Raw genomic sequence first — 137384 nt, forward strand, 5'->3', positions numbered from 1 at the left:
GAGTTAAACCAGGCAATGCTGAAAGGTTTGGCCACAATAAGAAGCATTGGGTCACATGTGTGAGTGTTTGCAGGCACTTTATGGAGTTCACACACGTGGATGATGGGCTGTAGTTTGTATTTGGAGGGTCATGGGGGGTCAGACAGCTCACTGAGACGGCAATAAAACTTTTAATCAAATTAACTATTGAAATGACTTCAAGGGGCATCGATGGTGCTTTTAAAACCGTCCCCCACTCGTCTGCCGTGCTTCCTTCCAGAACCCCGGAGCGATCGGGGTTACAGGCCCGGAGTCCACAGGGTGGATCCGATGTGGTCTGAGCTGGACTCTGGGCGGCTGCTGGGTGGGCAGCATGAGGTGAAACCCTGAGGTGGTGGAGCTGCTCCTGCTGCTGCTGGTGGCCTTAGATCTCCTCCTTCTCCACCACCACCTCCATCACACCTCTGCCTGTCACTCACTTTTCTGTCTCTCCCAGTAACAAGAAAAAGAAGAAGTACACCAACAGCAGGCAGCGCAGGCAGAGCTCCGCAGACTGCACCATGGAGGGGAGGAAGACCTCCTCCTGGTGGGGACCAGCCGAGAGGAGCGCCATCACCAACACCAGCTGAACAAGAGCAGGAGGAGGAGGAGGAGGAGGAGCAGCGGATGGATGCCAGCCTGGGATCAGCCACCAGCACCACCAACAACAACCCTCCTCCGAGTGGGACCAGCTCCGAGTTTAATCATTATTATGGGAATGGAAGAGGAGGGCCTTGCTTTGATCAACATGGCGGACAACAAAGCCCAGGGACTGGGGTAACGGCGGCGCTCTCGGCACACAGCACCATGGACCAGGTTCAGAACTCCCACGAAGGCTACAACAACAACAGCCCGTACAACCACTACCCGAACTACCGACCCGGATACGGGGCCGGGGCATACGGAGGCATGATGAGCCCCTCACGCCAGGGGAACAGCCTGATGGGCCCGGGCAGCGGCGGCTCGGCCGCTGCTAACCACAGCAAAGCGGCTATGGCTGCTACCAGCTCCCCGGCTGGAGGGGGAAGCGGCGGCGGCGGCGGCGGAAGCAGCGGAGGATTTCAACGGTTTCCTGGACAGGGTCAGCAGCAGCAGCAGCAACAGCAGCAGCAGCAGCAGCATCCGTCCGGGTCCACACCGACTTTAAACCAGTTATTAACGTCTCCGAGCCCGATGATGCGGGGCTACGGAGGTGGATACCCCGACTATAATAATCCCTCCGCGCAGCAGCAGGCGAGCATGGGGCTGGCTAAAGACCTGAGCTCCCCGTACGCCTCGGCTGCTCACGGCTGGGGAGGACAACAAAGAAATCACCCGGCTATGAGTCCGGGGAACAACGGGCAGGGCGGCGGCAGGTCCCAGGTGAGTAACACCGTTTTTAATACCTGGTTGTTTGGTGATTAAGAACACACGGACGATCAAACTGTCGCTAAAATGCTAACCGTCCGTTTAGCCGCTAAGCTAACCCAAAATAGCTAACGTCAGCTAGCCGCTTAGCTAGCTGTAGTTTTTATTTCCACTGCAGATACACGTCAGTTACAATCCGACACTCTCCTTATCCGCAATTTTTACATTTATTTGATCTTTTAGCTCACAAAGCCTCGCCTTTAGTAAAGTAGATGTTGAAATGTGGGTATATAACCGCAGTGGGAGTTGGGATTAGTTAAGACAAGTCATGGTTTTGGTTCCGTGTCCAAGGTGACTCCGTTTTTAGCTTAGCTAAGCTAAGCTAAGCTAACATTAGCACGTTAGCCGTAGCTCCCCGGAGCCGCACAGGCCTGCTGAGGCTGCATGTGTGTCAGAGATCAACCCGCCGGCTGGAGCTGCTCAGACGGGGGATAATCAGATAATACTTAGATAAATAAAACCCGGAGGTGTTGATCATCGGGATCTGACAGTTAGCTTTGTGACAGCTCCGTTCAGCCACGACATCCCCTCCCCACCCCCACATCCTCACATCCCGCATATGCTAATTGTCTCATTTTGAAGTAATGTTAAGTGTCATTGCCCCGTAAGTTGGTTGTGTGGTTGCTGAGCAGAGCACCCCGGGGGAGAGGCGTCACCCCAGCGGGTCAGAGCTGCTGCTCAGGCCGCTCCTCGGGTTTCTCATCCCGGCCTCAGCCCCCGTTGGCTCGGAGCCCCGATGGCCCCAACGCCACAACCAGAGCCCTGACCTTCACACATGCAGATTAGCCATGTGCCCATTACCGGCGGCATAACACTGGAGCTAAATGTGCAGCATGTTCACACACACGCCAGGCCTGACCCCCCCACACAGCCCCTCAGTGCTGTCTCCCACTGTCACCTCTGTTCATCAAACACTCTTCTCAAGGCCTTTTTCCTTTTAAACTGGTTTCATCTCAACAGAAAATCCGAAACTCCAAAAAAAGCAAGTAAGAATATGAAAGATTTGCTCTTAAAAACTTCTGTTAAAAATCACCAAAACGTGATTAATTATGAAAATAGTTTGATTATTATTCTGTTTGTAAAATAATCGATTAACTCCATTACAGCTACATTGATAAAAGCAGAAAGTGATCATGTTTTCTCATCAGGAAGTGGAAATCCTCGGGATCTTGCTTGAATAATTGAACTTGTGAAAACAGTAGCTGATTTAATTTCATTAACTTGTCTTTGCAGATTTGTTTGTGCAGAACAAGTATTGATAAAATCGCCCAAAACATTCAGATCATACTACAGTTTGTGCCTCTTATGTATGAGCTTTGAGCCTCTCATTTGAGTCAAAGAACGTAGTTTTACATATTTATCAAAGCTGCAGTCCTTTATACTTAACACAACTAAAACCTAACAGAGTGGAGGAGAACGGGACTAGAAAGACACTTGTACCTTTTCAATATTTATAATTAATTTATAATTAATAATAAACTCTGTGTACCTTATAATGGCCAAACTATTAATGGAGAAATACATTTCTGTATAATCAATGATACATAAATAATATGAACAAAAAAATATAAATTTTCAAACATTTATAGATGAGTCGTTTTCAGCACTTGTCAGAAGAGAGTCACAATGCCACGTGCAATATGCATGTTGTATATCCAAATGTAATATTTTACGTTCAGGTTTGCTTTTTTTTAACTCAAAAAATGCTCTTGAACAACAATAAGTGGTGATGAAGGTGTCAGAGGTTCAGTAAAACAGATGCTCAGCTCAACAGTGATGTTAACACATGTATTATGAACGTTGCTCAAGTGGCCACAACATAATGGCAATAAAAAAACATAAGGCTATTTTTATTAAACCAAACGTGACCAGATTAAGATGCCAAATTAAATCTTCACAGTAGGTCTGTGCGATGAAGCCAAATGTAATGAAATTACCGTGTGGCCTTGTGCAACAACCAAATCGGGGGAAAGATGAGTTGCAAAAATGTAATCAGAATATCCATTGAAATCGAATCAGAACGTGCAGCGCGGCAGAGAGAGATCAGATGGCAGCCAGGATTCATACCTGGGAAATGTGCCACAGGTGTTCCAGATGTGCCAATCAGCTGCAGAGTGAAAAAGCAGCCGAGACCCCCAGCAGGAGCTCACTGTTCGGCACAAACCCTGGGCTCAAAAACAGCCGCGTTGTTGTTGGTATTTATAGCATGTATAAACATAGTTATACATGTTTAGTTATAATTCTTCTGTGGCAGTAAAGTGATATATTGATGTTAAATATGTACGTTTTTCAGTTTCCTTGAAACTGCATGTCTTGGACTGTAAGAGAATATTATTAAAAGTTCGCCAAAGCGTTCATGCTTGTATAATTCAATTTCTGAGATGTGGCATCATCTCATTCCCCGCTGTGGACAGGAACTTGTGTCCCGTCTCGTCAGCCATGTCAATCTATTGTGTGGCAATACCACGATAATTGCAACATGTTCCAACGAGCGTGGTGTGTGAGGGCCCGCCCAGTGCTGCTTGGAGATTGATTCACTAACCAAATCATGATTGTAGTACCCAATACTTTACTTTTTTTTTTACAAAACGGTTTATATTTTCCACATTTTCCACATAGTGTCTGATGAAGTACAGGGCCGCTTGGCTGAAGCACCTCAAGCTTTCTTTGTTACACTGCAGTAATTTAGCTCTAATCAGTGTCTCTCAACCGTTTGCGGAGTTTGCTGACAGATCTGAGTATCACACGGTCAGATGTTGTCCTGAGCATCACCTACGGCCAAGTTTCCCTCTCTTCTGTTTACATCTGGATTATTGATCAGGTGCTTTTCCAGCTTGATCATCCTCCCTTGCTACAACCAGCTGTGCGGACTTGGCAGAGCTCCAGAGCTCCTCCAGTTTGGCTTTTTTTCCTCTCCAGTGTGTATTTACTTTGCTCAGCTGATGGATGACGACATTTCATCCAAAGAAAACATGAAAGAAGAGTATTAAATATCTGGATCATTTTCTGTGTGTGTGTGTGTGTGAAGCCCATAAATAGTGTCTATTTTTAGCTGCAGCCGTGAAACATCTGTTTGCACTGAGTCACTTCACTCACTTACTATTATGTCAGTGTGTCAAATACGGTGTGCGAATATTAAAGTGTGCCCAGGTGTGACTGTTGACTCTGGTTTAAAGTGGCCTACCAGGCTTTTGGATTTCTCACATCGTGCTGTTCCAGTTGAATCTGCTGCTGAGTGTTAAGCCTCCATTGTGTTTATTCTGCACTTCAGCCTGCGATACATTAATGCTAATGTATTACAGTAATACATTATGCCATGAACCAGCTGGTGAGCCAACTCCTCTGTCTTGGGTTAAATCTGTGTCATCTGTGCTTATTGATATTCAAGCTTATTGTTGACATTGTCCAGACGTTTTAGATATTGTTGTTGGTTATGATTTAGATACAGATTCTTAGCTGCAATTTTTTTACATTTTAGCAAAGAAAATTATGGGAAAACTTTCTTTTTGTTTTAGTGGTTTTTTTTTAAAGCGCATTCTCATGAGACTCAAATATTTCATCTATCAGCTTCACTTACTTACTTGAATGACAAAGGACTTTTCTTATTTTGATGGTGTGTCTGCAGCAGCAGAAACAGAAATGGTTTTAATCAACAAACCAAAGTATCCAGTATCTGAGGTAAATTCAGATGTTTTCCATTTAGTTGCTAATGCTAACCTTAAATTCTTTGTATTGATTGATCCTCTCAGTAACTTGAATACTATAAGTGAAATAAATAATTGTGATTGTAAACGCCAGACACAATTTCTGTCTATTAAATCACAAACTAAAGTACTGGATGAAAAAAAAAAAAAAAGTTCATCCGGAGGGGAGCATGAACAACTGGTGCTGAGACATTTTTGCTCACCATCCAATCATTTCTCTTGCTTCAGGTGCCGTCCATGGACCCGATGGCAATGAAACGCTCACAGCTGTACGCCATGAGCAACAACCCGTACTCACAACAACAACAACAACAACAACAGCAGCAGCAGCAGCAGCAGCAGGGCGGTCCGTACCCCGGCCAGCCCTACGGCACCCCGTCCCCCCACAGATACCCGATGGGGATGCCCAGCCGAGGGCAAATGGGGATGGGAGGGATGCAGTACCCTCAGCAACAGGTAGGAGTTAAAGTTTCTATCCCATGATCCTTTTCGAGATGATTTCACTTTCTGTTTCTTTTATCTGTCATGATCATTTCTGGGTTTCACACCAGTCAGATCAGATTTCACAGTTTCAGTTTTAGGCCTCTTTGGGGGACTGAGCCACAAATACAGCTTGGATGGTTAACCAGTTATTTTTGAGTTTAATATTGGTTTTCTGGTTCCATGAAGCAACCTGACTCTCACTGGAAACACTGGGGCTTTCATACAGTACAATGCAGAGGAGCATGAGAGAAATCAGCAATAAAATCCAGAATAAAATCAACTAAGACAATACAACTTGATTTTAAAATTGAGATAAGGTATAAAAAAAAGTAATAATCGATCAGAAATACAGTTAAAGTGCAGCTTCTGGCGAGTTGCCCCAAATGGAACAAAGGAAATGAAAAAATCTATCAATCAAAGAGGTTCTAAGAGGTTTTAAGATCGATAGATTGTTATAGACCAGTCAAACTGTTTTTGCTGCTCCAGACTCAGACTGTGTTTTAAAGTGGAGACTATAAAAGTGAAGTTATCACAATAAACAAACATAATCAGGGTTAAAGCTGATTTACTTTCCCTGACAGTGTTGATGGTTTTAGTCTTATTCCATCTTCCATCAAGAAAAAGTCCAAGAAATTCTACAACTGAAAAGCACAACGCTTTTTTTTGTACTAAGCAGCCAAATATTGGGGAATCACTGAGTTATTGTACTGCAGCAGCCGCTTACGCTCACAGCTCCGGTTTGTAAGTTGTTGTGCGATGAAGCATTTGAAGTCGTCTGTGTGTCCCGAGCGGTTCAGTGTTTCCTGCCACACTGAGGCTGCGACGAATCCACAAAGACTCCGGGCTGGTTGTTTGTTCACAGAGCCGACCTGCTGATTCATCTGCAGTGTCACCATCTCGTCACTGCATGAGCCGCTCGCAGGACAACACGGCTATTGATGCTGTCAGACCACATGGCTCCTGCCGAGATGGAGCCGGGCTGGGCCGGGCCAGGCCAGTCTGGGGTGGACTATTTTTAGACTTCAGACTTCTGGTCTGGGTTTCAGATGGGCATCTCCAGGTCTGCTTGTGCTCTGCCAGCGCTGACCTCCTGTAACCTTGAAGGCCGGCTATATTGAACGTCACTTTCTGTGGCTTTCAGAGAAGTTTTCATGGCGAAGAAAAATAATTGACAGTTTGATGGACTCATGACAAAAACTCCTGCATCATGCTGAGCTCCACTGCTGTTCACCTCTATGATTAGTGCCATTTCATCCAGATATTTCCACACGCATGCATGCACGGGGCCACCAGCTGCCTGCAAGCAGCCATTTTTAACCAGTCAACTTTATTCTATCAATCAAAAAAAAAAAAGACTTTTTTAGAAGACAGTAGATGGAAAACTGAGGGTTGCATATTAAACTGTAATTCAGTGAATTCCCTGTTGCTGCCAGATTTACTACAAAGACTGAAAACAATGGCGCTCTGAGGAGGGTGGTCTGTGATGAGACTGTAAATCAGCCATATTTAAACCAAGACAATATTAAGTTAGTGACTTCAGTATTACATTTTATCAAATGAAGTAATTTCTTCAAGTGGCATCAGTGGGACCTTCCATTATAAAACACTGCATCCTTTAGCAACGTAATTAATCTCCCAGAAACCCCAGAGACTTTCTGTTTGGCCCTAATTCACCCTGACTGGACTTATCAGTGTCATTATTTCCCCAGATACCCGGAAAGCAACCAGAACTCCACAGCAGAAATGATTAGCTGATTCATTCATTAGTTGGATTTGAAGAAGATTCTGCTTTCCCAGTTTTTTCTGACATTGAACTCAGTATCTGACTGTTGTATCAGAAGTCAGACCTCAAAAAAAAACAAAAAAAAAAAACAAACCATGAGTGACATTTAACACATGGTGTTTCCTTTTTCCCACCTTATTTAGTGAAAATGAGTCTTTGGATCATGCACAAAGACATTGTCTGTTGCAGACTCTGTCCTTCTGCAATGTATTAATTAATAACCTTAAAAACCTGAAGTTTTATAGGTCATTGGCCATAGACCCACAAAAAACAACAAACAACCTAAAACTAAAAGAACAGGTCATATTGTTCTCCAGCAGGAACAAGAGTCAAAATTATTCAGCAACGATCCTATTTGACTTCTAAATGTTGTAAAGTTTTAACGGGCCACTAAACATCAAATATCTAAAAGCCATTAGTCAGCAGGAAGTCTGTTGAGGTAAAAATCATGTTTTCAGTAAGTGGGGTTGTTCATGGAGTGGGTAAAAATTCCTGTTGTAATTCCGCTGTGGCCTGAAGCGACATCTTCATCATAATTTCAGCCCAAAACCAAACACATTCAGCGGAACTATCTAGTGTTGGAAATTTCTGATTAAACGATGACAGAAGTAATTATTGAAGAAGTCCCAGATTAATTTTCTGGAGTCAGGCCTGCTGTCTCGGGTGTGTTACTATAATGAACACACCCTCCAGGTTTGGATTTTTGTTTTTGCTGCTCTGTCTTTTTTTTTTTTGCTTTGTCTTTCTAGTAAAGGTAAAAATAAACACATTTTTTGAAACCTGACTGTTGGCCCGTCTGCCGGTGGCTTCTCCAGGTCGTTCTCTCTCTCTCTTTGTTCTCAGGTCACAGATTGCTCAGATCTGTTTTCTTCCCCCCGAGCTTTTCTTCCCGACAAACCCCCAATGTCGTTTCACAGATTCCTCCAGAAAGAAATTGCCATCACAGAGTAACGGCGATGTTATTACATCATTACAGGTCGGCAGAGCCTTTTTTTTTTGAGCCTGGGGGAACTTGTCAGTGACGTTAAATGTGCTCAGATGAAGACAGCCATGGGGGCAGAGCGAGGAAAGGTAATGACTTTTATGAGAGCGAGGCCCCAGATGGCCCCGGGACTCTGCCTCTTAACGCTGTGATTCCAGATGAAATTGATGCCGACCACTCAGCCCCCCACCACCACCACCCTGTGCCGCTTAGATTGTTCCTGCTTCCTGGGTCCAGAAGTCTAAAACTCAAATCTGGTCTGATGCTCGTCAACAACAAAATGCTTCATTTCATTTACAAAGATCAAACTGTTTATTTCAGTTTGTCCAACTGAAGAGGTTCAGTTCAGAAATCAGAAGGAAAAGAAATGTAATCATTCGACAGATCAGTCGTCAATACTTTTTAGCTCAGCTCTGTATTGAAGTTGTCTCTCTTCAGATTTGACTGCAGATATCATCATCACCATCATCGCTGACTCCTGCTTTCATCACCAGACTATTTCACTGTGGTTGCTGAGCGTCTGAGCACGTGCAGGATTTGCTCTTGAGCAAGGCAGTCAATCGTGAGTGCTGCCGTCGCTGCTCCAGTTCTCACAGATTGCAGTCAGGTTGCGTGTTATTGCACTCTTGTGTCGGTTTGTATTCCCGAGGAGGGCGTGAACTTTTGGGGGAGGAAGGGGGTTAATGGGGGAAAATGTGTGGAGGTGTTACAACACCTGATGCAAATACAGGATCTCTTGTGCGCACCTTTTTAATGTTTGTACAGAGGCTTATTACGAGCAGTTTGTGTTGGTGAGGCCGAGCCTGTTTTAAGTCTCCGGCAGTAGGGAGGAGGAGTCAGTATTTGGCTGTAGATCCTCCAGAACCGGTTTGCTCGTTGTTGTTAGAGGAAGAACAAAGATTAGCGAAGCTTCCTCTAGTTGATTTTTAGAGTAACTCCTCAGAGACGTGCCTCATTCTGCCACTTTAATGTGTCAGCCTCATGTCTGACAAACATACCGGTCCATTCAAAGCATCACATTAACTGCAGCTGATGTTTCATCTTCACTTCTTGTGCTCTGATAAAGTAAAGCTTGTTGAGTCAATAACTGAATACACAAAAAATACTTTTTAGGTTCTAGTTTTTTCAACCAGTGTGATTCTTCTCAGATCAGATCGGTCGAAAAAACAATTTCCCCTCATGAGATGACCAGAGGAGGCTTGAAAACATTATTTTTCTAATGTTACAGAAATTAACAGATGAAAACAATGACGAAAGCATTTGAAGTAGTAATTTGGTCAAAGATGAGCAATTATAATTAATAGAATAAAAGAGATAAATCAGGTCAGGGGAGTTTCAGCAAAAAGCCTCTGAGAGCAGAAAGGTCTGTTACTGTCCTGCAATTTTCAGCTTGTTTGCTGTCAGATATAAAAATGTTCTCTAAGATGAAGTGATGAAACTGATGTGAAAGCGTCAGCGGATTGTCTTTAGAAGAGGAGGGAGGATTCACCTCGACAGTCTAATGTAACTCTTCACTTCATCGGGGAAATGTCAAATTCTCCATGAAATCAAATCCTGTGGGGATGGCGCAGGGGCCAGGAGGGCGGGGCTTGGCTGCTTGGTTGTGACATCACAAAGTTCCAGAAGTCCTGACGGCTGAGCACTCTGATACTTTCACGGTTTTGATATAAAACGTAGACCACATGGGGCTCCACCTTTGGACTGTATGGGACCTTTGATTTAAATACAGCAGCACTCAAAGGCTGGCTGTTTGTGGGGAAATCCAAATGATGTTTGAATTAAGAAAAAAGGAAAATTACACTTCTGCTCAAAGCAACCATGTTTGGTTGCTCAGTTTTTTCACTGTGCTGTCGGCTGAGGTTCACTTCGTGTCCTTAGCTGATGTGAAATCACCAGGAATGCGTTGGAAATCCCAAACACGGTCACATTCACAGCGATGATCATGTGATTCTCCTGTGACTCTGATAAATATAAAATGAGCTACTGTCCAGGAGACGTTGGGTGGCAGTGACAGTGAAGGAGGTCGGACGTCAGTTGTCCTGGCACCCTGACATCACATAATAAAATCACGGACGTTTTGTTCCAGTCAGACAGTTAGAGAATACACACAATTCTCAGGGGAGGGGAGGGGCGACTGGGATTTTTGAGCAAAGTGAATATATAGGTCACTTTCCAGGAATATAGCAGAAGGTGCTTTCCAGCTCATTTCACATGTTTGGAAGAGCGGAAACAAACCAAGGCAGAGTTTAGGAGATAATGCAAAGTCTGCTTGACATGAACAGGTGGTTAATAGAGGATGTTAGTGGAGTTGTTAGAATATCACAGCTCCGATTTAATGACGTCAACAAGGATGATAAACTGAACACAAATAGAAATGCTTTTGTTTTCCCTTTTTTGTTAATTAGGGTTAAGAATTAAGGTCTAAGATTTTTCTATGGAGCGGTACGATTTCCAATCTTTTGCTGGGTTACATCTTCTTCCTGAGCCAGTCCAAATGCTGAATTCGACACAAATGTAAACGGATTGAAATAGATTTCAGTTTTTTGGATTTTAATGAACGGCCATATTCCTCGAACATCACTGTTCATCGTTTGCGCAGAGCAGATACTTTCACACAGGAGTTTTTCATTAAGTTTCCATCCAGATTTTACCCAAACTATGGAGAGAACCCTTAGAGGAAAATGCAAATGAAAGTGACTTTCCCTCTGCTCCTGCTGTGTGACGGTGAGTTGGCTTGATGGAGGTAAACAGCTGGTGGAGCTCCAGTTTGCTCCCGTAAAACCATTAAAGAAGATGAGGTCATTACAAGAGACCCGGTCAAATGATGGAAAACAATGTGATGAATGTGAGGAAGGTCATCATCATCACTGCTTCATATACATCCACGTTTGTTTTTGGGGGGTTTTTTAATCTACACAACAAATTTTTTAAACAGATTTTTTATTTGCAGTGCTTATAAATCCTGGTGGATGGAAACGCACTCGGTGTCTGTGCTAAAAATTAATAACTCCTTCAAAAGAGAGGGCACCTAAAACAACTTCTGCTGCAACCGAGATCAGCTCATTTTGTCTGTAGTAAATCAAGCAACTCGTTATTTATTCATCAGAGAGTCATTTCACTGATGTTTGTTGTTTGTTGTTCTCCACAGATGGGTTCTCAGTACGGTCAGCAGCAGCAGCAGCAGCAGCAGCAGAACATGAGTGGTTACTGTCAGCCAGGTCAGCCTCCATACTTCAGCCCCCCACAGCAGCAGCCCGCCGCCCCCAGCCAGCCACCGTACATGCAGCCCCGCCCGCTGCCGCAGCAGGTACGAGTATTTCCTGCTCTGACACGCTGATTCTTTCACAATAAAAACCTCAAAGATAAGGAAGGGAAAGCTGATTAATTGACTGATTATTGTCTTATTTAGTTGATGACATTCAGAAAAACAGTGAAAAAAACGCAGGTTAGGGTCACAGCTGTTCTTCTGTTTCCCAGAAGCAGGCCATGAGTCTGGGGCTATGTCCACATGATTTTGTTTGTAAAACACCTCTTTTGCTCCATCCTTGACTCCAGTGCAGATTACTTCAGCACTGATGGACCTGCTTTACTTTGAAAACCCCAGGGTTGGGTTGTCATCTGCACAGGTAAACACAGGAGTGAGCGGTTGTGGTTGTCAACCTTGACTCCTTTTAACAAAAGATGGAAAGAGTAAGGAGCCGCTGCAGTGATGTGAGGGTCCAAAAAGCTTTGCATGGAGAGAATCAGGACACTCTGAGTTTAAAACAACTTGGAACTTGTCAAGGTTGTGTGAAGACCAACAGCACACGTAATATAATCAATATGCAGGTGAAACTGTCAGGGGCTTGTTTGTGTGTGAGGAACATTGAAGGAAGTCCAATCACAGGAACATAAAGCAGGATTTCCCCTGAGACACTGCCACTGTGTCGGCCTTAATTAACTCTGAGAGTGAGCGAAGGGGAAGAAAAGAAACAGCTCCTGGTGAAGGTTTTCTCGTCGAACTCACCTTCACTAATTCTCTCAGACGCTCGGAGGAAACGCACGTGCCGACTGCACCGAATCACACCAGGTCACCTGACGCCGTAGCAACAAAAAAAGCCCATTTTGAACAAATTAGAACATTCAATATTTCCATTGAGTCCCATGAAGCGTAATCCTAAACTGCACTCACATGTTCACTCAGATAAAGTCACTACGATAACCTAAAGGACTGAGGGTCGACTCTTTAACAAGGCCTCAGGACAGTCCAGAGAAATTCACTTTGACTCCAACGTCTTTTATACTTTATTGTTAATAAAGGATAAATGTGAGGTGATTTGATCATTGCACATGGTGCACATTTTATTAACTTGATTGTAGCCTGAATATCACACCATCTCTCACTTTATGCTCCCTCTGTGAGGAAGAGCGAAATAAAACGTGACGGCACAAACAAAGGTTGTCTGAATTTTTGTTCTTCCATCAGAGTGAGCCGTCTTGGCTCTACAGGATCTTCTCACATCAATTTCAAGCATTTTCCCACTTAAACTTTCAATAATTTAATTTGATAAACGTAATAGTTTTGAATCAGGACCTTCGGGGTCTGGATCAAACAGCTCATCAAAAATCTGATTTGATTTCACATCAGGTCTGCAGGTTTTTTTCTCAGTGGGGCCAGATTTAATCAACACTGTGATGAATCTCAGAATCGGATTCCATCAGCAGACACTCGTCGTTGATGGGACATCGCTAAAGCTAACGTCTGACCTGAGTTGGATTTTCCCGACTTTATGCAGTTGAATCATTTGGTGTCCTCGTGAGGCTCAGCTCCTTCTCTTGGATGATCGGCTTGTTTTGTTCAGTTCTGTCAATCTGTTGTATTGACAGCTTAGTTTCACGAGACTGCAGCTAATTCAATTTGTGTTGTTTCTGGTGGAAGCCACACACACACACACACACACACCAAGTGTAAACCTGCACAACCGCTCAGTGAAACTTCAAAAGCCTCTGAAGCACCGCAGTAATTACAAACTCCACAACCAGCAATGTGAAGGATGCCACATGTGACCCGCAGCACACAGTGGACACATTGTGCAGACAGAAGGTGTGTTGGGGAGGAAGACATAGCCGTGTTTAATATTCTGTCAGTGGTTTTCTCCCTTCAACTCTCAGCTATCTGAGAAAGGGCAAAAAATAACACCATCATCATAATGATGTGATGTGTTTTTACTGTTTATGCCAAATGACCGAATCATCAGCTCAACTTCCAAAATTCCAAAATGGCCGCTCGCTGATCAATGACTGTTCCGGGGGTTTGGCTCTTGGTCTGAATGCTGATTGTGGCCTGATCTTAGCAGGTCTGAGAAGGCTTTTTGACCGGTGGAAAAGAGGCTGAAGTAGAAATATATTAAATGTTTGCTGGAATCTATGTGACAAATGGAAATAGCTGTTTTCTTTTGGAATCACATGATCATCATCTGGATTTTATCTGCAACATGGACTGCAGCTTATTTCAGCCTTGACCTTGGAGTCAGCTGTGAACTAAACCCCCTCACCTCGGGTCCCTTTAGCAGCTGCTCTGGAGCTTTCGAAGGCTTCACGCTGTCATCGTTGGCAGATTGTTTCCACGGAAGCTAAGTGAACCTATATATGTTAAAGCGCTTCGACGCATTCCAGTCCACGTCGACTTTAACGTCCTGAAACGTGGTTGAAAGCTCCACAGCAACTGCTTGTTTACAGATTGTTTTGGTTCCAGCAGGAGTTAAAAAAAAGATTATGTGATGGCTTTGCCGTTTAAACCTTATTCATCTGCCTCTCTTGACACAGGAGGTGCCGCAGGAGGCGTACGGGGGCCGGGGCCAGTCTGCCGCTATGACTCCTGGGAAACCAAACCACGAGGAGATGAGTGTGAGCCAACAGGAGCGACCGTCCAGTCTGCCAGTGAGTCTAAATGTCAGTCAGCCTCAGAGGAGAGAATAGGCAAATATGGGGGTGGATACAGCGTCTCTCAAAAAACCGCTCCAGATTTTTAGGAACAAGAAAATGTACGCTCACAAAGTTCCATATTTAAACAGACAACATCCACCAAAGTGGATGCAGATGACATCTACTGATGCTCACGTGTCTTTGATTTCATTGATGGTGCTTTGACATGGGGATCATAAACAGCTCAGGCTAAAAGTCAGCGAACAGACTCTAAGCTGGGCTTCTTCATGTAATTAATGATTTTAAAAATTAGATGAAGGCCTACCAAGAAGTCTAAGATCTTCGAGGTGTTAAGGAAAAGACTCTGATTGAGAAACCCCTCAGATCTGGCCAGACATGTTTTGTCCTCATCACTTTATTTACAGCCCTCAAAAGCTTCTTTGTCCTGAGGTTCGATTCTGACAGAGCGACGGCTCATAAATGATGAAGCAACATAATACAAAGCGGTGACTGTCAGGCTCAGTGGTCGTGAATCAGACTCCCACTGTGTGACAGATTGAACATGGTTCAGACCTTCCCTGTCGACTGCAGCTCGGCGTTGTTGCTGAACCTCGCAGGTATCACTTTCTGATCGTCCGGGCAGGCTGGGCTGTTCACCGTGATGCTCGTCTGAAATGACACGTCGCCGTCATCTGTAGCCAAGCGCAGACTGAAATGTTGTCACATTTTAATACATGTCTTTACAACAGCTTTTCTGCTGCTGTTCCCTCTGAACCCTTTGAGAAGTTGTTGATCTTTGTTATTTTCATAAATGACTTTGTAAAGTCCAAATGGAAATATAGCAGCCACTTGAGATAAAAGCAAAAACAAACTGACGAGATGATAAATGATTTTCAGAAATTATTTATCATAATATATATCTAACCACAAATCATGGATGTGGTGATTTAGTTTAGAAAACATTTAAATGTCGATTGAAAATAAAATGTTTTTTGGTTGTTTTTTTTTAACTCCTCCACTCAGTTTTTCCTGGACTGTATTTAAGTATTGTAAGTCTGAAATTTAACTCGTACTGTGGAGAACTGAAAAGCTTAGAATGGATCTGAAGGGAATGAAGAAAGTCTTACTGCAATGAAATGAAACAACCAAACCGTGGTTGTGCGTGAATTACTTGACAAACTGGAAATTGTACAGAATGAAATCTGGATTTCGAAGCTGGAGGAGTCAGTATAGCCGATAATGGCAAATTCTGTATGACTGATTACTTTCATTGACCCAAATTAGATGGATCCAAAATATAGATAGAAATAATAGCGGCCCAGCTATAGAGCCCTGAGGTTCGTGTCTGTCCACCTCGGATGGCGTTTCCCAAATAAAGAGACTCTGAGAGTGAGTCAGAAAGTATTCATGGATCCGAGCTGTGTGCTTTCCAGTCGTGTCAGTCCTCCCTCAGTTTGGTTGCAGATGTTTTACTCTGTTAGAAAAACCGTTTTATAGCTGCTTCAACACAGTCTCTTTCAGCTCTGACTGTGAGCAGTCCTCTCCCTCTCCATCCATCTATCCGCTGTTTCTCTCCTCTCTGTTTAAACTAGATCCCTCTGTCTCTTTACATTTGACTTTATTCCCCCTTTTACTCATACTTTTTCTCCTCTGGCTCCCTTTTTCATCTCACTGCTATCTTGATCCCGTCCTCTCTCACTCTTTTCTCCAACCCCCCCCCAACCCCCTCCACTTCCCGTCTTTCTCTTTCGGCGCCTCCTCTTTGAAGTCATGGTGCTGATGCAGTTGCCATGGCAACAAGCAGAGGGGAGACAGGCTCCGTTGCAGGAAGGGAAAATAAAAAAATCAGCAGAAATCAGCTGCAACCGAAAGCCTCACAGACTCTTTAATGACTTCAGTTCCGAGTCCACGATGCTGAGATTATTTCCTCTCTTAAATGATGATTTGTGTGTTGGTTTTATGTTTGTATGTTTAGTGTTTTGTTTAGTGTTTTTTTTTTTTTTTTTTTTTTTTTTTTTTGCTGACTGTCTCTCGTGGTCTCAGTGGCATTGAAGCAGTGCCACTGTCTCCAAATGCATAAAACATTGCACATTTTGGATTTCATTTTACGAATACAATATTAATAACATTTATTAACACAGCCCCTCCAGAAAATGTAATTGAGCTCTATTCAAACTTCACTTTGTTTAATATACTGACTTATTACTTTAATTTTGAACTGAGTGGTATATTTTGATGCCTGCTGAGAATAAATAGCTCACACAAATACAAATGGAACTGGAAAAGAAAAAATAACTCTTAGTAGGAGTATTAGTAGGCTCTGTAACCGCCAAACCTCCAAATCTTAAAGTTTATTTAAGATATATTACAGCAGCATCATGGCTCTGGTCTCAGGATGCAGTTGACTTCCTGTATAACTCACCTAATTAAAGCAGCTCCCAGAAAAAACATTTTTGCACCAATATTGCCAAACTTTTCCAGCAAATCAGCTCATTAAATCAAAATGTAAAAGAAATATGCAAAACCAAGCTGAAGAAATCCAAAATATAATCATATCAATGTCCATATTATTGTTATTATTAGACTGTTTGTTTTTTCTTTTTACCCCAGTCTCCATAACCATAAAGAGACAAACATATTTGAACAATAATGCTGCCCTGGATACATTCAAAGAAGCTGAATTCTCTGTGATCATCGACGTTCAGACAACTGTCACAGCATCCCTGTTAGATGGAGGAGAACCTTAAAAACAGGGCGACACTGAATGAAGTTCTGCAGCTACAGCATCGAGGAAAAATGGAGAGGAGGAGGAAAAAGGGAAGGGAAGGAATGAAGGGGAGGGCGTATGAAAATTAGGATGAGGAGAGGAAAGAGGCGATGAGATGAAGTAGGAGGAAAGAAGGAACTACAGGACGATGAGGTAATAAGAAACTAAGGAGGCTAGGAAGGGTGAGTAAAGAGGAGGTGAAAGTTGGAGGAAAAGGACAAGTAAGGAAGATGAGCAAAACACCAGGAGGTGAGCCGAATGAGCAGGGGGAGAGATAAAGAATGGAGAGAGGGAGGAGGAAGTGAGAGAGGACACGGCTGAGGAGAAAAGGAGGGATGTGAAAGAGGAAGTTTAGAGGAGGACAGGTAGAGGAGGAGAAGAAGGTTGAGCGAGGCTGCAGAGAAACACTCGCTCACACTCTGCAGCTCACTCGTTATAATTAGACTGTGTGTGTGTGTGCGTGAGGCATTGCAGCAGCTGATTGGCTGAGCTGTTGGCATGGGGAGGAGGGAGGGAGGATGGGTTGCTAGGCTGTGATTGGTTGGTCCCAGGCCCAGGGGCAGATGGGAGATTTCGGTGCAGTGTTTCTCTCCTCTTTCTCTCTTTCCTATCCTCCTTCTCCTCTCTTCCTCACCTGCCCTCCTCACCCTCTTTCCTCTCACTTCATCTTTTTTCCTGCAGCCTCCTCTGCTCGCCTTCTCTGTTCCTTTTTCTTCTTCATTATGTCTCTCTTATTCCTCCTCATCTTTCTTTTTCTCCTGTCTTCTTTGCTTCCCTCCTTTCAGGCTCGTGGAGTTGTTTCTTTCTCAGTTGAATCTTCTGTGTTTTGCCTTGTTATAAAAATATCCAGCTTCCATCCCCCACAAACAGCCCAGCATGTAGAGTCTCTGAGCAAGGCACTGAGCCATGGACTCCAGAGCAGGAATTAAACCCTCAATCTGAGCTGATTGGAGATGTTTCTCTTTTATCTGATGTTGCTTGAGTTTTTGTTTTTTGTTTTTTGTTTTTTTTTTAGCTCTCCTCTCACATTTGTGCATCAGCAGATAAAAGTGCTGTCTCTACAACAGTGAAAGATATAAGGTCATTAAAGTAATAACTGCAGCAACATGTGATAAAACGCTTGGAGACAAACTGACAGAGATCATGTAAAGTGAGATAAAGCTTATTCACAACACAGCAGGAAAAAAACCACAACAAAACCATCCATGATAACATATTTATGTCAACATCACACAGTTTCAGTCACTGCAACAGTAACAACAACAACAGCAGTGTCCGTCACTGCTCAAACAACAATGATCCCGATTGATCCAGAATGAGACTCTCCCTCAGCAGCCTCCAACATTTTAAATGCCGACTGTTGGGATGACCTCACTCTCCCACCTGTCAGTCATCTTAATTGGCTTTGGTTGCTGCCATAGCAACAGCTGTCATCATTCCTCTTCCTCTCTCCGACACTTTTACACACGGACTTAATCGTCTTTTGCCTGATTTTCCCTTTTTGTTCTCGATTGGCTCTCTGATTAAGAAAGTGTTGGACTGATGTTCCGTCTTCCTCCGTCTCTGTCAGTTGATCGATGGTTCTGGCAGAAACTGATGTGTCAGTGTTTTTGAAATAGTTCCCAGCAAATGTCTGGACTTGAGATTCCTTTTGTTGAATATCTGGCTCCCCCGAAGATCCCAAACATCAGAGAGGCTTCAGTCAGGTTTTAATTCCGGTTATGTTCACAAAATAAGATGGGCTGTCCCTGACAAACATGCCAACACAGGGAGACTCATCAAACACTGTTGCTGCAGATTGAAAGAAAAATGTTACTTTACTAATATCCTGCATTAATGATCTCAATAACTTTTATTCATTATTTGTTTTAAATGTTTCTGCCTGTATATGAAGTGATATGAGGAATTGGAAAAAGAACTAGATTTTTCTTTCTCCAAATGCACATGCAGTAGTTTTATGGAAAATTTCCACCAAACCATCTGACACAGTTGTTGTTGCTCACTGTATTTATGTTGTCACTTATCAGAGTGTGCAGCTGAAAGTGAGCGTCTAGTTGGTTCGGGGGAGGAGTGGAGCGAGCAGCGATGACGGATGGCGACGATGTGACGGTTCGCATTTCTCAGTCTGAGACGGAGAGTTTGGATTGTGTGGGCGAGACTTTAAGAGAAGTCTGTTCCTCTGTTCGTCCTCTTTCACTCTGCAGAGAAACTGTGAATGAGTGATGAGGCTGGAAAACTCTATTCATCAAATTAGAGACTGTGAGGTTTTAATGAAACACGGTAATTGTGACCATAAATCACAGGAGCTGCTGGGGAGTGCAGCGATGTGGGGAAAAGGTTTGAAATTGTTCTATAAAGGCTGAAACAGACACCGTTTTGCTTCAGAGCTGAAACTGAACCCTGTTTTTTCTTTTTTTTCCCTGTTTTTCTATCTTTACTTTTTCATCCAAAGCCTGCGGGTAGTTCAGCAGTTGAATTCTAAAGACTGTCCACTCTGCCAGATGATCAATCTCGATGATTATTGTGGAAAAAAACGAATTGCTTCAATAACGGAGAAACTGACACATAGTTTACAATAAGTGTTTTGCACATGTGTCAACTCTCATGAGCACAATCATTCTGTCAGCTGGAAGCTGCAGGGTCATGCTGGGTAACGACGCCAGCTGAAGGAGGTGAAAACGGGGAGGAAAGGTAAAACTGAGTCAAATCACACGTCTGCACGATGAGGAGATTGTGGTGAAGAAAGGAAAAACAACACCTGTGGTTGGGAAAGTGTCTACTTTGCTACAGCTACACTGAGCGCCAACATTTGCATCCTTGAGAGACGACGTACATTAGCAGCTCCTTCTCTCAGCTTCCTCCTTTGTGTGTTTGGCACCAAACTTGACAACAAATCCCTGAGCAGAGGCCGCCTCCTCTCTGAGGTCGTGTCGTAAAGAATCCCACCAGAGTTTCCACCGTCAGTTCTGTTGCTTTTGGACGGCCAGTTAATGCCCTCCGGCTGAGACCTTTACTTCTCCTCGCCTCATTTAGGAGCTGCTGAACGAGGCGTTTATGAGCCGTCACTGAAGAATAGTCAATGATTCTCCTGTTGGTGCGGTGCTGAAGTCATAGTATGATGTTTCAGTAAATGAGCAGTCAGAAAAAAATCACGCCCAAACCGGCAGAATAATGGAACTGGAAGCAGTCAAAACATGTTTCGACCCAAACTACTGTTCTGTATCTGTGAAAAGGTTATTTAACCCCCGTACCGCGTCGTCGTAATAAAAAGTTTAAATATCTTCCTTCTGTTTTTATGGCCACTTGTGCTGATCTTAGAATGTAGAAACCTTTCGTGACTCAACCAGGGCAGCATGAATTTAGATTCACTAAAACAAATTCATGTCGTTGAAAAAGCTAATTTATGTTTAAATAAAATGGGAGTGATTGTGTGAATTATGCAGAAAGGCCTGACTAACTGATCTGTCTTCTCATTATTGTCCTTATTAATGTCTGAAACACAGCAGCCATCACAGTAACGATATATTTATCTTATTCAATTATTTGATTGTAAACAAAATGCTGTTCATCAGTCATCCAGCTAATTATCACAATAAATGGGAAGATTGAATAAAAATCAGTCTTCTATGTTTCAGGATCTCTCTGGCTCCATCGATGATTTGCCAACAGGCACAGAGGCCGCGGTGAGTTCAGGGGCATCGGGATCCGGCAGTGCTCAGGGAGACCAGGGGACTCCAGCCCGTTCTCCTTTCTCCCCTCACGTATCGCCCCGACACCCGCCGTCTGCTCGCACTGGGCCCTCACCCTCCCCCTCACCGTCCCCGGCCGGGTCCAGTAGCCAATCACGATCTGGACCACTGTCCCCCGCCACCAGCGGACCAGGTAGGATGACGATGGTGATGGTGGAAGTTCACATCAACACAAAAAGAAACAAAACCAAATGAAAAACACGTTAAATTATAAATCAGACACATGACCATGTGTGTTAACTTCATGAGCTTAATGTGACTGTCAACATGAAGGAAGCAGTTTAATAACAGCACGTGTCCAAGTTTGACTGATGAAACAGTGACAGGAAATTAATTGCTTTTATTCTGATAATTATTTTTCAGTGTTCCATCTTCTCTAATCTGAGGATGTGTTCCTTTTTAAATCCATTTTAGACAAAATGAACATCGTGAAGCTGTCACTGTTTTTACACATCAGACCTAATCAGAAAATAACCAGCAGATTAATCCATAAGGAAAATAATTAGTTATTAATTAAATAGTGAATAATGAGTTGACAAGGTTTTTTTGTTTGTTTGATTTTTCAGTGTAGAAATGAATTTGAATCACAAACAAGCTTGTGCGCGCACACACACACACACACACACACACACACACACACACAAGCCTAGCTGTCACAAGTTACATTCAGTAGTGATATCACCATTCTGTCTCTGTCCATCTCAGGCCCTCAGTTGACCCCTCAGGTCTCTGGTCCTGGATCAGATGTCGGTCCTCATCCCTCTCAGTCTGCAATGACTCAGGACAGAGGTAACGTACGTGTGTGTGTGTGTGTGTGTGTGAGATTGATGTTTTCATTTTCTTTTTTGACAGCACAGAGATGGTCGAAGCAGGGGGAGAAGTGAGGGGATGACATACAGCCAAGGTTTTGGGTTGAATATGAACCCTCGGCCAGTCTTTGTGCTAGGCTAGGCTAATTGTGTCCCGGTCCCTGTGTCTCTCACCTGCTCCTCCTGTTTGTTTCTTCAGGTTTCCCTCCTTCCATGCAACGAAACACTGCAGGGCCTCAGTTTGGCCCCCAGCAGTCGGCACCACCTATGTCCCCTCATCAAGCACCAGGAGGGTCCATGCACCACGGCCCCTACCAGCAGGGTAGCTCATATGGCCAGTATGGACCCCCAGGTAAAAAAAAAAAAAGAAGGGTGACAGTTTCGTACCTTTCTCTCTTTACAGCCTTTCTAATGTCTTATCTCACCACTCCTTTCTCAGGTAATTACCCACGGCCCCCCCACTATGGTGGGGCTCCCAGTGCCAACTACAGCGGCCCAGGGCCCGGCCCCGGCTTGGCCAACAGCCTGGGGCTGAATGCCAGCAGTCCCATGCACGGTCAGGGCCCCTCCACCCCGGCAGGTCGCGGCCCTGGGCCTGGCGCAGGTGGGCGACCTTACCCTGCTGGGGGGAACACCATGGCGCCCACCTCCCCAGGCATGCCACAGCCCGCCGGTCAGGGCATGAGGCCTCCGGGGCCCAACGCCAGCCGCAAACTGCCAGACGTCGGCCCCAGCGCCGGGCCAAGTGCCAACTCCTCGTCCTCATCCCCTGCTGGCGCTCAGAGCAGGTGAGCTGTGACGGATGGAAGTCATGCAGTGCTCCATCTACCGCCGGAGTTCAGACATAAACTGAGTTCTGTCACATTTAATCACCTCGAGAGTAAAAGAAGCGAAAACCTTCTAATTATTTGGTGACGGAGGCTTTTAAAGAATCATTTGAAACAAATCAAAAGTTGTCTGTTGCCTCTCAACCTCCACCATCCCTCCATCCCTCTAGGCCTCCCTTCGCTCGTTCACCCATCTACCACAACCAGTCCTGGCCCGGGGGTCGTCCTGCCCTTTCTCCCACGCCTCACCCCTCCCACCCCCCTCACCCTCACCACCACCACCACCATCACCATCCTCCTCTTTCCCACCCTCCTCACCACTCCCAGCAGGGCACCAATGCTGTGCAGACTCCCTCTGAGCATTATGGGTAGGTCTGGCAGCAAAGCCTGATGGCACAAACACAGCCTGCCAGGAAGTTTCGATAAAGCGTTAATTTTGATCCAAATTCTACCTCGTTGGATTAGCATCTGCAAAAATTGACCCAATGAAACAACTATGATGAGCGTCCTCTAAAAATATATATTACTTCAGCAGGTACTCACTGCCTGTGATGCCCATGTATCTCAGATTTTAGGTAGCAGGTTAGTACTTTTGGGACAATCTAACATCAATATGAAAACAAAAATACTCCGGCGTGATGAACTGCGCTCCCCTGTGCTCACAGTAAAGAGATAAAGCTGTGTAAGTGTGCGTCAGGCTCTGCTGCGCTCCAAGAGGTTATTGGATGTTTTACTAACCAGCCAACTTCCTGTCCTGTCCTCTGACAGTTTCCTGTGGCCGCGGCTGATGTGTCTCCATCAGGAAATAAAACTTTCTGATATCTGCAGCTGCTTTGACTTAATTTCTGCTCAGTCAGTCCAAACTCAGAACGTCTGTTGTATAATATCACAAAAAAGAGAAGTATGAACTACTTTGGGCTGTTTCCCTCCCAGTGGCTGAACAGTCACAAACAAAACAAGGCTTTCTGTTTAATTAAATGATTAATGGAAAAGCAGATTAGAGTATCTAAGATAACATGGTGGAACTGCCTGAACTAACCTTCCTCTGAGATCTTCCCATCAGCTGCAGAAGACCAGAACAGTTCATGTGAAACTCTTCAGGTCTTTCTCTCCTTGTTTCTGCCGTTCTTGGTCTCCTCTAATTGCACAAACATTAAAGGCAGCTGCGTTAATCTTTATCTTCTTCCTGAGCATAATCCCCTCTGCACGTGAGCTACTACCAGTTTGCTTACATCTCGTAATTATTATTAAACCTTTTGTTTCTTTTTGGGGTGTCCAGGCAGGGCAGCTACCCCGGCATGGCACCAATGGGAGGTTTGGGCCCTGCAGGCCCAGGAGGCCCCGCAGGTCCCTACAGCCAGCAGTCAGGCAGTAACTCTGGTAGGATGACGCCACAGGGACCCCCCTACAACACCCCACCGTCAGGTAGAACCCTCTTTTAAACCATGTTTGCGACGCTTGTACTTCAGAGAATCTCAGAGATGCGTGACTTATTTGGAAGTGGATCCTTTGTCCTTCAGGTCCCATGATGATGCCAGCAGAGGGGATGGGCGCTCATCCAGATGCCAAGCAAAGAGCTGAGCTCAGCAAAGACAGCGTGGGCCCTGCCAACGAACAACCCAAACCCAAGGTACGTCCTGTGGCTTCGGTAACCAATCACAGCGGCTGTTTGCTCTGCCAATCACGCCCTTTTTATGCTCCTAGCATGCTCTAACAGATGCATGTGTGCCGAGGCTAGTGCGAGGCTGCATCTTGGAGAGGCGCTGATGTAGATTTGTTGAAAGGAAGTGTTGAGATTTTGAGGCTTTGTTGAAGGGATGGAGTTAATTAAGCTGGTTGTACACAGTTTTTGTAGCATTTGAAAGCTCCAAGACAGCCAGAAAACCCATGAAATGGCCAAAGCTGTCATTCTGGGTTTGTTGTGTTTTGACTGATTCAATATAAGAATTTGAAGTGGAGTTTCACAGCGAAGGAATTATTTTTGTTGACTGCTGTCGTTGACTCGTAAGAATGAAAAGGCTATAAAACTATTTCTGGCATTTCTTTATCTGTGAAACATTTGCAAACAAAAATGACAAAGTTAGCCTTTTGCACTTCTGTTCTGCGGTTAAAAGCCTCCATTTTCATAGCCTGGCCTTTTCAGCTTGACTCTTCCTTCACCGCATGCTTCCTCAGAGTAGATGTTTCCGATGCTTAAGCCAGTAAGTGAAATCATTCAAAGCACAAATGCTTTGTGCTGTTTTGGCTGTGTCATGATGCTGATTTCAACTTCCTCTACATCTAATGCTCCGCCGCTCAGACGCCTGGCCGAGTTTCGTGTGAGAGCGTCTTCTCGATCGCACAGCTCAGATCGTGTGGTGGTACTGATCTGGGAGCTTCACTGTGTGTCAGGGGGCTTCGTGGCGGTTAGATGAACACATGGTCACAGAGTTGAACACATCTTGAACCCCGGCTGCATTATAATTGGGGCTCAGGCCTTTTTGTGCCAGCAGGTGAATTCAGCCCAGCATGGATACTTTGAGAGTCTGAAACCTGCATCTGTAGAAGAAAACTGACATTCAGATTGACATGTTAACTTTTAGGTGCATTCTGTTTGTTGCTGCCTGGAGAGATTTAAAAAGAAAAAGACTTCCTGGTGTTTTTTTATTTCGTGCCTTCCTCATTCATCTTCATTGCTGTCGACGGTGTTGACCAGTTTGTTTCAGGCAGCAGTGTTTCTTACACCTGTCATTATTTCATCCGTGTTTGGCTGGTTTGGAAGTGTTTACAGAGAACCCAAAATAACCAGTTTCAGCCAACATGAGCCAGAGATTTTCTTCTTCTTCTTTTTCTTCTCTTGCTTGCTTTATCTTGTTTTTCGCCCTCTTGTTTAGTTCACTCTCGGCTCAGCAGCTGGAGTTTTGAAAACTCCGGCTTCTCTGCGCTGCTGTCTTTTGACTTGTCTCTCCTCATTATCCAGCAGTGAAGAGTCGGCCTTGATCACAGCCGCCACAGATCTGTGTGTGGCGGTCGGGGGTTGCGTGAGACAACTCGGCTCTGTCTCAGCTTTGACTTGGCTTCACTCGATGAGAACTGGTTGCTTTGTGTCTGCAGTTTGTCGACGAGTTACAACAGCTCGGCTCGGTTTCTCTGCAGCGCAGAGATGCCGCCGCCGCCGCTGCTGCTGCTAATTTTTCCCACTTTCAGTTTTGCTCAGAAGCAGTTTGCTCATGGTTTGGCACTCTGTAGGTTAGGTGTTATGTTTTGTCAGCTGTCAGAGAAACTTCAAAATAGAACTGTGACAACAGGAAATGTGAACAGGGTGGAAACTTTAAAGCTCTGTTGGCTGTTAAAATTCACAACAATTCCACTATTTTCTCAGATAACTAGATTTTTTTTTCTTTCTTTCTGGAGAAAAACTCAACATACCAGTAAGGTAGAGGAATAACTGAGCCAGAATTCTTTTCTTTTAAGCAGAGCAAAAGAAATGTCTCTCAGCTTCTAAAGGAATCAAAGTTGTATGAATATGAACTCTTTAAATTGAACAAATGAAAGGAATAAACTCAGTTATAGTTTTTTAAAAACAAGAAACTTTGATATTCAAATTATGGTGAAATGTACAAACTTACAGGGCTATAAACATGAAGTTGTTGAAGCTGTAAATATTTTACATTTCTGACTTCTTATAAAGTTTAAAGTAAAACTGAATAGATTAAATGATCATCTCAATATAAGTCCCCCCTTCTCAACACCTCTAAATAAGAATTTGCTAAGTTTTGTGAAAATTCTGCCTCCAAAATTTACTACAGATGAAAATTAAATGTATTTAAATCTTTTAATATTTATATGAATGTACATTTTTTCCAGTTGCATAAAAACCCCAGCTTCAGGTGCAGGACTGTCTAAAATTAGCTACTGACGCTCTAAAGTTTCTGAATTTGAAAGTTTCACTCTGTATGATGTGAAGAACTTGAAGTGATTATCATCCCTCTGTATCTTTGCAGGAACTGTTTTTAGTATATTTAATATTTGCATGCTTTATGTATTTCTCCGAAGCAGGGATGTTTTAATATTAAGTCTGGTTGAGGTTTAAGTGATGATCTTTTTTTTTTTTTTTTTTTTCCTCCTCGGTGTTGATCTACATTCGCCAGTTTCGTGTTTTTAAAAGTTGCGTGTCAACCAGATTTTTTGGATTTTTTTTTCTTCTTTCTGCCGTGCGATTTAATGAGTCACATTAACCCGACTGTCCGTCTGCTCACCGGCTGCCAAATGCTAACACTGTCATGTGAGGCTGGTTTCACTCCTGAGCTTCCGCTTGTTCGCTCTGTGAATGTCGACGTGTGTTTGCTCTCTGAAATCATGAAAAATCCTGGAAAGGAAAAAATCTTTTGTTTATTTTTGTTTGGTTTATTTCATATATATATTTATCTACCTGGCCTCCCCTCACCACGTGGCTCTGTTGTATCTGTGTGTGTGTGTGTGGGGATGGATGTCTTCTGTGTGTGTTTTGTGTCACAGGACAGCTACAGCTCTCAGTGTGTGTCCCAGCCCCCCACCCCCTCCCCCATGTCCCCCAGCTCAGCTAGTCTGTCCTCCTGTCACGGGGAGGACAGTGATAGCATTAGCAGCCCCGCCTGGCCCAAGACACCGACCAGCCCCGTAAGTGCCGCAAAGCACAGCCAGCTTCCTTGTTCCCTTTTTTCCTTTGTATTTTTTTACTCTCAGGGTTCTACGGTGTGTACACTTTTTTTTGGCCCTAGTTGTTGTCACCGTAGAGCCCTGCTTCCTGCTGCCGATGTATGAAAACCTGGAACCTCCACCTGCCGTCACCCTCAGCTCACATGATCAGTGTTTCATTATTTCACTCTCCTAAACGCAGTGAGCTCGTGCCAAAAGTGATGAGGTAAAGCCGGTCCACTTTTTGGAGATGCAAGGTTTTCATTGGACGAAGCAGCAATGTGCTTGCATCTTATTTTTTCCTGTTGTTTTGATTTGGTAATATGAAAGAAGAAAATCTGCTTTTTTTTTTTATTGCATCTAAATGTGTTTTTTTTTTTTTGTTTGTTTGTTTTTTTCACATTTATTGTGAGACTTTCTTATTAAAACAAAAGAAATCTAACATTTTCAATTTGCTTATATATAATCGGTATCTGCCGTGACTGACACAGGAAATTAAGGAACCGTCTCACGAAGTCTTTTGTTGAGATAGAATTAAATATCCAAATTTTTATCTGCAGTTGTTTTAAAACATTGTATGCAACCTTAAGCATCGACTGAACAGTCTTATCTGGCTATTTTATCCACATTTCTTGCTCTTACTTTACTCTGTCTTCACATATCAAATATTTAAATTGAACCATGATATTGGATTTTTATCTGTAAATCTCAGTGGTTTTGTGTGGAAAAAGTCCGGTAAGAGTGCAGGGACGGTTTATTTTAAGAGGTTAGGTTTTTTTGAAGTGTTGGGAAGGCTGAGGAGAAGTTGGCAGGCTCAATCCTAATGAACTTCCTGAAACGCATTTAGACGTGATTTTTTTGACTGTTTTTTTTAATGAGAAAGTCTCCTTCTGTGAGCCGTGACTGTATCTGATTTCTTTCTGCTGACTCTGTGCCACAGTGCTGCCCAACCTCCTTCACTTCTGGGCACAATTTCTGTTTGGTTTGGTTTCTGTAACATTTACAGAACTGGACTGAAAACCGATTATCAGTGATCGGTGTTATTTTACTAATTAATATAACTTGAGCCATCTGTTCCGGAGTAACTGAGCCCTTAACGCTGGCAGCATTCGGACCAGTTTTCTAACTGTAACCACACAAACCATGCTTCAAGCAAATGTATGATCTACAGTCAGCGAGCACTTTATTAGGAACCCTGGGCCGTCGGAGACCTCCCCATGTTGACACGACTGCATCATTTCTGCAGATTACTCAACCTAAAGGAAACCTGACAGCTCAACGTCTCCGTGTGTTGTGTGACAAAATGCAGGTTGGGTGGCACTGTGGGTTTTTGTGTCATTGTGATGTGACGGTGTGTAGCTATATGCTGGGCTGCACAGTACCGATTAAAGAATGGTTATTTCAGTTATTTTTATCGTGCTGCAGCTGAATATCTTTCAGTTCTGGACTCTTGGAAACTTTCAGGCTGATGTTTCTCTCTGAAAACTGTTGCTCAGCTGTCTCCTCTGCTCTGATGGTGAACCCTGAAGCTGACTGCTGTCTGCATGTCTCGGTCTCTCCAGAAGGCCAGCGTGGCCACCATGACCAACGAGAAGATCACCCGGCTGTACGAGATGGGCTCGGAGCCGGAGAGGAGGCTGTGGGTGGACCGGTACCTGTCTTTCATGGAGGAGAGGGGGACGCCCGTCCCCAACCTGCCCGCCGTCGGAAAGAAGCCACTGGACCTGTGCAGACTTTACCTGGCTGTCAGAGACATCGGAGGCCTGGCCATGGTGAGTTTGTCCTGTCAGCGGTTACTTTCTCTTCACTCTTATTATATTATTTAGAGTTTTGCAGCTGATTCAATTGTAGTTTTTGAATAATATCTAAACTAGTTTAGCAGCCATTGTGAGTTACACATTGAATCTGTTTCCTGATTTGCCGTCTTCTCAGGTGAACAAGAATAAGAAGTGGAGGGAGTTATCGTCCCTGCTGAACGTGGGGACATCAAGCAGCTCGGCCAGCTCGCTGAAGAAGCAGTACATCCAGTACCTGTTTGCCTATGAGTGTAAAGTGGAGCGGGGAGAGGAGCCCCCACCTGAGGCCCTGGGGCCAACCGGAGACACCAAGAAAGCCCCGTCACTCCAGGCCAAGATCCAGCCGCCGTCTCCAGGTAAGAAGTCGCCAGGACACCGCAAATATACAGCAGTGTCAGTGTGTTTTAAAAGAAAAATGAAAGGAAATGGATGTGACAAATGCTAGAAAGCAAGAAGTGATGATAAACGTCATCTGGACTAAAAGCTTTTTTGTTTATTCATTTCAAGAGTTCTTGTAAAAATGTTTTATTTATTGCTGATTGCAGTCCCCTCTTTCTGGTAATTACACACTCAATTATATATTTTAATAAATAAAACAAGTTTATCGGCTCAGGAAACAGTGAATGAGCCGAGTCTGTTGTAAACATTATTCTACAGCGCCTCATTACATTTTCAACTATCTCCGTCAACTGCGTGGATGGACAAATTAATATTTAGCAAAACAACAAGTTCTCATCCTCTTTGTTTTTTTTTTTTTTTTTTACAGTTTAACGGAAAACTGGTAATTTTCCAATAAATGATGATTTATTAGAGAACAACTCTCTCCATGAATGTCTGAATGAAGGGGTTTTTAAAAATATATTTCCTGTCAGATATGAAGGCGTCACGTCACTGATCGGCTCTCTTTAATGGTGTCAGTTGTCAGTGGAGGGAATCCCTTCAGTCACAAACAGCACTCGGGTTACGTAACAGAAGGAGCGTGAGCTGTCGGTGGGGGATGTAAACATCACTGACCTCATTCTGACCTAATTTCCCACGATACCCCCCCCTCCAGCTTCCTCCCCCTCTCTCTCCTCTCTCTATGAACACAGTCAGTTTAGTGTACTCAGGCTTCCTTTGGGTCCTTGATGTCCTTGACATTTTGTGGATTTGAAAACCAAATCGTTTGAGTTGATATATTCTGTATAGAAATAGAATTTGGTTCTGTATTTACATTTAAATGTATTTTTTTGTTTGCTTTTTTACTTGATGGTATGAAATAGCCAGTGCTGCTGCTGTGTGCATCTGTGCAAGAGGCCACAAAGTCTGACATCCAAAGTCCAACTGTTATAACAATAATTAACCTCGGTGCTTGACTGAAATAATGCCATGTCGCATCCTTTAATTAGAGATAATTAAGCCTGGAAACTCCTTTAAAAATCATATAATTCAGTTTTAGATGAAGATGTACGAGCCGTGTAATACCATTCATCTGGACTCCACAAGCACTGAAAAAATATAAAACTAAGCTAAAAACAAAAACTTTATTGGAAGTGTTGATGTGCAATAAAATCAATGAGAGTTTTTAACGAGCCAAAACTGGCACAGTGGAAGGCAGAGTCCAGAGACGTACTGAACACGACAGTCACAGTAAGTAACTAAGGCCAAGACTTTCTGGAGGATTTGTGCCTTTATTGTAACTGAAATAAAAAAAGTACTTACTGAAGACAAAAAGTATATTAATGTGGTAAAGTGTGTATTAAGGTCAGGTACTAAAACAAAACTTGGATTTGTGTGAGGTCCAAAAAAGGAAATGTCTCGAGTTGGATCCCAAAAGCAAACAGGAAGTTAAAACAAATACTAAAACCTGGAAGCTATTAGTGTAATAAAAGTAGCAGCGGTTGCTCTCGATCCACCGGCCTGTGTTTGGTTCTTCTGAATGGCTGAGCTGTGACGTTACATGACGGCACGTAATCCTTGTTCTCAGCAGGTTTTCTGTCTGGTCTGTATCTCTGTAGCCAACTCGGGCTCCCTGCAGGGCCCCAACACCCCTCAGTCCAGCAGCAGCTCCCTGACCGAGGCCCCCGGAGACCTGAAGCCCCCGACTCCTGCTTCCACCCCACACAGCCAGATGGGCCCTCAGTCTGGAAACAGGTAGGGAGGGGTCCCAACAGAGTGTTTCTGGAGTTTTTGTGAATATTAAATTAAAGGAACACTTCATCAGCTCCATCACTTGTGGACGGTGGACCCTGAAAATGGCACAAACCAAACAGTAGAGTGACCAGGATCAATCTCTGTTGTACACCTCATCTAAAGTAACAATAAAGAGGAAAACCCAGACCATTCACATTTTTCAGGCGAAGCTGAAAGCAGATTTAAAATTTAGCTAAGACTTTGTTTTACTTGTCACAGAGAATAATGCTATCACCAGCTTTGTTGACCGAAATTGTTGTTTTTGCACTTTAAATAGCACAAATCAGAAAACCAATGCATGGGTGATGTACTAAATACCAAGAAGGAAAGCTGCATGTTTGGCCACAAGCGTTGAGTAATGACATCAGACGAGCTGACAGTCAAAACTGCATTAGACTGTGAAGTTGTTGACGAGCTTTATCTCTCAGGAACTTGGGTGGAGTGAGCATCCAGGACCCGTTCTCTGAAGGCAGCGATCCAGCCTTCCACACCAAGCGAGGCCCCGGGCCCGGAGCCGCCCCCTTCCTGCAGGGAGGCGGCCCAACAGATCCATCAATGAGGATGCAGTACGATGCCAACAAAGATCCGTATGGAGGACCGCGGAAAGGTGGGGCGGGTAAAACAAGGGCAGGAAACATTGTTTTGTTGGATTTTCATAATGACTTTAGAGTTCTAAAACATTCACAGACTTACATCAGCACTTGTTTTAAACACACAGAAGAAAAATGAGTCCCATTTTGATTTTTATGGCCATTTGTTGTTGTCATCAACAAAAATAATATCTCTTTAAAAAAAAAAAAAAAAAAAATAACAGAAGAAAATGTCAGCCTCATAAAACAAATTGCAGCAGGTTCCGATTGGATCACGGCTCGGTGTAATTCAGGAGGAATGTGTGGGAAATGGCTCACCTCACAAACCAAATCCAGGCTGAAGTCCGTCTGAGCTGCTCAGAAGTTGGTTTAAAGTTTGATATGGTTTTCGCTGAATCCTCCAACAATCAGGATTCCGATTTCCCCTCCTGCTGGTCAGTTTTCAGCACCAGTTTCAACCCTGAAAACCAGCGTCTTCGTGCCAGTGGTGTAGATTCAGGCCGTTAATGACTGCACTCTGCTGCCTCCTGGTGCTCAAAACCTGAACTGCATCTTCGTCAGCATCATCAAAGGGCTGAACAAATGGAGCCGCACCGATTAACTTGTGAGCTAACGTTGCAGATACATTACATCATCGGGATCATTTTCTAAATAATTTTTTCACTCGTTCACTGACTTCAACCATGTGCAACGTCGAACTGCAGCAAGTCTGACAAAATAAAAGGCTGATAATTGCAGTATTTAAAAAAAAAAAAAAAAAAACAAAACATTATTCCCAGGTGTGTGTGGACGTGTGTGGATGTTTTTAAAGCTCAGTTCCTCCAAAACATCAGAGATGGTCACAGATAAGATTTGTGTTGAAGAAATAATGAGGGGCCGCTCCCTGCTCATTTTCAGGTCCGGGGCCCGGTGAAGCCTTTGGTCCTGGGCAGATGCCCAGCGGTGCCGTGCAGGACATGTATCCCCGTGGGCCCCCCGCTGGGCCCCTGGCAGGGATGGGCCCCAGACCCCAATACCCCTACGGCCCCGGGTACGAGCGGAGGTAAGACCAGTCTGCGTGTTCGTCGTGTTTCTGTCGTCGTCATGTTGCAGGTCAGATTGTTGAAACGCTGTTGATGTGTTTGTGTCCTGCAGGCCGGACCATGTGATGGGGCCTGAGGGCGGCATGGCACCCCCCGGAGGGCAGAACAGCATGAGTCAGACTGGAAACGAAGCCAGCATGTACCCCACCAACAGATACCCCCACCAGAGGTGAGACGCCGTCTGACCTGTCTGTGTTGTTTGGGTTCCAAATACTGTTTCTCACTTTGTGGTGTGTAAATAAAGTTTGATTGAAGTGTTGCTGACTCTCCTCAGACATGACGGCTATGGGCAGCAGTATCCTCACGGCATGGCCTACAGTTCCCATCAGCCCCTGTACCCTCAGCAGCAGGTGAGTGACCCGAACCCGTCATGCTGAGATGAAACAAAACCTTCAGATGTTTAATAAAACTTTATTGAACACTGACGATGAGGACGAGCTGATTCTTCTTCCTGTCTGCAGGGCTACAAGCGTCCGATGGAGGGGATGTATCCTCCCGCCAAGCGTCACGAGGGGGAGGGCTTTGGCGTGCAGCAGTACGGCTCCCAGCAGCCCGACATGTTCGGCCCCCCCTACGGAGGAGGCGGAGCAGCAGCAGGAGGAGGAGGAGGAGGAGGAGGAGGTGGGGCCTACATGGGCCCTGAAAGGAGGCCAGTCCAGGGCCAGTACCCGTACCCATTCAGCCGGGACCGTCAGGGGCCCCCACAGCACGGGATGATGGGCTCAGGACCGCCATCGGTGTCCGGGGGCCCCGGGGAGGGGCTACAGGCCAACATGTGGCACCCCAGGACGGACATGAGCTACACATACAACAGGCAGGGCCAGGGCCCCCCCTTCCCTGGGCTAAACCGAGGAGACGACCAGGAGGGCAGGGCCCCCCAGGACAGCCAGTGGCCCCCCAGTCATCCAGGCCAGCGCCAGCCCCCGTTCCCCCCACACTCCTCCTCTTCATCCTCCTCCTCCATGCCCCCCCTGCCGTCCAGACAACCCGCCTCGTCCTTCCAGCCGACGCCCGCCGTCCCCAACCATGTGAGCCGCTCTCACAGCCCCTCCTCTTTCCCCCGGCCCCTGGGGGGCTCTCTGTCCCCCAACAGCGCCCCCTACCTGCCCTCCATGAAGAAGCCAGGGCTCCCCGGTGTCCCCCCCGTCCCCCCGCCTGCTCCGGGCCTTCCCCTCATCAACAGAGAGGTTAACTTCCCCTCCAGCTCTGTGGAGGCCACCATCCCCAACCTGAAGCCCCGACGGCGACTCACAGCCAAGGACACAGGTCAGACACGCACACAGACACACACAGTGCAGTGTTGTTGTGTGTCACAGTATCCCACAGCTACAGTTTGTTTGTTTGTGTCGTCAGGAACCCCAGAGGCGTGGCGAGTGATGATGTCACTGAAGTCTGGCCTATTAGCTGAGAGCACTTGGGCCCTGGACACAATCAACATCCTGCTGTATGACGACAGCACAGTGGGCTCCTTCAGCCTCACGCAGGTCAGACACGTAGACCAGAATCCAGGTCGCGACACTTGGTCGCACGTTGATGATGTTTCTGTGACCTCATCGTCTTGTCGTCTTGCAGCTTCCTGGTTTCTTGGAGCTCATTGTGGAGTTTTACCGCCGCTGCCTCATCCAGATTTTTGGCATCCTGGAGGACTACGAGGTGGGAACGGAAGGCCGGAGAACCCTGCTGGGGCCCGTGATCGACCCCTCGGAGGAGGAGGTGACCACGAAGCAACCACCGGTCGCCGCCTCTGAGGCCAACGACCAATCAGCAGAGGAGCAGAAGATGCCGAGGAGGTCAGTGCAGGAAATGGAGGAAACGCCAGCGCCACACACGACCGCTCCCACCATCAATGTGGAGCAGGCAAAGAGCAGTGAGCTGGTCATCAAGGAGGAGGTGAAGGTGAAGGAGGAGCAGGCAGAGCCCCGCCCCCAACAGGCCAGCAAGTACGACAGGCTGCCAGTCAGAGTGGAGGAGACGGGGGAGGAGTGGGAGGAGGCGGAGGAGCGCTGGGCCAAGCTCAGCCGACCCAACGGCTTCATCAGCGGCCTCCTGCACTGGAAAGCTGGGGGCGGAGACTCCACCACTCACATCCAGACTCACTTCGAACCCCGCATCAGAGACTCCGCCCCCCCAAACCCAGCGGGGAGGGAGGAGAGCAGGGAAGGAGACAAGGAGAGAGAGGGAGGAAGTGAGGAGAGGAACCAGCCGCTCAGTGAGGAAACACCTGACACCCAAAAAGGTGAAAAGTCAATAAATGTACAAACATGATTAAAAAAAACAGGAAACAGTTATCATTATTAGGACAAATACACAAACACCACATCAGTCATAACAATAAATGAGCTCACACCCGTGAAGATAGAAGCGGTTTGCTGCTGAAGATGTTATTTTCTGTTGCTCTGAAGGGAAATCTTGATTTGTGCTTTGATTCTTCTGATATTTCAGTTTGAATGTATCGTCTTGTAGTGCAGTTGTTGATCCACTAGGCGGATCGTTGTCTGATGGTAGAAACTGGTGAACTGTCCCTTTAATGGCAGATCGTTGAATCCGTTCGGTGTGTTATGAACTCTGCCCTGCTTGTGCTCTGCAACCAGGCTCCCTGTCGGAGGTCGGAGGTCAGAGGTCACCGGCTCAGAGTCCCGTCAGCCAGCTGGAGGATGAGCCCCGCTGCTGGGACGAGGCGCCGCTGTCCACGGCAGAGTCCTGGCAGGACTCTCTGGCCAAACGCTGCGTCTGCATCTCCAACATCGTGCGCGGCCTCTCCTTCGTCCCCGGCAACGACGCCGTCCTGTCGCGGCACCCCGGCCTGGTGCTGATCCTGGGCCGGCTGGTGCTGCTGCACCACCACCACCCCCGCAGGAAACGGACGCCGCCCACCTACCAGCGGGAGGAGGAGCAGGGTCTGGCCTGCAGCCGGGACGAGTGGTGGTGGGACTGCCTGGCGGCGCTCAGGGAGAACACGCTGGTGACGCTGGCCAACATCTCGGGCCAGCTTGACCTGTCGCTGTACCCCGAGAACATCTGCCTGCCCATCCTGGACGGGCTGCTGCACTGGATGGTGTGCCCGTCGGCCGAGGCCCAGGACCCGTTCTCCTCGGCGGGCGGCTTCTCCTCGCTCACGCCTCAGAGACTGGTGCTGGAGTGTCTGTGCAAGCTGAGCATCCAGGACTGCAACGTGGACCTGCTTCTCGCCACGCCGCCTTTCAGCCGCCAACAGAAGCTTTTCGCCACGTTGGTGCGCCTGGTTGGCGAGAGGAAGAGCCAAGTGTGTCGGGAGATGGCGGTGGCCGTCCTGTCCCACCTGGTGCAGGGCGACTCCACGGCGGCGAGGGCCGTCGCCCTGCAGAAGGGCAGCGTGGGAACTCTGATCGGCTTCCTGGAGGACAGCGTGGCCATGGCTCAGTACCAACAGAGTCCGCACAGCCTGCTGCACGCCGCCACGCCCCCAGAGCCGCCCAGCATCAACATGATGTGCCGCGCCGCCAAGGCACTGCTGGCCATGGCGAGGGTGCAAGAGAACCGGACGGAGTTTGTGCTGTACGAGAGCCGGCTGCTGGACATCTCGCTGTCGGCCGCCCTCAACTCCTCGGTGGCGGCCATCATGTGTGAAGTACTATTTAAAATCGGCCGCTCGTGACACGAACACCGCCATGGAGCGCGCTCAGTGGCGCGGGAAGCAGCTCCGCCCATGTGACGAACTGGCTCCTATTATATTTTTATTTAAAGAACAGAACACAAAGTTTTTACATACAAATGAATATATATAGAATATATATAGCTCGTCGGCTCCATCCGCAAATGTTTATTTGGGATTTTTAAGTAATTTTAATACAAAAATATTTAATACTTGTATTTTTAATTTTTTATTCTTTTGTCAGTTTGTTGTTTTTGTTTCGTTTTAACCAAAGTGTGACGGTGGAGAACGCTCGGGTTCTGGCTCTTTGTGTTTTGAACTGATGTGGTCGTTTCTTTCTGTTTGCAGGGCTGTTTTTCTTTTTTGTTTGTTTATTTTTTAATTTTAAATTTTTTTTAATTTTATGTTGGGTGGGGGGCGGGTTAGTCCGATTTGGGGGCAGGCTCAGATTTATTTAAATAGTGACACGTTGTAGATAGACCTCTTTTCTCATGTGGTATGACAGAGGAAAACTGATGTTCAGTCACGTACTTTGTTCTGGTGCAATAGGTTTGTTTTGGGCGTTTCTTTTAAATGTGAATTATTTGACCATCTGCAGTTTGACCATCAGTGTTTTGCCAAACCACAGCAGTATGAAGTGGGGTGGGGGGCACTTTCTGTTTTTTAAGAACTTTTTGTCTCTTCCGCCAATCAAATCTAAATTTCCCTCCACCGTCATCATCCTCCTGTAAATAGACGATGTACATTTGAGCTCCGACTGACGGCGTCATGACTCGGTGACGGTAGCTGGTGGCGAATTTAACGGTCATTTATAATCACAACTCTGCTCACCTGAACATTTTGTTGCTCTCTTCCCAGCAGGTGAAGACATTTTTTCTGTATTTAAGGAGAAACCCCTCATTTTCTGGATGTTTTATGCAGTCTGGCTTCGGGAGGGTGCGTTTGATTTGAGAGACTGTGTGTACAGGAGGCTGGGTGGACTCACCGTGTCGCTAAGTGACACGACTTCAAAAACAGTTATGACAAATATAAAGAGAAGAAACAAAAAAGAGTCTCTACATCCAGAACGTCTCCTGTTTGATCTGACAGACGTTGATTCTTCAGTATGAGATCTTTATATGTTCCACAACATGTTAAAGAATAAACGTACATGAACTCTGGTTGAGCACTGTGATCGCAGCTCTGGACTGGTTTTGTGAATATGACGTGCAGGTCCATCTCTCTCTCTCACACACAAACACACACACAACTCAAAACAAGTGTGTTGAGTTGAAGTAAAAGGTTCCAGGCCTAATTTTGTCTGTCTGAGATCAACTGCAGTATTTTTAAACCGGTCTATTTCTGTAACCATCACGTTGTGTTGAAAATGTTTTACTTTGCAGCTTTAAAACTTCCTCCAAAATAAACCTGGTGGCTTCCAGGATGAAATAAGTGTTTGGGATTAAAGTGAAGTTTTATCAAAACGCAGATCTCAACTGTCAACATCCAACCTGTCTGCCTCCACTTTATGTGAGTTACAGTTTCAGCTTTATATCTAATACACATTTTAAGCGACAGTCAGTTCTGCTGAGGTTCAAACTGTTTAATATTTTAAGTGAATGCAACAGAATCAACATCTTTTGACATAAATTAGTTTTCTCTTGCAGGTCGTCTTCTCCTTCGGCACAAAGACGCTTCTAAAATGTCCAAGAAGAAAAGAAGCTGGTCTGTTTTTTTTTATTTGTGTCAGAGCAGCAGGAATCATCGCTCCAATCAACACCAGGCAGGTCCAGTATGGATAAAATGTAACACATTAATTTCACAGCTTAACAACCGGCACAGCAGAAAAACATGAGCGTGAAGATGATATTTCTCTGAATCTGCCGGTTCCAGAACAAATCAGATTGATTTTTCTCCAACGTGACGTCACATCCAGACAGAACAAACAGCTTTATTAAGTTTTCCTGCAGGAACAATAAAACTTGGTCCTCCAAATGTTTTTCAAACAAAGAAAAGAAATGAACACTTGGGTTTGTCGACCCTCCAAAGTCAGCTGTGAAGTCACAGGACCTCAGAGTCTCAGGACTCAAACAGCTTCTCGGTGTCTTTCACATTTTCAGTCTTGTCTCATGTGATTTGTCCTCCAGCAGCTTTGAGACATCACTTGGACTTAAACACAGAGTCCCAGTCCAGCGGTCCAGGTCCAGCCGTGTCCTCTGCGGACTTTGGGATGGACGGGAAGAAGGACTGCATCTTCTGTCTGAACTCCGACAACTGAGGGGGGGAAAAAAAGTATCACACTGAACATTTAACTGATTGTATGATAGATGCTGTTTAGAGGACGCAGGCTCTGCAGGTACGTACGCTGTGAACACCGAGAACTTTCCACACAGCGAAGCTGAGCAGACCGACCCCACACCAGGCGTACAGGGACCCCCACCCTAAAGCTCTGAGGGCCAGAGACGCTCCACTCTCTGGGACCGCTGCCGTCGGAACAACCCCCTGAGGACCGACCACAGAAAGGCAACAGGAGGTGACGTTAAAAGTCGTCCCTTTGAACGGAGGGAAACATTCGGACAGCAAAAGTTCTCTAAAGAGCATTTTGTCTGCGATTTCTAAACAGAGGATGTTAAACTGAAGCAAACGTTCAGAGATAAAGAGGAAACAGGAAGCAGAGTTCTGGGCATCATTTGTCTTTTCTTCTTTCTGAGACTGTACGACCTTTTCTGTCTGAGGGTCAAAGGTTAAATTCCAGAAACACTTAGAAATGATTCCTCATTCACATGACTTCCAGCTCTCTGTGACCTCTGACCTCTGACCTGTTGGTGAAGAGTTTCTCATTGTTTGACAGCAGTTTCTTTTTTTAGGTTAACTGGAGATTCTGTCTTAATGTACAGAACCAACAGTTTGGTCCCTAAAGCTAACGTCTACGTCACCGAAGACATGTTGTATTTTATCAAGACTTCAAATTCTGCCTAAGGAGAGCGTGGCCTCTTTGAGTGGCAGCTGGTTGATAGAGTTCGAAGTCGAACAGAAACCTCCTTCCACCTTTGTTCAGTCTGTACCTATTTACCAATGTCAACATACATTTGCACTTTAATCGTGTGGGAGTGTGAAAAAAAAGTGAACTTATTGATAACTTGAATTTTTATGCAGCCAATTCTTGACCTCATGTTGTTAACGAGGCTCACACATCTCAGTTTCTTCAAAAGCTGGACTGTCCAAAGTGTGGACAGACAGCCACATGAAACTAAATCCAACTTTAAAAACATCCCCACATGCCGCACCGTCTTAAATCGGATTTCACAGTTCGTCAGTTTTAGCTCGGGCCTGCGGGGCCGAGGCCTCGACGCAGACAACAGAGACGAGTCTGTGACGGAAATAGAGTCAGGGAACAAGAGCTCGACTGAGCGGCTAAACTAAGTTTATCTCCAACATAAACGGGCCGCTGACATCCGTGTGCGTCACGTCTAATCGGCCAATAACTGAGGACTGTGTCTTCAATGTTTGTTTGGTTTACGTCCACTCATTCGAGCAGTAAGGGAATCTGCACTCCAGCGTAGGAGGGAACTAATCACATAAACTCGAAAAACGAAATCACAAGACGGTGCCAATAACAGCATTAATGCTGTGAAGGAAGTCCGGTCACAGTGTGATACGACTTCAACATCATCGTCCACTAACTGTGACTGTTGACGTCCGTGGAAACATTTCTGAGCTGATTCTGGTCATCCTGAACATCTGAGTTTACTGACTGAGCTGTTAATGACCGCAAACATCATCAGAACGAAGTGTGAGAAAAAAGGGACATTCAACACACTGACATTAAGATAGAAGCTGCACAAACCATTGTCAAATATTACAGAAAGGAGTAGGGAACATTAGATTTCCGTCTTTAGGTGCATTTTCTGCCTTTCTGTCTGATAACTAATGGACCTTTTCCAATTAATAGTTTGGTCAAGCAGCTAAATCCACAATTTGATTGTTTTAACTATAATGTGAAACTTAAAAAAGAAATTCACATCTAAATGAAATGTTGAGTTTTTTTTAGCAGTGGGAACTGTTTGAGTGGATTATTTATTTAAAATAAAATAAAAAAGAAGGTTTGATGATTTCCAATCATGATGCTGAGATGAATAAAATTCAAATATACAGAAAAAAATCTTACTTTTTTTTAAAACTACATTAATAATAAATTGTACCTTATTAAACCAGTCGGGGCTCTTTTTCTTAGCCAAAGCCAAAGTGGAGCCAAATCCTGCGATTGTCCCCGCGGCGGCCACCGTAGTCAGAAACGCCGCACCTGCAAACCGGAAGTCAGGAATCAGATCATCATCAGGTATTTAGTGTAAAAGGAGAATAAAAAAATCATTAAAATTGGGTTTAGATTAGCCGAATTAAACAGAACACCACACATTCTTCAGTCATGATTTAAAATCATCCTTAAAAACAAAAAAAAAATTTAATTTTTAAACTTCACGCCTGAAAACACAAATTGAATCCGCAGCAGCGACCAAAAAACAAACTCAGATTAATTTAGTTAATTTGGGCCCGTCTGGGATTTATTTCACCTTCAAAATGTTTTTTTTTTGTTTTTTTTTTTAAGGTTGTGGGTCGACATTGTTGTGACCTCAGAAATAAAAACGTGAACAAACAACAACAACCAGATCACACTTCCGGTCAACACGAGCTGAAGGCTGCGTGTCGAACAGCTGGATGACCTTTCAACATCTGCAGTTTCTCCTCTTCGTCGCTTTGAGCTTCAGATCTGTCGCTGATCGTTGATTCTCCATCAGCGGCTGTCATGTTGCCTCACGGTCCGTCCGCGTCAACCCACCGGCTGGAAACAAAAGACCCGCTAGGAACTAAAGTTTCCAGCCATGATTTTATCCTCTTAAAAAAATATACCGGTTTAAAATAATAATAATGCGTTTAATTGCTTAGTGTTGGAAAACTGGGGTTTTGTTCTGTTCTATAGTTTTATATAATGAAGGACTCCTGAACCAGAGATCGTTTAGAGTCCGTTAGATTCCTCCTCACTCAGTGAAGAGGTCTCACTCTGCTTCATAAAACTTTCATTGCTGTTTTATTTTCAAATTGATGGCTGATTATTATTGTTGTTTATGTATATTTGTATCCTATGTAGATTTTACCAGACTGAAATTGTTTTTAAATCTGCAGTAGAAATGAACTTTAACTTGACTTCCATGTTTAGTACGTCAAAGGAAAACACATTTGTGAAAGACATCAAATGTTTAATTGAACTGAAAGTGCGAAAATTTACATTTTGAAGTATTAAAGTGTTAGCTATCTAACAGATTATTCTGGGAGTTTAAAAAAAGATCTGTAGAATTACGTTGATGGGTCATTTTCTGTCAAAGCTGCGTGTTGAGGGTGTTTCCCCTTTTCTCCGCAGAGTGGTCCCTCCTCCTCATGGAGGATCTGTGCAGTCCTGGACTGGGAGCTCCAGCAGCTCTGCGGAGGATCTGGATGCTCTTCACGTCCTCCTCCTCCTCCTCCTCCTCCTCCTCCCTGACTCAGATCATCTGAGCCTCCAGAGCCGCCGCCGTCGATCCGGATCCGGCTCAGATCCCGGTCCACGTCTCCCCCACCCAGACCCGGACTCTAAAACCTGGATTATGTGAGCAGGAGGCGGGGGTGTTGTGGATTTCTTTTGATTATCATCATTATTATTGTTGTTGTTATCATTATTATCATTTATTCTGGATTTGGAGCCCGAACGCGTTTATTTATTTATTTGTTTGTTTGTGAAATATTCCAAAATAAAAGCTGGAGATCTTTGGATTAAAAATGTGGGGGTTCCTTTTATTTTGGCTCCAGAGGGAGAACCCGGACCCCTCCTGTCTGTCTTCACCTGGGAGGACACATGTCTCAGCTCCTCCATGCGTCTCTGGACCAGCAGCAGCAAAACCAGCAGCAGTCGGGCCAGTACGACCAGATCTGCACCCGGAGCAGCAGCAGCTCCATCCCGGCCACCGAGGCGGCAGAGCCGGCGCCCTGCCCGGGCCAGAGGGGCCGGAGCCCCCGCAGGAAGTGGCAGGTGTTCCCCGGGAGGAACCGGTTCTACTGCGACGGCAGGATCATGATGGCGAGGCAGACCGGAGTCTTCTACCTGACCCTGGTTCTGATCCTGCTCACCTGCGGCCTCTTCTTCACCTTCGAGTGAGTCAAACACACACACACACACGTTTAAAAAAAAAAAAAAAACCTCTAAGGGTCCTGACCTTTGACCCCAGCTGATCGTCATGAGGTCAAACAAAGAATCTAGAATAATAACAATGTTTGTTTACTGTGATAAAAAAATAAACAACAATATTCTGATATAAAGTAATCCGTAACTGAGACCAGAAAGTCCCGAGACACAAAATTAGTCTGTTTATTTTTTGTTTCTTTGTTTGTTGTCATGTTCCAACTTTTCCATCTTTTCGTTGTTGTCATTTGGTCTCTTTGGATTTTGTTTATCTCTTTGTTATTGTGTTATTGTGTGTCTCTGTCGTTCTGACTTTGTGCTGTTTGTGTCTTTATGTCTCTTCGTCGCTGCGTCTCTCTCGTGATAGTTTTGTGTCTGTCGTTGTCGTCTTTGTGTTTCATTGGACTGACTTTCAGAGATGCTGACCTCAGACAGGGTTTCTGGTTTGGACCCATCTGTTGGACTCAAACGTTGTCAACTTTGACATAAATGACAAGAATCAGACGATGTCTTCTTTGAATTACGAATTTTATTATTATTATTATTTTTTTATTTCTCCCCTTTTTATTTGGTCTCTTCATTAAAGATATGAAAGTTTATATTATTTATCTTTATGATTTATGTCCAATAAAGTGACTAAATCATTCAGACTGAATGATTCATTTTCTGTTTCTCTTCAGGTCAGATTTAATTCCAGAGATCAACATGGCTGGCTTGTTTGTAAATCAGATCCTTCATTTCCCAGATTAAATTCCAGAAACCTGTAAAAACACCAGAGTAAATGATCTGTGTCGAGAGAAGCTGATTTTGTTTTCCTGCTCTGAACCTCGGGGCTGTTTTCACCTCCTCGCTGTGATTTGTCTCAGCGGATTTATTCACTTAATGTGAGTAAACACAGACACACAAACACGGCTCGTCTCCTCGCTGTGTTTCCTGCCAACAGGTGAAATGTTGTCGGCTTCAGTCGTCCCAGTTAAATTTACCTGCCGGGTGTCAGATCAGCCGTCATGCTCCGGATCTTTCTCCTCATTCAGTCGACTCTGAGCTCCAGATTTTTAATTTCCTGAGCCAAGACAATCAGGTTGTTTATCCACGACTACAATAAAAGTGAAACAAACTTTCTGCTCGAGTCAAACAAGATGTCAAATGTCCAGCGAGGTTCCAGCTCCTCCCAGCAGTTTGAACAAAAGGCCTCAGACGTTTGGGGACATTTTCCTTCTGTGACTTCAGTTTTGTCTTCATTTTTCTCGCCTTTTTGTGCAGCTGTCCCTTCCTGGCGTCCAACCTGACCCCGGCCATCCCGGTGGTCGGCGGCGTCCTGTTTGTCTTCGTCATGGGGATGCTGTTCAGGGCGAGTTTCAGCGACCCCGGCGTCCTGCCCAGAGCCACGCCGGACGAGGCCGCCGACCTGGGGAGGCAGATCGGTAACCATGGACACACAAACAAAAACATGACGTCTGCGTGTTTATTTGATGAATTCAAAATCTGACCTGAAATTGTAACTGAAAAAAGAGGAATCAACCAAAAGATGCATTTCATACCTGAAATGGAATGAAACAAACACCGAAAGAGTAAATCAACAACAAACAGGAAGTGACTCTCCTGTTGCTGCTGTGACAGTCACATAGATAATTTGGTCATAAATCGTAATGAAGTAGGACCATTTTCCCATAGACTTCAACACATTTGCCCCCTGATGATCAGTACTGAGAACGAAGAAGCTTTAAGGCTCCTCGGACTCAGAGTCCACTTTCTGTTCTCCTCTCCTCCGTCTCTGGTTTTTTTCGTCAGGTGACATCAGGTGTTGTCATGGTGACGTCAGGTGTTGTCACGGTGTCGTCAGGTGTTGTCACGGTGTCGTCAGGTGTTGTCACGGTGACGTCAGGTGTCGTCACTGTGACGTCAGGTGTCCTCACTGTCGGTCTGTTCGTCCACTCAGCTTTTGTTCTTATCAAGTGGAAGAATCTGTAAATAAGCTGCAGAGTAATCTGCTCACTAATGAGTCATTACAGGGGGCAGCTTAGCACCTCCTCCAGTCAGGGAGTGTGTCTGTGTGTGTCTGTGTGTGTCTGTGTGTGTTCATATGTGTGTTCACGTGTGTGTGATCTCCTCAGTCTCTCTGTCAGAAATGCATCTTGGCAAATCAGCCGTTTCCACAGAAACTGAACCGTCACCGCTGAAGCTCTTCGGTCTATTTCTGGAAATCTTTCTGTCTCTTTATTTATTTATTTTTGTTTGTTTGTTTGTTTTTTTATTTATTTATTTGCGGTCTGGAATTTGTGCAGCTGTCAATCACGATGACCTCCGTCTGGCTTTGTCTGTCAGTGTGAGACAGCGAGGAGGAAGGACAGAAAAGGCCGCTAACGACGGCAGTCAGGAATGATTTCTGTGTTCTCGCACAACATCCTCACTTCCTGTCTGAAAAACACAACCAGCAGACACACAACTGCAAATGGATGCACGACAAATGAATGTCCCTAAAGAAACAAACCCCATGTGTGTGTTACAGAGTGAAGCTGACGTCCAGGTGACGACAACATTTAAAACACAATCATCTTACCTTTCCTCGCAGCTGCAGTGTAAATTGTTGTGTTGTGTTTGTGTTGCACTGAAACGATCTGAAGTGTGAGCTCTTATTTTCACAGTTAATGAGACCGGCTGTGTCTTTGTGTTGTGTTTTTCAGACTCTTTGGGCTGCTCCAGGCCTCCCCCCCGCACCCGAGAGGTTCTCATCAACGGGCAGACGGTCAAACTGAAATACTGCTTCACCTGCAAAATCTTCAGACCGCCTCGAGCGTCGCACTGCAGCCTGTGCGACAACTGTGTGGGTCAGTGTCAGTGTTGTACTGTCCTGTTTGTCTGACTGATGTGGAGCTGCAGCCCTGAAGTCGAGGCCGTAAGCTCACCAGGAAAACATTTACTGAGCTAGTGAATCAAGAGAGAAGTGGAGCCATTTTCCCATAGACTTCAATCCAATCTGACTTCTTGTTACCACCGGTGCAGCCGCTGTCTGAAGTCTGCAGCCATTTTTACAGACAGTCTGTCAGGCTGCAGCTCCACATCAGAGACACACAGTGAAGACGGAAACACAGACACACAACGGGGCAGTTTTTGTGATTCTGCTTTCCCTCCGCAGAGCGCTTCGACCATCACTGCCCCTGGGTGGGCAACTGCGTCGGCCGGAGGAACTACCGCTTCTTCTACCTGTTCATCGTCTCGCTCTCCCTCCTCACCCTCTTCATCTTCGCCTTTGTCATCACGCACGTCATCCTCAGTGAGTAACGCCGACAGCTGATTCACCGAAAACCTTCCGACCGCTCGCTTCCTTTTCCGTTTCACTCACACACTTCACACAAAATGACAAAACGACACATACAGACAAATACATGCAGACTAAACCCAGAAGAGGTGAGCAGCTCTTATGTGTTATACAACACGAAGTAAACAACAAACGCACAATAACACAACCATTTTTCGTTTAGAAGCAGCTCCTAAAGATTAAATGGCTGATTTCGTCCTTTAACAGCTTCAACGTCGACACAAAGTGGAGCCAACTTGTGTGTCTGCTGCAGTTTGTTCAGACAGTCAGACAGAAGAAGCAGATCACTGTCAGAAATCAGGCGTCTCTTCAGGGATCTTGTTCTTTCTCTGACTGTGTCCTCACTTTTCTCGTCTTTAACTCGTCTCCTCGGCCTTTCGGTTTTTCGGCCTCGTGGAGTCGGCTCTGTTATCTTAAGTTCGGGGCGGACGTTTGGGCTGGATCTTGGATCAGCTCTTGGTCTCGAGCGGCTGGATGTTCCGTCTGCGTGTCGTCTTTGGTCTCGTCGTGTTGCTGTGACCTTTTCATCTGTCTCAGAAAGTCTGAGCGGATGCTGAAGCCTGAAGGTGGTCTGATGGTGCTCACCCCGACTTCATTCTGCATTCAGGCGGCTGATGTTTTCCGCCCTGCAGGTCCTAACTGTCAGCAAACTGAAGCCTCCGAGCTGTTTTCAAATCCAAACTCCAACAACCGGCGGACTGTGTGAGACGAACACGTGTCTCCCTCCGAACAGTATGCCGATTGTTGTCTGTTTTTAGCAGCAGAGCTCCAAAAACATCCGGCGGAGCGTCGTGACTTTGATCTGCCAGATGTGGATTTTAAGACTTCGGCTCATTACTGGAAGCCGAGCTGTTCGGCTGCTCAGGCTCGCTGAGGGGAGCCTTCAAGATGACAAGGAGCCTGAACTCAAAGGGGATATTCGTGGTCCTCAGAGGTTGAACCCTCATGATTCATTAACTGCGATTAGAATCGCTGATATTTCCATCAAAGGTGTCAGAGACTTGATTTTTCCTCGCGGATGGAATAAATAAAAATGACTGAGAGCAGATTATTTTTAACCTGAACACAGATCTTCTCCTCTGCAGGATCCAACCGGACCGGTTTCCTGAGCGCGCTCAAAGACAGTCCGGCCAGATATCCTTTGACCGGAGACGCCTCATCCTCAACATCACAAACACAAATAATCCAAAGTTTCCATTCAGTTTTTTTTCTGCATTTCACCAAGAGAGTGTGGAATTTATTAAAACAGTCACAGATAGATTCATTCACTGGAGATTAGAGATTTAAAATTTCTGTTTTTGCCACATTTTTTTTTTGTTATGGTCCATGACTTTTGGTAAAATCTCTAGTTAACCCTCAGGACTATAATATCTAACCTTCTTTTAAGGTCAAACAGGAACAGTGAGTCAATGATATAGTTTCATTTGGTTTTTAATCTCGTTATAAATCCCATTTTTCTGTTAATGTTTAGTTACCAAAATTAAAAGAAGCTATTGTTAGTGCTAATATTACAAAACATTCACTCTAAATCTTAATGAAGTCACATTTTTGACCTTTATGATTTTAAAACAGATGAAAAATGTCCTTAAAAATCTTAAATGTGACGCTCAGTTGTTGATGCTGGCTTGTTTCCACAGCTGACACAGAAAAAATGAATGAGGCATTAATTACCCCCCTCTGTGTGTGCTTCTGATAAATCAATAACACCAACCACAGGTCATTATGTCCCATAATGCACTGCCAAGGTCAAACGTTAGCTGTAACTCCCACTGCGGCATGCTGCTCTGAGAAAAGATAAAATAAATCTTCGATGTCCGGAGTCTTTATTTGATGTTCAGGGTTCTGCACATTTTGGAGCTCAAACAAAACTAAAGAGGCAAATTATTCATAGGTAAATAAAATGGTTTCAGATACTTCTCATGTTGAATCCTCAAAAGGGCGATTTTGAAGAAGGCACATTTGAAACCAAATTTAAAAAGCTAAAAAAAGCTGACCTGAACCTTTTTAAAGTTTGGAAATTGGTCCTTGACTCCCCCCGTCACTGTGCTGGAGGTGGTGGTGTGTTTCTTCTCCGTCTGGTCGATCGTTGGTCTGTCGGGGTTCCACACCTACCTGATCAGCTCCAACCAGACCACCAACGAAGACGTGAGTATGGAGACCAAACTGTGGTCCGAGGACCGCCGGGAGGCCTGTGGGTGTTTGTGTTCAGTAGCTGGACCAACGTGTGTTTGTTTCTGTCCCTGTTCGGTCTCGGTCCAGATTAAAGGCTCGTGGTCCACCAAGCGAAGTAAAGACAACTACAACCCCTACAGCTACGGGAACATCCTGACCAACTGCTGCGCTGCTCTGTGTGGACCTCTGCCCCCCAGGTCAGTACGGAGCACGATCAGGACCAAAGTCAGCTGACTTTTCTCCACCTATCCCTGAAGTCTCCCCCTCACATGATCGATCGCCCTCCTCCTCTTCCTCCTCGGCTGACGGAGCCTCTGAGTGTTTAATGAGGACAGCTTTCAGCCGAGGCCTCGTTTAAAGTAATTACGCTCCTCGTCTTCGTCCTCTCAGACATTTTAAGCCGTAGAATTAATCAAAATGCGTCTCAGGATGAATCCCTGCAGTTCATCGTAGAGATGAGAAGAAGAATATCGTCCTCTTCCTCATCAGCTCTTCTGTTTCCAGGCTCAGACTTTACATTACAGCGTCTGAAGGAATAAAGTGTGATCCGCCTGCAGACGCTTTGTCTTCCGTCTCAGAGGAGCCGATTTCAGACAGCCAGTCTGAAAATCAAAAGGTTTGGCATAAATAAATCAGGACAGAATATGGAAAACATTTCCATTAGTTCTTAAAGTTATAATGTCGTTTAAAGGGTCACTTCACCTAAATTAGACATCAGACATGCAGACGGGTAGTTTTAATTTGACACATCTCTCTGGAGGAGCTTGTGTTTCAAAATGTTTGACCTTTCAAATGTCTTTAGTTTTCACCTGAACTACTTTCTGCCGAAGAAAAAGTCCCCATGAAGCCTCCAGGATATCGTGTTTTAGCACTCAGTGTTTGTTTCTGATGAATGGATCCTGAGCAAAGTCACAGTTTTCTCCCTGAACAGCAGCTTTTCCACACATTTGACCGACGTTTCCTGTGCGTTGGAACAATGGGAGCACACAAGACTGGCACAAAAGTCTCACAACAAAAATGACAGCAAAACAAAACAAAACAAAACCTGGATGGTCCGCCTCTTCTCTGATGTGGCATCCAGAGATAATTGTAGTTTGTAGAAAACACCATTTTTTATTTTGTAAATCTGAGCCTTGGCAGAAAAGATTTTAATTTCATTCTTATGACCATCAGGTCCGTAGTGACGTTAAACATACTTCTGAAGATCCGGATTCTGATGTTCAGTCCGCTCCCTGTGCTCCTGAAGTCTCAGCCAGAGGGACAACACGGTTTGGTTATTGATGATTGGTCGATTGATTGATGGGTTTTCTGAGTGAGGCTGACATGAGATCGGTGCAAAGACGGACGAGTCTGATTAGATTAAAGTGAATATGTGATGGATGATGGAGAAGAGCGAGATGCCTGAGGGTGTGGGGATTTTCAAAATAAGAGCATGTCTCTGCAGAGGAGCTGAACAAAAGGATATGATCCTTCAGATGGTCTGTGTGTGTGTGTGTGTGTGTGTGTTCGCCTTCTGACATCCATCTGCAAACACAAGCTTTTTTTTTTTCTTTTTTTCCAGGTCAGGCACCAACATTTGGGGTTCAGTTGAAAGTTTAGGTTTCGTTTTTCATCTTATTATTATTTATTTACATGTTAAAGAGTCTGATCCTGACTGAACGACAGACGCTGGACGGACGCTGTGAACTGTCTAACATCTCCTTCTGTCCCAGTTTGATTGACAGGAGAGGTCTGATCCGGTCTGACACTCCTCAGACCGCCACCCAGTCCAACGGGACCAGCTCCAGCAGCTACCCCTCCACCCAGCTCCACAGTCAGAAGGTGGGTGATAGATTACAGAACTCATCAGGACATGGAGGCCAAAAAACAGTGAACGTAACTTCAGTTTTCTGGTTTTATCCGAACGGTCAGCTCTTTGTGTGTGTTGTCGCCCAGTGTGATCAGGATCAGTGTCTCCAGAGCACCAAGTTCGTCCTGCAGGCAGCAGCCACCCCTCTGCTCCACGCTGACCCTGTAGTGCTGGCACCGCTTCCGGGGAAGATCGCCACCCTGGGGGGCCCCTGTGCCTATCTGGCCCCCACCCAGCCGTCCCTGCCCTCCTGCGGGGGAGACGTCATGACCCTGAGGGACACCGCTGCAGACTCCCACTGCCACCACCACCTGCACCATCATCATCATCACCACCACCACCCCTTCGTCAGTCCGGAAGAGACGCCGTGCACCACGCCACAGGGCGCCCTGCCCTGCCCCGCCCACCTGCACCTCCACCCGCAGCCACACCCCCTCGTCCCCACCCCCGCCGCCCTCTACGACCCCTCCAGTCAGGACGCTCTGCACGAGGACTCGGTCCGAGGGCTGGTGAAACTCAGCTCTGTGTGAAGATCACCCTTCTTCCCATAAAGTCTGACCCCCCAGTTCATTTCCATCTTTTTCTAAATTTGTACATAAAAAAATCACTAGAAACTTTCAAAGTTTTGGCAGAATGTACCGCAACAAACATCAGATCTGCGTTTTCTTACGTCCATTTTTCTGGAAGTTCATTTCAAATTTCCGCAAAATGGAAAAATGGATGGACTGATGACGACATGGGGCAGATCTGTGAAGTATGAGTGGAGGAAAACGGTGAAACCGGTTTTTAAAACCCTCTGCAGTTCATTTTGGTTCATTTCTCCACGTTTTGTTCACCACTTTTTAAACTCACTTTACCTCACATGCATGATGTGTTTTCCTTCAGTACAAACTGAGCTACCAACTTCTCATTTTTGCCGCACTAGGAAAGTATAGAGATGTCAGGAACGTGCAGATAAAATGTAGAAATCTTCCGTGATAAGAAGTCACAGTGTTAATATAGAATCATTTAAGCTCATAAAAGCTGTTTTTCTCTTTTTATACGCACAACTACGGCAGGAAAAATGTTGGAAAAAGAAATTATAATCGAGTCTGTTTACATTTACAAGTGAGTCTATCAAAACTGGTTTTTGTGCCTTTTTCATTGACTGAAAATATTCACAATTCAGCTTTTCTTTCAAAACCACGTTTGTGGTCTATGTAGATATAAACTGGATTTTGTATAAAAGCTCCACTTCAGCACTTTTTAACAGGTTTTCTCAGTTTGTCTCTGCATGATATAATATAAATATGCTCCTGGACTCCAAAGGGTTTTAAAGAAGGGTTGCATGTAGATGATGAGCACGAAAGCACGAAGATTCGAGTTTAAATAAGAGTTTTAAATGGAGACGTTATCCAATTACTTTTCTTTTTGCTTTCAGAAAGTATGAATGCCAAAAAGGATGAAATATTCAGGACTGTTTGTGTATCTGAAGTCAGTCAGCTGCTGGACCAAAGCCATATTACGTCCTCACTCACCTTCTGTTTTTTTTTTTTTTTTTTTTTTTTTACTTCTTCAGGATCTTGTGTTCACCTTTGTTCTTATTCTCTGTGGTCTCGATGAAGTCAAATTTTGTGGACATTTAATCCAGAATAAGCTACAGTCCGGGGCAGTCGGACCAGGACCAAAGTCACGACTGACTGTTTTTTACAAATCGAGTATGGCTTAAACAGGAAACCCAGTTCTGAGGGTATTTTTTTTTTGTTTTGTTTTGTTTGAGTCTGTGGACTCTACAGAGATCAGGACTGAGAACATCTGCAGACCCGAGTTCATCCTCAGCCTGTGAAGCACCGATACTGCCTGATGTTCACTTCGCTGTGTCATAATAATAATAATAAAGGTCTCGTCGGGATTTAAGAAGGCATTCTGGTTTATGACTTCCTGGTGGATCCACCTGAATCTCAAAACAAACCAAACTTTATTGGACATTTTAGTATCTAAGTGATTGTTTTTTTACAGCTGGGACAGAAATGTGATATATGTCGATGCTAATGTACTTAGTAAAATCTGTAGGCCTTATTTTCCCCATTCACCTGAGCAATGCCTTCTGGGAATCGTAGGACAAAATATACAAAATCCAGTGCAGCTTTAAAGGCTCTGCTGCAGCTGAAATCAGCAGAGGTGAACTTTGGTTTCCAGATGTTGGCCCAGATGTGACTGCAGGACTTTATGAGTGAGTTGTTCATGGTGTCACCTTCACTTTGATGATGATGATGATGATGATATATTCATCCAATCAGCTCTGGAGACGCAGACTCGCTGATTGGACGCTTTACGTTCTGTTTGATAGTAGTGAAGAAAGCAACAACACAATTTAGTAACAAATGTGTGCAGATTGTGGTTTTGTCATCCACCTCAAGCTGTTGTATTACCAACTATGGATTTAAATAAAACACACTTTTTTAAATGGAATCGTTTCTTTTCTTAATTTTGTAGCTTTATGGTTAATCAGGTTCAACAAAAGAGACACCAACCAGATATTTAAAGAAAAGTAAATATGAACATCACAATGAAACTAAAACAATTTGAAAAGACTAATATATTGTGTGAAATGATTTAAAGCCATAATGCATTAAAAAGAGACACAAAGTCAAACCATCACCTAAAATCTTCTCAAATAAGGTTGTTACCATTAAAAACAACAGTCTTGAAAGAAATAAGAGGATTTCTTTCAGGTATTTATTTCTGAAATGACATAATTGGTTCTTTTCACGTGATCCAATAATATTTAAAACTGAATATATTTGTTTTTCACAGTTTAATAGACCAAAATAAAATAAATCCCTCTCAAACAATAAAATAAATAATAAATTTGATGAGTATTTGTTTTTGTCTGTCTGATTTAAATATTTTTCTTTGATAAACTTTCGATGATTAAATAAATAAGTAAACCATCCCGGCCGCCAGGGGGCGTGTCCGGTTATGACGTTACAGTAGGCAGGGTGTCGTTGTCTTCCTCAGCAGCCAATCAGAGCGCTGGATCGGGACTAAACCCGGAAACGGTTGCCGGCCTCTCCTGCAGGGACGAAATCCGCCTCAGACGTCTGATTTTAGAGGGAAAAATGAGGATAAAACTGTTGTTTCAGAGGATGAAACCCAAAAGAATCCAAGGTACACAATATACACATCACCAGACACACAAACACACAACGGGCCGCCCTTTAAATCGTGTTTGTTGTGTCGAAGTTTCCGCTAAAAATCCGACTCGTCTCTCTCTGATGGTTCATTCTGTTCCAGTTCCAGTTTTTGCGCCCAAACTGTAAAAATGCACCTTTAATATTCACAGTAGACGATAAACATGATTACTGTAAATGAAGACAGGGGTGTCATTGACGTGGAGGAGATTTTTGGCGCTAAACTGTCTGAATGACAACGCCTTTATGTGTCAGAAAACCAGAGAAAAAGCGCGGCAGCGGGAAAAAACTAGGAAAATAAACACAATGCACAACCACCCAAAACAAATCATGACACTTTACTGAGATTTTCAACGAATCAAAGTGAATCCCGGAGACATTAAACTGCTGAATTAAGAACAAAACACCGTTAAACCCGGTTTCAGCCCCAACCCAACCCAGTTCGGTCTGAGAGGATGTAAACTGGTATATAAACCCAGATTATTAAAGTTTAACTCGTTCAATTTGTTGGAAAATAGCACATTGATCGACTTATTTCCTGTTACATGTGAATTAAACTGGAGTTTGCAGACTTCAAACTTCATTAACCTTCTAAACGTGCCGCTGAACACCTTTGAGGTGTAAAGTCCGTGTGCTTCGTGTCGGAGGCTGAACTGTTTGGTAACAGCTGCTTTTGATGGTTTTGTAACTTCTGTTTCGGGCAGTTTTGTAATCGCGGACAGACAAAGACTTTTGAATTTCCCGCAATGTTCGCGGCGTCACGTGAGCACAGCTCGCAGCCCGATTGGCTCCGTCGCAGCGTCAGTTTAAAGAGCCGGCGCGAGCTGCGCTCTGATTGGTCTTTGCTTTCTAGCGCCAAGATTTCAATATAAAAAGCAGCCGGCTCCAAACTCCGCTCCAGTCTCTGCTCTTCGTCTCTGTCTGCTCCTCTTCAGCTCACTCCGACTCTTTTCTGCTCTTTTCTTTGAGCTGTTTTAACTCTGCTTTTATTTCCGGACGCCAAAATGCTTTCTGCTCGCTCTCCTCTTTCCGTCAGGAATGAAAACACACTCAGCGTCCAGACCAAGAACATGTCGCTGGACAAAGAAAACACGGTGAGAAGGAAAAACACCCCACATTCTCATTTAATCTTCTTTTAAACGTCTTTAAAACTGCACTTCCATTCAGGTTTTCCGCGTTAAGTTGGATGTTTTCGTGTGTTTTTGCGTTAAAACTCGTGGCGGCCATTTTCCGATCAGCTCAGCCGGACTGACTCAGATAATGTGATGATGTTTGTTTTTCGGTCGACCGATCGACTCAAACACATCGATTATGTATCGACGGTGGTTTCAGGTCACTTTGGTTGATTTCTGCTCGTTAATCTTTCAGCCTCCGAGTCTCAACACCACCCGGATCCTGGCGTCCAAAACCGCGCGGAAAATCTTCGACGATGAGGTGAGTGAGTGGAAATCTGCTCAGACCTTCAGGAATTAAAGCCAATCGATCCGATCAATGATCGATATTCTTCATAATGTCCGAGCAGCTGCAGTCTTGTCTCGTTTAATGAGCTCCCGTGGCGCCTAAAATGTTGGTTGTGGCGCCAACGTGGACGGTGATCAGACACCCAGCAGTTTCATCCTCCACAGATTAAATATCATCTTGTTTTAGACTCTGAACGACGCTGCAGTTGTGGAGATAAACATTATTCATCTAACAGCTGTGTTCAGGTCACATTAAAACTTTTCCATAAACACTGAAGATCTCACTGATAACGTCATCTCAGATTGATGATCCTAAATGTAATCATCTGAATTAAAGGGAACATGAACATGGAGTCAGATGAAGTTTGAGTGTAACGTTGTCTGGAACTTCAGGTTTTCTACTGAAGATGAGTTACTTTGTGTTCCAAGTTAAAACTTCACTTGTTAGTAACATCACACTCCTTCCTGACCTTCTTCAGACCTGTTGTGGAGTTTGTAGTAAAAAGTGTTTGACATTGTCGTCTTGGTTTTCAGCCCAAAGCCGTGAAGAAGAGCAGCAGCCCGAAGGAGGAACCTCTGCTGAAGGAAAACCCTCGTCGCTTCGTCATCTTCCCCATCCAGTACCACGACATCTGGCAGATGTACAAGAAGGCCGAGGCGTCTTTCTGGACTGCAGAGGAGGTAGGTGTGACCTCCGCTGCCCTTCTGACTGCAGCGTGGACTCCATGTGATGTTCACGGTGGTTTGTCTGTTCAGGTGGACCTGTCCAAGGACCTGCAGCACTGGGACTCTCTGAAGAACGAGGAGAGGTACTTCATCTCCCACGTGTTGGCGTTCTTCGCCGCCAGCGACGGCATCGTCAACGAGAACCTGGTGAGGACCTGAAGTCTGATTATTGCTGTTTCAGCTCTGACCCCTCAGACCTTCAGACCAGCTGTCACACACAACAGATGCCCGAGTCCTCATCTTGTTGTTTCACTCTGTGGCCACCAGGTGGAGCGCTTCACACAGGAAGTGCAGGTGACAGAGGCCAGGTGTTTCTATGGTTTCCAGATCGCCATGGAGAACATCCACTCGGAGATGTACAGCCTCCTCATCGACACCTACATCAAGGATCCCAAAGAGAGGTGAGCTGACACCGGACCGTGCTGCATGCTGGTCTTGTACAGAACTCTGCTGGTTTCTGTAGTCTGACGGTGCGTTTACTGACCCACAGAGAATACCTGTTCAACGCCATCGAGACTCTGCCATGTGTGAAGAAGAAGGCCGACTGGGCCATCAACTGGATCGGCAACAAGAACGCTGGCTACGGTAAACCTGCTGGCTGTGACCTCACCTGATGTCTGTGCTCCTGATGGCTCAGGTTTGGTTCTGATTGTCTGTCTGCTATCGCTCCTCCAGGTGAGCGCGTGGTGGCCTTCGCTGCAGTGGAGGGAATCTTCTTCTCCGGCTCTTTCGCTGCCATCTTCTGGCTGAAGAAGAGAGGCCTGATGCCCGGCCTGACCTTCTCCAACGAGCTCATCAGCAGAGACGAGGTGACGACCTCACGCTGGTGTCTCGCTTTGACAAAGTAGACGCGGACTGGAGTGGTGGTCTAACTGTGTGCTGCTTTCAGGGTCTGCACTGTGACTTTGCCTGTCTGATGTTCAAACACCTGGTGAACAAGCCGTCCAAAGAAACCGTCACCAGGATCATCAAGAACGCCGTGGAGATCGAACAGGTCGGTCGGCAGACAGAGTCCTGAATGTGTTGGTCTGTTTCCAGACGGCGTTACTGTTTCTTAACCTGTTTGTTTGTGTTCAGGAGTTCCTGACAGAGGCTCTGCCCGTGAAGCTGATCGGGATGAACTGTGAGCTCATGAAGCAGTACATCGAGTTTGTAGCCGACAGACTGATGCTGGAGCTCGGCTTCTCAAAGGTAACGACTCCCCGTCTGAACCACAGATGGGACGTACTCAGCTGGTTAGAGGTTATAATCAGGTTTAATCTTGGAGCAGGTGGGGTTTGTAGACCAGGATCCGGTCTGTGATGATGAGATGCGCAGGGGTACGGACCTCAGCCGGTGATGGGGGCTGAGTGCTGCTGCAGACTCTGCTCAGAGGACGAGTGGTTCACTGACAGACGGCAGCAGCACGAAACAGACGCCAGACTGAACAGACCTCAGCTTAAGTCCTGGACCGGACAGATCAGGTCGAGAGTAGCACAGCAGTTTTATCGTTGATCAGACTCGAGCTGAAGTGAGAATCCAGGTACAGCTGAGTGAGACAGGAACAGAGCGAAGGTCAGACCTGCAGAGTTCAGTCTGAGTCATCAGATGGTCTTAACTTATCCTTTAATGACCAAGAAAGGAAAACGTTAGCTCAGTCATCCAGCTGAGGTCAAGAGAATAAGCTGCCCTCTGCTCTGGTGTCTCTGCAGATCTACCGGGTGGAGAATCCCTTCGACTTCATGGAGAACATCTCCCTGGAGGGAAAGACCAACTTCTTTGAGAAGCGAGTGGGCGAGTATCAGAGGATGGGCGTGATGTCCGGCCCCACAGACAACACCTTCAGGCTGGACGCTGACTTCTGAGGATGCAGGCGATGCGACCTGCACTCGAGTCACACTTCAATCACAATCCCAAACCCACGCTGGGGGGCTGGTGTGAATCCTAAACCAAGTGAGTGTTCAGACTGGCTTCCACATGAACATCCGCAGAGACTTCCACTGAACAGAGTGATTTTATTCAATGTTCTGCTCGCTTGTGATGAATTGAAACTTCATCCTTCTACTTTTTCTCTTTGGAAGACCATCAGAGCACTGAATTTATTTCTGTTGACTTGTTTTACCCTAATCTTGTAAAACACAGTTACCTTGTATATGAGAAGTTTTAGAGCAGATTTGTAGATTATTTTGTGAAATATGTACAGTTTTTTTCTTTTTTTAATGACTGCTTTAACATTAAATTTGTATATATGTATACAATTAACCAAAAGTCTTGTTTGCTTGCTGATTGACAATTTTTAGTCCAGATTCTGTAACAACCTATAAACTCAAACAGGCTTAAGTTGGTTTATTGGTCACAAATATCATACGGTTAAATTAGAACAAACAGATTATGGAACTTGTTCATTGTAGGTTGTTGTGATTTGAACACAAAGTTCAGATAGGACAATTGTTAACAGTCAACACTGATCAGGATGAGGAACGGGAGGTTGTTATTGCTGCAGCAGGCACTTCATATTAATATAAAAAGTGGTTCAGAGGATCTTGATGTCCAGCAGTGTGACGTCTCCCACAACCTCGACCTGGTTGATCCGCTTCAGGTCCTGGACTCTGTGTTTGTAGTCCAGCTGGTGGACCCCATTAACAGCAACTCTGAACTGCTGAGTGTCGCACAGGATGATCATCTGCAGAGAAACAAAGCTATGACTACGATATTAGAACTCGTTCATGATATGGTGTCTTGTAATATTCAACAGGAGCAATGGGACTTACATTTTTAGAAAAAGAAAGCTGCACTTAAAGGGTTTCATGATTAGTTGCAATGATTATTTTAATCTTTTAGAATGACTAAAAGAATCACTAATTAATGACTGATCCTAATTTCAACCACCACATTTACAACTAAACATCTTTTAAAAAGCACTGCAGCTAGCAATTTTTCTCAGTCTATTCCTTTTTCCATGTTTTTTGTTAAATGCTTCCTTTTGTACCTTTCTTATAATTACACACCATACTAATCACACCTGAATGTTTGCCTTGTGAATTTTTCCAGTTAAAGTGATTGTTACTAATGTAAACTAAACTCAGTTATCTTAATTTTTCAAAAAGGGGCCCTAGACATGTTTAAGTTGACCTGCAGAGGTCAAAGGTTAAACTGTACCTCAAAGTATTGTCCTGCAGCGAAAGGGAAGGAGACCTGCTTCGTTTCCTCGGGGCCCCAACACTCAGACAGGAAGGAGTTTCTGACAAAGGTTTGACGCTTCAAACGAGGGTTGAGGTGAAGGGCGATGTCGCTGCTGCCGGATGTTCTCAGGTTCACACCAAAACTGAAGGAGCAGAAATCTTTTTATCCACTTAGCTGTTTTTTTTTTTTTTTTACATTTCTGTAAGTTATCATGCAACAGATGTTTCATTCTAATAAAACCCTTAAAGTGTCCTGCATTAGTACAGAAACGGGGAGGTTATTCAGGTGCTATTTACCTCTGTGCTTTCTGAGTGGTTTCTGCTCTGATGGTGATCCTTCGGCCGACAGTCAGTCCTTTTCCCAGATCACCTCTGAAGGGAACACTCTGCAGGAAACAGGCTCAGATAAACAAATACTCAAAACCTCATTGCTGAAATTACAAATGAAATAATTTTATGCACTTTTATCCTTGAATGTAAAGACATGACATTTTCTAAAAGTCAGATGGATCTCTGGTATTTTATCTGCTGGTTCAACAAAGTAAAATAGAAATGTAATGTTAAATTGGCACAATAAAAGTAATAGTCAAACATTTGAAGAGGAAACCTTTGACCACATTTAGACACCTTGTGAATTAACTAAGCGATAAATAATTCATGGTTATCAGTATCAGTTATCAGCTCTGTAAGTGAACCACAATGACCATCATGAGTGAAACTCACCAAGTCGCCTGTTGAGGAGGTCACCGGCTGAAAGAGGAACAAGATCACCATGTATTTATTATAGCAAGGGAGATGTGTTATTTTGTTAAAATGTAAATAACAGACAGTTGTTTGTTCTTACATTTGTCTCTGACGCTACGCTGGTCAAACTGGCTGAAGGAGAAACTGAAATCTGAAAGAACAACAACAAAATGTCATGAACTGCATCACATGAAGTTTTATCACATGAAGAATAATAAAAAAAAACAAAACAAAACAAAACACGACTTTCATCCAAGTCTCGGTTGCGACTCACGGAGCTCGGGGGAAGAATACCAACGGCGTCAACTTTGATCTTCCCAGAAATGGCAACAGTGTCGACTCGCTCCAGCGCCAGTCTGTGTTCATACTCCAGAACATGAGCTCCATTCACAGCCACCTGCAGTACAGACACAACAGACACAACACTGACATTATTCTGCAGTACAGACACAACGCTGATATGATCCTGCAGGACAGACACAACAGACACAACACTGACATTATTCTGCAGTACAGACAACGCTGATATGATCCTGCAGGACAGACACAACAGACACAACACTGAGATTATTCTGCAGTACAGACAACGCTGATATGATCCTGCAGGACAGACTGAACTGTGCTGTCGCTCTGGACATTTGGCTCCTGATTAATCAGCTAATTTTTGCAGCTCTAATCTGATTTACTAACAAACAATCTGACCTTCAGTCTGTTTGTGGAGCTTTTGTTAAAACTCAAAACTCAGCGGACAAATCGGTAGATGTTTCTGCTTCTTCTACCTCTAATAATGTGACTGAAAGCTCGAGATCAGCCACTAAATGGACCTTATTCTTCCAGGAATTCAAAGTATAAATGTGAAGCAAAGCCTGTAAACACATTTGCACAAACATATAAATGTGAATTTGCCTGAGGTGGAATCAGTCACATGCTGGTATCAGCTTGACGCTCACCTTAAATCTGTCTTTCAGGACGAGGATGATCAGCTCAAACATCCCTCCGGCGATAAAGGGCATCTTGTACAGGATCTCCTCGTGGCCCCAGCGCTCCTTCTGCAACGTGTTGCAGACGATACACGGCGACCTCTGAAACCTCGGGTTGAAGTGAAAGGCCACGTCGGCCCTCGGTTTCATACTGTTGCCACATGTGAGGTCCACCTGAAACCTGCAAGACAGTGCAGAGGGATGAAAGGTGAGTCAAAGGAACAAAAAGAAAAGAAACAGAAAACAAAGAAACAGTTTGTGCCGATGGCTGGATTAACCAATTAATCATGAGAAGAGCGATACTTTCACTGCATACTGCAAAAAACATCTTATAAGTTTAGTGTTGTGCATCCTCACCTGTCTGCATTAGGCAGCACTAAACCCTGAATAAGTACCATCTCCCCTGGCAGCAAACCACCCAGGATGGTCCCAGCAAAAGGAATCATCTGCAGAGGAAAACATGTCAGTCATGATGAGAAAATTCCCGTTTAGCCCACTGAGAGTTCAAATACCTAATGGACCAAATATCTGCTGAAATGAGCTGGCTAATAAATTTAGATGGTCAGATTTGCCTTAAACAGTCACGTTGTGATTCATAGGTTGTTATGAAATTGAATGTATGATTGAATATGAGGCTTTAAAAGGAAACCCTGCAGGAAATCCTGCAGGTCCCATCGGTCAGTGACATCTTCAAAGGTTTTTTTATCTGGCGGAGAAAATTCAACATAAATGAGTTTGCAACGATATAAATAAACTGCAAGCAGCGAATCCTCAAATTTGAGTATCAGAAATAAGTGAATCTTCATTTTAAACTGATAGAAACATCCAGAAACGTCAAAACTTTTGATATCTTTTGATATACCCAGTTAGTTGACTTTTTTACCTTTTACTTTTTCTAGAAAAGCACTTTACTAAGAAAAGATGTAAATAAATAACACAGAACATTATCTAAACAACTCCACTCAACAAATATGTTTGTGTTTCCTAGTTTATCTGTGAATGCTAAATGATTACAGAACCAGAGTTTAGGTGGAAACTAATTAAAGTGCTGTTTAATTCAGCACATATATATATATAAAATTCAACCTCAATTAACAGTCTGGGTAAGAATAAAATCTACTTTTAAATATAAACGTTTGTAAGTAAGGAAAATGAAGTAACTTTAAGTGAAATAAGTCTGTTAGGAGGATGAGATGTGGATGGATAAAACAGTCTGAGCCAGTTTAAACATTTCGTGCCAAACGTTGAAGCTTAGCTAAACTTGGCTAACACGTTAGCTAAAGGAGCTCACCGACAGTCAGAGAAATGTGGCTTAAACGGTGAGGACAGCGAAAACGGACAGAAACGGAGGAAGGTGTTGAAGCAGCGGGAGTCTTACCGGGTTTAAAAACGTCTGTCTCGGCTGTGAGAGCGACATTTTGCGGCCGATCAGCTGATGCGGGCAGCGGCTCTTCCGGCTGCCTCTGTTTACTTCCTGGTGTGACGTCAGCGCGGCTGACGCAAACAAGGATGAGACGGAGACGACTCCAACCTGGAAATTAAAATAAAACACTGAATCAAAACTATTTATTTTAAAAGTCGGTGAGGGCGGTTAAAGTCACCTGTTAGGAATAAGAAACTTCAATTAACTTTATTATAGTTAATGTTTCTTATTTTAATAAAGACTGAGTCGGGGTTAGGGTCATGTGATGACGAAGCTGTCCGTCCCTTAAATACTGAAGACCGAAGTCTTATGATTTCAATGATTAACATCATTAACTCACATGTTCATCCCTAAAAAAGTAATGACAGGAGAAATAACAGTTCTTAAATTCTTATTTTTAGTTTAAATATTTAAAACCGGAAACTAAAACTAAACTGCTTTTCATCAGTTTGATTACAAACTGAAGACTGCTACCAGAGTTAAAGTAATTTGATAATTTGATTCTGAATGACTTTACTGTCCTGCAGTAATGTTTTCCTGGCACTTTCACTTTTTTATTGCTTGAATCAGTTCCTGTTTATAAGCAAAAAAACTGGATGTAAGTTTCATGAGCTTTTGTCACTCCGCCCCACACCCTCAAAAAAAAAAAAAAAAAAAAAACCCCAGAGTAAATAGTCTGACAATTGTTTATTTTGCCCAACTGTAATAATTACTCACTTGCAGTTTAAGGAGAAATAACACATTTGGCTTTAAATATGATGCAACTCAAACTCATTTAAAAAAAAAAAAAAAAAAAAAAAAAAAAAAAAAACTGACACAAATATACAATAAAAATATATGTACAAATGAAGATAAAAACTCCTTTAATTAAAAAAAAAAAAAAAACACATCTACACACACAAACACCACTAAAGTCACTTTAAATATAAAGATGTAAAATAAAACACAGCTCTGGTCCAAGATTGAAAATGTTATAAAGTTAATTGCTGTCTTAAAGTTCCATATTTTATTTGAAGTTATGTACATATGACACTAAGTACTGTGCAGATCACTGGGCTGCAGTGTCCCCATGTAAGAGTCAATCAACATGTCAGCTGACCAGCTGCCAACCCAGAAGATTTCTACAAATAAAATCCAGTGCGTTGATACACGCAGCATATCCACCCGCATATAAAATCTCATGTATTTGACTTTCAACCCTGGCCCATTGTCCTCTCAGCATCAGTTTCTGTGATTGAAGCGTCCTCAGAAGTCAGCGTCCAGCCTGAAGGTGTTGTCTGTGGGGCCGGACATCACGCCCATCCTCTGATACTCGCCCACTCGCTTCTCAAAGAAGTTGGTCTTTCCCTCCAGGGAGATGTTCTCCATGAAGTCGAAGGGATTCTCCACCCGGTAGATCTGCAGAGACACCAGAGCAGAGGGCAGCTTATTCTCTTGACCTCAGCTGGATGACTGAGCTAACGTTTTCCTTTCTTGGTCATTAAAGGATAAGTTAAGACCATCTGATGACTCAGACTGAACTCTGCAGGTCTGACCTTCGCTCTGTTCCTGTCTCACTCAGCTGTACCTGGATTCTCACTTCAGCTCGAGTCTGATCAACGATAAAACTGCTGTGCTACTCTCAACCTGATCTGTCCGGTCCAGGACTTAAGCTGAGGTCTGTTCAGTCTGGCGTCTGTTTCGTGCTGCTGCCGTCTGTCAGTGAACCACTCGTCCTCTGAGCAGAGTCTGCAGCAGCACTCAGCCCCCATCACCGGCTGAGGTCCGTACCCCTGCGCATCTCATCATCACAGACCGGATCCTGGTCTACAAACCCCACCTGCTCCAAGATTAAACCTGATTATAACCTCTAACCAGCTGAGTACGTCCCATCTGTGGTTCAGACGGGGAGTCGTTACCTTTGAGAAGCCGAGCTCCAGCATCAGTCTGTCGGCTACAAACTCGATGTACTGCTTCATGAGCTCACAGTTCATCCCGATCAGCTTCACGGGCAGAGCCTCTGTCAGGAACTCCTGAACACAAACAAACAGGTTAAGAAACAGTAACGCCGTCTGGAAACAGACCAACACATTCAGGACTCTGTCTGCCGACCGACCTGTTCGATTTCCACGGCGTTCTTGATGATCCTGGTGACGGTTTCTTTGGACGGCTTGTTCACCAGGTGTTTGAACATCAGACAGGCAAAGTCACAGTGCAGACCCTGAAAGCAGCACACAGTTAGACCACCACTCCAGTCCGCGTCTACTTTGTCAAAGCGAGACACCAGCGTGAGGTCGTCACCTCGTCTCTGCTGATGAGCTCGTTGGAGAAGGTCAGGCCGGGCATCAGGCCTCTCTTCTTCAGCCAGAAGATGGCAGCGAAAGAGCCGGAGAAGAAGATTCCCTCCACTGCAGCGAAGGCCACCACGCGCTCACCTGGAGGAGCGATAGCAGACAGACAATCAGAACCAAACCTGAGCCATCAGGAGCACAGACATCAGGTGAGGTCACAGCCAGCAGGTTTACCGTAGCCAGCGTTCTTGTTGCCGATCCAGTTGATGGCCCAGTCGGCCTTCTTCTTCACGCATGGCAGAGTCTCGATGGCGTTGAACAGGTATTCTCTGTGGGTCAGTAAACGCACCGTCAGACTACAGAAACCAGCAGAGTTCTGTACAAGACCAGCATGCAGCACGGTCCGGTGTCAGCTCACCTCTCTTTGGGATCCTTGATGTAGGTGTCGATGAGGAGGCTGTACATCTCCGAGTGGATGTTCTCCATGGCGATCTGGAAACCATAGAAACACCTGGCCTCTGTCACCTGCACTTCCTGTGTGAAGCGCTCCACCTGGTGGCCACAGAGTGAAACAACAAGATGAGGACTCAGGCATCTGTGGTGTGTGACAGCTGGTCTGAAGGTCTGAGGGGTCAGAGCTGAAACAGCAATAATCAGACTTCAGGTCCTCACCAGGTTCTCGTTGACGATGCCGTCACTGGCGGCGAAGAACGCCAACACGTGGGAGATGAAGTACCTCTCCTCGTTCTTCAGAGAGTCCCAGTGCTGCAGGTCCTTGGACAGGTCCACCTGAACAGACAAACCACCGTGAACATCACATGGAGTCCACGCTGCAGTCAGAAGGGCAGCGGAGGTCACACCTACCTCCTCTGCAGTCCAGAAAGACGCCTCGGCCTTCTTGTACATCTGCCAGATGTCGTGGTACTGGATGGGGAAGATGACGAAGCGACGAGGGTTTTCCTTCAGCAGAGGTTCCTCCTTCGGGCTGCTGCTCTTCTTCACGGCTTTGGGCTGAAAACCAAGACGACAATGTCAAACACTTTTTACTACAAACTCCACAACAGGTCTGAAGAAGGTCAGGAAGGAGTGTGATGTTACTAACAAGTGAAGTTTTAACTTGGAACACAAAGTAACTCATCTTCAGTAGAAAACCTGAAGTTCCAGACAACGTTACACTCAAACTTCATCTGACTCCATGTTCATGTTCCCTTTAATTCAGATGATTACATTTAGGATCATCAATCTGAGATGACGTTATCAGTGAGATCTTCAGTGTTTATGGAAAAGTTTTAATGTGACCTGAACACAGCTGTTAGATGAATAATGTTTATCTCCACAACTGCAGCGTCGTTCAGAGTCTAAAACACGAAGATGATATTTAATCTGTGGAGGATGAAACCTGAAGAAGTGACTGCTGGGTGTCTGATCACCGTCCACGTTGGCGCCACAACCAACATTTTAGGCGCCACGGGAGCTCATTAAACGAGACAAGACTGCAGCTGCTCGGACATTATGAAGAATATCGATCATTGATCGGATCGATTGGCTTTAATTCCTGAAGGTCTGAGCAGATTTCCACTCACTCACCTCATCGTCGAAGATTTTCCGCGCGGTTTTGGACGCCAGGATCCGGGTGGTGTTGAGACTCGGAGGCTGAAAGATTAACGAGCAGAAATCAACCAAAGTGACCTGAAACCACCGTCGATACATAATCGATGTGTTTGAGTCGATCGGTCGACCGAAAAACAAACATCATCACATTATCTGAGTCAGTCCGGCTGAGCTGATCGGAAAATGGCCGCCACGAGTTTTAACGCAAAAATACACGAAAACATCCAACTTAACGCGGAAAACCTGAATGGAAGTGCAGTTTTAAAGATGTTTAAAAGAAGATTAAAGAAGAATTTGGGGTGTTTTTCCTTCTCACCGTGTTTTCTTTGTCCAGCGACATGTTCTTGGTCTGGACGCTGAGTGTGTTTTCATTCCTGACGGAAAGAGGAGAGCGAGCAGAAAGCATTTTGGCGTCTGGAAATAAAAGCAGAGTTAAAACAGCTCAAAGAAAAGAGCAGAAAAGAGTCGGAGTGAGCTGAAGAGGAGCAGACAGAGACGAAGAGCAGAGACTGGAGCGGAGTTTGGAGCCGGCTGCTTTTTATATTGAAATCTTGGCGCTAGAAAGCAAAGACCAATCAGAGCGCAGCTCGCGCCGGCTCTTTAAACTGACGCTGCGACGGAGCCAATCGGGCTGCGAGCTGTGCTCACGTGACGCCGCGAACATTGCGGGAAATTCAAAAGTCTTTGTCCGCGATTACAAAACTGCCCGAAACAGAAGTTACAAAACCATCAAAAGCAGCTGTTACCAAACAGTTCAGCCTCCGACACGAAGCACACGGACTGTACACCTCAAAGGTGTTCAGCGGCACGTTTAGAAGGTTAATGAAGTTTAAAGTCTGCAAACTCCAGTTTAATTCACATGTAACAGGAAATAAGTCGATCAGTGTGCTATTTTCCAACAGTTTGAACGAGTTAAACTTTAATAATCTGGGTTTATATACCAGTTTACATCCTCTCAGACCGAACTGGACACGAGTATAAAACGCGTGGAGTTGCAAAGGTATATAAAAAAAACTCACAAAAATACACAATTTTTATAATTACTGTTATTGCTTTTCTGAAAGTGTTTATTCACTGAGGGTGGACTGGAAATGAGGAGATGGCAACTATGTTCTTGTTCTAAACTACATAGTTTTCACACTAGTTTTTATTCTATCTAAAGTTTCATTAACGCGTTATAAATATTTAACACCATGTTAATATTTGTTCGCGGTTAGTTTCCCGCTATCGCGCTCTTTGTTGACAAAGAGTTACCGTTCTTTATCAATCTGACATCAGAAAATAATCTTTCCCACCACATGTCTTCATTAATCTACGCTTACAGCTGCCGGTTACTTATTAAATGTGAAACGTGCATTTAGAAGCTTGGAGGCTGAAAATTATTCAGATATCCGACACCAGCGGAACACACGTCGGTAATCTGTCGGTAATCTGCCGGTTTTCCAGGCGTCTCTTCGGCGTAACCGAATAAAAGCCCGGATTGTGTTGTATTTGTGCTTGTGGTGAGCACTACGTGCTGTACCTGTTATTTGTTCAGGTTTCACCCTCCGATATAAACGTTTTGACCTCATTTTCCCTCTAAACAGGCGAAGGCGACCGATCAGCTGTTGTCCCAACGAGGAGCGATCTGATTGGCTGCCGCAGAGCCCGGAAATGCGAGCGAACAGCCGGTGTCGCCGCCTAGAGACCCGGATGATCAATGTCAACAATACGAACAACACCCCAAACACACAAAGGGTTTTTAATCCACAGCAACGAAAGACTTTCATTTAGACAGTTATAAGGTTCTTCAACTTTTTTTGTTTGATTTCGTCTCACTTTATATTTGTTTTCCTCTACATTTGTGTAAAATACTTTCTTACTGCACCTCTATGACAAAATGTCTGGATCTAGTTATTCATATTTTTATTTATTTATTTACTCGTGTTTATTTTGCAACATAAGAAAACACATATATACTTGTACTGCAAAATGGTTTCATTAACAATATGTACATTTTAAATATTAATGCACGACAGTAACATTTATCCAGTTTACCACACATATAAAATTATAATTAATTATTGTGTTGCTTGGATTTTCAATTAATAAATTTTTTAAAGGATCGGTTTTTTTAATGAATGAATAAACGAAGGGAAGGTTTGGCACGTTTGAATGAAAAAAAGTGTCTCCCATTGATACGTTTCTGTGAAGCAGAAAACTCACCGTGTTGTTTTTGTTGTTGTTTTTATTGTTGTTTTTGTTTTTGTTTAGATTTAAACGTTCTTCTTTTTATAATATTGTGAATGAGCTGCAGTACCGTTCACCGCCGCGTGGCGCTGTTTCCCTGGTTACGGGACTCTTCTGTTTTATTTATTTATTTACTTTATTTAATTTATTTCTTTTTCTTTTTTTTTACTTTATTTTTATTCATTTTCTTTGGATCCAGCTGAATGTCGGTCAGTAAGGTAAGTGGGCGGGTTCCTCTTCAGCCAATCAGGAGCTCCGCTCTCGTTTCCCGGCTCAACGTCGGCGACCGCTATTGGTCACACCCCCTCGGCGCTGGCCGCTGATTGGCTGAGCGCTGTTACCGGGTGGTGCGGGGAGCTCCGGTTGTGTAACCGGCACGTAACGGCGTCGCTGTCGCCGAGCAGAAACTTCATATGCGGGACAATGTGTGTGTTTATGTAAAGAAACTTAGCCTGGAAATCTGATTTAACCCACTTTTTTTTCCCCATCTTTTAAATCTCAACACGTCTGACCCAAAATCCGCAGAAGAAGAAGCTGCAGAGCCGGAAAACACTTTTAGATTTTTCTCTTTGTCATAACTTATTTCGTTTTGTGAGAAACTTTAAAGACGTTTCATTTTGTTTTTAAATTAATCAGCTGTCATAAATCATGTCATTGGCTCTCTTTGTGACTGATCCTAAAAATGGGCCAATTTCAGATTTCATACTTCAGAAAATAGACATTTAAATGTTTGTTACTCAGATGTTAACACCAAAGTTTTTTCTTAACTGTTGTTTGGTCTTTTTCATTATTCTTTTTTGTGGACAGTGTTCGAATGTCCACAGTCAAATGAGGGATGTTTGATACCTGCATTGTCATTTTGCATCTGCTAGATAGCTTTGATTTGTTTTTTATTATCTCTATGGATGTTATGAATCTTGTTGTGGTCATATTGTGTCATATATTTTGGCCCTTATCTTGATCCTCCCCATTAGATGAACATTTTAGTGTTTGTTGAAATATGTTTGTTTTCAAAACAAACAAAAAGAAACAAAACACAGGTTCATGGTACATTTTTATTATAAAATCCATATTCTTCACCATCGCTTACAGGCAAATGTTCAGAAATGGGATTATTCCGATAAAAGCTGTTATTATTAAGAATAACATTTAATAACATGAGGTATCTTCTTACTGGCTACACTATGGGCCAAATCAAGCTATCAAAAACAGCATTTTTTCCTCAACAAATGTTTATTAAATAATAATGTGTAAAGCAAAGATAGTAGGTAGTATCACAGTGAGGAATACTGTCCACTGACATTTTTTAAAATATCAATAACTCGTACTGTCAATAAATGCAGATTGGAATACACGTAACATTCATATAGATATCAATATATTTACAATATTTACAGGCACAGACAAATAAAAGAGAAGTAGGCTAACATCAGAAGCACAATACAGAGGCTTTGGCAAAAATAAAAAGAGTGCATACAATTTTGCTTGACATATACACATGAAGTAAACATGATTATACAGAGAGAGAGTACAAAAACAACCGAGATTAAAAAAATCCAGTGCAATGTCAGGTTTTTGTTGGTTTCTGTCCGTGGGTGAATAGCAGCCTGTCGCCGTCGTGTCCTCCTCCTCATTTTCTTCCTCCTTATGAGTTTTGTGGTTGGTGGGATTAAAATGTCCTGAGCAGGGTGGGAAAGTCGCTCTGTGCTCTGCTGGTCGCTCCGGCTACGTCTACTCCAGTTAAAACTCAGAATATCTGGATTCTGACTGAATTACAGCAACGCATTAGTATCAGATAATCATTATCATTTGAATTACTATCCTGTGATTAAGCCTGACTGTCGGGTCCATTTCAAAGCATCTGAGGGAATTTTACAGGCAAGCTCACATTTAGCACGTTCGTCGGCTATAACATACCGACATTTTGTTTTAATGATTGTTAATTTCATTCAGTAGACCTACTGAATCAAGTAAGGTTTGTTTTTTTACGAGCCGATCGGTTGATTAATTCCACACACATCAGTAACTATTTTGATAATCAAGTGATTGCCATAAATTTAAGGAAAACATTTTCAGATTCTAACTTCCACACTGTGAAGATTTGATGCTTTTCTTTGCCACACAAGGCTGTAAACTGAATATCTTTGAATTTTTTGAAGAAAAAAAACAAAACAAAAAACAAGACACTTTAAGACATCACATTGGTCTGCGGTAAATAATACCTGCAATTTTCAATATTTTCTGGCACTTTATAGAGAAAACAATAGAATAAATACTATCAGATTAATTCTTAGTTCCATCCATACTGCTTCAAGGAGTTGCTCGTTTGTCTGTTGACTTTTACACTTGATTGGTTGAAGTTTAACTTGGAGAAGTGACTTCTGGCAAAAATGGAGTTAAAAAACAAAAGGTTAGGAAACAAAGGAAACAGGTAACTGGTTCGGTGTCCATGACAACCAATAACAAAAAGAGACTTAAGACAGCCATCTTCACACTTTTCCTCTTAAGAGTTAAACATGTTTTCACGACCCTGTTTTGAGGTCCTTACGTAAACGTAGCCAGGGCCCAGTAGCTGTGTTCACCGTTCACCAGCCGAACGTGATTCAAAGAGTAAAAAAGAAAGATCGTCCTGATGTGGCTGGTGGAGCTGATTGACACAACCAATCTAACCTCTAAATGTCTGGTAGCTCCCTCCCCACCCTTCCCGGAGTCCTGAGTTAGCCCAGTGAGCTCCTGACTGAGTTGGTTAGTTGGCGGTGGGAACGAGCACACCAACAGGAAGCGCAGGGCCTCGGTTTTGGCCCTTGGGCAGGGCCACTTTGTTGAGATCTCCAGTTTCGGCAGGCCACGACGATGACCTCTTGGTGGTCATGTGCCTCCGGGCGTGTTTGGTCAAGTGGTCACTGCGCATGAAGCGTCGGTCACACACATTGCAGACGAACTTCTTCTCGCCGGTGTGTGTTCGGCGGTGGCGGGAAAGCTCATCGGAGCGGGCAAACTTTTTGTCACAGCCTTCCCAGTGACAGCTGAATGGCTTTTCACCTGCAGAGGAGGACAGACGGTTCTCAGCAAGTTCAAATTAACGAGTCAAACCAAAACCAGTCCGTGTCCATGAAATCACCTGAAACGTTTTGTTTCCCGGCTGACCTGGTCTTTGTTTTTTTCGGCTATTTCTACCCATTTCTGGCATTTAGTTCGTAGCATCATTGTGTTGAAGTATCACAGGGCTGAGACTGACAATTCTGACAAATCTCCTGATTATATTCATCTTGATTATTTGGTTTATGACGTATTTACCTATTTTTAGTTCATTATATGAAGCACAACTTTTGCTTTGAGCCTCTCAAATGTGGCTTTTTAAAATTTATTTTTTATTTTTTAAGTGTAAATTATAAAAAAAAATGAAACGGAAGTGAGAGATTATTTTGTGCGACGCCTCTTACCTGTGTGTGTCCGCAGGTGAGCCTTCAGGTGTGAACTCTTGAAATACGTCTTCTTGCAGCCGGGGAAGTTGCAGACATAATTTCGTCTGCGGGAGAAGTCGGTCTGCGAGGCGCCGCTGTTCGTTCCTGACGGCATGTAAACAGGAGCCGGTGCCAGGGGGAGCAGCTTGGTGTTGCCCAGGGTCATGACAGTCTGCGGGCCCTGCGAGGGCTGGGACACCGGCGGCTGGGGGACCACGAACATAACGGTCCCCTGTGGCACAGCAGAGCCCACCAGCAGCGGCTGGGCGAAGCTGGAAGATGACTGGGGAAGGATGGGCTTCGGCCCCCCCTGAGTCTGCACCTGAACGGGAGCCTGGACGAAGGCAGAGATCATCCCCGTTCGGCCGCTCACTGGAAACACTTGGCAGAGGACCGGGGAGGCGGACACCTGGGAGGAGGAAGACATTTGGGAGGAGTGAGGAGAAGACGCCGAGGAGGGAGGAGAGGATGGACTGACAGGAGATGGAGGAGGTCTGTCCTTCTCCTCTGTGAGAGTCTCTGGAGGTCCAGGCTGAGACGGCGTGGAGGTCTCTGTCGGCTGGGAGGAGGAAGGGGGAGGCGGAGGAAGAGGAACACTGAGGCTGTCGGCTGTGTGGCGGATGACGCTGGTCGCCATTGCTCTGCCCAGCGGAGCCACGCAGGCCAGCTCCATCTGAGGTGGAAATTGTGAGGCGTCTGAAGTGAAGGGGGAGGAAGAGGGTGAGAGCTGGGGGGGGCCAGTGTGGGAGTCACAGAGGAGGGCGTGGCCAACACTGAGCCCAAGGCGGGGTAAGACCGGTCTGGAGGCGGGGCTCATAGCGGAGGTGGTGGTGAGGACAGCCGTGGTGGAGGCCTCTGCGAAGCTCGGACTGTGAGGTGGAGTCATACACTGAAGAAGAGACAAAGAAAGAAAGAAAGTGATTATCACGCACTAAAATAAGTGTTCATTCAGTTTCTGTTTCCCTCTCTTCTTACCAGTGATGACAGACCAATCAGGTCTTTGGGCGTGTCCCCTCCTTCTGAATGGAGCTGGATGGAGTCACAGGAGTCGGAAGTTGGGGTCAGTGGGCGGGGCTTGTGTGACCTTTGACCCCAGAAACTCATGCTGACGAGCGCCTCGGCAGCCTCAAGGTCATGATACTCGACACACGGCTTCAGCTCCATGGTCGCTGCTGGATGGCTGTCCATAGGGTCAACCTGGGGGACATCAGGAGGTCAGAGGTCAACGGCTGGTTGATTAAAATACTGTTACAGGACAGGACAGCGACAGGAATCAGAGCCAGCACTCAATATCAACAGGAATCAATCACCTTACAGTCAAATCAAAACAATCAACCACAGCTACATAATACTCGTGTGTTTATTGAGTGAAAAAGATTTTGGGGCGGAGAGAAATTTAAAAAACAAACAAAAAAAACAAACAAAAAAAAAAACAAAAAACTGTAAAAGCTTTACTTTCCTTTTGAAAAAATTAATTCTTCCACTGTGGCGGTTCAGAAAAAGGAGACATGGTTCTGACCATGTCGACTGCATGAGCTCACTTTAAGGGGAGTCAGGTTTCAGGTTTTATTTGATTACAAAGGCGGAGTCAGAAATGAGCGATGGTTTCAAAATGTTTATACAGTCCATCACTAACTCCACCATTTCTCAGAAAGGGCGCAGTATTGTGACACAATAACACAACTAACAAACCTTAAGTCATAACGCTGGGATCCCAAATGTGCTCCGACTTTACAATTCAGTATGTCTCGCATGAAAATGTCCTCAAAATCAAATCAAATCAAATCAGATTTATTTGTATAGCGCCAAATCATAGCAAAGTTACATCAAGGCACTTTACATACAGAGCAGGTCTGGACCAGTCTTTAGACCCAACAGATCCCCCTGCTGTTTAACATCTTCTTAGCCAAGATATTTGAGATGTAGCTTCATCAACCATCAAGATTCTTCTCATAGTAATTTGGAATATGAGTTTGGATCCTGTTCCAAACACAGGTTTTAATCTTTTCCTGTTAAAAATATAAAATTCAGTTTGATGTGACAGGTAACATGATGAACAACGGTCCTCATCTTTTCATAGCAGCATTAAATATGAATTGGACCAAAGCATTATTACCTCTGTAATGAAAGTGTCTTGATTTTATTATCACTGAGGGTATTTTTTATGTTTCAAAATTGGGGAGCTCCAAAGGCAGCAGCAGGGATGCCAAATGTTGATTCGTGTATTCTCATTTCAGCTTATTTGGAGTCCCGACTCATATTTGATTGTCAGTTTGATAGCTGCGATAAATCCTGTTCTTTCTAGGAGCTCGCCAGTTTCCATGTAAAATATGGATGAAAGTTATTTTAGGGCCTTTATTTGACATAGAGATAATTAAGAGTGACAGCAAATTTGGGAGAGTGAGTAAAGGTCCTGGAGTCGAAGTGAGGACTTGCTGCTTCAGGCCCAGTAAGCCCATATGGTACGTGCCCTGAGCACCCCGCCATCACGGCGCCCGAAGTTTGATTATTATTCCTGCACAGAGTTTCACATTTATGATGCAAAAGATAACCGACTCTGTTAATGGAGGAAGAGGCCGCTCTCTTCTTTCAAACAAACTCCTACCAACTTGAAGTAAATGACCTCAACTGGGTTTTTTTTGGGGGCTGCCAGCAGGTGGAGCTTTGCCCCCGATGACCCGTCGGCTGTAAAGGAGCAGTGAATGAACTAATATGGGAGCGATTTCAGACAAACGCGCCCCGTGTTCTTCTTCTTTCCCTCCTCTTTTTTTTCCTTTGGGAACTAAAGTGAACACCACCCATGTAATTACCACTGATGTCACTCACTTGCTTCTTCCTGTCTCTCTGAGCCATAAAAACATACTAAATGAAATTATAATAATAAAATACAGCTGACATTAAAAAAAGAGCTATAATGAATAAAAATAAAAATACAGACATTAGTGGGAGTTGATGGAGGCACAAAGGGCCGCTGGGTGCTTGGGTAAGTTTGCTGGCATCTGGTGACTGCTCAGCTGCACGTACAGGAAGGGCGGAGGGAGGGTGAGCGAGGGGCGAGAGACCTTGGCATATAGATAGGGAGAGAGCAAAAGAGAGAGACAGAGAGAGGGGCCCCTCTGCAGCGGGTACACCCATCGCTGCACTCAGGCCAAAGGGGGAACCTCCCCTGTATCCAGAATAGATGACGGGAGGTGGCGTGCCAGATATTACACCCACCCCCCCTCATTGAAAAGCCCCGCCCCCTACTCCTCTCACATTAACATGCAGCGACTCGCCCCATGAGAGAGAGAGAGAGAGAGAGAGAGAGAGAGAGAGAGAGAGAGAGAGAGAGAGAGAGGAAGCTCCCCACAGGAAGTATAGTTGGAAAAAACAAAGTCAATCTGTTGCAACAAACACACACATACACACAAACACACACACAGTATGATGCTCCAACACTGCAATTTCCCACGCAAAACATCACACAGCAGCACATAATGAGATTACAGCAACACCACACAATGCAAGCACAACTCATATTCACAACCACTTGTAACAGGAATTAATGTGTTTTTAATCACTCTTAAATAAATATTGTCATCGTTCAGTTCCCGACTTTCATCGAATTAGGCCAAAGAGAATTTACTGACTTGTCTGCTCAGCCTTTGTTTCCTTTTTGAGATATTATTCTTGTGTTCCTTTCTTCATTTTCTGGGACTTTGGGTCTGCTTGTTGACATTTTCTCTTGTTCGTGGGTCTTGTGGTGTTGTTCCCTCTGCTGTCTCTTTGTTGTGCTCAGTTGCAGTTTTTTTGGGTGCAACCTTCAGCAACGAACCTGATCCTGAATCTGTCAATCAACAGATAATCTATCGCTGCTAAATGCTGACATTTTGATTTTGATTGACAGACATTTAAGGAGCAACATTTTTGCTGGTCATCTGGTCATTGAAGCATTTTTCAGAGCCAAAGATCACAAATTCCAGCTTCTCAAATGTGGATATTTGCTAATTTTCTGACTTTATTATGACAGTTGACTGCATTCGTTTTGGTTTTGCACTGTTACTTGGACAAAGAGTGCAATAATGAAGTGTTCAACATGGGGCTTGGAAAACTGGGACAGGCATCTATCACATTTTTTTGTCATTTCATAGGGCGAAAGTCAAACAGCTGGAACATAAATGAGCCAAATAATGCTTATTAAAGGAACCTCTTGATTTGTTTTTATTGTTATTATCATTTTCTGTTTCTCTTTTGTCTGACTGATGAATGATTGGATTAAGCACCATATCTAAAGACAACACTTTGGGATTTTTGGATATATTGTGATTTGTCAGTCACAATTTATTGTTTCACTTAAAGCAAATCAACCACAAATAGTCGATTAATGGATTGACAGGAAATCCACAGCTACCTAATCAATCCCTGACTGTTTCAGTCCGACGTTTGATGATTTGTGTTTTCATTAGTTGGTGATGACAACTTTTGCTTTGAGACAATATCGTGTTGTTGTTTTTCATGATTAATTAAAACGAAATGATCAGCTGCAGTTTATTAGAAAGCAGCAGCCTCGTCAGTCATCACAGCAACAACAAAGACCATCAAGCAGAATCTGATTGTGTTCATCATCAAACCGGTGAAAGCTGCAGATCCATCACAACACAACAAAGACAACCGGGGTCAAAGTGTCTCCATCAGCGCCTTAAACTTTAAGATGCACTGCAGTGATGCAACACAACAGACAGACACACACAGACACACACACACACACACACACACACACACACACACTGGGTTCAGTATGACCTCAGATAAACCAGCGCCAAAAATAAGCCCCCGAAAATCAGCCTCTGCAAGCGGACAGACTCAGCTGGAGCCCCGGGAAGCGGAGCTGACACCCGGGGCTCCAGCTGAGAAACAACCGGTGAAAACAGGAAATAAAGAAAACTTTACCGACAGGACCGAGAAGAACCCGGCGGGCTGCGCTCCGAGCCGGACTCACCTGGCGGCAGCGCTCCGCCGAGAAGCCGAGCATGGAGGCGGCGGAAGAGGAGTCGGACACCGGGAGAGGGCGACGGTTCGGGCGGCAGGAGGAGGAGCGGCGGAGCGGCGGAGCACCGGAGGACCGGAGAGGACCGGAGGAGGAGCGGGCCGGTGTCTGCCAGCAGACTGAGCTTCAGCTGAGAGGAGCCAAAAAAAAAAAAATTTAAAAATAAATAAATAAAAATAAATAAATAAATAAAAAACCTGAGAGGAGGAAAGAAAAAAAAAAAACACAAACAAAATTCAGAGCAGTCTGGCGGGTGGTAACACGCAGCCAATCAGCGACAAAGGTGTAGCGGGCGGCGGCCAATCAGAGGCGAGGCGGTGCGTGATCGGTACGTGGCCTCCACGCCATTGGCCCAAGGCGGGGTGCGTGGCTGTCGGGGGGCGTGGCCAGGGAGTCAGCGGTGTCAGAGTAAACCCGGTGAACCCGGCGCGTGCCCGAACTGGGGGAAAGGTTGGGAAGGCGCGAGGCGGGACCCGCGAGCACGCGCGTGAGAGGCACACAGTGACCAACTGCTGGTTAAAAATATATAAAAAAATAAATAAAATAAATAAAACAACAACAACAACAGAATTTATCATCACAAACAAATAATGTGACGCTTTTAACGACAAAAAGCTCTGAGATCAATTCAAAAAGAAATCAGATGTGTTGATAATCTCATAGTTACATAAATTGAACTTGACAAAAATATTTTCTTTCTGAACTTTTTATTCAAATGTGTCCATAAACATATTTTATAGTTTCTGTGGAATAAACGTCTTATTCAAATATCAGGGAAACACAAAATGGAGGAATGTTTTCATTCATTTTGTGAATTATAAATATCAACAATATGTGTTAATGTGTCGTATGAATCAGAAATGAATCCCCCAAAAAATGCTTCTGATATTGAATTTTTGTTTTAAAAGATAAAATATTTAATCTGGATATCTGAATATGTTTCTAAATTGTAAACTACATTCAGTCCATTTCTCCTGGCCTATATTCTATTGTTGCACTCTGTTGAAACAGATGTGAGACTCATGTAAAATGTAGATGTAAACACAAGTGTGTGCAGGAGGAGATGGGAGGGGTGTGCCAACTACAGTAACAGATTATAAACAACATGCGAGCTGTTTTACCATTTCACCGTCCGACACAGGATGAACTCCAGCTGGACGGGTCAGCGGCTGCGTGGCCAAACTGACCTACTTATACCAGATATAAGACTTCAATATGCAACGTGAATTATTGTTTTGTCTGCTGATCTGCTTCAGTGCAAACCTGCAGACAGGCTGAGAGAGAGACAAGTCTGCAGCTCTCTCTGAGAAGAAGAAAAAATGAAAAAGAAACTAAACAAGCCCTCCTGCTGCATGTCTTTACATAAAGGGGGATGTGAGATCGGCTGCAGCAGAGGAAAGAGGAGGTTTTTTTTGGGGGGGGGGTTGCATTCCCTTTCACGTGTCTGCATCAACTCAGACATGTGCATGTTAAATAGTGTTAAAGAAAGAAAACTAAGACAGAAACGTAAAAATATCATAAAGAATCAAGCAGGCACGTCTGGGAACAAAGAGGAGACACAAAAGCTCAGATCTGCAGCTCTTGAGGCCCTCAACATATTTTTTTATTGTCTTCTTCCTGTACCATTTTCCTCTCTGCTCTCTTGTGAGTCCAACAACCTCCCCTCCTTGTCGCCTTCCCTTCATCCCTTCCTCCCTCCCCCATCCTCCTCCTCACCCCCTCCCCGCTGGGCCGATGAACCCGGGGACTCCTATGCGTCGAGGTTGTAAACAGCCTCTCCAATAAAGAATTTCAAGGCGGGGCTAAAAAGGCAGCCAGAGCCCCCCCCACCACCACCATCACCACTACCACCGCCACCCAACCAGCACCATCACCACCTTCTCCTCCCACCTCCCCCACTCCACACTCCCGACTCATGCACAGCACCGGCTCCTTTGTTGTGGCTGCATGTTAACCCTTTAAGCTGCTGCAGGAGGTTCAGGCCACCACTTCATCCTCCTCCTCCTCCTCATCTTCATCATCATGACATGAGCTAACACTGGAGCGGGGGGAGGAGAGGAGGGAAGGTGGAGGTGATGGCTGGACGTGGCGATACGTCATCCTGTCTGAGGCAGACAAAGAGCTTGTTTCATTCCCACAGTTTGTGATGCTGGTGCTTTATCTATCAGTGTTTGATTGACAGCCGCCCCCCCATCAGCCTCAGGTCACCTGCTCACCAAAACACCTACCAGTGGCAGCGGAGGCCTGACTCGCCCCGCTGCTTGTACGCTAAAAGCAGATAAACATCTTCATCATTCAAAGTGAATCATCTCAACACGGCGCTGCTGTTTTAACTGTGTGCAGGGAGAGAGAGAGGTGAGCTCAGTACTGTAAACTCAGCACAGACAGACGGCGAGGCAAGAGAGAAAAACTGGGACAAAAGCACTATCTGGCAGCAGGCAGGGGTGACGTGAGTTCATTTTCATTTTCAAGTTCAGCGAGGTTGTGAAATAAAGAAAAAAAAAAAGGGAAGAGGAAAAACACACAGGCGGGCGGGCGGTCCGTCCGTCAGTCCATAAAAACAGTTTCCAGGCAGAAAACACTCCCAGACTTTGTGCAGGAGGAAATCAGAAGCAGAGACGGCGATGCTTGAGTCAACCAGCTGTTTGCAGGATTAAGTCAGAGCGAAGAACCCACAACAGACTCTGGACACAAAGTAAATGAACAATGAACACAACAAAACAGACTGGCTGACACACTGACATACCTGATGAAGTTATAGCTGAACTTGTGACGTTTGTTCCTCCCAACTTGTTGTTGAGGTTGAGTCTAAAGAGCAGTGAACAGGGTGAAGAAGAGTAATAAGACGCCTGAACCATCCACACTGTAATTAAGATTGGGGAGGTCGTCTTTTTGTGCCAAACACAGAGATTAAAAAACATTTCAGATTAAAGTGGGGAGAGAGTGACTCAACTCTCAAGACGAAAAATTTTAATTGTGGTCTCTATGTTCCTTTGTAGGCTTCAGGGAACCTGAAAAACAGGGTTAAAAATGTTGACACGTGAATTTCCCCTTTCCAAATGTCAACCCACCATGATGTCACCCGTTGGTCTGCGAGTTGATGTTTTCAAGCCTCAAGTTTGTAAATTGGCCCTTTCCATCTTGGTGTTTTGAAACCAGAGGAAATCATATTTTGGAGGAGAAGGTGGAGCTGAGGAGGAGCGAGTAGTGGAGCTGTGCTCCATCCAATCCATCCTCTGCTTTCTGGTCTGTTTTCCTCTGAATGTGAATGCCATTAAAAAATGAACATCGTGGTTTATTGCCAACTTAAACTAGAGACCGAGACCATAAACTCCTCAGGAAAACATTTACTGAGCTGATAAATTACCAAAGAAACAAGTGCCTTTTCCCATAAACTTCAATACAGTCTGTATTCTCTGTGCAGCCAGTGGAGTCGTGCCCTGATGGTCTTTAGATAGACGGACGTTTTAAAGGTCTTCAGCACTGTCTTCACTTTACTGCTCCAGAGTCCAAATACCACAATACCCATAATCCTCGGGCACCCTCAGCGTGGTAAAAAGGCCGTCAAAGGAGCAACTCCAATGTGAACGACTGTAGTTTCCACCTGTCCTTAGTGGCACATTTGACAAAAATTTCAAGTTCAGTGATTGGATGGCACCTCCCTAAATGCATCTTGGGAGTCGTAGTTTACTTCTGCACATTTGCCTTATTGTGAAAAAACAAACAGACATATTCAGGATTCAGAATGAATCTGAAAAAGAGGACATAAATAAAACTGGTGTAAAAGAACGGCTGAAGTCTTTCAGTCACTTATGTTTCTTCGTTCTTCATCCGTGAAAAAAAAAAAAAAAACTGGTGCATGATGTGATAATTGACTGTCTGTTGCCATAGAAATGGGAGAATGGCATGAAGCCTGGTTAGTTATTACCTTCGACCCGCGCCGGGCTGGAGGAGCTGCAGTGGAAGGCAATAGAATACACAGAGGAACAGTTTATGGACGGTGGGGACAGTTTCACAGAGATGACACTGATGTGATGGAAGATTAGGAGAGATTTTTAAAACCAAACTTAACTCTGGGAGCAGAAGATTTTTGGAAAATGAGAACCGTGTGGGAGACGAGAACATTTACGGAAAGGCACAGAGTTTCAGGAACATGTAACATTTTGGGATATTCCTAAACAGTGGAGAAGTTTCTGGAAAATGAAAGTCATTTTGGCCAGTCTTGTGGAAAGCGAGGGCACCTTGAAGACATTTTCAGGCCTCTTCAACTGTCAAAGCTAAACCTTCAAAGAGCCCACAGTCAGGTTTTTGTTTGGGGCCGAGGTCCCCCGATGTAGACAACTACAAACGTGTGTTTGGATGTTTGTGTCGGTGCCTGTCATCAGTCTGTCTGGATGAGAGCGCGATGTAAACACGCCCCAAAGCGCTGTGTGTTTCCGTGTGCGGTTTCAAACCGCCGTGGTAGCAGATGTGCACGTTACTCAGGGGTCAAAGGTCGTCCCTCCTTCAAGACTTCCAAGAATCGGACCTCTAGGAACCACGACCCCCGGCACACGTGCTCACATTACTCACGTTCAGATTTGGATGCAGTGTGAAACCTCATCTGAACTCCAGGCTTAAACAAACAACCTGCAGATTTAATCATTTTTAATGTTTATTCCTTCCAGATTCCCCACACGGCCACAGAAACAGACCAAACGACGACTGCACGTCATTTTAAAGCTGGTAATCTGTCATCAGTCCTGATGACTGTAGTTCATCATCTTCGTCCCAGAATCTCGTCCTTGAGTTCAGCTTTAAACTCTAATTCTTCGTTTGGTTTGCTGAGCCGAGTCCTTGAATTTGGTCCTGAGTTTAGTTTCTTAAGGAATGTTTACTTCTCTGGGGCTAAAAACCCCTCGGAGCTTGATCGGGGCAGCAGATGTGATTTCCCTCCAAAGCCAACAGGAACAACCTCAGCGGGGACACACCCACACCGGGTATGTATGTCTGTATGTATGTATGCGAGGGTGGGGGTGACGGGGGCGTCCAGGCTGGGTGGGGTCACTGGAATCTAGGTCAAACTCCATCCAGGACCAGGAGGGAAGTGCAGCGAATTCATCGTTGCTATGTTGCTGAATGAGGACAGTTGTACAATGTTTTTTTGTTGTTGTTGTTTTTTGGTCTTCTCTGTCAGCAGCTGAGATAAAAACACCCGGAGACAGAGTCCAGATTGGTCTTTGCACTCAGAAGGGAGGGACTCATCGGTCCACCCAAACGTACTTTTGAGTCCAGCTTTGCTAATCCACCTACCAGATTAACATTTAATATTCAACTACAACTACACATATCTGCCTTAATCAGGATATTCTCACTGTAAAATATCTGAAACCTTGATTGTCTGTACGTTTAGGACGGATTATATTCTAAATACCTTTCTTTCTTTGACCTTAATCTACATATATAATGGGAGTGTTCTGACCTGCTGCTTCAGGCGACGTGACTGTGAGGTGAGAAAAATTAAAGGTAGGATGAAATTGTGTAAGTTATTTTTTCCATCATTGATGTTTTTATTGACTGAACTCCTCTCATCTGTAAACGTGGCTTCACTCAGCGTTATGATGGGAGTTTTATTTGTCAGACATCAACAGACACTTCCTGTACGGCTCTGCCCTCCTTCCATGTCAACAACCGGTGTGGTGAAAAAGGTAGAAAAGTACGAGCTATGGGGAACATGTTCCTGCACAGAAACACAGAAACTCATTCTTACTTTACCAAAGCGATAATGAATTCAGTTGACAAGATCTCATGAAAGATATTTACAAAAATTGTCTGTCAATTTACATAAACTCCCCAGCGAGCATCATATAGAAGGTTAAAACCAAACCATGTAATTCTTTCTAAATCTAAAACTTATAGGAGCAGTCTGGACTTCGGCTCCGGCACTAAAACATGTTTATACAGAACAACAACGTCCTTGGAATGAATTATGCAGATGCATACAGATGCTCCACACATTGGACTGAGTATTTTAACAAAACCAGCTGCGAACACATAAAATAACATGAAATTACCATAAATTAACATAACATCTGACCGCAGCGTTGGTTAAGAGAGCTAAAAAGTCCAATTTGGATAAAGTTCCTCTCCTTCCAATCTCTTCCCTTTGTTTACGGTGCAGAGAATGATTTAATGTGCAGAAGGGGAGGAATCATTCATTTCTCCTTCTCCTCCTCTCTTTGTCTCGTTTTCACTGCACCGGCAGGAAGCTGTCAGTGTTGTGGAAATGAGATGCAACACCTCAGTGAGGGACAGTGAACTCCGTCACCTCCACCTGCAGCCGACACGTGACCGCAGGAAACCTGAAGCTGAGGAGGGTTTGGCTTCCAGCAGAGTCAGCTGATCCTCCGACAGCATCTTCGAGCTGGGAAGTTTTATTACTTTGAAAAAACGGCTGCAGCTTCCTGGAGGACACTTCCCTCTGCAGACGAAGACGGTTGTAAGGCTCGAACCAAACACAGGGAGAGTTTTGTATCCTGAGATGTTTTCAGGGATTCAGCAGAGACTCAGATGGTAGTAAATAAAAAAAAAAAAGCTCTGTCTGTCCACCTCTCCCTCCTCTAAAGTCCAATAATAAATGAGTTTTATCTGTGGTGGGGAAAAAAAACATGTTGGAGTCAGAACAGATTGTACAAACTAAAGATTTTTCATTTATCGTACTGCTCTGATTTCATCATCTCAACTTTTTGTTCTGCTTTTTGTTGACCTAATAAACTCGAACACATTTGTACACTTTACATATTATACAACTCTCTTTCATTTCATTTTGGATATTTTCTAAACTTTGAGTGAACAATTTGGATTTTCAAATATAAACTTCATTCCTTATGCTGATGTTACAGTTTCCTTTCAAACTACAGGATGTGTTTTCTTTTAAGTTTTAGATAAACAATGTTTTATATTCATCATATTCAGAAGATATTTAAAATGTTTAAGGCACTCTGAACATAAGAGGTGTGAAATTTATCACAAAAAGGAGGATTTAAGTTCCGAGAGCAAAAAAGTCCTTTCTACAAATTATGATTCTGGTTCTTTAAAGGTTCAGTGTAATTAACTTTTTTTTTTTAAACTGAAAATCAAAAATTCTGTTTCACATTAGACCACTTATAGAAATAATAAAACATTTTTTTGGTTTATGTCAACGATCTAAAAAAATATACACAGATATAAACATTATGAATTTTTTCATTAATTAGGGATTGTTTGAGACAGTATTTTTACAGCACTGGATGGTTAAAAAATGTATATGCTAAAAACATAGTTTTCTCTCACCCCCTCTGAATACATACGTTTTCTAATTATTTTATTTTTAATAATCAGTAAATATAAATACTTTATATTAGATAACAAAGCAAATTTCTACTTTAAATTAATTATATATATATATATATTTTTTTTTTTTTACAAATGTATCATCACGTCATTAATGATTTAGTTTAAGTTGTTTGTTTTTGTTGTTACCAAAGATTACCTGTTCACAGGTCATGTACATACAAACATAATCATTTCATTCCTGCTGCTCATTTTTTACATTTTACTTAAAACTGAAAATGAAAGAACATAATCAGTTTCAGTTTAAACATTGAAAAAACACAGATTAAAATAATATATAAACATATATATTTTATTGTGCAATCAGTGGCAGTAATTTTAGATGAACCCAAATCCAGAACTCCAGTCCCTAAAAATTACTTCCCAATAAATTTAATAACTTTAATAATTCAATAAATAAATCAGTTTTTATTTAGTTCAAACTGCACAGCATTATTTCTAAAGTGCTGAAAATCATCTCCACTTCTAAGTGAATGAATATATAATAATAATAATAATAATAATATAAAAGGGTACATTCTGCCTAATGAGGACTTTTTTAATAGTATTTATTTGATGCTTATATGTCTAAAATTCTTTTGTATTCATGGCCTTTGAATGAACATTTATACGTTGTAGAATCACTACCTCCTGTTTTTATTTTCCCAGATAAATGATCACTTTTTAAATGATAATAAATAATAAAATCCCTTCGGTTTCTTACATGTCAGAGCCTAAGTGGACTATTTCTGGGCAGAGCCTCCAGTGCCATCTCAGATGTTTGCTTTTTAGGAACTCAGTGTGTGATCTGGATGTTTTCCAGACTCTTACTATCAGCAGCCTGACAGCAGCACAAACTGTTTCTAAATTAGGAAGCCGAGTCAGGGTGCTCTGTGGCACATCTCAGTTTTGTTTTGTTTCTCTTCCTGGTCTGGAAAAAGAGCAGAGCAGCCAGAATGAACTCTACCTGCTGTTGAGGCATTTCCCAAAAAGATGGACGATTGTGAGGAGAGTCGCCTCCTGCAGCTTCTTTCTGTCCTGAAAGACACTAAAGCAAACAGAACAGCAGCCAAAAGACAGAAAACAATGAGGAAATCCAACGCGTTAGCTTTCCCCCGAGAAAATCCTGGACTCCTGTGAAGGTGGAAATATTTACTGATGCCACTGCTCCCTGAAGTGGCCAACAAGAATCACATTACTGCTTCTGCTCTATTTGTTTATCATGAAACATAAATTCAGTTTTGTTTGGAGTTAGTTTGCAGGCTTAGTGGGATACAAGGTGCTCTAAAATAAAAGGTTAACCCGTGTTTACAGGTAAACAATGAAGAGAGGACATAAATGTCTGGAAGAAAGTTCTCAGAGCGTTTCACCTAACTGAGGTGACGAGAATGGAGGTCAAACATCCGGAGACTGATTAAGTATACGTGTTTGGATTTATTGGTAACAAAACAGTAATACAGGTTTGGCTGAAACATACAACACACAGGAATCGAACTGAAGGAGTTGTGCATGATGAGTTGATTTCAAAGAGACTCCAGAACTGGATCTGCAACAGCAGCAGCGACATTGAACGCACCACCACCACCACCACCATCATCATCATCATCATCATCATCTTCACCATCAGCATCAGCATCTCTGGATAAAGTCCGTCTCATTAAACCAGCTTCAGTCAGACGAGGGCTGTTGGGTTTTGTTTTGGCGGTTGCCATGTTCGTGGCTGTTGCTAGGGAGCTTTACAGCGTTGGGCATGTTGCCATGGTAATACTACAGCGAGCAGCATTACCTCCTGTCACCTCTGCGGAGGAAACAGCATCGTGCTGCATTCACTTACGGCTGGTCGACTCCGGTGTCCTGAGATGACTCCTGCTGGGTGTCGAGCTGAGTTTAATTTAAGTCTCTGATGCTGCTGAAGCCCAAACAGTGACATCAGCACGACTCTTTGTTGTTGTTGCTTCATTCTTGTATTTCTTTCTGTCAATTTGATCAAACTGAAGAGAACAACAGCACAAAAATGCTCACCAGGAGTAACAGAGAGAAATCGGCACTGATGGGGCTTCAAGTTGTTGTATTTTCAAAATAAAAGCAGGGAAAAGCCGCCAGCTGACAGCCAGTTAGCGAGCAGCTGGTGAACATGGTGGAGCATTTAACAGCTAAAGAGGCAGATAAACGCAGATCAGGAAGAGTCTGATGTCACCGTTCGTCTGTTTGTGGCACATTAGCTCGTACTAATTCTTACCAACATCTGTCACTGCTGGCTGCTGGAGTGCAATGTCGAAGTCTAAATGTGTCCCAACAAAAGGTGTCATCATTATCTTTTTTTATTCTTCAGTGCGAAATAAAAAAAGATCACAACAATTATTCCAACTGACATCAAGCAGATTGAGATTTTTGGGGTTTTCTTGCATATGAAAGAAAAACAGGCATTTCCAGGATTTAAGAGACTTAACTTCCATCTGTTTGATTTGTTGAAAGAATGAAAAAGTGTTCAGCTGCATGTTTTGTCTCAATATCAAGATTTAAGGGTCAGTGATTCCTGTTTGTTTTATATTTCAGCGCAGCAGTCATCTGAGCAGTTCTGAGTTTGAGCTCACATCTGTTTCCTGATAACATGTTGAGTGTTGTTGTGTTTATATTGTTTTTTTTTAACTCTTCATTTAGCATCTGGTCTGGAAACACACTTTTAACCTTTTTTATGTTTAATATCAGAATAACTGACTGTAACTGTACAACTCACAATTTTTTCATTTAATCAGGAACTTCGTAAACTGTCAAGTTTCTGTTGATCCTCATTTAATCTGACCGACTGAGAAGACGTTCACTTTATTATCACGTCCAAAGAAGAACAGACACGTTTATCTTTCCCTTTGAACTCTACTTTGTGCAAAGTTGAAATTCAATCATTAAATTTGTTCTTTATGCCTGTTGCTTCACATTTTAATTAAACGTCTTTTATGTCTGTAGAGTTTTTCTGAATGATGATGAGAAACTTGAGTTTCAGAAGGGAACTTTTTCATAATTATAAATACTATTTACAGATGATCATGCAGGAAACAAGTGTGTGTTTAGTTTCAACTCCTGTCTTTGTGTGCGTCTCCCTCTGCTGTTCAGTTTCTGTTACTGCATTTTTCTGGTGTCTTCTTTGTCTCCAGATTTGACAGCAGCTTAAAATCAAATCAGGAGGACAAAGACAAAAAAAAAAAACAAAACAAAAACGTTGTCTTCGCGCTTGCGGTTGTCATGAAACGATCAACAAAGGCATTTCCTCCAACAACCAATCTTTGAAAAAATTTAATCATTTGTCTTTTTTCTGTGATTTACATCATCATCAACTTCTGTTCATTATTTTCTTGCAGACTGATGAAGGTAAACAACCGACGACTGAAAGTGGAATTTATTAAAAATAGTGCTCATGGACTTGAAGATCATTTTCACTAAAATGTTTGTGCCTCAGCAAACACCTCTGAATATAACTCAGAGGTTTTTATACATACTCTTGTTATTTTGACCACATTTTTATAAACATTCACAAGCAGAAAGCCAAAGTTCTCTGAACCGATCATCATCGATCAAACTATATATTTAATCTTTCATAGCTGAACGTATGAACAATAAAAAAAAAAACAAAACTGAATTTTTCTGTAAGGTCTTTGTTTCTGTAAAGGAGAGAAAGGATCCCAGTTCGGTTTTTTATCACAAGATTGAGGATGTGAAAGTGTTCAGCAGTCGACTCTCAGATCCTGGAATTCAGATTCCAGAGAGATGATTGTTTTTACCCTCGAGAGAACAGCGAGGTGTTTTTGGACGTTACCTGTTGGGCTTTCGTGTTGATTCTTTAGTTTTTAGTTGCCTCTGCGGTGTCCCAGTTCTGGTCCTGGTTTTGGTTTTATCCTTCTTTGTGGTGGTGAAGATTCGTCTCTCCACCATCAGCACCTCCTCATACAGAAGAGCCGGCTTCACGTCCAGCAGGAAGGAGAAGAGCTGCAGCAGCCAGACGAAAGAACGAGGCAACGTCGGCTCCATCTCCGAGTAATGACTCTGACAATTCCTAACGGGGGAGAGAAGAAGAAAATCTGACCTGGAGCCCAGAGGTGAAAGGTCAAGGCTTCATTCAAGCTAACACAAATAAACTGGAGATAATTTCAGCAAAAATCATGACAATAATAACTTCCTCCTTTTCTGACAAACCCACCAGGAGGTACAGAGCTTGAGCGCTGGGTGCCAGTATGTGGAGTTTGTGGGGGTCAGGGCATCGTTTTTAAAGGTTACAACTTTGTCCAACTTCTGGTGGTGCAGACTAGGACCGTCCGCTCCGTCCTCGTCCCCCCAACAGAACCTGAAGCTGGACGGATCTCTGAGCGGGACGCTCACTGGACAGGAAGACAGCTTCTCGAAGCAGATCTTAACTTGCTCCGCCGTCCCTGAACACACCGCAATATTATCATAGTTTCTACAGTTATTATTGTTATTGCGAAACTCAAACAGAAGCTAACATCGGGAATTCTTACTTCTCTTCTTCACCAGAATGTATTTCATCTTCTTGTTTCTGTGAAGAATTTTCTTTGCCTTCCACTGTTTCCTGAAGATGAAGGAATGTTTTTAACAGCAAACACACACCCATAAAAAAGCATCTTCCCATTCCACAACACTAAATGGATCATTTCATTTCTAAGAAGAGTACATGTGGATTTATTTACAGCAAGTTTCTGCTGACTGTCCCTGTGAATATTTTATTATCGCTGGCCAGCTGTGTAAACCTGTTGTTGATTTTGTAAGAGCTGACGTCTCACCTGGCGATGTTGTGGTCTCTCCTCTGCTGAGCTTTGATCAGAGTGGCCTGCATCAGCCTGTACCACCTCCTCAGGTTAAACATGACTCCTGAGAAAAGAACGGCGAGAAAACTCAACAAAACGAGAAAATCTGCAACGCCTAGTGTGAAGGGTGATGTTAGGATTTAGAAAAAAAAAAAAAAGCTCAACGTGATAATGCACTAGCAGGAAACTAAACTAATGACCACCAGAAGTCAGCCTGTGTATCTGGAGAGACCAAAACGTAATAATGACTGATGCTGACTGATGCTGTGATGCTGAGCTGGATCAGTGTGGAAGATCTTCATCCTCTAAAGTGATTTTCCAACATCCCTGCTGCAGAAACCAGGGTTAAAAGTAAAAGTGTTGACATGAAGAACCAACCTTGGTCGTCCTGAACGCTGGCTTCATTGGACAAAGTCCTAAAAGACACAAACCAACTTGTTATTAACTTGTTATTATTGTCAGTAAACACAACACAGCGTCCCTCAGGTTACCACTCTGTGTGGTCGTCCATGCCGAACATGAGCTTCACGGTGACGATGATGAGGGCGGCTGCTGTGACGTCGTTCTGCGGCAGGTTGGGATGAGATGTGGCGTTGAACGTGTGGAGCGTTTCATCTGCCATACCTGCACACTCAATCGTCCTGCAAACCCATGGGTGGAGCTCATCTGAGACGGGTGGGGACAGAGACAAGATTAATTATCCATCAGTGGTGACATTTCAGCAGTGCTGTGTGTTCGGGCTATACCGGGCAGGTTGACGTCCATCAGGTAGCGCACGGTGAGCAGCGCCGGGTGGAGCAGAGTCTGTCGGCTGATTGGAGGAAAAGCCTGAAGCTGCAGGAACAGACCCAGAGACTGAGCCTCCTTATGGACCATCTGGTAGGACGGGATGCTCTGTGGGAAAAAAGTATTGAAATAAATAATATCAATAATAAATCAGTAATAAATAAATCAATTGAGTGTCCAGGTCCCGCCCATTTACACTAATCTGATTGGTTTAACTTGAAAGGACTGGACTAAAACACAAATTTAAAAGATTTCTGACATCAACTTTGAAGATGACAGCATCTCTGCCGTTGAGCATCATCTCCTCTGGCAGCTCCTCGTAGGCGTTCACGTAGGGGACGTGACCTTCGTTCACCAGCCTGAAAACAGACGTGTCAGCTCAATGTCACAAGTCAAAATAGTTCCCTGCTCTTCAGCCTCCACGGGCCGAAGGTCAGGGTGAGTCCGGGCCTTACCTGAGCAGGTCGCTGAGCGTCAGCGGCTCGCGGCTCCAGATCAGAGCCAGGTGGATCAGAGCCAGGGTCTTCCTCATGCTCATCAGACCAGGCCTCTTCGCACGTGATGCCTTGTAGCTGACGCCGTCCACTGAGCCCTGCGACCAACTGCTCTCTGTGGCGGTTCAAGGACGATTTCACATCATGTTTAAAATCCTCCGACAGTTCAAATCTGTAACTTCACCCCAAGCCAATGCAGACGTAAACCTGCATTCTATCTCATAACCACCAGAAGTCTCTGGGAAAATGTCCACACTTAATTTTTTTTTCACAATGGTTAGACCATTGTGAAAAAAATGACTATAAACCAGGGGATGGATTGGGGGGCGGGGCTCCTGTGTGACTGACTGTTGGTGGTGTGTTTCATTACCTGCGTTGGCTCCATCTTGGCTCCTCTCTCCGTCCGTCTCACTGGCTGACTCGGCTATGCTCTCTGTGTCTGATTTCGAATTTCCCTGTGGAGCGAGATGGAGCCAGTCTATTTTTCCTTCTGTGTTCGACAACATTCACTGATAACTTCATGGTGCAGGTGTTGATGTAATGCTGCACCAACGGCGTACATCTCACCACTTTAAAGATGGCCGCGCTCACTGGGTTGCTGGTGTAGGCCTGATGGCTCCGCTGCAGGTAAAGCCTCCACAGCTGACACAAGACCTGGTCCTGAAACAACAGGACTCCCTTCAGCCCCCACTCTCACTGATCCCTCAGGCTCAACAGCGGTCGATTCAACAGACCTTAAACGATGGCGAGACTCCCAGTCGGATCAGAGCGTTGGCCTGGTTTCTCAGGATGAACTGGAATCCTTCGCAGACCGCCCACTTACGACCTCCCTCTGAAACGCAGGAGACACTGAACTTTCAGCCCACAGTGATTTCAACCATCTGTTGATCCTCCGAAGTCAGATCCTGACTTTTGAGGCCAGGTCTGAGGACCTGAGAGAAAAGCCCTGACCTTGCCACATCTGTCTGGTTCTTCTGCCGAGGGTGGAGACCCTGGCGGAGCCGGGAGTGAAGGTCAGATCCACCACGTCTTTGGTTCTCTGAGGATATTTGGACACAAACGGACATTAAAACCACACTGACATTCAGCTTCCCCTTTATGTTACAACAGTTTTTAAACATAAACATATTCAGTCTGAAACATCTACATCATCTTGATGTAACGTGTCGCTGCTGATGAAGTGATAAATAACACTGTTGGACTGTGACTGATCCAACATCAGCTAAAGATGCTGTTGTTGTTGTTGTTGTTTTTGTTTACCTCGATGACATTATGGCAGGTTCTGCAGTAGAAACGACCCTCGTCTGAAATCCCCCAATCCACGGCGGAGCACTGAGTGCAGGGTTCCCTGAACCCAGCCTACACACAGACACACACATTGGTTTTCACATCAACAGATGAGTTTTTACAGTTAAATCTGATTTTTATTCTTCTTGTTGCTTAAAGTAAAAACAGCAAAAAATAAAAATAAAAAAAGCTATATGATTTTATTTATGTGGCTCTGCAACGATATTCATGTAAATAAAATAGAATATAAAGCTCCAAATAAGAGGGAAAATTACTGACTTGTATTCTCAGCAGGAACTTCGTTAGTAAAATGTGACTTTGTTGTCTGTAAAGTGTAAATGATTCGTCAAATCAGCTTCAACAACTTTGTCAGGTTTCTGGTAAATTCGGCCCCTAATATTAGATTTAATTTTATAAAATTAAAGCAGTTATTTCAAAAGTAACCGACTGATATCAATGCGACCGGTTCGGATCCAAAATGTTAAATAATGTCATAAATTACAGTGAAAATATAAAATCGACAGATTATTGAACGGAGTTTGGTTTTCGGCTCGACGAGCTGAAGTTAGAAAGATAAAACGGCACTTTTTGTCACAGAAAGATAAAAAAATAAATATACATAAACGCATTACCGTGTGTTCGTCGTCCATCTTCACTTGAAGACGATATTTTTATAATTTTTAACAAGTAAAAAGAAATAAAAATAAAAAAAGCTCTGCAGTTTGTCAGAAAAAACCACGAGGAAGAGAACCGGAACATGAAGGGACTTCCGGTTTTCCGCCCCCACCGGCTGAGACAGGAACTACAGTTATTAGCCATGATAACAACAACAACAATAATAATAATAATAATAATAATAATAATAATAATAATAATAATAATAATAATAATAATAATAATAGTTTTTCGTGTTAGAATATGAATATGAATATAAATATATACCTGGAAACAGATCTGAAATTATAGATTTAATTTTATCCAAACAACAACTTCTAGCTGTCTCAGTGTTTCTTCTTTTTCAGGAATGTTACTACTAAAAGAAGTACCTAAAGTCTCAAATCAAACAAACAAATAAGTTAAAAAAAAAAAAAAAAGAAAAAGAAAATATTTCTGCAACATCAAGTTTCCTGTCCTCTGCAAGTGCAGATGCAGAGAGGAAACGTGGTTAAAAAATGTCCCGCTGTGAGTCACTTTAACCCAGAAACTCCTTCAATAAAACAATGAGATTATCTTCTGGGAATAATTCCACACTGAGCAGCCTGAACTGTATTTTTTCCTTCTCTCCTCTGCTGTATCTTTATTTTCTGCGGTGGTGTAAACTTGGATTTAGCAGCTGTGTGTGTGTGTGTGTGATGGAGTAAAAGCGGATTGGGATGAGATCAGATGTTATAAATAGACCTGGCAGATGTCTTTGTGTTATTCTCTTATATAACATGTTTCACCTCTGTGTGCTTCACTTTCTGTTCGCTGTGCAGCTTTGACTCCCACATCAGCCGCAGATCTGCAAAAAAATCCCGATCTGATCCACAAAACTTTTGTTTTTGGAGCTTTTTATGTTTCAGCGTGTTTCATTCACACCTCTGTAAAGTCTTACTCAATGCTGACACTTCAAAACGACGGCTTTTCAAAATAAAGCTGATAATCACTTTTTTGTTAAACCAAGAAGTGAAATCTGGAGATTTATAGTTAAATATAAATATTACTGATTTTAGGTTCTTAAAAATATTAATTTACTTTAGCCTCCCCTTAAATTAAAGCATATCAGTATGCATCAATAAATGTGCATGTTTAAAAAAAAAATAAATAAATAAAAATATTTGTTTTATTTTAATAAATTTTTAACATATTCAACCAGATCTTACTGTTTTTTATTTTGGTGGAAATAATGCAAAGCTTTGTTTTTATTTCATTATTTTAGATCAATAGATCAATAAATAGATACACAGAGAGATAGAAACTTTTGCAAATTTGGAAATTATTTCGTTGAAGAATAAAATTATCAAATATAAAAACACACTTTAAAGGATAAAACAGAATCTAAAACCAAATTCAGTCTGTTTTTATTTCAGCGGCCAAACTTTTGTGCTATTATTGTGAAGGCCGATAGACCCACTTCCGTCCGTCACGTCTTGTTTATCGCTGACTTGACTTCGCAGCGTTTTTCCGTCTTCCTGTTTTTTTTGTTAGTTTTCTGTCTTTCTGTTTGTGTTTTTTTTCTGCGGACCGGAGACAGCTTTCATTTGTTTGTGCCTGTTTCCAAGCAGAGTTCGGACTGAAGGACTTTTTCTTTGATTTTCATCCTGAACAGCGTCTCTAAATCTGATGTTTGGGGGACTTTGGGCCGCCGGCCGTTCTTCATTCAGCCCGTCCTGAAGTCGGAATAAAACCTCCGTCAGTAAAATGAGACTCACTCTTCTCACTTCTCTCACTCTTCTCGCCTTTTTCCGGCCCCACGCTGAAGCAGCCGCCTCCCCGCCGACACACACCGACCGGCCGGAGTACGGTGAGTCCGGATCGGCCTGCCGGTCTTTCCTCCTCCGGACTGAAAAGGTTAAATTATGGAGGACCAGTCCGGATCTAAATAAATGAGCCTTAAAGATCTGATAATTATTCATTCAGTAACAACGAGGTGATAACACCGTCTGACCTCAGTCAAACACAAATCTGATTAAAAATACCAGAATAAAGAAATAATAAGTCCACATCAGGAGGCAGGCCTCATAAAGTCTGATGAATTCATTCATTCTGATCATGCAGTTATTTTCTATTAGAGATGAACACCAAATCACCAAGTCAAAGTCAAAATATCATTTAAGTGATGTTTAAATGATAATAATCAATGTGATCAATGTGTAGCTCTTTGAGTGGCTCATGCTTTAGGTTGTGGTGACTCTAAACAGGAACAACATATTTTTACCGTCTCATATTTCAGGCTGTCTTAATAATAAAGTAATAATGAATCAGAGTTATGACAAAAAACAGTGTTAATATCTTATATCTTCTCTTCTCGCAGATCCAAATTGAGTCAATGTTTATTTTCTGATTTTTGATTTTTATTAAAGTGGACCAAAAACACAGTGGAAGGTGATGGAAACATGGACGTGTTCAACTAAAAGGCTCTGAACAACACAAAGACACAAATGGTCCATTTTTTGTTGCACAAGTTTTTGTGTTTACTCTAAATAGAACAATTAAAACCGAATGTAAACGAGAAAGATCTAAAGAGAGATCCAAATCCGTCGGCTCCATCTTGTCCAATGAATTAAAAAATACGGAATGAAACTGTCGTCACATGGAAACCTGTGTTTCCTCCTCAGCCTCTCTCCGGTCCATGCTGGATGACTTCGACGTGCTGCCTCTGTCCGACCTGCAGACTCACTCCATCCGCCGCCGGGACGTCCAAACTCAGACTCACGTGGAGAAGACGCTCAGCTTCAACGCCCTGCAGAGGTTTCACATGTCGTGCAGCTTTGTGTCTCTCTCTGTGCTCGGACTGTAAACGTCCTTTAATGCCGCCTGTGCGCCGGTTTGTGCAGGCAGTTCAGACTCTACCTGAGGACCAACGACGAGCTGTTCACCGACGATTTCAAAGCCGTGGTCGTGGACGAGGACGGCCGAGAGCGAAGCTACCCGGTCAACAGACACAACTACTTCACCGGGCACGTCATTGGTAAGACAGACCAGCTGACTAAAGATTTCCTTCATTTATCACATCCTGAAATTTCCAAAAACCAAAATGACTTTGCTGCATTTGAAGCGACCATGTTGTGGTCAGATGTGTTTGCTGCAGCTGCTTTAGGAAATACGCAGATTGAAAATGTGTCTGTGTTTGGATGTTGGATTTATAGAAGAAGAGGACAAAAGTAGATCCTTTAATTCTGGTTTTTCTCTTCCAGGGGAGGAACACTCTCGAGTTCAGGCTCATATCGACGACCACGAGTTCTCAGCTCACATCCTGACGGACGAAGCAGAGTTCAACATCGAGGTAAAGCCAGGACGCTGGCGGCTGAGTAAAATGTTTGAAGTGTAAGGAATTACACAAAAAGTGTCGTCCTCTGTGTTCAGCCTCTGTGGAGGTTCACGTCGGCGCCTCCTGACGACCGCCTGCTCATCTACCGCTCGGAGGACATCAGGAACCTGAGCCGACTGCACCGGCCTTCAGTCTGCGGCTACGTGACCTCTGACCCCAGCCACCTCCTCCCAGACAGCGTTAAAACGGCCATGTTGGACGATGAGGGCGATAACGGTCAGAAAGTTTGAACACAGAAGGGTTTTTCTGTTTCCTGCAGCTCTTCAGACAAACGGCTGTAACTCTTCCTTCCTTCAAATGAAAATCTGAATGCTGCCAGGACGCACCAAAAAACAAACAAGCTGGGCGAAGCGTTAACCTCAGAGATGATTAAAGAGCATTTCCTGCAGCCGCTTCACAAAAAAGACTTCTTTTACTTTGAGGGATTCAGACTTTTGTTTTCAAAGATGATCTGAAGCTTTTAATGTGACACAGAAAGTATTTTTTTTGTGAGAAAACGACTTTGATCACGAATCTTACTCCATTAAATATTTTCTTATAATAAATTTTTTATAAATATATTAAAACAGAGTCTGTCGCTCTGATTCTCACTGCGTGTTACGTCTGTTCCTGCTCAGACTCCGTGTTCAGAGGGAAACGTCAAGTCTTCGACCACAAGAAAAACACGTGTCCCCTGCTGCTGGTGGCCGACCATCGCTTCTTCAAGCACATGGGCCGAGAGGAGGAGAGCACCACCCTCAACTACCTGGTTAGACCTCTCACCTGCACAATGTCAGCATCCCTCTGTGAGTCCTGGTTAAAGGCCCTGACTGTGTCCTCAGATCGAGCTGATTGACCGTGTGGACGACATCTACAGAAACACGTCGTGGGACCACGAGTTCATCGGTTACGGCGTTCAGATCCAGCAGGTGAGCGACGTGACGAAAAGCAGACTTTAAAACGCTCTGAAAGCGACGACTTCCTGCATCAGCACCATGAACGCTGTCAAAAACTATGGAAGCCCTGAGAGACACTGAAAAACAGAGCTAGAAGTCAGAAATGGAACATAATTATATGTGGGGGGGGAAAGAAAACAACACAGAATCAAAGCAGATAAAAAAAAAAAAAGACAGATTTAACACGAAGCATTTTGGAGCTGCAGAAATCTATTCTGTGATACAAACTAAATGTTTTCAGAAGATTTTACTTTAAGGTTTGTTGAATAAATTTCTCAATATCTGACAGCTTGCCCTGATGAAACCATCAAACAGATTTGACAGGAACCGCAGAAACGTAATCTAAAATTCTGATCTGGACATCTGGATCGAGAGCCGATCGGTTTTAACGCGCACGGCTGCCGTTTCTCCTTTCAGATCATCATCAAGAAGAGTCCGACGCCTGTGGATGCAGGAAAAAGTCACTTCAACATGAGAGGAAGTCCAGGGAAGGACAGAGACGGAGTCTGGGATGTCAAGAAACTACTGGAGGTAAAACCCCGACCCGACACGCAGCGCCACAATAAAATGAAAATTAGACGGCCGCAGAAGTAAAATCCTGAGACCGCCGTGGTTTTGTCCTCCTGCAGCAGTTCAGTGTGGACATCGCAGAAAAGGCCTCCAACGTCTGTCTGGCTCACCTCTTCACCTATCAGGACTTTGATGAAGGGACGCTGGGTCTGGCCTACGTGGCCCCGTCCAAACTCGACATCCCTGGAGGTCTTTGCTCCAAAGGTAGATTTCACCGCAGTCCCAGAGCTTATCTGGTCAGAGCGAGACGATCACTCTGGTTCTTCTGTTGTGTCCTCAGCGTGTCCTTCATCTACAAACGAGGGGAGGTCGATTTACCTCAACACGGGTCTGACCAGCACGAAGAACTACGGGAAGACCATCCTCACTAAGGTTGGCTGGTTCGTTCAGGTCTCCCTTTAGTCCGATCCCAGTCTGAAGATGTCCTTTGGTGTCGTCCCCGCAGGAAGCAGACCTGGTGACCACTCACGAGCTCGGCCATAACTTTGGAGCCGAGCACGACCCCGACAACATCGCATACTGCGCCCCCCACGAGGACAAGGGGGGGAAATACGTCATGTACCCCATTGCTGTAAGCGGAGACCGCGTCAACAACAAGGTGCTGCCTCCTGTTCGTGATGAGACTAAATCTGCGATTTACTCACTGTGTCCTTTTTGTCCACAGCCGTCGTCAACAAATTCAGACCAAACCCTTTTATCACAACAATATTTCAATATCTTATCACAATGAGAGGAATCCTCAGCTCTCTTGGTTTGAAGTGAGCACCCGAGGATCGATAAACAGATTCTCTCCTTCTCTCCAGCTCTTCTCTAACTGCAGTAAACGCTCCATCGTGATGTGCCTGAAGACCAAGGCGCCGACCTGCTTCAAGGAGAGAAACATCAACGTGTGCGGAAACTCCCGGGTGGAGCAGGGGGAGCAGTGCGATCCCGGACTGCTGAACATCAACATGGACCCGTGCTGCACCGCCGACTGCAGGCTGAAGCCCGGAGCCCAGTGCAGGTCAGAGACGGACACCACCAGCAGGATGGAGCTCCAAGACGTGTTACTGAAAAGAATAAAATACGATGGAGCCTGAGAATCTAATCCGTAAAGAAGCAGACAGGTTTCAGATGGTCCAATCAACCATCGCCGCCTCACTGACAAGAACGGCAGAAATGTTAAAATATTCTCAAATGTAATCACAAATGATGTTGCAGGTTGTGTAAACTTGTTTGTTTGTGTTTCTGTCAGTCCGACGTGATTCTATCTGTTTTTGTGCTCAGTGACAGAAACAGTGCCTGCTGCAAAAACTGCAGGTTTGAGGTTAAAGGTGAAGTTTGTCAGGAGCCCATCAACGCCACCTGTAAAGGACACTCCTACTGCACAGGTCAGGGCGCACGCCACCAAGGTCGTAGATCCGCCCACCGCTCCGGGCGCCTCATGTCTGCTGTGTTTGTGTCGACAGGAGACAGCAGCGAGTGTCCTCCGCCGGCCAACGCCAGAGATACAACGGTGTGTCTGGACAGCGGCGAGTGTCTGAACGGAGAGTGTATTCCTTTCTGCCAGGCCTCCCTAAAGCTGCAGCCCTGCGCCTGCAACGGTACCAAAGAGACAACACTGTAGTCCAGTTTCACTTCATCAGACACTCTGAATGTTAAAAGAAACGTAGGAAAAAATATCCAAACTTTCCCCGGAGAGGTTGGTAGGGACCAAAAGCGGAGCTAAAAGAGAGGAAGGTGTAGCAGATGATAATGCACAGAAGGCAGTGAAGTGTCTTCTTCTTTGGTCTTCGTAGAAACCAACGCGTCCTGCAAAGTCTGCTGTCGGAGCAGCAGCGGCGTCTGCGCCCCTCACCAGGACGCTTCAGGCAACTTCCTGTTCCTGCGTAAAGGGAAACCCTGCACCGTGGGCTTCTGCGACGGAGCGGTGAGACGAGCCGTCGGGAGAAACTGCCGTCAGTACCCAACGCTCCGGGCGGCGAGACGTGTAAACGCGTGGCTGTTCTTCTGTGTCTGCAGGGGAAGTGCATGAAGCAGGTGCAGGACGTGGTGGAGCGACTGTGGGAGTTCATCGACAAACTGGACATCAACACCTTCGGGAAGTTTCTGGCGGATAACATCGTGGGCTCGGTCGTGGCGTTCTCGCTGCTCTTCTGGGTTCCCTTCAGCATCCTGGTTCACTGTGTGGTGGGTCTTTGAGCTGATGCGAAGAAAGGCTAATTATTTCAGGTTTCATTTCCTCTTCGTCTCTTCTCTCAGGACAAGAAGTTGGACAAACAGTACGAGCAGACCACCAAGTCTCTGTTCTTCTCCAGTGTGAGTTAACCAGCAGAAATCTGATCTTCGTCACCGTCACACAATAACACTGAATCAGAAACACACTCAGATGAATCCCAGTTCAGGAAACAGGAAGTAAATGTTGAACAATCAGTTTGTAACAGTGATTATCTGGTTACCATGGCACCTGTCAGTGGGTGGGGCTTATCAGACGGCAACATTAGTCTGATAATCTGAACTTCTGATCTTTAGACCAACCGGCTCTGATGGTTATTTTTTCCCAGAATGCCGAGCTCCTGAGCAGCCTGGAGTCTGCGTCTGTTCGGATCTTCAAACCTCCGAGCTTCCCGGTGAGCGCCGCCACCACCGCCTCCCTCCGCTTCCAGCCATCCGGCCCCGACTCAGCTCCTGGACCTGTGGCGCCCCCTCTGGACAGCCCCCGCATGGCCACCATCCAGGAGGACCCCAGCTTCGACTCCCACCTGGACGAGGAGGCCCTGGAGGAGGCGTTCGGGCGGCCGGCGGGGGCGGCCCCGCGCTCCTTCGAGGACCTGACGGAGAACAGCGTGGTGAGTCGCAGCGAGAAGGCGCTGCTGTTCAGACTGCAGAGGCAACATCAGATCGACACCAAGGAGACGCAGTGCTGAGGACGTCAGGTCGTCGGTCCCCTTCAGGTTTTTACAGACTGAAGAATGCTGCACTGTTGACTGAAAACTCCGTTTTCTTAAACTGTCTTTAAAAGTGAAAGAGAAAAATGTCAGATTGTCTCCCGTGCGGTCACACCTTCGTTTCAAATCCCTCCTTCAGGTCAGCGATACGAACCACCAGCTTCTTGAAGCTGCACCTGGAGCTGCGTATCGAACCTCTAAATCTGACGCAGAAAACCAAAGACTGATCAGGTCGGTCACGACATTCACGTTCCCCTCAGGCTGAACTTCGTTTGGAGATTTTAGCGCATTCATTTCTGTTCCTGAACTCGTAGCAGAGGTCAGGCTTAAAAAAAAAAAAAAAAGAACAAATCATGTGCTACAAAATAAAACACTTATTCTTATTTTGTTTTATGGGCAGATGATACCCAGCTCGAGGTGCAGCACTGATTTAAAAAAAAAAAAAAAAAAAGTTCACCTGTAATATAACAATCATTTGTGTTGACCTTTGTGTTCACGTCTTTTTGACGTCACACTACACGTCACCGGCAGCTTCTATTGAAAGTTCTGGTCTTCTGGTACGGAGGCTCAAAGGATTTAAGGCAGCAGGAAGAAACAAAATCTAAAGTTTTGTTTTGGTTTACAACTATTTGTGTCTTTCTCAGTGTGTGTTATAAATACTCAGATATTCCTGCTGCCAGAATGATTCACATCCAGCTTCTGAGCTGTTTCCCAGATTTTAAAGCCACTATGTGTGAATTTTATTTTTTTTATTTTTGAAAGCTGACTTCAACCAGTGAATTTAATTTTAATTCACTATCATCCATTAAGCTGTTTTGCAGGAATATTAAATCTTACAGCAAAATAAATATTCCTTTAAAGGGACACAAAACAAAGTCTAACTCAAGAACATTTTTTTTTTTTTTTTACAGTTTTACAGCCTGAAGGATTGATAGATTATTTGCATTGATCAATTGGAAAAATAATCTCTATCACCGCCCTAATTTATAGAGAAAAATCCACCAATCTGCCATTTTTTTAACATTTCATTTGTTTTCTCTTTCTTTTGGATAAATGGGCTTCCATTTTTTTTCCATGAGGTCATATATACACATGTAGTTGAACTGTTGCTTTTAAACTTGTGCGATTGTGTCTTTTTTGGGGAATAAATACCACATCAACAACACAAACAGAGCTGCTTTAAACCAAACTTTAGTCTACAGGTAGTTTGCATTGATGTTTTTGTACCAGAGTTTAGTTTTCATAAAATCTGTTTTGTGGATAAAATGTTGTAAATGCCAAAGCTCAGTGTGCCTTCTCTTCATCTGTGGTGTTCAAATGCACTTGTCAGTATTTTTAATGTTGTGTAAGACAGATATGTGGAGCGATGTTTTGTGTTGTGTACGCCTGTGTAGTTGTTGTCACTGTGTTTACCTGTCAGACGTTCAGTCTGATGTCAGAAAATAAAATGGGCCACTGTTTTTGTAATCAAACTATTTTCAGTTTAATATTTCTTTTATGAACGCTGAATGATTTCATTTTTTAAATATCAGTTATGATTCATATCATTTTATTTTATTTGTTCTTATTTCAAACTGAGCCGAGAATTTCACGTCCAGTTTGATCAAAAGTTCAAAAAAACATTTAAAGAAAGACATCAAATCACAAACTCACTGATCCACTAAAATAAGTTTATTTTTCTTATGAATGAATCAAACTTTGACACATCTGTCTTCTAAAAAAAAAAAAAAAAAAAAAAAAAATCAGGTACAAAAACAGTCAACAGTGTTGTTGGCGGATCCGTCTGCTGATTCCTTTGGAATCACGTTTCCAACAAAGAGTGCATCTTTGTTAAAGAAGCTTCAGTCTTTATTATCAGAATATAAATAAATAAATGGTTTATAACGGTGTCATAATCTTTAAACGCACATAAAGACGTGTTATTTTAATATTTGTTTTAATAACAGGATCTTATTCCAGCTGTGTATTAAACACGTGATCACAGCTGCATCAATCTGTTATAAACCAGTTATTACATATTTATATTCTGATTAAGACTCCAGGGACTGAAAGTGTTACCAGGAAGGCAAACATCAGTTCATCACCGTCACAGAGTGGGCGTGGTCGGTCAGAACGCGGGGGTGAGGGCGTCGTAGAGCCGATGGACGGCGACCTCCACCATCTCCCTCAGCGTCTCGTCCTCCGCGCAGGTCACAGACTGCGGGTCAGCAGGCACAGGGGTCAAAGGTCAAGCTGGCGTTCAGTCGTTTTTATTAAATCACGAGCTTGTTTGAAAAAGATTGAAAATGATTTCCGCTGCGTCGGATCCGTGTGGACTTCAGATATCAGTCGACCAGATTTAAACTTTTTTTATACCGAGGGACATTTCTACCTGTTCAATATTCACGCTCACATCTGTCATCAGCTTATTGATAAACAGCCTTAATAAATCTAATTCTTTCCTCTGAGACATGTTTTCTTCAAACGACTTCAGACGAACTGCGCACATTATTGTGATATTTTCATGACTGACAGTGTGTTTTACTGACGTGCTTTATTTTTCTGTTATGTGGGATCAGACTCACTCTGGTTTCGGGGTCGATGAGCGCCGTGACTCCGTCCACCTTCACGCTCAGGTTTTTACTGTCTTTGAAATTCACACAGTCCTCCCCGAACATATCTCTGCAACACAACGGACATCGTTCAACAAAGATTTGATTTATTGACGGCTCTTCTGAATATCTATTTACATATTTTAATAATTTCCTGCTGCTTTAAATAACTCCACAAAGGGTGTGTTTGTTTTATTTATTGGAGGACAGACGGGTGGGCGGGGCTTCAGAACGCCTCAGGTAACAAAGACCAAACTGCCAAAACGGCCAACAGAAACTCCGCTGCTTGTTGTGGTGTTGACTCCACCCGACTGATACTCCGCACAAAGCCAAACAAACACAACCCACTTGTGTGTTCAGTACTCACTGCAGCATGAGCTCCAGTCGCTCTACAAACAGCTCCATGTCGAAGGTTTCCTTTTTGCCCTCAAGAACTGAAACAAGCAAACAAGCAAGACAAGACAAATCGAGTTGTTAGTTTTTGTTCCACAGAAGAATAAAAACCTCCTTCGCCACTTTGTCGTGTTGTGTTTACGTACATTTCTGGGCGTTGGGGTTGGATTGGACCTCCAGGATCACCGTGGTGACGGCGTCAGCATACATGTCGTTGAGCGGGTTGGCGATCCACTGAGACGAGAAAATAAAGCCGGTCATTCTGTTTCTGTTAAAACTGTTTCATCGATCATCAGTCCTCTGTCTTAAAGTTTTCCTCATTGAGTTTTTTCTGTTTCTGTTTGTTCGTGGCCCAAATACAGATTAGAACGATTATCATGAAATCCGCTCAGGTTCATCCTGCACTATGTGAACATGTAATAACTGCAGCAACAGACTAAATAAAAATGGATCTGCCACCAGGAGGCGTCTCCACTGTTGAGCACATTCTATTGATCGGCCCTACATTTCACTTTTCACTTTAATTATTAGCTTTAAATTCTTAAAATCGTGATTCTAATCTTGTCAGTGTGCGGTCGTTGTCGTCTCTGTGCCTGACCTCCAGCATCACCATGCCGGCATCGTGAACCAGAGTGATGCTCTTGAAGATCTTCACAGTGATCTTCTCCGTTCCTTCCACCTGCTCCACGTCTCCTGGGGAACAACAGACAGCTCGTCAGCGACGACCTGAAGGTCTGACGTCGGACCGCAGACGGATGGAAGCTGCTGACTCACCTGCGAGGCTTCGCAGCTGACTGACCAGCAGAGAGATCGGTCCGGTGTACGGGATGGCCTGGGTCTGTTTCACCGTGCCCATACACAGATCCGTGTAGTCTGAAGGGAAACGGGAGGAAAAACTGTGTTATTGTGTGTCAGACACACACACACACACACACACACACACACAGTTACTGACTGGAGAGGTCGGACGGCGTCAGGATGTGATAGCTGAAGTTTCTTTTGACGAGGATCCCAGAAACCCTCTGACCCTGACCGCACTTTTGGTCCGCCAGAGAGCCCATCACCTGCAGCGGAGCAGAGCATGCTGGGAGTTAACACGGCCGTGCAGCACACAGACACACACACCTACACAGCGGGCTGCTGTGCCAAAGCGAACCTTTGCCAGTTTCTCTCCTCTGAAGTTCAGCGTCACGGCCTCTGTGTTTCTCGGGTTGTGCACTTCGATGTGAACCTCGTCGTTGTCTTCGTACTCGCGGATCAGCGCCGCCTTCAGACGGGCCATCTCATTCTGCTCGCCGTGCACCAGAATCTGGGACGCAAACACGAAACACATGTGGCTCCACTTTTCTCCGGAGACTGGTTTGTGTGTTTACATATGGATGTCTGCTCTGTTACTATGGTAACACTATAGAGAAATATCCAGCCAGGTGTGTGGGACACAGCGTCACTGCGTGTGTTTCCATGGACACCAGGAAACGGGACATGATGTTTAGTGAGGGACTGTCAGAAAAATTCATTCAAACACAGACAGACACAGCTGAAGTTTTTCAGTGAAGACGCAGATCAAACGGTGAACAAACGTTCAATCTGAATCAGACTCATCAGCTGGAGGACGCGTCACAGCTTCATGTTGTGTGTTTGAACAGTTGTGTGTGTGTGTGTGTGTGTGTTACCACGTGAGGAGGTTTGAGGGCTCTGATGAACTCGCTGGTCTGCTGGTAGTCGGTGTGAGCAGAGAAGGAGATGTAGTCCACCGACATCTTCAGAGGAAGCTTCTGCCCCGACATGGTGGTGATCTCATCAGGCTCCGTCATGATGTGCTGAGACACACACACACAAAAACAAACAAACAAACAGATTCTGGTTGACATCGTACAGAAACTAAGTGAATGTCTGTGGCGCTTCACGCTTGCTGAGCTCACCTTGGCGAGCGTTCCCTCCACGCAGTATCCGGCGATGATGACGCCGTTCCTCTTGTCGGTGCACCAGCTCTCAAACAGCTCTCTGGACAAACCGCTCTGCATCATACCGGGCGACGCCATCACCACACTGGGGCCGATGTCGTCGAAGTGATCCATGCTCTGGAACGACGACACACTCAAAGTTGGGAAACTGCTGCAGGCTCAAACTCCAACGCGCCTGTGACGGGACGGGTCGACTCACCTTGAGGTTGCTGATGTGTTTGAAGACGAAGGGGTTGTTGATGTTGATGGCTTTGCGGATCTTGTCGTTCATGGCGTTGATGTAGGTCTGGTACACGGCCATGCACTTCCTGGCCAGAGACGAGGCGTAGTAGATGGGGATGTCGTGGAGCTCCGGATGGTTCTGCCAGTACTCGTCTGGTTCAAACGCACAAACACATTATGAGTTGCTCGTCTGGATTTTAAAAACAGCGGCGGTGTGGGCGTGGCCTCACCCAGGATGAGCAGCAGCTCCTGGGCTCGTCCCAGAGCGAAGACGGGGATCAGACATCGACCTTCCCTGTTCACGATGTCGTGCACTGTGTTGCAGAAACGAGCCTCTCTCTCCTCTCGCTTCTCGTGGATGTGAGTCCCGTAGGTCGACTCCTGACACACAGCACCACAACAACAACAACACAAATGGAAATGTTGAGGCTCGAGTCACTTTTAAATGAGGTTCATTAAGTCTGTGCAGCTCCGCCCACCGTGATGAGGATGTCTGGTTTGACACTGGGGATCTCTGCAGCCATCAGATGTTGGTCTTCCTGACGGGAGAAATCTCCTGTGTACAGCAACTACACACAGACGGGGGTGTCAAATCCTAAATCAAATCAAGAAGCCTCGGAAAAACCAGCTCCGGGGCTGTGAGCTAACAGCTACCTTGACGCCGGCGATCTCGATCATGAACATGGCGGCTCCGAGGACGTGGCCGGCGTGGTAGCACCAGAACTTAATGCCGGCCACTTCCTTCACCTCGTGGAAGTTGATGGTCTCGATCTTCTCCATGCTCTCCTCCAGGTCCGTCTCAGTGTAGAGCATGTCGTCTGCTGAGATGTTACTGCAAAACGCACATCACATAAAACAGGCCGTACGAAAATAGATAGATAAATCAAGAAGTGTGACGTTTTCCCGCAGACCTCAGTACTTTAAGACAATCTGCCTTTTTTTTTTTTTTTTTAACAACCCTGATGGTCGTGACATAGAATGCAGATTTACGTCTCTCAGGTCCTACCTGACTTTGACGTAGTCGGACAGCAGCCAGCGGTAAATGGCCTTGGTGGCGTGAGTCATGAAGGTTCGGCCTTTGAAGCTGGTCTTCTGCAGGAACCAGGGCAGAGCGCCACAGTGGTCCAGGTGGAAGCTGGTGGGGTGAAAATGAGCGAAGATTGGAGGAGGGGAAAAAAAAAAAGACAAACGTTGTTGATGAAAGAGATTTTATGAACTCACTGGCTGATGAGCAGCAGGTCGATCTCCGCCGGGTCGATCAGGTCGATGTACGGCAGAGCATCCATTCCCTCCAGTCCAGGATGGATGCCACAGTCCAGCTAGACCACAACACGCACAAACACAAACACAGACACACAAAAGTTTTAGTCCACCCTGCAGCTCCAGACTTCCCGCTGTGAGACGATCCGGCTGAACCCACCATGATCTTCCGTCCCTTGAACTCCAGGATGATGCATGACCTTCCCACTTCCTGTCCGGCTCCTCTGCAGACAAACAGTCACATCATCAACTTCATCAGGCTTCACATTTCAGCCTTTAAGTTTAAAAAAACAACAACACAAACAAACCCCCAAACATGTTTGTTTTTTTTTAATTTGACTTTAGTTGAAGTAGTCCGAGATGTTTAAGCTTCAGACGGACCACAAACTTTTGATTTCCCCTCCGAGGATGAAGTGGAAGTCCTGAAAAAAATGAACTTTAACCGTGTTTTTCCTCCGATGGCGGAAGGAAAGCTGTGAAAGAGGCGGTTTGTTGGCGGTGAAAATGAAAAACAAAAAAGTTGTTGTTGACTCACAGCGGGCGGATCAGCAGCTGGTCACTCTCCTCCGCTGGAACTACGGCGTCCGGTTTGCGTTTGGCCGCCATGTTTAACCAAACAAACACGACAAGAAGCCAGAAAAGACTAATTCATCTTCTGCATGGGAGCCGCTGCTCCTTCCGGTCCGTCCGGGAAATCTGTCCGTGCTCCTCTCTGACCGGAGCTCAAAGGTTCCCCCCTTATTATAAAACAGAGAAATTGAAGAAAGAAGAGGGAATAAAAGAAAAATTTAAACTGGAAGAAATATTGAGTATATGATAATAATAAAAGAGCAGAAAGCAGAGTCATCAGTATGGTAAAAAAAAAAAAACAACAAACACTTCAACAGGATGTTAAAGGAGTAATTTCATGTTTTTAATGACACAGTGGTTTATAAGAACATTAAAATCAGAGTGGATCTTTTGGTTTATACTGTGAGATTCCCTGCAGCCCTTCAACCAACAAGATAAACTAAAAAAAAATTTTAAAAAAATCATTTTCTAGGTAAAACTGGAATTATTAACATTTCTGATCAAAACATTGAGAAACAGAAAACAGATGAGATCAGCAGATTTCATCACAGGTTGACACCAGTGGACATCCCTGTATGATTGTGATCCACATACATTCGGATATACAGCGTATATCAGCCAAGATAAATACTTTAACATTTTAATCCATTTTTATTTCTGCTGCATCATATTAAACCTACTTCCACAAAAAATCATCCCACCAGAGTTGAGATTTCGAGTAGAAATGAGAATGAAAAACAACATGAGCGCAGCTCTTGTGTGTTTGCAGGATGATTAAAAAGCAAGCTGTCTGTTGTTTTAGTTCGTTTAGCTTTTGGCTCTCAGTTCTGGCTACAGCGTCCTCATCCCCCCAGGATGATGACGACGACGATGGGGGAGGATTCTCTCCGCCTGCTTGTTTCTGTTCAGACTGAGTTGTGCCATCGGACGGCAGTAGGCGGGAATCGTCTCCGCCGATGGCCGACGTCACTCTGTGATGAAGTGAACGAACGAGACAGGAAACGCTCCTCGCCTGCTTGGCTCTCCTTCAATGTGACCGATCTGAAAAATACGCAGAGAATAAATGGACATTCAGTTCCCAGAAAGAAAACCACGCTGTTTACGTACTGAAATGATTTTGATTCATTTCAGTAGTGTTAAAGTTTGAACTGTTTGAACAAAAACGTGGCGTTTGTTTCTACACTCACCCACCACTCGCTGTCCTCCTCCCCCTCCACCACGATCACCTCCCCCTCGCTGAACGTGAGCTCGTCTGCATTATCGGCTTTACAGTTGTAGATGGCCTTCACCCTCTGAAGTTTCTGCTTCTGCACACGTTCGACACAGACACACATTTAAGACGGCGAAGAACAGGCAACCAAACCAAACTCCACTCAAAATGAACCTCTAAGTTCGAAGTTTTCTGTCCGAAAAGTGAGTCAATGAATACATTGATTTCATGCTAATCAAACACTAAATGTCTCCGGCCAACAGGTGGAAAATTGGAGGAACATCAGCTGCACTTCGGTCTGATTTTATCTATTCTGTGTGGTGCCCTCAGCCTTGACCTCTGACCCCTGTCCGTGCTGCTGACTTACAGAAAACGTAGCTCTGGGTTTGGGTGTTGGAGGAGCTGGACTTTGGGGCGATTTGGACTTGGATGCTGCAGAGAGATATAGAGAATGAAACATCAGTATCAATACAGTTTGAGTGTGCGTGTGTGTGTGTGTGTGTGTGTGTACTGTGTACCTCGTTTTTCCACAGATGCCATCCTGAGTGGGGGTCTCTGTGGAGGGGGCTTTCCTGACCTGAAATCAGTAAAATTGGTAAAAATTAAATCATCTGATAAAATAAATCAGATGTAACATTTGAGCCATCAGACGTTTATTGACCTAATCAGACCAGATCAGACCAGTTTAGTCCAGATCAGACCAGATCAGACCAGCACTGTTCAGTATGTACCCTGTGGGTGATTTGGGGGACTTGGGTCCAGGTGGTCCTGGTGGTCTGCTGGTCTGGTGGATGGAGACTGGTGGGGGAAGAGGCGGAGCTTTGTAGTGGGGGTGTGGTGGGATGGACAGCGGTGGTGGGATCGGCGATGCCGGAGAGCCGGAGGAGAGTCCCGGTGCCGGAGGCAGAGGAGGGAGGGGGGTGTTCCTTACTGATCCAGTTTTGGTCTCCGGACTGGGCTTCTTGTTTATCGGAGGAGGACCTGCTGGGAGCACTGGGAGAGGAGCGGAGGGAGGAGTCAGAGTTAACCTTGTCACCCCCCCCCCCCCCCCCCCAGTCGGACTCAAACCTGGGCCGCTGTGGTTGGGACTGAGCCTTAGAAGGCAGAGAAGCGCTGACAGGAAGTGACACTCACCGTACATGGAGGAGTTCCTTTCCGGGGCCTGAGGGTTCGGGGGGTCAGAGGACGACCGCTGCCTCCCCACAGCCTCTACGGTAGCAGGTTTACTGATAGCTGGTCCTGCAGCGACACAAAGGTGAGAAGACGAGAATAATTCAGGTGCAGCGCCTCAATTTTGTCAACACATCAACTGTTTTATCTGATCGCTCGCACATACTGACCTCTGCTCTGACCTCTGGGAGGCAGCGGGGGTGTCGGTCCCGCCGGAGGTAAGTTGAACTCCAGCATGGTGCCGTAGGTCTCGTTACTGATCATGGTGCTGGGGATCTGAGGTCTGTGCTTGTCCCGCACCAGAGTGGCGGCGTCCCGGGCCAACGCCGCCAGGTTGGGCTGCATGGGGACGCTCCCCGGCACAAAGCAGCTCACTGGACGCTCCTCGCGGCGGTTGGGGATGGGCTGCAAGGGGACGGATGGGGGACCCAACAGGCTGTTACACATCCCCGACATCTCTACAGGACTATTTACATCGTCAGGTAGGCCCAGCTCACCTTGTCCTCCATTTCGTCCTCGCTCTCGTCCAGGTCCTCGTTCTGGAGACGCCACTCATACTCAACATGAACGTGGACGTTAAACTTTCCGGTCTGCGCCTCATTCAGCTGAAACACAACACCCAGGTTTTTAATCCAAGATGAAGCATTCCATTCATTTTTACTGTGATGGTGGATCTGACCCACTCTGGACCCGATCCTGATTGTCAGGCAGGTCAAACATTAGGGAGGCTTCAGGACATTTTCCCATAGACTTCAGTAAATCAGTCATATCCTGTCGTGTCTTCTTACCAGTTCTTCACACTGGGTGTGTCGGAGACGCTTGGCGATGTCCAGCGGCGTCTCTCCGGCCTCGTTGGCTGTCGAGAAAAGCGAATGAAATGAATTTAATTGAACTAAAAACTGACTTTGACATTCGAGGTTTACATTTCGCACGTTAGCACACGTGGCCAGTGTGAACAGAAAACTTGTTTGTGTTCTTACTGATGGACACTGACGCTTTTCCTCTCAGCAGCAGTTTGAGACACTCGCTGTTGTCGATCAGGCAGCAGTAGTGCAGCGCTGTGCTCCCTTTGGTCGTCTGCTTGTCCAGGTTGGCACTGAGACGCATCGCACGTTCATATAAAACAAAACCGTCCGCAACGTTGGACAAAATGAAAACTTTCCATTTCAAATCATTAATCCTTTTAAAACTGACTCTAAAATACGTGAACTCGTTTCATCGTGATGTGCAGCATTCACCTGTTCTGAGCCAGGAAGTCAACGATGTGCAGGGAGTTCCTGTCGACCATTCGGACCGCCAGGTGGAGCACGGTCTCTCCCGGTTCCTGACGGGGACACAGAGACCTTCAGTCAAACCTCCGCTCACAGATAAACAGCGTTCGGCTTCACTGGATTCACATCAGATGACTATAAATGGCTGCAGTCCTACGTGCTCCTTGGGCTGTGAGATGACCTCCATCAGGTCCACCCCCTCGGCGTACACCTGGATCAGAGACAGGATGTCCCTGTTCCTGACGGCCTTGTACAAAGCCTGCACTCTGGACGCAGCGTCGGCACAAAGCCGCCGGGCGAAGCGCTTCTCTGTGTACTTGGCCGTGATGTAGTCCTTCCTCATCTGCCTGGAAGACATCAGATAAGAGCGTCACCGCTGAATCAGGTCACGGGATCTCCCTCCCTTCAGCCTGCGTGGGCGTCACTCACATGTCACTGCTGGGATCAGGTTTAGTCACGTCCTGAGCCGACAGGTCTGCCTCCATGATCTCATTGAAGCTCGCATTTCCAACGTTCTTCGCCAACTAAAACACAACATCAGACGGAGGATGTGATGTGTCACATACCGGCATTAAATCTTCAAGACATGTCAAGACGTGATCCCCTTGTGTCGCTTGTCCGACAGTGAAGTGGACTCACCAGCAGCTCAGAGGTTCCCAGGACGTCCAGGTCCAGACTCTGGATCCTGGAGTAGTGGACCCCCATCTCCCTGTGGATGCCCGAGCACTCGATGCAGATCAACACCCCGAGATTGGTGGACAGCCAGGTGGGACCTGAAGTGAGACCTGGTTTCAAATCTCCACTCTTTGTGTGTGTGTGTGTGTTAAATGGTGCAGGATAAAGGTGGTGGCGGCGGTGGCGGCGGTGGCGGCGGTGGCGGCGGCGGCGGCGGCGGCTCCTCTTCTTCTCTTCTCAGTTAGAGAGGAGGTCGGCCTGACACACTGAAGCTTTACAGAAGCTGGTCTGACTGGCAGCTGAAGAACGCACCATGAAGGTGACAGCAGCGTTACGTAACAGGTTCTTCATGACCAGCAGCACTTTGGGTGATATTTGTAGTATCTGCAGTATTTGTAGTGCTAACTGCAGTAATAATGGTAGAATTCACAGCTGTAGTATTATTACTACGAGTTATAGTATTAAGAGTAGCAGAAGTATCAATCACAGGATTAATGTGAGGCAGCAGCATTAGTTCAGGATCTCAGCTGTATTATTATTGATCAGCTGTATTATCGGTTTTATATCAGCTGTATTATCAGTTATTGATCAGCTGTATTATTGGTTTTATATCAGCTGTACTATCGGTTATAGATCAGCTGTATTATCGGTTATTGATCAGCTGTATTATCAGTTATTGATCAGCTGTATTATCGGTTATTGATCAGCTGTATTATCGGTTTTTGATCAGCTGTATTATCGGTTATTGATCAGCTGTATTATCGGTTATTGATCAGCTGTATTATTGGTTTTATATCAGCTGTATTATCGGTTATTGATCAGCTGTATTATCGGTTTTTGATCAGCTGTATTATCGGTTTTTGATCAGCTGTATTATCGGTTATTGATCAGCTGTATTATTGGTTTTATATCAGCTGTATTATCGGTTATAGATCAGCTGTATTATCGGTTATTGATCAGCTGTATTATCGGTTATTGATCAGCTGTATTATCGGTTTTATATCAGCTGTATTATCGGTTATTGATCAGCTGTATTATCGGTTATTGATCAGCTGTATTATTGGTTTTATATCAGCTGTACTATCGGTTTTATATCAGCTGTATTATCGGTTATTGATCAGCTGTATTATCGGTTTTTGATCAGCTGTATTATCGGTTATTGATCAGCTGTATTATCGGTTATTGATCAGCTGTATTATCGGTTTTTCTCACCGGGGGCTCCACAGTCGCAGCAGCAGTCGTTGCCGCTCATCCTCTTCACCTCCCCCACAATGGCCTTGGTCAGCTCCTGCACGATGTTGTTCTCCCCCTCGTCCTGGTCTCCTTTGAAGGCCATGTTCAGAGCCTCCTCCTTACTGTTCTGCAGCACCGACACCCATCTGGACACACAAAAACCTCACATCAGTCATGACAACCAGCTGGAAGCACAAAGACACCCGGTCCAGAGCTGCTGGTACTCACATCTGACACTCCGCCTCGTCCTCGGCCTGGAAGTGATAGGTCCTGTCGTCTGAGGGAGGGAGACGCACAAACATCAGACAAAAAGACACACACACACACTGCGGAGACACAACAGGTCATTTAGTTCTGCAGCGTACGTGAGAACAGATCGAAGCTCTTCTTCTCGTCCGGGTTCATCTTCACCTGGCAGGTGAGCAGGTTGAGTTTGGCCGGAGGTCTGTTGGCCTGTGAGACAAAAAGCGGGGAGACCAGTGAGACGGCAGATAACACAAAAGAAGCAACAATACAAGGAGTTGTGTTAGTGTAGGTGTGTCGGTTCATGAACGCGATCAGGACTTTTCCTGATGATAGCTTTTAAAGTAAAGCACAGATTTTGTTCTGAGGGCGGCGCGAAAGCAGCTAAATACAAATCAACAAACGGGTCGTCCTCTGGCGGCCACGGCAGTCTGCAGCACTTAACGTCACCACGAAATGTGAACGAATCAATTTGCTGTCCATCAGAAAGCTGCTGAAGCTGAAGCTGAAGCAGAGAAGATGAAGAAGATAGCGATGTTGTTCCCTCCCCCATTAAAATCCAAAGCTCGTCCTCTTCCCACCCTTCTCTCTGTCATCCTTTTCCTTATGCTCTTCCTCCTCCTCCTCCTGTTTCTCTTCCTCTGCTGCTTGCTCTGTCCTGATTGGCTGTTTGACTCTTCGTGTAAAAACTTCAAAAATAAAAAGACAGAAGGAACAAAAAGAAGAAGAAGAAGAAGGAGAAGAAAAAAAATAAGAAGCTAAATTTGAAAAAGAAAAAGAAGTAGTTGTTGTTATCTATCCCCAGCTGATGTAGACTGTAAAACCCATGATCGGACATGCAGGCGGGAGGGCGGGAGCTCGTCATGCAGGAGGACCAATAGGAGAAGAGGATCTGGCGTCTTACCGTGCCGTGGCAGATGGTCAGGAAACCGTTCTTCACCGAGCACTTCCTCTTCTGCCACACCTTCCTCAGCCTGAGGAGGAGAGATTACATACGTGTTACACAGAACCCGCTCTGCTGCGTGTCAGCGTGATGGACCTGGAGGATTCTGGGACGTCGAGTCCACCGACCCTTCACTTCTCTTGTAGAGGACTCCGGAGCGCTCGGTGCCGTGGGCCTTGTTTCCCTGCAGCTGATGGAGGCTGTAACCGGCGTTCTGCTTGGCCTGAGAGTCCTGAGGAGACCAGAAGTCCTGACAGCTCAGATCACAGACGTTTGTCAGGAATGACATCAGGACATTCCCATCTGCCATTTAAATGGTCCAACTGAAATTTTAATTCATCTTTGCTTTGGTAACTATTCATTTATTATACATGTAGCTTTTGTTAAGACTTCTCTGTTATTAGTTTAATACGGCAGCTGCTGTGGCTGTGGAGAGTAACTCCATCATAAATTCAAAATGCTTTCAGCTTAGTTACTGAAATCATCCAAAAATTGTCTCGTGGTGAAATGCATGCTGGGAGTTGTAGTTGGTGTTCCCACCTCCTTCTGCTCAGACTGCAGCGAAGCCTTCAGGATGTCTCGCAGCTGAAGCAGCTGTTTCCGCTCTCCATCCTGAGTCTGTTTAATCTGCAGCACAAATGAGATTTTAAGGTTTTATTATTATGATTATTATTATTATTATTATTTATGCTAAAATAAAGGAGTGATGAAGAGATGTTTTACCGATGTCAGATCTGTAGCCAGTTTCTCTACAGAGGGTTTTAAACTCTCCACCGCTTTTAATCCGTCCTGGAAAAAACTAAAAATCACAATAAATGAGTTATGAGTTAGTGTGTACCAACTAATTTCCATGTTTATACTATATTGATATCATTGCTGTTGAATAAAAATGAAATAGTGTGGTAACATCAACACCGAACTGAATCTTCCTCTGAAGAAACTGAATTAACTTTCTGTGACTCACTTGCACTGAGCGTGGAAATACTTGATGAGGTTCTGCAGGAAGTCGACGCCCTTTTTCACCTTAATCTCGTTCACTTTGAGAAGATACTGCAGAGGCCAAAACAATCCAACAGGAGAAAATTCCCCATTTTATTTCTTTCAAGTTTTATAAGAGAAATGATGACGACGTTACGACTGAAATTTGTGACGATCAATAAAAGATTTTATTGCATGTTTAATTCCGGATAATAATCTGGAAATAATCAGGAAAAAGGAAAAAAAAAGTAATAATAATAATAATATTAAATAAAAGCTCACCTCACACATCTGCAGCTGGAAGATTCGTCTCTCCTTCTCCATCTCCTCTGCGATTTCTCCTCCACTGAACTCGGTCCGAATCATCCCGTGCTGCTTGGCGAGCTCCCTCTTCTCCTTCTCTATCTTCGCTCTACACAGTCAAACAAAAAAAGTCACATTCTTAAAAAAAAAAACAAAAAAAACAGCACACTGATAAAATGTGTGGCAATGAGAATAAAGTTGAATATATTCTTATTTCTTATATTCTTATATATACTTATCAATCTTATTTAAAGATTGATAAGTATAATAAAACTTAAAACTAACTAGTTGTTTGAGATTAACCAGTTTTTTTAATTTAAATAAATAATTTTATTTTTGATTTTCTTGTCTAATGTTGCTCCTCTTTAAAGACCAAGTATGTGCATGAAGTGGAAATGTGACAACGTGGTAGTTTTTTCTTACAGTTTTGTCTCGTAGTCCTTCCACGATTTGTCAAACGGCTTCTTCAGATCCTGAAAGAGGCGGCGACGTCACATAATTAGTCCGAGCTCAGACTGATTCACACCAACAAACGCAGAGAGGACTTTGACCTGTGAGTCACTCAGGAAACATTTCTGCTTGATAAAGAGTGTGTGGAAGGAAGGAGCAGCGTCCTGCACAGCTGAAGACACACATTTTCTTATTTAACTGTTTATCTTCTTTGACATTTAATCTGAAGGACATAAAGCCAACAAATGACCTCCTGTATTGGCTGAAACTTAAAAAGTAATACAAAGAAAAAAAGAAAGAGGAGAAATTTGTACTATAGATAATTATCTAAAAAAGTATATTAAATTTCAAGATCAACATTTTAGTTGTTAGTTTAATTCTATTTTTAATTTAAATTAAAGGTACTTTCATCAACACGAAGACCCAGAATTAATATTTTGAGGTGAACTATTTAAAGTTTTGCGTATTTTTAAGAATTTTCTCGGACTCTTTTCCAAAAGGCGGCTCCAAATCACAGCACCTCTCAGAGTCAGATAAAAGTCCACCAGGACAAACATGGAGGTAGTTTAAAGAGGAAACGGAAACACAAACCCCTTTGACTCCTTTCAGATCTCCCTTCAGCAGACTGTCTAGAGGAAAGGTGATGATGTTGTGCATGTTCTGCATCTGCAAACAGAGACACGCACTAAAGCAGAAACCAACACACAGCCTGTGGTTCAGGTTTATTCCTTTAAAAGGTCAAAGCCCGGCGTCAGCTCTGGAGATCGGGACCTCACCAGGTTTTTGAAGAGCCCCGTCAGCTCCTTGGTGAAGACGGCGAACTTGAGAAAGGCGGCGCCGACCTCGCCGTCATCTCTGCCGATGCAGTTGTCCCCGAACTTCTCGATGGCCTGGATGTACTGGTCCTCATTGTCCACATGGGCTGAAACACAGGAAACGGATCCCAGCAGCAGTTAGAATTCACGATGAATAATTACATTATGTCAAGATTTGAAGACAAGACAATAAAATAAACGTAATTTAAACAGAACGCTTTTTATAGGGATCTCTGAGGAAATTGAGGAAGTTGAGGTAGTTCACACTGCATCAGACACTCAAAGGCAGACCAAAAATATTTCTGAACAGCTGATTAATGCTGTTCACGCTTTGTGGTTGTGGGCTCGACTTCCTCTGCAGGGCACACTTTCGTTTCTTTACTCTCCGACCCAAAGCAGGAGGGTTTTTTTTTTTTTTACAGTCGAGTGCTTTCTTGAATATTCAGGAGATGTTTAAAAAAAAAAAAAAAAACATGCAAAGCTGCAACCTGTCTGCATACTTTTGAAATGTCTGTGTTTTCTCTTTTGGCTGTTTGTTTGTTGAAGAACAACTCCTTTGACCCACAACACAAACAAATGTTTGGTTTTCTGAACCCGCCTGGTGGGATCGGGGCTCTTCTTCTTCCTCCCCGGCAGATGGGCAGGTCCTGGAGGCAGGCGGCTTTCCCTTGGCATGCTGGGACAGGAGGGCGGTATGATGGGAATGTTTGGGAATGTCGAGACTCCACCTGCCTGAACACAAACTCTCCACCAACCACTCTGACAGCGCACAACTGAACGCATAACCAGCTGGGCCCCCGCTGCTCCAGGATGTCCAATGGCCTGGACTGTTTTTGCGGAAATATGCTGACATTTTTTGAGACTGAGGTGGGACTGTGTCACTCACCCTGACCAGATGTGTGGATGGACTTGACTGACTTCTTGATCTTGTGCAGAATTGATCTGTCTCCGTCCAGAGCCTGTGGAGGACAAACACAGTCAGACAGGAAGCTCTGCACAGCACCTTCAAAATAAAACATTTTCTTTGCTCTTGTTCCTGACAAGCTTTCAGCTTCAAAACATTTCAATTTAGACCAGTTGTGTCAAAAATTAAGTTTCAGGATCCTGAATAGGAAACACTTGGTGTTTCAGACAAAATGCAAAAACACAACGGACTCCTTTCAGCAAAACGATGACCTGCATGTAAATCAGCTGCTGCTACTGATCAGCTGATTTCATGCAAATCAAACAGAACGGCAGCTGGACGGTCACTGCAGACTGACGCAAAGGTGTGTGCCCCCTGTATCCAACAACATCCTCCAAAAGCCCCAAGTCACCATTAAAGCCTCCCCGAATGGCCCAGAAACCCTGAACCGACAGTTAAAACCAGTTAAATCCTAAGAAGCTTTCGTGGACGTCAACATCTTCTGAAAATCCATCAGTCTCTCCTCAAAAAGCCCCCATTGATCAGTTACCTCCAAAAGCTCAAACACCAGACTGAGTGCATCGATCATCTGTGGAGAAGAGAAGACGCAACGGGGCGTGCAAGCTCGTCGTCTCTCTCTCCAAAAAAAAACCAACAAAACAGCTGAGCGTTTATTTTCAGCTTCGGCCTGAAGGTTCATCAGATGTTCTGCCCAGAATCAGCCTACAGAACCAGGACCCCCCTTCTGCCAATCATCACCAGCCAATGAGCTGAAAGCTGTGCAGTGATGTCACAGTCCGTCTGATGGTTGTGAACGTTACCTTGACGACCAAGCCGATGCACAGCCAGGCTATAATTACTGTTCCCTTCAGCAGGCAGAGCAACAACACCACCATCACTTCTAATTTAAGGGCGAGAGTTTGCCAACAACGGCACGTGGCCCACTTCCTGCGGCCACTCGTCCAGTCACTCAGTGACTCAGTGGATGAAAGATCAGGCCAGAGTTTAACTCCTTTTCAGTCATTCAGTCTCTGCAGCTTTGTGACTAAAAAAACAAGACTGATTATTTTGTGGTGAAACCGTATTTGTCACATTCATATTTGCAGCTGCAGCTCAAACACTGACACCTTTTTGAAAAGCTGTAAAGGACCAGTGTGAGCAGGAAGGGGGTGAAAAAGTTGCTTTTTGTTCCTTTAAAACAGGAAACTGGTTCTCATGTTGTGGCTTTATTTCTCTATTCTCAATTTTTCTTTTTTCTTTCTTTGCATTAGAAAATAACAGGAACTTGAAGGAAATAAGTCTTAAATGACATTTTATTGACGGTTCAAGTCTTTCAAAACTGCCCACGCTTACACAACAATCAGCTGCAACACTGAAAACAGCGGCCTGATTAAAAAGTGGAGCAGGCTGCAGCCTCCGTCCTCCAAAGGCGTTCGCCACGTTGTGTTTTCTGAATGTAAAAAAAGACGAGACGGTTCGTTTTAACGTTGGTGGAAGGTGTGTGACATCAGGGGGCTCGGCGACCATCAACAGACGAGTCCGAACAAGACTGAAGCTAGACGGAGAGACGGAGGGAAGTAAGAAGAGTTTAGACGGAGAGAGAGATTAGAGGGATAAATACAGAAATGAGAGAGAGAGATATCGGGTCTTGTTGGGGCGAGATCAGACGGGTGAGGCTCTGTCATCGCCCCCGGGTCCTCTGGGTGGGGAACATCCCAGCATGCAACAGGAGGAGGAAGACACAACAAGCAGACCTGGCTCGGAGATGAGTCAAAACCTCACCTCATCAAAGTCTGGGAGAGCGGGAGTATCAGGAGAAACATACCTTTTATTATTCCACTTCTGTGGGGATAAAAGGCCAACACAATGAACGCACAAACCATTGTGTTTCTCTTCAGACATTAACAGTGTAGGAATGATAGTTAACTCGAGGTGCCTTAAATCACCTGGACCCAGGTGAAGGACCACAGGAAGCCCCTCCAACCGCTGACCTTTGACCTCTAACCACAGGTTCTTCCTCTGTTCGCACACAATTCCCATCATGGCTGTGTTGCAAGACACAGAGGCATCAAGCACTTCGGTCTTACGCCACGCCGAGCAGCAGCCTCAAATCTGGACTGTTGGCACATGAGGAAGTGACTCTGTCTCTGTTCCTCTTTAGGCTTTAAAAAAACAAATCAAACCAAACACACTTTTTGGTCCTTTGGTGGCTGAAAACAGGAGATGGAGGAGGACAGACACACGGACACACACAGGTTGACTCCAACCTTACCTCCTCCAGAGCTGCCACCGTGTTCCTGCAGTGGGACATCCGGGTGGTGAAGCTGGAGGCGGTGGGAGCTTTATAGTCCTCATTCGTCTCCGCGATGAAGTCGGTGACGCTGATCAGCCCCGGCATGCTGATCTCCGGAGCTCAGACCGTCCGACAGCAGGAAGTGCGCCCAGAAGGACTCAGGTACAGCAGCCACACCTGGGCGGACTCAGACTTTGGATCCGGTCCGGGTCGAGGTCCGGCGGTTTGTGTCCATGATCCGGCCCTCGGTACGGGTTGAAGGTGAAGCCCGAGCAGCACGCGGCCCGTCCGGTCACATTCCTCCGAACTGCAGCCGGAGACACCTGAGCCAACCGAGCCGAGGAGGGCGGGGCAAGGGGGGGTGGAGGGGGCGGGGTCACGGCGGAGAGGCGGGGCCGCAGAAGTTTAATAAAAGTGTCCTTCACGAAAAAAGTGAATTAATGATTGTTGGAAGTTAAAGAAGAAGGAGAACAGAAGACAGCTTTGTTTAGTTCATCAGCATCTTCAAAATAAAAGCACCAAAGAGTGGATTCATTCAGATCACCTTTATTGGCAGTTTGTGATATTTAACAACATTTAAGACTCTGAGGAAGTTCCTATATATACATACACACATGACACCGACATTTTGAATAACTTCAGGTCCGTTCTCCTGATCATGATGTTCAAATGTAAACTGTCTGGAAGCTTCCTCCACCACAGAAGTGTGTAAGATTGTTTTCTCCTCACATTCCCACATGATGTTGTAACTGCAGATACCATTACTTTTTCTGTGTGTGCTGGTTGAAGTGAATGGAAGGAACATCTGTTTGTCACTGCTGCCATCTACCGAAAACATCTGGATAATAGCTGATAACCACACTGATGTCATCTGAGTCATGTTCACAGAGATTTCACAGCTCGGAGTCTCTCCCTGTTACCACCTGGACCTAAACCCGGACCGGTCGGCGAGAAGAAGCTGCCTCAACAGTCCTGTCAGAGTTTGAGCTGAGGAAAAGTCACTTCCTCATAACTGAACTTCTCTTCTCCTCCTAACAGGAATCATGTGATGAAGTTCTGTCTGTCCAGCAGATGGAGATGACTGAACGTCCTTCGTCATCTGTAAACAGACAGTTTGGATCAGAGATCATCCTTTTCTTCAGCTCAAAAGAATCAGACACTTGTCTTTGTGTGTTTTCTGCGTCTGATCCGTGACACGGCTCACAGCCCAAAGTCCACGCTGGCCTTCACGGCTCACCTGTACGGATCAGATAGCTCAGCTTGTATAGGCCGTCTTGCTGCAGAGCTGTTATATCGCTCCAAAGCACAAAGTGGAAAGGTCACGGTGCAAACAACTTTTTATGTTTCAGTGGCAGAGCAAACAGTCACTGTGGAAGGAGGCTGGATTAAAACCAAATGTTCCATCTCAGGTTCCCTTTAAAAGCTTCAACAGCAGCTGATTGCTCTGGCAATAAACTTTGAGTTCCTGGTGATTCACTTGGATGAACTAAAAGTTTCTTGTGGAAAACAGATCAAAGTAACTGAACTAAACCGCCAGTCCGATAGGTGGCAGAAAGAAGAGAAATGAAGGCCCCGGACAACAACTCCCTCTGAAGATCTTCAGCGTTGATGCTGAGAAAGGTTCAGATCTCATCGTCGGTCCAACCATCAAATGTTTTCTCCCCTTTTCATGTCATAATTTCAGTAACAAAGTCCAGATGTGTCTCAGACCTGGACTGCAGAGACTCCAGGGATGAGAAGTGAAGCCAGTCTCTTGTTTCAGGTCTCCCTCAGTACAACTTCCTCAGAGACACAGAGGAACAAGGTAAAATTGTGAAGCCAGGATACAGAGGCTCGGTGAACGAGGTGTTGAAGGTGTGGAGGTGGATCAGTGACTCAGAGGAGACGCTGTAGAAGGACAGACAGCCAGCAGGACAGTCCACATACACTGCTACTCTGTGAGATACAGAGGAGGAGGGGATGGAGGTTTTTGTTGTGTTATGCCAAGCAGAGTAACCATCAGGACCGGAGCAGATCAGACTCCAGGACTGATCATTTCTTCCAAACAAACTGTCAACACTGGCTCCATCCCTTCTGATTCCTTTGTAACTCACTGAAATACAAATTTCTCCGCTCCACTCGACCTCCCAGTAACAGCGACCGATCAGACCGTTTTTACACAGCAGCTGAGACCAGATATCAAATCTGTCTGGATGATCAGGATACGGCTGATACTCCTTCACATGTGTCACCTTCCTGTTGTCGTCAGACAGTTGGAGGTTTGTGTTCACCGTGTTTGTGTCCAGTTCCAGTTCACAGGCATCTGATGGAGAGAACAACAGCTTCAGTTTATCATCTGTTGATTTATCAGTGAATCATTCAAACTTCCATTTCATCAGCTGTGAATAATGTTTGACTACATTAAAATTAAACCCAAAAACCCAGTTAGAACATCAACAGTTACTGAACATGAGAGTCAAGATGGCAGCAATGTTCTGCTTTGTTTCTGCTGTGGAGCCAAAGATGACAGCTGATGGAGATCCACATCAATAAACACATGGAGTGTTGATGCTGAATGAAACTGGAGAAATTCATCTTTGTACTTCAGTCTACTGTAACATGAATCAAAGTGAAAACACACTCACACTTCCTCAGACCAAGTCTCATTCTCTGTGGTCCACCATGGTCCACCCTGGAGGAAGAAACAGAGTCCTCAGTTAGTCGGAGAGACAGAGAAACAGAGTGAGAGCTGCTGTTGTCTGTCCATCTGTCCATACCTGAGAGTGTCCAGTCTCCAGCCTGGATCCTCCAGTCCAGCAGAAAGAAGCTTCACTCCTGAGTCTCCTGGATTATTGAAGCTCAGGTCCAGTTCTCTCAGATGGGAGGGGTTGGAGCTCAGAGCTGAGGCCAGAGAAGAACAGCCTTCCTCTGTGACCAGACATCCTGACAGACTGAAGACAGACACGTTATGAAAAATACAACCAATTTCTTCAGTGCACCTTCGACTACAGTTAACCAGGAAACAGGAAATAACTCAAATAAATGATCCATAACATATAATCAGGTCCACAGATGCTGCAGCAGGAACAGCAAGCACTGATGATCTGCAGGAATTAATTGCTGGCTGAGCAACATGATGTGTGCTTAATTTGTTTACCTCAGTATGTTCTCCATTAAATCAGTGATTCAATCTGCTGCAGATTTTTATTCTGATGATTTCCCAAATATACAAACCTCTTCAGTTCATTATTACCTCATTTATATAATCCTAACCCCAACACAGAGCTGAGTCCTGACCTGAGAGTCTCCAGTTCACAGTGTGGACTCTTCAGTCCATCAGACAGAAGCTTCACTCCAGAATCCAGCAGGTTGTTGTTACTCAGGTCCAGCTCTCTCAGACTAGAGGACTGGGAGCTGAGGACTGAGGACAGAGCTTCACAGCTTCTCTCTGAGAGGTTACAGCCACTCAGTCTGAAGAGGATTCAACAAAACAGGAGAAAGTGATTAAAAAACAAGCTAAAGAAAAAGATTCAGTTGATGTAGATGGATTTATCGGCACATACAGAGCTTTGTTGGAGGCTTTGACCACCGGCAGCAGCTTCAGAAGAGCCTCCTCTGAAGCTGAGTATTTCTTCAGGTCAAACACGTCCAGATCTTTTTCTGATGACAGTAAGATGAAGACCAGAGCTGACCATTGAGCAGGAGACAGCTCATCTGTGGAGAGACGTCCTGATCTCAGGGACTGTTGGATCTCCTCCACCAGAGAACCATCATTCAGTTCATTCAGACAGTGAAACAGATTGATGCTTTTCTCTGGAGACAGATTCTCACTGATCTTCTTCTTGATGTACTGGGCTGTTTCCTGATTGGTCTGTGAGCTACTTCCTGTCTGTGTCACCAGGCCTCGTAGGAGAGTTTGGTTGGTCTGCAGTGAAAGACCCATGAGGAAGCGGAGGAACAAGTCCAGGTGTCCATTTGGACTCTGTAAGGCCACGTCCACAGCTCTCTGGTAGAGACGTGTTGGCTCAAGCTTTTGTCCAAATATCCTGCACAGAAAGGATAAAACTCGAGGAACCCAAGATTTTTCTTCTGACATCAGATTGAATCCAGACTTGACGAAGGTCAGATGGACATGAAGAGCAGCCAGAAACTCCTGAACACTCAGATGGACGAAGCAGAACACCTTGTCCTGGTACAGCCCCGTCTCCTCTCTAAAGATCTGTGTGAACACTCCTGAGTAAACTGAGGCTGCTCTGATATCGATGCCACACTCTGTCAGGTCTGATTCATAGAAGATCAGGTTTCCTTTCTGCAGCTGCTCATAAGCCAGTTTTCCCAGAGACTTCAACATCTTCTTGGTCTCTGGACTCCAGTCTGAATCAGTCTCTGCTCCTCCAAAGTACTTGACGTTCTTCAGTTTGGACTGAACCACCAGGAAGTGGACGTACATCTCAGTCAGGGTCTTGGGCAGCTCTCCTCCCTCTCTGGTCTTCAACTTCTCCTCCAGAACTGTAGCAGTGATCCAGCAGAAGACTGGGATACGGCACATACTGTGGAGGCTTCGTGAGGTCTGGATGTGGGAGATGATCCTGCTGGTCTGCTCCTCATGTCTGAACCTCTTCCTGAAGTACTCCTCCTTCTGGGGGTCATTGAACCCTCTGACCTCTGTCACCATGTCAACACACTGAGGAGGGATCTGATTGGCTGCTGCAGGTCTTGTGGTTATCCAGAGGCGAGCAGAGGGAAGCAGTTTCCCCCTGATGAGGTTTGTCAGCAGCACGTCCACTGAGGTGGACTCTGTAGGATCAGTCAGGACCTCAGTGTTGTGGAAGTCCAGAGGAAGTCGACACTCATCCAGACCGTCAAAGATGAACACAACCTGGAACTGATCAAAGCTGCAGATTCCTCCGTCTTTGGTTTCAGTGAAGAAGTGATGAACAAGTTCCACCAAGCTGAACTTCTTCTCTTTCATCACATTCAGCTCTCTGAAGGTGAAGGGAAATGTGAACTCTATGTCCTGGTTGGTTTTGTCTTCAGCCCAGTCCAGAGTGAACTTCTGAGTTAAGACAGTTTTCCCGATGCCAGCCACTCCCTTTGTCATCACTGTTCTGATTGGTCCACTTCTTCCAGGTGGGACTTTAAAGATGTCTTCTTGCCTGATGGTTGTTTCTGGTCTGTTCTGTTTCCTGGATGTTGTTTCAATCTGTCTGACCTCATGTTCCTCATTGACCTCTCCAGTTCCTCCCTCTGTGATGTAGAGCTCTGTGAAGATCTGATTCAGAAGGGTTCTGTTTCCTGCTTTAGGGATCCCCTCAAACACACACTGGAACTTCTTCTTCAGGTTAGATTTGACTTTACGTCCACAAACTGGAGCACGACTTTCTGCATAAACAAAACATACATTTGGTTAAAGAATTTGATCATATTTCTCTCCGTCTCCTCAGACTTCAGTAAATATTTCATTGATCCATCATGTTAAATCCTCTTACTGCTCTGCAGACAGTCAGCCAGCTCCTCCTGCTTCATCCTCCTCAGGAAGTTTACTGTGATCTTCAGAAATGCCTCTCTGCTCCTCCTCTGCTCTTCATCCTCACAGTCCTCATCCTCCATCCATCTCTCTAAGGATTCTGGGTAATCTGGTCTCAGGTGCCTCTGGACTCTCTTCAGCTCGTTCTTCACAAATGTGACTATGTTCTCCTCCAGCAGCTGGAACAGATGATAAGATGAAGATTTAATTTCAAGTGAACAACATGTGATTCAGGTGTCAGTGTGAAGTTCTGCTGGTCTAAACAGACTGTTGGGATCTGAAGGGAAGGTCTGGATTTAATCTGTGGTTAAACAGTTCATGTACAGACCATAAATACAGAGTCCAGGTCTGGTTGATGCTGCTGGGCAGACTGATCACTGTGGACCTCTGAGCTCTCTTCTTTAAGTCTGAGGAGAAAAATTCAACTTTAACAGTTCTGTCAACCAGATTTTATTCAACCATTACACAGAAATACTAATTTAATAAAGAGAGAACCAGGTGTCCATTGATGTGACTCAGAGCAGAGACGTCCTGGTCTGAGATGACAGAAGTCTATGACGTCAGAGCAGGCTCATACTTAACGAACTCTCTCTGAGTTTTAATTCCTCTGATGATGTTCCTGTTAAGGGGTTAGGGACTCTACAGGATCTGTTGGATCAGGGATGGAGCAGTTACCACAGCACCTGTTGGTCAGTTGGTCCTCCTCTGAGGTTTCTACAAGGCATCACCCAGACGGTCCAGTCCAGAGACGACAGAATATGAAAACAAGGCTCTTCTTCTCAGGAGGGTCGGATGATAACAAAATTCAGATATAAATTCTTACCTTCCATCGGCGGGCTTCTCATCTTCAAATTCAGGAGGATTAAACATCGACCAGTTACTCCTCAGGGACACACAGCTGAGTCCAGGAGAGTCCGCTCTCTGCTGCTGATTCCTGATACAAACAAATCATTGTTTTAAAACATCTGCATGGAGTAGGAAATGGGATTTTCCAAATTTTGAATCAGAGACAACAAACTACGGACCTCTGGACCAGAACACAACTCTTCTTCTAAAATAACAACAATAATTTTTAATTTGTTACCTTCCATCAGCAGGTTTCTCATCTTTAAATTCAGGAGGAATAAACTTAGACCGGTCGCTCTTCATGGACACACAGCGGAGTTCAGGAGCGTCTGCTCTCTGCTGCGGCTGCATCCTAATAAACAACAGATGAGGAATGAGGACCGACTCAGATTACTTATCTAGCACACATGAGTTCAGAGACACCCACTATTACTCAACAAATGTTGTTGAGTGCCAAAGGAATCCATCTTTAACACACACACACACACACACAAGTCAAAACTATTGAATCAGAGGAGCAGAGGTATCTTTGGATATAATCCAACTATTTAAAACGGATTGAACAAAAACAAAAAACAAGCCAAACTTTACTGTGTCGGTGTCTCATCAACCATTTACGTACCAACATGATTTGAAATTATGCTCCTGATTGAGTTCAGACTAAACTAAAACTGTCTTCTGCACAAATGAAACACGTATCCTGATTTTTTCTAAAGAGGACCAAGTACGACACTTTAAAGATGCTGTGTTTGACACTACGTCCAATTCTCTCTTTGCTGGGTTTATTATTTTATTTTATTCTTTGTTCTCAGTTTAGGCATCTGGGATGCAGAACTTTTAGCAATAATAAAAATAAAATAAACCTCAACTTTAGTTAAGACCACAATTCTAACAGGCGTTATGTACAAAAACAAGCAGGTTGCACTAATTAAATGAAGCCTTTCTGCACTGCTGCAAAGGAAAAAAGATAAACACAAACAAGCCAGCACCCTTAAAACACATTTGCACCTGAAAGCATCAAATATGTGATTCAGCCAATCACCACAAAATATAATCACCTGTCTCACCTGCTGAACTCACTTCATACTGACTCACAGAGTCTTTCCAGGTTTATCCGTTGAGGAAACATCTGAAGAGAAGAAGCTGCTCACTCTCTCGCTTCATCAAGGCACATTCTCAAAACTTTAGAAAAGGAGCAAATAAAACAAACACATGTATGAAAACAGGTCTAACCTAAACTAACCAAGCTGACAGAGAATGGAAGGAGGAAGTGATTGTGTTTTAAAATTCCTCTGTACTGAAACAGATAAGAGTTTCAGAGTGTAATGAACCGGTCCAACCAGTTAGTTGCATTTGAGTTGTATATTTAAGGATGTTTGGACTTTTTGTTTTCTTGTCTCTTGTTGTGATGCATTAAATCAACCTGTGTGTTACATGTGTGGACAGTAAAAAGGAGAATTTCCCGTCTCCATCTCCTCTCTCACACCAACGACGTGTCTGAAAGAATTTCCTGGCTGGTGGCGGCGAAGCTGACTGTAATGACCCCATCTTGGTTTGACCTCCTTCACTCGCCGCAGATGTTCCCGGCTGATCCATGATGTGGAAGGGGAGACGGGACTGCAGCTGTCCTGAAGGTTAATGAGCTCATGATGGGGTTCACTCTGTGGTCCGACCGCAGAGAAACATCCAGGGGACGTCCTGCTGTCTTGCTGGAATTAACGGTGTCCTGGGAAGACTGGATGGAAGCGGCTTTTAAGAGGAAAGGGGGTTTGACCCCGTCGAGGTTGGCCGCACAGCAGAAGAGCTGTGATGAACATCACTGATGATGCTGGATTAACAGGAGATTCAGATTCATTTCAGAAGAGCATTGGCTTCTTCTGTGATTCTCCTGTTTATCCACCAGGTGATGCTGCTTGACTTCGGACGGGCCCTGACTCTGTTCCTCTTTTACTCAGACGTCTCTGTAAACACCAAACCTGTTTGATATGCCTCACAGATAAAGTTCCTCGCCTTCTTCTGATATACAAACAGCTTTAACTGATTGTTTTTTGTGATCCCACATATTGAAATAACTTACAGACACTTTCCAGTTGAACACCTGAAGAAGCTGCTCGTTCTCCCTCGTCAGTCTTGTCTGAGAGATGATTCCTCATATTAACATCCAGAGGACCAGCACGCCATTCATGCCAGTGTGCGTTTATATGTCATCACCTAATATGCCAACGTTGTGCTGATTGGCTTCAGCAGGGAGGGATTTGTAGATGACTTGTTTTTTACTTTCATGGCCTAATGTCACTGAGTAAAGATGTTTCTGAACAGTAGAGCGCGGCTGCAGGGAGACCACACAGAAAAGTGTTCCTGAGATTCAACATGATGAAACTGGTGTTTAAGTGGATCTGATCCAGATCCAGATGTCCACATACGTGTAACAGGATCCCACCTGGATGGATCCACACGTCACTGTATCACAGAAGAAACAGTCTGAAGCACAAATGAAGCTGTCGGGTCATTTTTCAGCCAATCATCTCTACATGTGGAAACGTTCACACGTGCAATTACACTTCAGACCTGTCAGTCAGCTCACAAACGTGACGCAAACACCCGCGCACGTCAACTCACACACACGCCGACACCCCTTCACCTGCTGACATGCTCACAGAGTTCACCTGTTTAAACAAATCTACACTTTATTATTTCAGCAGTGCATATACAGCATTTTAGTGGTACAAAAAAATCAACAGAACATGAAGTAAAAAAGTGATTTTTAGGCAAACGTATGTTCTTGACATGAATCTACCTTTGTATGTACGTTGTTAACTTCAGAGCATGTATATGTGTTATGACCAGCACAATGCAAAGAAATAGTGACGTGTATACACACAAGTGCTTACAGGAAGGTACAACCAAGTACACATTGAAAACCAATGGCTTGAAAAAATTCCTGGAAAACAGATTTAAGTCGTTAAGTGCACTTATTCAGCAATGCCTTCTTATTTTCAAAGTGGGAGCATTCAAATTATTTGACCCCACGAGGCCGACGCATTGATGTGAAGTCAGACAAGCCTTCAACTAATCAGGAAATCTCATCACCAGCGTTTTATCCTGCTGATATCTGACAGGCAACGCACCAGAACATCAGTCAGAGGACGGCAGATTACACGTCTGAGTCCAAGTCGGCTTCAAGAAGCATATTTTAAACATCTGCAGTAACTTCAGGCATCTAAATGACTGTTGGCAGGAACTCCAGAAACCTCCACCAGTGGGCTCATTTTCCTTAACCAGCCGCCCAGATTGTCTGATTAAAGGTCATTAAGGTGCTCCTCAGGAAAGGACGGCTCAGATCAGCCCACCAATAACCAGAGAACAAGTATTCACGGCCGGAAAATGAACAATCTGTTAAAAGCCCGACAAGGAAGCAGAAATCAGAATCAGAATCATGCTGTGATGAGCAGTAAGAGAGGCTTCACTTCAGCTCAAGCTTTATTTCACTATCTGGGTTTGCTGATCTGAGTCGTGAAAAAGGGAGCCGTGACATTCCCTCTAAGATCAGCCACTTCTTGTGGACAGAGACTGGGAAGACCTGCATCAGCAGCACAGCGCCCCCTGCTGATGGAAGGAAATCTTCACGCATCAGAAGCCGAAGCCAAAGAAAACTGTTTGATGACCCAAAAAGCGCGGTCAACTTCCTGCCTAATAAAACAATTATTAACGACTGATACCGTCAATGTTAACAACTTCCAATGTTATTATAATAACATGCAACATTCAAGTGGGATCTTTCCGCGTGGTTTCCTGGTGTCATGAAGTCCCAGCAGTCACAGCGAGAAAGTCTTTGAGAAGAAAACGAGTGAGAGAGAGGAAAAAAATCTGAAGTGAGGAAAATGTGAGAGTGAAAAAGACAAGTAGATTAAAGTTATCAATGCTTTTCATTCTCAGGTCTAAAAACGATCAATACTTCATCACAGAGTTTGGAAATGAAACCCCTTTTTTTTGGTGACTGTTCAAATAGCCAACACACTTTTTGCGTGTTGCTTTAAAATTGTCTGGTTCTGTCCTTAACTGAAATAAAACTAAAAACAGGAATTGAGACCAACACGGAGGCACTTCAACATTTTTGCGTGAGGTAGAAAAAGTCATTTCTGGCTGCGGTGCCATGAAAAGTCAAATTTATATCCCTAATATTCTTTTTTCCCCCTCTCACTTGGACACAAAATTCCAACAGTCATCATCTTGGTAGATTCTTTGAGCCATTTGTTAAAGTCGGCCGGTTTGTACAGGCAGACAGACCTCACTGCAGCTGACAGTACAGGCCTGAAGGAGAGGCTTCAAATGTAAAACATGACCGTGTAAATAGAAAGTTTCCTACAACTCAACCTTGGTGTGTTTTCTGAGCTCTGATGAAAAGTGAGCCTGGTTCCAGCCTTTTATGGATCTGAGAGAAGCTCTATAGATTGAACCCCCCCGAGAGAAGAGAAATTTCTATGCAATGGTTGGTGTGTGTGTGTTAATGCTGAAACAAAGCCTTGGCAGCCAACGCTGACAGAGCCGCCGTTATAAACTGTCCAGGGCAGGCGTCCATACATCCATCTGTTTATACTCATCTGCTCTCTCTTCTTCATAATTGCTTCTTCTGTTAACTTTTCCTTCTATAAAGGCCAAAGCGTAGAGTGAGCACCAGTTTTTGGATTTTTCAGGATGAAGGATGACCCTAACCTCTTCCTCTCCCTCGGAGCAGCGTTAGCGTTGTTACTGTCCGGTTTGTCACACTGTTGCTGCCTCATTTAAGCGGAAATCAGGGTGAAATAATGGCATTAAAGCAGAGTTGCGGTTCTGGACAATAATTCAAACACTTCTGAAAAATACTTTTTAGTAGAGCTTTAAAACTCTTCATCTTCATGAACACTGGTGGAGCAGCAGGTTCCTGCCTTGTTCCTGATCTGCAGCTGGTGATTGTGACGATGCTCCTAACAAACCCCTGAATGCAAACAGCCTTTAATTCAGCTACAGCATTAAACCTGTTTTTGGTCAGATGATGAATCAACAACGAGGAGTTGCATGTAAGGCTGGTACAGAGCCGTGATTCTCTCCAAATGGAGGATGTTGTAGCTCTGATCATTCAGAGCTCTGTAAAGCTGACGGGGGGAAACGACACTAAATGACGGGTATGACTGTACGCTGAGCAAAAGCCATTCCTGCGTGATAGTGAGAGGAGCAGCTGCCTGTAAATGAGAAGTCGGTTCATCAGTGAAGTTTCCTTATGTGCCGTTTCAGCTCTTCAGCATCTCGGAGACGACAGCTCACAGAAATGAAGTCTCCGGGATGATGAGGTTGTTGGATCAGTGGACTCCTGGACAAGACCTCACCTCAGTCCTACAAAAGGTGAGCCCTGTAATTCTGCGTGTAGCAACTTATACTGTGGAGTCAATAAGAACATGACTTTGTTCTTCAAAGTGTAAAAAAATGTGTGCATTTCCTTTAGTCCCCCTGTGAATCAGTCTGGTGGCTAAAACAGTCACTTCAGTTGTGTAGCTCTGAAAAACAAACACAAACAAACAAACAAACAAACAAAAAAAAAAGCTGGTGAGACATCGGGCACTTTGTGGCTTCTTTTCAGTTCAAGGCCCTGTTTGAGGAGACATCCGGCCGCTGCAGCAGGACCAGCAAGATCCCGAAGGACTAGATGGTGCACGTCACACCAGCGTCCTCAACGTGGCCGCAGTTGGTCTTTCCCCAGCCAGAGAAGTTACACTGGTGGATGGTGTCCTCAGTCCCGGTGCAAGCAACGTCGTCCATCCAGATCAGACCAGTACCTGCACAGGAGGGACGAGAGCGTTACAACATGTGGGAATTGTTTCTGACAGTTTCACGGGTGAGTCTGTTGTGTCTGAGAAAAACATAATCACAGCGATCCCATTCATTTCAAGTGTCACAGCAATATGTGGTCAATCTGAGGCTGAGGCTGAAACTGGTTCAGTTTCTCTAAAGGCCATGACAGCTAGACGATGGCGATATCATGGATGCTCCATCCAGGAGGATTCAAAATGGCAGCTCACAAACCGGCGGGTGACGTCACTGCGAGGCGACACTCGATTCCAACTCAGTCAAACCCAGAGCAGAAAAAAAAGGACTGGAGAGCAGCAGCACCCTCAGGCTGGGAGGGAGAACAACACAAACGCTCAAACATACAAAGAAACACAACATTGTGACTCGAGCTGAGTCAGTCAACTCACAAAGAGAAGCTTATTTATGAACACCAAGTTCAAGTTTTGATTTGGCGGTTTTAGTGACGCAGGACCTGAAGATGTGGCGCTGACCGACTGAACTGGTTCACTGGCCTCTTTTTACAAACTTTGTCCCATCTGTTTCCGTTTCACGATCTGAAAACAAATTCATTATTAGGATTTATTGGGAAATAAATTAAAGTCACATCTGGACCTCGGCAGTGTCAGTCCAAGCTCAGACTTCTCTCAGATGGCTCATCGCTTTGTCTCCACTGCGCTCGCGAAGGCCGCCACGATAACGTAACTGCAGCCAAAGAGGCTGAGCATGTTGGCTGGAGCTTTAATCAGCTGAGCGTCATCATAAACACACACACGGAGAAATAAACACATCCTGACACTTTTCCTCTTTCGCTGCTGGACGTGAAAAGCTGATTTAAAAAAACAAAGAAAGTAGCAGGTGATGCACGCAACGCGTCTGACTTTGGATTTACTTTGAAATCCTAAAGCTGTTCTGCCTTGTTTTGATCTCACCCAAACAGGAAATGGAGACCGACTTCTCAACGTCCAAATAAACGTTCATCATTACAGCTTTAAGTATACGAGTGTTATGATTGAGACAGCGAGAACTGCAGAATTGTTGAACAGATAGCAATAAATTTGGTAATAAAACAGTCCCAGCTGATAAGAAGAGCTTTTGGCAGAAATTTTTTCCCCATAAAATTTGCTTCCTGTTTGTAAAACTAGAACCTCTGGAGGCTTCAGTTGGTTCGTTTGAGAGGGTCGGTCCTCAGCTGTGAGAGGAATCGGGGCGAGGCCGAGCGACATTTGGTTGCACTCACATGGTGAAACTTCACTTGAAAGGAAAACGTTAACGCAGCATCTGGAGCTGTTAAGTGGAGATAGATCTTATCTCTGCTGCTCCAAATCACAGCTGTTCATCACTCAGATGTACAGAGCTGTCAGCTGTGGGGGGGCGGGGGGGGGTCACATGGGTCACATGGTAAAACTAAAGTGGAGATGTAGAAAGAAATATACTGTAGACAACCAATACAAAGAGACAACACAACAACCACAGACCAGCAGACAGCAGAGAAAACCTTCTGGGAAACACCGACATCACGTCAGTGCGACACCATTGTTCCCAGTTCCCCGACCTGAAAACCGAACCCTTTTTCTGGCATCGCTCCCCGAACTGGAAAATCATTTTCATACATGAACATCGGAGGCACGTTCCAGAAAATTCATAGAAACTGCAGCCGCAGATGAAACGGAGACATGTTTCATAAACCGTGTGAAAAGGAGACGTCCCTCGCTGGGACCACATCACACACTTCTTCTTTCACGTTGTAAATCCAGCCGCAGTCAGTAGCACAGAAACTTTGCCGATCTGATGGGAAAGACTCTGAGGCGTCAACGTTTGTTTTTTTCATTTTATTCTTGGAACGTTTTCCGTATTGAAGTGAATGTGACCGCGGCCGGTCGTGCCAGTTTCAGCTTGGCATCTTGATGTGTTTTTACTTCATCAGCTGAAGTGGAGCAGCAACACATAAAAAGAAAAAACCTGGTCTGAAGTTATGAAGACTTTAGATCATCATTGGACGCAAAACTCTCCAGTTGATCCCAGAGAAATAAAATTTACATCAATTTTGTTTTCATTAACAAAATCCAGATTCCATTTCTACTCTGTGTCCAAATAGATTTACAGTCTGACACTAAATACGACACACCCGCAGAACAAAGGAAAAATCCTCCTCTACAAATGTTGTCCATAAATATTTTTACACACACTTCTGCGTAATCTCACCAAAACGTCGCTTTTAATGGCAGATATCTGAATTAAAAAGCCAAAACCAATATTTCACTCAAACATACTGACAAAAAAAAAAAGTTACACAAAGAGAGACGAACGGCAGCATGAAACGCAACACACATGTCCTGATGAAGGCGTGAACAGGATGGAAATCAGGTATGTGCAGCAGAAAGCTGTTCAGTGGAGCTTTTATTTTGGATTTATTTGGATGTATTACTTAATTATGCGGATAAATGACTATAATTGCTGTATCATCTTTTGTTTATTTTGTGTTCTATGTTTTTGACAGTCAGTTTGTTCTCTCCAGTCAGATTTGGGTTTGAAAAACGCCCAGCAAGCTGTTTAAAGACGTAACGAACTAAAAACAAAAAAATCTAAAAGGTGACCGCCACTTTTGAACTTTTGGTTTTCTGTCTGGAGGTCGTCCTCTGGAACAAAGGCGTGTTTTTCCAGACGTAACGGTGACAACTCGTCCTGGACAGAGACGGAGTGACGTAAGGCCGACCGGTGAGTGAAATAAAAGAGAGAGAGCGATGGATCTGACCCCTGGGAATCCTGGTTGACGACATCTGGCTCTTGCGGATTTCCTCATAAAACCTTAATATTAATCCCTGCAGCATTTAGCGGCACTGTTAAAATACTAACCAGTCAACGGTGGAAAACAGGAGAGTTTGTAAAAATCTGAAGTGCTTCCATCAGATAGAGACACACAGTTTCCTGCTGTTCCTTCGCCAGGCACATTACGTCATATTTAATATTATCATCACTTGGAATAATCTTATTATCGTTTACATTCATCATATCTGTCTCACAAACACACATATCCATCCATCACATGTTCCCCTTCTGTCCAATAACAATAATAACGAGTGTGTGTCTCAGTGTGTGTCCTTGTCGCACCTTGTCCGAAGCGTCCGGTCTTATGGACCTCGGCGGCAGCTCGGTATCCCAGCATCCTGCACACCACGTCTCCGTCCTTTTTGTCCCAGACGTCGTCGCACACCGTCCCCCAGCGACGCTCGTGGAAAACCTCCACGCGGCCTTCGTGGGGACCCGACCCGTTCACCAGCCGCACCAGCGTCTCCTCCACTGCAACACAAACACACACATGACCGTACAAATCCAAAAGACCCGCGTGGATGTTGTTTGTACCGCTTAGCACCGCTGTCTGCAGATAAAAACCTCCAGGAGTTAGCAGACGGAGGGTTTTTTTTCATTTATGCCAACAGTATCACACGACTGTCTTTTATCTGCTGCTCGCTGGCTTCGGCTTTGAACTCACACCGAGCAGATTACTTTCATCGTGAGTGTTTTTCAGTTAAATCAAACCAACATGAAAACAAACAGAGAGGGACGGATCGATTTTGACACGCAGGAGATTTATTTCTTTTTTCCATAAACCACGGAAATACTTAGATTCAAAACAGGAAATAAAATCGATGAAATGAGGAGGGACTTTCTTTCCTCCTTCTATGTGAAGTTGAAATCCTGTCCAGAAAACAAACAAACAAAAAAAAAAAAAACAAAAACAAAAACACGACCTTTGTGGCCTGTGCATCTATTTGATTGGAAAAACCTCAGTTGCCTAGCAACAGCATCCAGGAGCCCACCACGTCACGCCATGATTAGTTAACAAGTGACTTTAATATAACACAAATGAGTTTAATGTGCATTTAACAATCAACTCTAACAGCTCGAGAAGGCATGTAACTCGGCCGGATTAAAGCCGGCAGTGCCTTGCTCAGGGGCATCACTGACTCTACCTACAGTGTAATCACAATTGAATGCACGTGTGTGTAACTTTGTCTTGCATAAACAGAAGCTTCATGGAAACAGAACATCTCGTATTCCTCAAACTATGCAGCAGCTGTACAGCTCGAATAATTGACTTGATTTATCACCCCTCAGAAGGCGGAGAGGTAAACACACACACACTAATCTGGACAGCTCGTCGGTGCTAAGACGCGCTCTGACCCAGACTGTTGACAAAGTGCTGGTGACTGAAGCCAGACACATTATCTTGACAGGATATTAGTCTCATCAGACCATCATAAACTTTAACTGTACACCATTTAACTCATTATACTAGCCCATCATAGGTTAACATCGTACCATCATATCTGCTCCACATATTTGGATCACATTCTCGCAGAAAGATGGAAAATTAAAAGCAGAAATTAGATGTTTTTTCTACGTCCTGCTGCTATTTTCCTTTCAGACCGCGCAGACAGAGAGGAGAAATTTAATACTCATTTACCTGAAACAGATGTTTAAACTATTTGTTGTTCCACATGTGATATCTGCTAAATATTCATCTTCTACCTGCTCAGGCCGGTGAGGACATGGAAAAGACAGCAGCTCTTTGTTGTCAGATCGGCCTCTTCGACTCTACGCTACTATATTAATGCAATTTCTATTGGCTATAAATCACTTTTGCACGAGTCTCTTTTGGAGGCTTCGTTTGAAGACCGTTTGCATCATCGCAGGACGACGAGTCCTTCCAGTTCATAATGAAAATAAACTCCTGGTGTCCTGCGCCCTGTATTTACTACATTACCCAGAGTGCAACTTTTTCTGTCTGGCTTCTTCTCCTCTGATGGATGTGGAGTAACTTTGCTGCTGATCCGAAGCCAGATCATATACGACACTGATACTTCCTGCTCTCTTTCATTCACAGTAGAATTTTTGGCTGAACCTCATTTAGGCTACATCTTCTGAAGGTCAGATTTCTGAAGGATGCAGTTCTTATCCTGCTGTCCACTTTCCAAGAATCGGATCTCTATCACTGAACCTTTTCTTTTCCTGGAGTTACATTTGGTCGCTTGGGGATGAAAACATTTTAAATCTAACGATAATAAAACTACACTGATTGAATTATTGTGATAATGTCTTTGAGAAATGCAGAGACCATTATCAGTGATAAATGTTGGTCTAAATCTTCGAGTGCACTGAGACTGTACTCGCTGCTTTCTCACATTTCTCACATTTTCTCTCTATTCATCTTCCTCTTCCACAGTCCTTCATTCCTCTCCTAACAGTAAAGTGCCAGAAGCTTCCCGTTGTGCAAATGAGAGACTTTGGGGAAAACAAGAGGAGGCGGAGGAGGAGGAAGAGGAGTGACGCCGCTGGATGGAGGAAGAACACGCAGACTTCGGACAAAATCAGAAACACACACTCAAACCAAACATACGTTCACGACCTCGCCATCGAGGTGGGCGGCTGGAGTGTGCTTCATTCACTCTGCCAGGAAAACTGCAAAAGTCGGGCCGATGCACGTCGATGACTTAAAGTAAATAAACTCAGAATAACACGAGTCGCTGGAGACGTGAGGCGACAACAGTTGAGTCACGTTGTGTGTTGGTGGAAACATTTGCATCTGTAATTTCGGTGACTTTGAAATGAAATGAAGGATTACACCCTTTTTGTAATTAAAGGAAAAACCTTTTTGAAAACTTTTTTTTTTTCTGAATTCACAGGCTCATAAAATTCACTTTAAATCATTTGGATAACACCAGAGAATCCACTACTGTTTCTATTTTATTTTTTTTTACTTTGGCAGTGTGGACATAGAAAGCTTTCATGTGAGAGGTGAGAACAGAACCACCAACGAATCTAAAACTGTTTCCCAGGCAGCAATTATCTCAGAGTGTGGCGGTCTGGTGAAGCTTTGGATTGAGAAAACATGCTGTGGAGAGGTAGGAAGCACAAAAAGAGTTTGAGAGGTGAAGTCTCTTGTTGGAGCTTTCCATACAAAAACTGGATGGTTGGATAATAAAGTGCACACAGTATCTGGAATGAGCAAATACGAGAGTTCATGGAGGGATTACATCCCATATAACTGACCTAACATTATGCTATTTACTTACCAGGGAGGGGAGGGAGCAGTGAATAAGAACAGATTTATTATTCAGCAAAATTAGCAAAACTCAGCATTTACTCTGAAAGTCACAAAAAAAAAAAAACAGCAAAAGGCCACATGATCAGTAACAGCTTTGAAAATATCTTTAATATGATTTAAAACCCTCAAGATGTGTTTAAAAAGTTGGTAACAACAGAGTTAAGCTCTGGTGTTGTATCAGTTGCTGCTCCTGAATTGATAGTTTCTATCTTGGGGTAATTGAGCTCACATCTGTAGTTGTTGTTGGATAAATTGTCACAATGGA

General features: G+C 44.4%; 13 protein-coding genes and 2 non-coding genes across 22 annotated transcripts in view; 5 read left to right on the plus strand and 10 right to left on the minus strand.

Annotated features, from left to right (window-relative positions):
- Window positions 1-555: 555 nt before the first annotated feature.
- On the plus strand, window positions 556-37534 carry arid1b (AT-rich interactive domain 1B). The gene is made up of 23 exons (XM_029495763.1): window positions 556-1380; window positions 5358-5585; window positions 11526-11684; window positions 14183-14296; window positions 20684-20930; window positions 21503-21586; window positions 21806-21958; window positions 22046-22394; window positions 22604-22801; window positions 23713-23858; window positions 23954-24063; window positions 26931-27071; window positions 28652-28861; window positions 29022-29241; window positions 30883-31018; window positions 31486-31664; window positions 32545-32689; window positions 32782-32898; window positions 33004-33079; window positions 33191-33995; window positions 34083-34213; window positions 34302-34965; window positions 35321-37534. Exons 1-23 carry the CDS (start codon window positions 646-648, stop codon window positions 36361-36363), a joined length of 6390 nt encoding a protein of 2129 aa, XP_029351623.1. The 5' UTR covers window positions 556-645; the 3' UTR covers window positions 36364-37534.
- Window positions 37535-37927: 393 nt separating this feature from the next.
- Window positions 37928-41171, minus strand: tmem242 (transmembrane protein 242). The gene is made up of 4 exons (XM_029496728.1): window positions 41061-41171; window positions 40542-40642; window positions 38704-38841; window positions 37928-38613 (listed from the first exon to the last, which is right to left on the minus strand). Exons 1-4 carry the CDS (start codon window positions 41143-41145, stop codon window positions 38500-38502), a joined length of 438 nt encoding a protein of 145 aa, XP_029352588.1. The 5' UTR covers window positions 41146-41171; the 3' UTR covers window positions 37928-38499.
- A 1055-nt stretch (window positions 41172-42226) lies between these two features.
- On the plus strand, window positions 42227-50785 carry LOC115038199 (probable palmitoyltransferase ZDHHC14). The gene is made up of 9 exons (XM_029497072.1): window positions 42227-42522; window positions 43814-43974; window positions 45235-45378; window positions 45687-45824; window positions 46955-47003; window positions 47912-48014; window positions 48129-48238; window positions 49754-49862; window positions 49977-50785. Exons 1-9 carry the CDS (start codon window positions 42227-42229, stop codon window positions 50418-50420), a joined length of 1554 nt encoding a protein of 517 aa, XP_029352932.1. The 3' UTR covers window positions 50421-50785.
- A 3127-nt stretch (window positions 50786-53912) lies between these two features.
- Window positions 53913-58573, plus strand: LOC115037813 (ribonucleoside-diphosphate reductase subunit M2). Of its 4 annotated transcripts, XM_029496560.1 has the most exons (11): window positions 53916-54157; window positions 54432-54501; window positions 54611-54615; window positions 55058-55204; window positions 55280-55396; window positions 55517-55650; window positions 55740-55834; window positions 55925-56058; window positions 56139-56243; window positions 56327-56440; window positions 56941-58573. In XM_029496560.1, exons 1-11 carry the CDS (start codon window positions 54068-54070, stop codon window positions 57091-57093), a joined length of 1164 nt encoding a protein of 387 aa, XP_029352420.1. In that variant the 5' UTR covers window positions 53916-54067; the 3' UTR covers window positions 57094-58573. The 4 variants fall into 4 exon arrangements, with proteins under 4 accessions (XP_029352418.1, XP_029352420.1, XP_029352419.1 ...); XM_029496558.1 differs by lacking the exon at window positions 54611-54615 and having other exon boundaries at window positions 53913-54157; window positions 54432-54515; window positions 55073-55204; XM_029496559.1 differs by lacking the exon at window positions 54611-54615 and having other exon boundaries at window positions 55065-55204.
- On the plus strand, window positions 56545-56680 carry LOC115038327 (small nucleolar RNA SNORD94). The gene has a single exon (XR_003840509.1). It is a non-coding gene; the product is annotated as a small nucleolar RNA SNORD94 (small nucleolar RNA).
- Window positions 57250-61590, minus strand: lgals8a (galectin 8a). Its single transcript, XM_029496561.1, has 9 exons — window positions 61513-61590; window positions 60492-60580; window positions 60105-60315; window positions 59429-59551; window positions 59255-59305; window positions 59134-59160; window positions 58708-58796; window positions 58388-58553; window positions 57250-57911 (listed from the first exon to the last, which is right to left on the minus strand). Exons 1-9 carry the CDS (start codon window positions 61549-61551, stop codon window positions 57762-57764), a joined length of 945 nt encoding a protein of 314 aa, XP_029352421.1. The 5' UTR covers window positions 61552-61590; the 3' UTR covers window positions 57250-57761.
- Window positions 61591-62433: 843 nt separating this feature from the next.
- On the minus strand, window positions 62434-65958 carry rrm2 (ribonucleotide reductase M2 polypeptide). 4 transcript variants are annotated; one of them, XM_029496220.1, is made up of 11 exons: window positions 65755-65956; window positions 65411-65480; window positions 65297-65301; window positions 64692-64838; window positions 64500-64616; window positions 64246-64379; window positions 64062-64156; window positions 63838-63971; window positions 63653-63757; window positions 63456-63569; window positions 62434-62955 (listed from the first exon to the last, which is right to left on the minus strand). In XM_029496220.1, exons 1-11 carry the CDS (start codon window positions 65842-65844, stop codon window positions 62803-62805), a joined length of 1164 nt encoding a protein of 387 aa, XP_029352080.1. In that variant the 5' UTR covers window positions 65845-65956; the 3' UTR covers window positions 62434-62802. The 4 variants fall into 4 exon arrangements, with proteins under 4 accessions (XP_029352080.1, XP_029352078.1, XP_029352079.1 ...); XM_029496218.1 differs by lacking the exon at window positions 65297-65301 and having other exon boundaries at window positions 64692-64823; window positions 65397-65480; window positions 65755-65958; XM_029496219.1 differs by lacking the exon at window positions 65297-65301 and having other exon boundaries at window positions 64692-64831.
- Window positions 63216-63351, minus strand: LOC115038328 (small nucleolar RNA SNORD94). Its single transcript, XR_003840510.1, has one exon. It is a non-coding gene; the product is annotated as a small nucleolar RNA SNORD94 (small nucleolar RNA).
- Window positions 65959-68714: 2756 nt separating the features above from the next.
- Window positions 68715-76292, minus strand: klf11a (Kruppel like factor 11a). Its single transcript, XM_029496317.1, has 4 exons — window positions 76110-76292; window positions 72107-72328; window positions 71111-72020; window positions 68715-70709 (listed from the first exon to the last, which is right to left on the minus strand). The coding sequence occupies exons 1-4, from the start codon at window positions 76140-76142 to the stop codon at window positions 70414-70416; spliced, it is 1461 nt and encodes a 486-aa protein (XP_029352177.1). The 5' UTR covers window positions 76143-76292; the 3' UTR covers window positions 68715-70413.
- An 8652-nt stretch (window positions 76293-84944) lies between these two features.
- On the minus strand, window positions 84945-91652 carry taf1b (TATA box binding protein (Tbp)-associated factor, RNA polymerase I, B). Its single transcript, XM_029496316.1, has 15 exons — window positions 91521-91652; window positions 90862-90960; window positions 90553-90640; window positions 90336-90433; window positions 90169-90261; window positions 89972-90056; window positions 89563-89716; window positions 89367-89466; window positions 89068-89215; window positions 88813-88987; window positions 88700-88737; window positions 88298-88385; window positions 88016-88086; window positions 87700-87928; window positions 84945-87555 (listed from the first exon to the last, which is right to left on the minus strand). Exons 1-15 carry the CDS (start codon window positions 91536-91538, stop codon window positions 87315-87317), a joined length of 1725 nt encoding a protein of 574 aa, XP_029352176.1. The 5' UTR covers window positions 91539-91652; the 3' UTR covers window positions 84945-87314.
- Window positions 91653-93084: 1432 nt separating this feature from the next.
- On the plus strand, window positions 93085-99840 carry adam17b (ADAM metallopeptidase domain 17b). Its single transcript, XM_029496165.1, has 18 exons — window positions 93085-93391; window positions 94206-94338; window positions 94425-94558; window positions 94785-94873; window positions 94954-95134; window positions 95536-95666; window positions 95740-95826; window positions 96271-96384; window positions 96483-96627; window positions 96704-96795; window positions 96869-97021; window positions 97227-97426; window positions 97690-97793; window positions 97872-98006; window positions 98202-98332; window positions 98425-98592; window positions 98665-98721; window positions 98967-99840. Exons 1-18 carry the CDS (start codon window positions 93289-93291, stop codon window positions 99327-99329), a joined length of 2520 nt encoding a protein of 839 aa, XP_029352025.1. The 5' UTR covers window positions 93085-93288; the 3' UTR covers window positions 99330-99840.
- A 1243-nt stretch (window positions 99841-101083) lies between these two features.
- LOC115037755 (cleavage and polyadenylation specificity factor subunit 3-like) lies at window positions 101084-106460 on the minus strand. The gene is made up of 18 exons (XM_029496476.1): window positions 106316-106460; window positions 105941-106004; window positions 105742-105839; window positions 105527-105655; window positions 105175-105352; window positions 105000-105089; window positions 104751-104901; window positions 104498-104673; window positions 104257-104415; window positions 104008-104154; window positions 103491-103643; window positions 103290-103398; window positions 103109-103207; window positions 102933-103027; window positions 102481-102568; window positions 102309-102375; window positions 101915-102011; window positions 101084-101547 (listed from the first exon to the last, which is right to left on the minus strand). The coding sequence occupies exons 1-18, from the start codon at window positions 106384-106386 to the stop codon at window positions 101458-101460; spliced, it is 2061 nt and encodes a 686-aa protein (XP_029352336.1). The 5' UTR covers window positions 106387-106460; the 3' UTR covers window positions 101084-101457.
- Window positions 106461-106666: 206 nt separating this feature from the next.
- On the minus strand, window positions 106667-119173 carry asap2b (ArfGAP with SH3 domain, ankyrin repeat and PH domain 2b). The gene is made up of 28 exons (XM_029496481.1): window positions 118818-119173; window positions 116528-116600; window positions 115603-115748; window positions 115418-115492; window positions 114800-114849; window positions 114356-114485; window positions 114060-114145; window positions 113819-113894; window positions 113636-113722; window positions 113224-113327; window positions 113057-113126; window positions 112275-112362; window positions 112138-112186; window positions 111889-112055; window positions 110641-110774; window positions 110431-110525; window positions 110159-110348; window positions 109969-110054; window positions 109711-109826; window positions 109519-109586; window positions 109228-109335; window positions 108901-109135; window positions 108695-108799; window positions 108292-108553; window positions 108079-108137; window positions 107928-107992; window positions 107538-107657; window positions 106667-107391 (listed from the first exon to the last, which is right to left on the minus strand). The coding sequence occupies exons 1-28, from the start codon at window positions 118941-118943 to the stop codon at window positions 107317-107319; spliced, it is 3045 nt and encodes a 1014-aa protein (XP_029352341.1). The 5' UTR covers window positions 118944-119173; the 3' UTR covers window positions 106667-107316.
- A 201-nt stretch (window positions 119174-119374) lies between these two features.
- On the minus strand, window positions 119375-126441 carry LOC115038220 (NLR family CARD domain-containing protein 3-like). Its single transcript, XM_029497091.1, has 10 exons — window positions 126271-126441; window positions 125429-125542; window positions 125168-125278; window positions 124673-124751; window positions 124307-124523; window positions 122381-124199; window positions 122115-122288; window positions 121595-121768; window positions 121463-121509; window positions 119375-121140 (listed from the first exon to the last, which is right to left on the minus strand). Exons 1-10 carry the CDS (start codon window positions 126273-126275, stop codon window positions 120608-120610), a joined length of 3273 nt encoding a protein of 1090 aa, XP_029352951.1. The 5' UTR covers window positions 126276-126441; the 3' UTR covers window positions 119375-120607.
- Window positions 126442-127859: 1418 nt separating this feature from the next.
- The window catches only part of scara5 (scavenger receptor class A, member 5 (putative)), a 53623-nt gene continuing 44098 nt past the window's right edge, over window positions 127860-137384 (minus strand). For both annotated transcript variants that reach the window (XM_029496196.1, XM_029496197.1), the window contains 2 exons: window positions 134122-134310; window positions 127860-131000 (listed from right to left, as the gene is read on the minus strand). In XM_029496196.1, the coding sequence (XP_029352056.1) occupies window positions 130867-131000; window positions 134122-134310 (323 nt within the window). In that variant the 3' untranslated portion in view covers window positions 127860-130866. The remainder of the gene's footprint in view (window positions 131001-134121; window positions 134311-137384) is intronic.

Source organism: Echeneis naucrates, chromosome 24, assembly GCF_900963305.1.
Source record: "Echeneis naucrates chromosome 24, fEcheNa1.1, whole genome shotgun sequence".
Lineage (NCBI taxonomy): Eukaryota > Metazoa > Chordata > Actinopteri > Carangiformes > Echeneidae > Echeneis > Echeneis naucrates.

Coding starts and splice junctions, on each gene's coding strand:
- arid1b (XM_029495763.1), top strand. CDS start 646: ATGGATGCCAGCCTGGGATCAGCCACCAGCACCACCAACAACAACCCT. Junction 11,685..14,182: donor CCCGCCCGCTGCCGCAGCAG/GTACGAGTATTT, acceptor CTCTTGACACAG/GAGGTGCCGCAGGAGGCGTA. Junction 20,931..21,502: donor CCCCGCCACCAGCGGACCAG/GTAGGATGACGA, acceptor TGTCCATCTCAG/GCCCTCAGTTGACCCCTCAG.
- LOC115038199 (XM_029497072.1), top strand. CDS start 42,227: ATGTCTCAGCTCCTCCATGCGTCTCTGGACCAGCAGCAGCAAAACCAG. Junction 47,004..47,911: donor CTCAAAGACAGTCCGGCCAG/ATATCCTTTGAC, acceptor TCCCCCCGTCAC/TGTGCTGGAGGTGGTGGTGT. Junction 48,015..48,128: donor ACCAGACCACCAACGAAGAC/GTGAGTATGGAG, acceptor GTCTCGGTCCAG/ATTAAAGGCTCGTGGTCCAC.
- LOC115038220 (XM_029497091.1), bottom strand. Junction 124,752..125,167: donor GAGAAGCCCGCCGATGGAAG/GTAAGAATTTAT, acceptor TTTTCTCCTCAG/ACTTAAAGAAGAGAGCTCAG. Junction 124,524..124,672: donor ACCTGGACTCTGTATTTATG/GTCTGTACATGA, acceptor CATCTGTTCCAG/CTGCTGGAGGAGAACATAGT.
- rrm2 (XM_029496220.1), bottom strand. CDS start 65,844: ATGCTTTCTGCTCGCTCTCCTCTTTCCGTCAGGAATGAAAACACACTC. Junction 65,481..65,754: donor CGCTGGACAAAGAAAACACG/GTGAGAAGGAAA, acceptor TTAATCTTTCAG/CCTCCGAGTCTCAACACCAC. Junction 63,570..63,652: donor ACGCCGTGGAAATCGAACAG/GTCGGTCGGCAG, acceptor GTTTGTGTTCAG/GAGTTCCTGACAGAGGCTCT.
- LOC115037813 (XM_029496560.1), top strand. CDS start 54,068: ATGCTTTCTGCTCGCTCTCCTCTTTCCGTCAGGAATGAAAACACACTC. Junction 55,397..55,516: donor GCATCGTCAACGAGAACCTG/GTGAGGACCTGA, acceptor TGTGGCCACCAG/GTGGAGCGCTTCACACAGGA. Junction 56,059..56,138: donor AGCTCATCAGCAGAGACGAG/GTGACGACCTCA, acceptor TGCTGCTTTCAG/GGTCTGCACTGTGACTTTGC.
- taf1b (XM_029496316.1), bottom strand. Junction 90,641..90,861: donor CCTGCCATAATGTCATCGAG/GTAAACAAAAAC, acceptor AAATATCCTCAG/AGAACCAAAGACGTGGTGGA. Junction 87,929..88,015: donor CATTCTGGTGAAGAAGAGAA/GTAAGAATTCCC, acceptor CGGTGTGTTCAG/GGACGGCGGAGCAAGTTAAG.
- klf11a (XM_029496317.1), bottom strand. CDS start 76,142: ATGCTCGGCTTCTCGGCGGAGCGCTGCCGCCAG. Junction 72,329..76,109: donor CGGCGGAGCGCTGCCGCCAG/GTGAGTCCGGCT, acceptor GATGTCCCCCAG/GTTGACCCTATGGACAGCCA. Junction 72,021..72,106: donor TGATTGGTCTGTCATCACTG/GTAAGAAGAGAG, acceptor TCTCTTCTTCAG/TGTATGACTCCACCTCACAG.
- LOC115037755 (XM_029496476.1), bottom strand. CDS start 106,386: ATGGCGGCCAAACGCAAACCGGACGCCGTAGTTCCAGCGGAGGAGAGT. Junction 105,090..105,174: donor TCGAGATCGCCGGCGTCAAG/GTAGCTGTTAGC, acceptor GTCTGTGTGTAG/TTGCTGTACACAGGAGATTT. Junction 104,674..104,750: donor GGAGCTGCTGCTCATCCTGG/GTGAGGCCACGC, acceptor CGTTTGAACCAG/ACGAGTACTGGCAGAACCAT.
- asap2b (XM_029496481.1), bottom strand. CDS start 118,943: ATGCCGGGGCTGATCAGCGTCACCGACTTCATCGCGGAGACGAATGAG. Junction 113,328..113,635: donor TGCAGTCTGAGCAGAAGGAG/GTGGGAACACCA, acceptor TGGTCTCCTCAG/GACTCTCAGGCCAAGCAGAA. Junction 110,055..110,158: donor TCTCACAGCCCAAGGAGCAC/GTAGGACTGCAG, acceptor TGTCCCCGTCAG/GAACCGGGAGAGACCGTGCT.
- adam17b (XM_029496165.1), top strand. CDS start 93,289: ATGAGACTCACTCTTCTCACTTCTCTCACTCTTCTCGCCTTTTTCCGG. Junction 94,559..94,784: donor CTTCACCGGGCACGTCATTG/GTAAGACAGACC, acceptor TTTCTCTTCCAG/GGGAGGAACACTCTCGAGTT. Junction 98,007..98,201: donor GCAGCCCTGCGCCTGCAACG/GTACCAAAGAGA, acceptor TGGTCTTCGTAG/AAACCAACGCGTCCTGCAAA.
- lgals8a (XM_029496561.1), bottom strand. CDS start 61,551: ATGTCGCTCTCACAGCCGAGACAGACGTTTTTAAACCCG. Junction 60,581..61,512: donor GACAGACGTTTTTAAACCCG/GTAAGACTCCCG, acceptor TTTCCTCTGCAG/ATGATTCCTTTTGCTGGGAC. Junction 58,797..59,133: donor CCTCCTCAACAGGCGACTTG/GTGAGTTTCACT, acceptor TGTTTCCTGCAG/AGTGTTCCCTTCAGAGGTGA.
- tmem242 (XM_029496728.1), bottom strand. CDS start 41,145: ATGACAGCCGCTGATGGAGAATCAACGATCAGCGACAGATCTGAAGCT. Junction 40,643..41,060: donor GAAACTGCAGATGTTGAAAG/GTCATCCAGCTG, acceptor TCCGGTTTGCAG/GTGCGGCGTTTCTGACTACG. Junction 38,842..40,541: donor GCCCCGACTGGTTTAATAAG/GTACAATTTATT, acceptor GTCGGTCCTCAG/GGGGTTGTTCCGACGGCAGC.